This window comes from Poecile atricapillus, chromosome 23 (assembly GCF_030490865.1).
Source record: "Poecile atricapillus isolate bPoeAtr1 chromosome 23, bPoeAtr1.hap1, whole genome shotgun sequence".
In the NCBI taxonomy this organism is placed as follows: domain Eukaryota; kingdom Metazoa; phylum Chordata; class Aves; order Passeriformes; family Paridae; genus Poecile; species Poecile atricapillus.
The window spans coordinates 706,562-843,549 of record NC_081271.1 but is presented as its reverse complement, the minus strand read 5'-3'; the positions used below and the strand labels follow the sequence as shown (position 1 = coordinate 843,549).

The following is a 136,988-nucleotide window of genomic DNA, read 5'->3' as shown; positions in this document are numbered from 1 at the left end:
AAGAGCTACAGTTTCCATTCTGGCTCCATCCTGAGGATGTGTCCAAATGTGAAAATGATTCCTCCTGGGAGCCTGGACTACAGGCACCACTCAGATCTTGTTATTCACTTTCTGGGGAAAGGGCAAGGACTGACACTGATGGAAACACAGGGATGCTGTGCTTGGAACATCCTTGTTCAGTAACTCAGGACTTGTTAGCTCAGCCTTCCACCTGGGAAAGCTCTGGTCCCATCCCGTGGGGAGGACAAGGATTTCCCTGCCCTGTGCCCATCCCCAGGACCCAGCTCAGGCTCTTGGGAGGAGATTTTGGGGCTGCCAGGCCAAGGCTGACCCTCGCTTTGCTCCTCCCGACCCCAGAGGTGGCTCACAGAGAAGCCTTTAAGGGCTGGTAAGGATCCCACGCTGAGGAATTGCCTCCTAAAAGCAGCGGGATCAATAGGAAAAGCTTTCTGTCCAAGTCCCATCGACACCTCAGGACCCTGAGCTCACCACGGCATTGTTCTCTGTCTCAACAGCCCTCATTCTTCTTTTTAACTGCCCACTGAATTCAAACTTCTGAAACTCCTTAATGACTGGATTTATACTTCATGAAAGGATCGTTTGTAATTACAGGCGGTTTGGGGAAGGGGGTTTCTCTTTTCATTCTAATTGCAAATAATTGACTGCAGAATATTTCTCAGCGTTGCGTTTTTAACAAAGATGTCTCCTTTGAAGTCAAAATTCAGTTTATGCCTTTCTGCAAAGGGGATTCATAAGAAAATACTCTAATGGGAATTTATTGTTATGGCAGCCAGGGCAGCACTCGATCAGAGCTGGACTTTCTGTGCAAAATACTCCACTAAAAACAATGGATGGTCCCTGCTTGGAGAGATCAGGAGGCATTTCCAGGGTGATTCACTTACAGGGAGCAAGGAAAGAAATAACCAAGGAGGAAATGGGAAGGGCTGCATCAATCCTGACCTGTTCCCAAAGTCACGTTCTCCATATTCTCATTTTCTTCCCTCCTTTCCCCGTTTTCAAATGACTCCACCACAAATTAATTTAAGAAGGGGACATCCGGCAGTGTGGATTTTAATTCCCAGGGGATGGATAACACACACTGAGGCTGAGCTGCTGGGACAATGAGGCTTTCCCTGTCATGGTGTCACCTCCATCCTTACATCACAGAGGGAGGAGAGTTCTCCGGGTTAGAATCTCCCTCTTGAGCACGAGCATTTCAAAGGACGGGAGAATCTGAAGAAGCCATTGGGGGCTTGTGAAACATCAACAGCCTTGGAAATGTTGAATGAAACACTCATGGTGTAAAAGAGCCTCTGATCTGGTAATCTCTGAGATTCCTGCTCTGAGGAAGGCAGGAGGAGCTCTGGAGGCTGCACACAGAGGTGAATCCTGTGTTTATTTAGGAAAAAGAGGACATCTAAAGAAGGGACATGCTGAAAGGAGCACCATGGCCTGTGCTGTATCAGGAAAAAATCAAGTGAAGGTTTATTCTGGGAGAGAATTTATTTATCTTCATTTTCTACCACTAAAGCATGAAGCAATTTAAAGACATTGGATCATTCTATTCAGTAAAATAATAGAATTATTCAAGATGACTCGAGAGATTTGGGCCCAGGCTTGCAGATTTTCATTATTTTCTCCGTGGCCTTGAGGGTGTGATTCATCTGTGTAAACGTCTGGATCTGAACTAGGCACCTTAGGCTCCTCTGAGAGATAAGAGAGAGAAATCAGCACTTGCAAGGTGTGATTCATCTCCTCCTGAGGCAGACACCTAAGCTGGTCCCACAGAGCCCTCTGGAGCAGCCCTGGCTGGGTGAGGAGGAGCAGAGCTGCCCCAGCCCTGCCTGGGGAAGGGTTTTAACCCCAGCTCTTTGAGGAGTCACCCTTCAGTCTGGCCTTAGGGGAGGAAATGTGTGTGAGCCTCTGATCAGTACAGCGACAACCTAAAAACCACCCCCAGGCCTGGCCATTTACTTAGGAAAAGGAAAATCAGTCTTCCTTCATCTCCCTTTGTTTGTGCTCCTTGAAATCTCTGGGACATGAAATTTTATTCCAACTATTGAATAAAATATCTTTCCTGTTCTTGGTTGCTTAAATTTCAGTAGCCTGTCATCATCTTTCTGCTTTATGAGCTCCCCGATAAAAAAGGAAGTTGAGGATTTCTGGATCTGGTTCCCTGCCATATTCCAGATGAATGTATCCTAGATGAAGTTTGACAGAAGCAGTATGAGTTCGATTGTTCCTGGAATATCTCATCTGTAAAAGGAGAGGAGAAATCAATTCCACAGAATACCTGGGGGAAGAGAACAGGAGGAAACAACAAAAGGAAAAAGGAGGTTTTGCAACGGTGAGGGAGCGAGGAAAATACAACTCTGGGGTTGTTTTGACAATGTGCTCTTGCCCGTAGGAGCGCCTGTCCCGGGGAGCCTGGCAGAGACCGTGGCTGGAGGAAAGCAGCGGGGAAAAAACAATATTAAAAAAAAAACCCAACCAAACAAACAAAAAAAGCCAGCAGGGAGGAAAAAAAGGCCAGCAAGAAATAACAATAATGAGAAAAATGTCACAGTAAACTGTGAGCACAGCTCAGCTGCCTGCACCTGGAGGGGCTGAGCGAGGCCGGCGTGCCGCGGCCTGCTCGGATTCCTGCGGCCTGCAGGGCCCCGAGTGCGGGCAGGCCCCGGCAGCCCAGAACATTCCAGGGGAGACATGGCTGGGTCCTCCTGATCCTCCTGAGGATGAGGAACATTCCAGGGGAGACATGGCTGGGTCCTCCTGATCCTCCTGAGGATGAGGAACATTCCAGGGCAGCCATGGCCCTGTCCTCCTGATCCTCCTCAGGATGAGGAACATTCCAGGGCAGCCATGGCTGTGTCCTCCTGATCCTCCTCAGGATGAGGAACATTCCAGGGCAGACATGGCTGTGTCCTCCTGATCCTCAGGAGAAAACACTCACAGGGCAGCCATGGCCCTGTCCTGATCCTCCTCAGGATGGGAACATTCCAGGGCAGACATGGCTGGGTCCTGATCCTCCTCAGGATGGGAACATTCCAGGGGAGCCATGGCTGTGTCCTGATCTTCCTGAGGATGAGGAACATTCCAATGCAGACATGGCTGGGTCCTCCTGATCTTCAGGAGAAAACACTCACAGGGCAGCCATGGCCCTGTCCTGATCCTCCTCAGGATGAGGAACATTCCAGGGGAGCCATGGCTGTGTCCTCCTGATCCTCCTGAGGATGAGGAACATTCCAGGGGAGACATGGCTGGGTCCTGATCCTCCTGAGGATGAGGAACATTCCAGGGCAGCCATGGCCCTGTCCTGATCCTCCTCAGGATGAGGAACATTCCAGGGGAGCCATGGCTGGGTCCTGATCCTCCTCAGGATGGGAACATTCCAGGGGAGCCATGGCTGTGTCCTCCTGATCCTCCTCAGGATGAGGAACATTCCAGGGGAGCCATGGCTGGGTCCTGATCCTCCTGAGGATGGGAACATTCCAGGGCAGACATGGCTGTGTCCTGATCCTCCTCAGGATGAGGAACATTCCAGGGCAGACATGGCTGTGTCCTGATCCTCCTCAGGATGGGAACATTCCAGGGGAGCCATGGCTGGGTCCTGATCCTCCTGAGGATGAGGAACATTCCAGGGCAGCCATGGCCCTGTCCTGATCCTCCTCAGGATGAGGAACATTCCAGGGCAGCCATGGCCCTGTCCTGATCCTCCTGAGGATGAGGAACATTCCAGGGCAGACATGGCACACTCACAGCACAGGGAGATGGGGCTGCTTGGACACCCCAGAGCTCCTCACACACCCCAGAGCAGCTCCACAGCACCTGTGGATGCTCAGGCAAGGGCCAGCAGGGCAGGTTGTGGCAGAACAAGTGGGGACAGTGCCCTGCCTCCTCCAGGGACATCAGCTCCATCCCTGCTCACACAGATTTGGGATATTTGTTTGCAGGAGAAGGAACCCTGGCAATGGTCTGCTCAGACCCAGTCCCAGCTCTGTGCACAGCTGAGGAAGCAGGGAAAAGGCAGCTCCTTGGATCCTAAAGGATCCTCCTAAAGGATCAGGGAAAACAACCCCAAAAAGATGAAATGAGCCTTTATCTCCCCACAGCTTCAGAGCCTCTGCTGTGAGAAACTTCTCCCTTTGTGATCAGCTACTGGCTCAGCTTTGGGCTCTCCCTGAAGAAATGGCTGTAAGCCCTTCTTTCCCCAGCTGTGTGCTGCCCTGTGCCATTCTTGGGACCAAAGGGGTCTAAGGCCAGAGCAGCAAATCTGATAAATCTCAGTTTTCCCCAGCTCCATCTCCCTGGGCCCCAGCACCGAGCTGGAGCGCTGCCTCCTGGGGCTGCAGCCTGGAATCCTCTGCAACGCAACGTCCCAGGCTGACCTGCAGCAGAGTTAATTTGGGTGAATTTGTCTCCATGTGTTCTGTAGGATCCCCAGCCTGCTCTAAAAAAAAAAAAAAAAAGCTGGAAGAAGCGGATAGATGGAAGCAGAAAGCACATAAAGGCTCAGTTCAGCAGATCTGTCTTTGTGCTGCCTCCTTCCAGTTCTCATCTGCTGCCTGCTGAGCTGACAAGAGGTGCACTCCAGCTCGATTTTTTTTTCCCTTTGCCTCCTGTTGTCTTCACAGAATTTTAGAATATGCTGCCAGATGCTCATTCATGCCAGAGCAGGATGAGTAATAGTTTCTACATTCCGAAATGAACCCCTCTGATTCATGGTATGTGCAAGTCATTTTCTGCAAACACCAGGGGAATCAAAGTTTCTCCTGGGCCCCCTGTAGAAAGATGAACATGCCAGCAAAACCCTGATTGGGAATGTGGGCAAATAATGCTGGTTTGTGTGTTTGCTCTTTGCCTGCAGTTCTTCCTCTCTGAACAAAGCCCATCAGCATTTCCATGGATATTACATCCGTTATCATAATGAGGAGTAGGTTGATCTTGCTCCCCATCTCCTTGCTAATTCTGCCCTGACTGTGCTGCTGCAATCTCCTCCAGATTGCATCTTCTGCAGAGCTGCAGCAGTTGGAGCTATGAGATCATGGCCAAAGAAGACCCAGGCTCGTATCCATGGCTTTATACGTTTTTTTCTGAGGAAAACACACAGAGGAAACTCATAAAATGTCTGCTCTTTCTTGTGTTGCCTCAGAACTAAGAGACTTGTAAATCACTGCTGAATGGGATGCTATATGCTTTTCTGCCTCTATTATGTATTATGGGGAAATTAATAAGTAATGGGATTTGCAAGATGAAAAGCAAGGAAACCCACAGGGCAGGTGATGGAGAGGCATAATTTAAAAAGTCAATGAAAGGTTCCGTTAAATCACGGCTAAATTATGCTGATATTCACCAAAGTCCTGTGGTAAAATGCTTTTTTCATAAAATATTGAGACTCCTTTCTGCGGTGACGAATGAAGGTTCCCACAGTCCTGGAGGACAGCAGGAGCTGGAGGTGAGCCCTGTTTCCCAAGGTGTGAGGAGCTGCACCCTCGGAGCACTGGCTCAGCTTCCCCAGAGCTCTTGTGGGAGCTCTGCTCCTGGGGATGGGCTGAGGGAACGTGCAGCACTGCAGGGCTCAGAATTCCCAGGAAACATCCTCTCCCTTCCCAGCTCCTCCTGCTGCTGGGAACTGTGCTCACAACATTCATGCAGATATCCACACAGCTTCCCTCAGGCTCTCCTAAACCAGGCCTGTTTCATTGCCTCTGGTGCCATTTCCAGGGGAAGAGGAAGCTGTGGAGGGAGCAGGAGCTGGGGAGAGCTCAGTCCTGCAGACACCTGCAGCAGTCTGGGGCTTGGGCAGAGCTGCACCTCCTTCACTCTGCCCTTTCCTGGCAGCAGGATTGCTCCCCAGTGCCCAGCCCTGGGCTGCAGGAGCTTGTCAGCACAGGGAAAATGTAAATAACCCTGCAGGCAAATCCCCTCCAGCCCTTCCCATTCCCGCTCCTGCAGATGCTTCAGCCTGGCTCAGCTCAGCAGCTTTTCCACGTGAACCCGGCTCTGTTGGGAATGGGAACAGTGGGGTTTCACCTCTCACCTTCCTGCTGCTGCTCAGGGTGTGAGAGGAGCCCCTGGAGCCCATGAGCTGTGCCATGGAATGGGACATCCATCAGGATGGACATCACAGCCTGGGACATCCATCCCTTCCCTGGCATCTCCCTGGGCAGTTTTCCCTTTTATCCCTCTGCTGGATAAAGCAACAGGAACGAGGGGAAGTGCAGAGGCTCAGCCCCACAGAGCTGAGCATCAGCTTTCTGCTGGGGGAAGGTGGCTGCAATTCCTGCCCCCAGGAACAAACATTTGAGAGGAAAAGGATGCCAGGTGAGCACATGGATAAAACACCAATGCCTCTTCCTGACATGGATTCAGAACCTCACCAGCTCGAGTGGCTTCCATCTACAGGAAGAGGTTCTTTCAGTCCAGTCAGTTTGCCTGGATTATGTTGAATTCAGGGAAAAAAAAGTTCATTTTCATCCTCTGTGGCCTTGCCCTGCTGATGCCAAAGGTGGTTTGGCTTTGGCAGGAGCAAGGACAGGCTCCAAGCCTCTCCCAAGGCAATCCTGTGATACCTGAACACTCTCTGCTAAATGGATTCTTGTAGGAAATAGTTCAGCACTGAAACTCTACCTTAGATCACATCATTTTAATGCCTTTTTTTTTTTTTTTTCCCTCCTGTTAAAGCTTGTAAGAAGCAATCTCTGTCTTGTGAAGAATTGTTTTGCATTTTAGGACCTTGGGGAATTAGATGGGGCTGAGTAATTATCAGGAAATTTCCCTGAGTTGAATACAAATGGACTGAATGGGCAGAAAGCTCCACAGTGCATTAAGATAAGGAAAGTAAAATTTGGAAAGTGACTAAAAAAGGTACTTTAACCTTTCTGTTTGCTTTAGCCCACTTGGAACTGATTTGAATATATATTTTAAAGGCTGTTTAAAACTGTCTGCTCCAAAGTGCCAAAATATCTCTGTACACCAACACTGCCTTTGACCCAAAGAGGAAGGAACCTCTCTCACCCAGGTCTCTTCAAATATTTATAGATATATTTTCCATTTTGGCATTAATTTAAATTTCACATTCACTTCTAATAAGATTCCAACACCTCCATTGCTGGACAAACCTGCTGAAATACGGAGAGAGGGAATGAGAGACAAAAGACAATTTGGGAGGGAATTTTGGCTTCATGTGGAGGGATGAGCAGAGGCAAAGTACTTCAGGAATAAGCACTCCTTGCCTGTCTTTTTTAATGGAAAAAAAAGGGGTTTTTCTCCTCATTTGAAGACAAACAGGAGCTGGGTCCTTCAGACAGGAGCATCAGTCTCTAACTTTCTAAAAATAGCTGCCTTTCCAAAAGAAACCACTCCCCTACAAAATCTCAGATTCAGATAAAGCTTCCATCTTGCAGAGTTATGTTCCCATTTGCATCCAAACTCGGTGTCTGACACTTTATTTTTACAGTGCAACAGAGAGGAAATTTGCTTAGAAATAGCCTGACAAGAGAGGCTGGAATTGAGGAGCTTCACATCCCATTTTTTACCGGGTGACTCCACTTTTATCACCCCGGCATTTTCCTGAGATGCCCTTACAATCACCCATTGTTCTCTCTCCGGTTTTCACGGGACAAATCCCAGTGAGCTCAGGATTTTCCATCCCCAGTCTGCACAGCCCTGAGAGGGACATTCCCAGTGCCAAAACACCTGGAAAAAAGACACAAAGGCCTCATTCTTGTCTCCCTTGGGGCTCGGAACCCTTGAGCAGAAAGGCAATGAACAATCCCCATGAGGTGAGCACATGGCACCCATCCCAAACTCCACAATCCCAGTTGGACACTGGGAATCTCCCAGCACCGAGCAGCTCTGGCCAGGATCAGCGTTCCCATCACTGCTCCACGGTGCAGCATTGAAACCTAACCCTGCCCTGATTCCTCCTGAAGGGAATCTCTCCTTTTCCAGGCAGAGAATCTCTCCTTTTCCAGGCAGAGAATCTCTCCTTTTCCAGGCACAGAATCTCTCCTTTTCCAGGCACAGAATCTCTCCTTTTCCAAGCAGGGAATCTCTCCTTTTCCAGGCAGAGAATCTCTCCTTTTCCAGGCAGAGAATCTCTCCATTTCCAGGCAGAGAATCTCTCCTTTTCCAGGCAGAGAATCTCTCCTTTTCCAGGCAGGGAATCTCTCTTTTTCCAGGCAGAGTCGTGCCATTGTTTGCCATTTCCCTTTCTGAGGAAGCCAGGGATCACTGAAGGGGATGGGGCATTTTCCAGCAGCTTCTCCGGGTGCTGCTGTGTTTGGATTGGAGCTGGATTTAACCCCAGAGGCAGGCATCGACTTGATCCGAGGGGCTGCGTGCTCAAAGGGGGCTTTGGATGGGAACCAGAGGAAAACATCGGTGGGGAGCGAGGTTTCCTTGGGGCCGCTGCTGCTCGTGGCTGTGTGCACACCTGACAGGGGGAGGAGGAGGAGGTGCCTGTTGTTTTAAGTCTCCTTTTTCTTCTGTGCCGTGTCTGGGCAGGACCCACACGTCTGGAATGCATCTTAAAGCAGCCTTATCTCCAGAACCCATCATTACATGGCAGGTGCTGGAGCCTATTTGATTTTCTCATTTCTCTTCTGTTTCTTCTCCTCCTTTTTCCCTCCCCCTCCACCCCAGGGTAGGAATTTCTGAACCCCAACCAGGGAACCTCACACACCTGGACTCCACTCACAGCCCCAGTGCAGGAAGGCAGTGGGAGGAAGAGCATGAAAAGCCACAAGAGAGAGGCCATGGGCTAATCCAGGAGACAAATGCCCAGAATATCTTAAACTTGCACAGAAATGTAATGTTAACTCCTGGTTTTATTTACTTGCCCTGGTCCATGATCAAGACAACTCGTTTCCCATACAGAGACTCTCAGAGGTGGTGGCACTTGGCTGGCAGGATGATCTGGAAAAATTCTGTGTCCAAAAGTGCTGAAATGAGCATTTATTGGCCAGCTCTGCCATCACCTCAGTTCAGGGAGAGCTGCTGAACTCGGCAGCACCTCCTGCTCCAGCTCAGTCAGCCCAGTCCATAAGGTTTAAACAGGAAAACAGAGATTTTACCTGCACAAGGGGAGCCATGGAATCACCCTGCCCTGCTCACAGTGCCCTGCAAAGCTGCCACTCTCATCCTCTCAAAATACCAACATGATTTTGTTCAGACCCTTGTAACTGCAAGGGTTGCTTTACAACAATTTCCACACCCTGTAAATGGTGAGTTTAAGCCATGTCAGAGCCTTTTCCATCTTGCTGTGTTGCATTTTTGTCCCATCAGAGCCTGGTGCTCAGCTTCTGCATTTATTAAAGCATCAATTTGTGTGACTGCAGCAAAGGGAGAGTGAGTGCTGCAAAGCCAGAGCTGCTCTGACCAGGAGGAACTTCTCAGATCTAAGATTTGAGTGCAGGACGGGCATTTGGAGGCAAAATCCTCCAAAGTGCCGCAGATCAGCACTGACTGCCCCAGATCTTTTTGAGATAACTGCAAATATTCTTGCCAGGATGGGTCTCACAGAACTCCCACACAGCCACAGGAGGCTGATCAGCATCTATTGAAGTCACTGCTGGTTAGTTTTGGTTGTTTTCTGTGCTGAACTTGCCTTGCTGCTCTCCTGAGTCTGAGATTTCTGTGAGGACATCCACAGCAGCAGAAAGGCAGAAGCTGCAGAGCCCCAGAGTCCCCAGAGCCCCAGCCCAGCCCGGCAGCTCTGGGGTGGATTTGGGAGAGCAGAGCCCGGTGCTGTTCTGACTTGTGCAGCAACCACCCAGTCCAGGAAAGCCTCAGGTTCAGAAATATGCAAAAACCCTGCAACTGTATTGCCTTTGCCCTGGCAGCCCTGAAAACACAGCCCCCAGTTATGCTTTCCGTGCTGGAAAACCCCAAAACCGCAGCGCACGAGGAGCAGCGGAGCCGCTGGAATTAAAGGAGGTTTTATCCCTCAGACTTCTCCAGGCTGGGGGAGCAGGGGGGGCACAGAGATCCATCTGGGAAGGCTTCAAACACCTCACAGCGTTTGCTGAGCACTCCACACCATCCCAGCCCAATCCAGAGCTCTGGGAATGTCCCCTCCAGGTGGGGGACACCGACCACCTGCAAGTGTCATCCCCCGGAAATCCAAATTACACCCATGGTGGGGCAGGACAGAAACTGCTGCTTCCAAAGCCTCCTGAATTCCTCAGCTTTAATTATCTTGCTTGTTCACTTCTGGGGGAAAAAAAAAATCTGGCTCATAAAGTTACTTCAGATCTGTGTTTGAAACAATCCCAGGAATAAATGAATCAATATAAGAAACTAAACATGGAGAGGAATTTTGGGTTTGTTTGATTCTTCAAGCTTGGAACAATTCAGGAAATCTGCATAAATTACTTGAAGATTACCACTCAGCAAATTCCTGGAGTTTCACCTTTGTCTTTTTCACTCTGCCTCTCTTCTTTCCTCTACTGGACATTGAGGAATAAAATCTGCTCTTACACCGAAGTGTGCAGTGGCCAGACATCCACTGACACTGGGTATCAATCTCACCCCAAAGGTGGGAGGCAGCAAAGCTCTGCTTGTGCTTTGGGGAGTTGGATTCAGCTTTATTTTCACAGCTGAAATGCAAAAAGAGAAATTCAAATCAGGGAAATGCAATAACCTCCGAGCCTGCTGCTCATCAGCGCATCACCCCTTAAAGAGGAGAGCCCTTTATTAAAAAGGACACGTCTGATTAAAAAGATATGAAACAAAAGTGATTTTTAATTTTATTGGGGAGACAGCCATTGCCAGAGACAGCCCATGGCTACGTGTGATGATGGAGACGAGGGAGGGCAGCGAAGCAGCAACACAAATATGGAGTTAATAACTTTTTTACTCTTAGGGAAAGTGCTGTTCAATTCCTGCTGCTCCAGGCGGGTGCAGTTTGAGTGGAAATTTAGAGAAATTACATCCACCTGCTTCCATCTCTTCCATCCAGGGCCAGATCTTCAGCCAGCGTAAATCAGTTTATCTGCATGCATCCAGGCAGATTTATGCCAGCTGAAGATGTAGCCCCTGGTCTTGCACTTCACAGTAAGAAGCTTTAAAATACAAATGAGCGTGAACCCCTTTAAATATTCCCCACTCCTGGAGCTCAGGAGGAAAACCAGACTTCCCAGCCTGCCTCCCATCATCCCCCAGCTTGTGCTGCCCTTGGGATAATCAATGGCAGCATCCAAAGGTTCAGCCCCGAGAAGCCGGGGGTGAAAATCCCTGCAGAGCTCCAGGCTGGTTTCTCTCCTGGTTCTGGGAGCGATGTGGGATAATTCCCTCCGAATGGACTCACTAAAGGAGCTCAGGCAGGGCAGGGAGGTGTCAGCTGGATGTGCAGGGGCTCACACACAGCGGGAGGGAGCAGTGCCCATCCTGGCACAGAGAACGGAGCCACAGGAGGGTTTGGGCTGGACCGAGCCCAGAGCAGCGCCTGGTCCCAGCCACAGCACAGAGATGGTGCCTGAAGCGTGGTTTTCAAGGGCTGCCTTGGGGACAGACACCCTTAAAGGCAGGACAGGGCCAGGCTCAGCCCTGGTGCTCTGGTTCAGCTCTCAGCAGCAAAGTTCTGTGTTTGTCTCAGCTCGGAGGGGAGAGAGTCTCGGTTGTTTTTTCCTGGGAACACCGAAGCTGTCTGCAAAATCACTTTCTGCCCATCCAAGTCAAGATAAATCACTCGTCTCTAGAGCAGTTAGTGCAGACTTTTCCACTGTTCATGAAGTGAAGTCAACAAAAAAAATGACTTTCGAACTGTGAAACAGCTTTCAGTCTTGGCTGAGTGAGACAGATTCCCTAAAGTAGCACCTATGTTTATATTTAACACTGGTTTCTGACACATCCAAAAATGCCCTCTCAGAACATGAAAATACAAGATAACATCAGGGAAGGCAACTCCTCCTCACTCACTCATTAACAGAATAATGCCAGACTGGGATTCTGCAGAAAGCCCCTCTATATCAGCTCTGCAAAACGCCAGAATGTAAAACAAGGTCTCCTGTGGCAGGGATTTTGCTGAGAGTTAGAAATCTTCAATTTTTAAAAAGGCAGAGGGCTCCAAATCAAAATCGAGCTGCCTCTCCTCCTCCTCCATCTCCTTCTAATTGTCATCATCAAAAATCCGAGCGGAGATGGCAGCTGAGGCAGGAGAGCCTGGGCATGCACATGGCAGCAGTAAATAATGCAGGAGGAGAAGGGAGCGCAGCAGCCGCTTTATGGCTCTGCCGTGGTGCTGCTGGCAGCTGGGAACAGCCCAGATCTTGCACAGGAGCTCGCAGCTCTGCATTTTGTTTTCCCCAAGGTGTGGCCAGGAAAGTGTGGCCAGTGCTTTCCCCGAGGTCGGCAGTGTTCTCCTGCCCCGGAGCCTCAGCATCATCATCAGCCACGGGGCTCGGAGCTTGCCAGGAGCTGCTCATGGTCCCACCGAGGCCGGGCTGGCTCCAGCCTTACCCTGCTGCTCTTTCCAACCCAGTTATGGCTCCTGGGGATGTGTGACCGTCACTGCCCTGCCAAACACCACCCTGGCAAGCAGAAGAACTCTCAGCTGCCAGGACCTTGAGCTCTGCCCTGAACCTTTTCATGTCGTGCTTGACTAAAGGCTCACATCCCCGAGCCCCTCTCTGTCCCCAGGCTGCACAGAGCCCAGAAATGCAGCGATTTTGCAGAGGGACAGAAATGATGCATCTCTGATTTAATGCACGGCTCTGCACAGAGAGCTCCTCCTGTTCCCACAGCAGAAAGGGGGGAAAGGAGCTGTGGGGGCTCCTTGGGACACCCCAAACCCCTCCTGAGCCGCACATCCCCTGACCCTACAGAACAGCCCCCGTGGGCTTCACCTCCTCCCTGCTCTCCAGCTGGGATATTCCAGCTGGGATCCGTGGGGCCTCTCTCTGACTGCAGCTTCAAAGGCTCCCAGAGAAGGTGAATTTGTCTTTGGAGGTGTCACTTACAGACACAGAAACAGAAATTATGGGTTGTTCCCTTCAAAGCTTCAGATTCCAGGCTCTGCCCTGTGCACATCCCTGAACCCAGAATGAAGCCTGAAATAAAGAATTGTTCCTCTAAAGCCCATATAAAAGGCTGTGGGTGTTACTTTAACACACCCCACCAAACCCAAGGTCCACACACACCAATATTTGCTATCCAGGGCAGAGTCTGGATGGTCCCAGCTCTGCAGGAGCCTGAACGCGGCACCGGGGGACCCGAGCGAGGCTCCACTGAAGCTGGAGCTGTTTTCTTTGGATTTGAGCGGCCAGGGGAGCTCCCAGGGGCACTGGCAGCCTCCAGAGCATCCCCAACAAGTCGAGGCAGCGCCGAGCTGGAGGAGGCTGAGGCAGGGAGCGTTCCCAAAGGCGTGGCCCCGGCCCCGGCCCCGGCCCCGGCTGGAATTGCCGCTCAGATAAAGCGGCGTGTTCCTTCTTGTCGGGCAGGGAAGGGCTGCGGCTGCTCCCAGCCCCGCTGAGCCGAGCACAAAGGGCAGGAATGAGGTGACAGAGCCTGGCAGGAGCCCGGGGCGTGCTGGAACAGCTCCGGAGCCGCAGGAAGGGCTCTGACCCACCGAGCATCCCCGAGGGCTGGGCAGGAACGGGATGGGCACCCGGGCACGGGGAAGGGTCAGGGAGGGGCTGGGCTGGACCAGAATCTGTGTTCCAGAATCACAGAGTGCTTTGGGTCCGAAGGGACCTGAAATCCCATCTCACCCACCTTGCACTAGCCCAGGGCTCTGGGCAGTAAAAACACAAAAAGAATCCCAAAACACAAAACAAACTTCTCAGGATTTTCAGCTTCACTCATCACAAAATAAATCACATCACAAAAAAAAAAAAACCAAAAAACCAATCCCCACTTCTTAGCATTAGCAGGAAGTGGATTCAGGAAAGGCCAGAATGGGATGAAAAAGCCTCCAGAAGCCAAGGATACTTCTCCAAAGTGAGCCTGAATTTGCACTACTACATTTGAAACAGCTTTGTCAGCACTTGCAGTGTTCTGAGGAGGGAGCCAGGAGCTCTGCTGCTGTTTTTGGGATCACACACTCAGGAGCAGCGATTGCACAACCCCAGGGCAGCCACTCTCAATATTTCATAAGAAACCCAAAGTTTCCCCAAATGCTGGGGCTGGCACGGGCAGGGCTTTGTCTCACGCTGCTTTCCTGAAGGCTGAGGAGGAAGATTTTCCTCCAGTGCAGGGAATCCATCCCTGAATTCCCTCAGGATGGAGGCCAGAGCAAAGCTTGCACTCTCCCACGTCTCTGCTCCACCAAGAAAGCAAATCCAAGTCTGGGGCTCCTCAGATTCCTTGGAAAACAAGTTCTCCTCTGTCCCCCCACCTACAAGAGTTATCAGGTTCTTTAAAATGCCTGTGATTGCAGAATGTAACTTTTTAGTGTTGTTTTCAGCTCCAGAGCAGAGGGAGGAATATTACCCCCACATTCTCCAGGAAAGAGGTTTTTGTGTCCTTTAATTTCCCTGTACATCTTTGCAGTATAAATAACACAGATCTCTGTTCCAGTTATCTGTGACTCAGTTATATCAGCTGCTTTATGCATTCCCTCCCCAGCCCTGAACTTCTGCCATTGGTTTTTGCCTTTGCTTGGGAGCACAGGAGGGAAAGTTCCAGCCCAGGACGAGGCAAACAGAGCTCCTAAAACCCAGCTTTGCACAGAGGCAGAGACCTCCAGCGACCTGCAAGCTAAAGCAGTGCTAAATGTTTTTTTCAGGGTATTAAAATTCACAGAGGAATCAGAAATTTCATCTCTTCTGCTTAAAAGTTCATTCCCTGTGAGGGCAGATGCTGAGACTTTTTTCTTGCTTTTTTATTTTTTTTTTTCTTTTGCAAACATAAAACTGAAAAATACACTTCTTAGCAATGCTCTGGTGGCTTTAGACTACATACATCAGCTTAAAAGGTTTATTTTTAAATTACTGTTGCATTAGTTTTGTCAGCAGGGTGATTCATTCTGCCTCCTCACCATCAAAGGCAGCTCCCAGAGCCGAGGGTGGGCACAGAGAGGGTTTAATCCTGCATTGATTGGGGACTGCAGAGCTGATTTTGCCTGATGCCTGCAGCAGGTGGGTCTGGAAGATGCATCTCTGCACAAATATCTTTGTTAATAAGGTTTAGACAGGTAAAACTCTTTATTTTACAGGTAAAACTCACTGACAGCAATGAGCTGTCCCAGCCAAACACTCTGTTAGGATTTTTGGTCAGATCAGCGACCCTGTGGCTGTGGGAAATTGTCTTCTGAAGTTCTATTCCACAGCAGAAATCCAGGAATTACTATAAATCTCAGTTCTTGACCTCTTGCAGACACAGAAAGCACAGGTAACCCTCCAGTAATTAAAACACAGCCACTGCGTCTGATCTTCAAAGGCAGAGCAGGCCCAGCTCCCCCCAGAGCCTTGGGATACTGCTGTACAATTAAGGTATAAATCAATCTCTAATTATTTCGTTTGAAGGTTGTTTAAGCCCTTCCCCTGTGCCAGCCCCTGTGCAAAGCTGGAGCAGAGATGGGGCAGCAGCTGCTGAGTCTCCTCCTCCCCAGAGGAGCAGGGCAGAGCTCAGCCCATGGCAGGGGTGCTGGGTGCTGGGTGCTGGGTGCTGGGTGCTGGGTGCTGGGTGCTGGGACAGGAATTCACACTGAATTCACTCAGGAATTCAGCGCTGAGGGAGGAGGAGGAGTTGGCACACAGGCTCCTCATTGTCTTCTCAAGGAGCTGCATCTCCACCTCTGCTCACCTGAGCAGCACAACTGCATCCTGCCACCTGCACCAGCCCCTGAGCACTGCCTCAACTCTCCACTTTATTCACTTTTTCAGTTCTTCAAAAAAATCCAAACCATTTTATCTCCACCACAAACCTTCATCACACCAGCACTGCTTGGGGGCTTGTTGTTTTCCAGTGGCTGAAAGAGCAGAAGAGCCCATTTTAGCTACACTTAAAGGCTGTGCTGCCTTCTTTTCCCTGGTTTATCACCTCAGGCTTTGGCTGGTGAATCACAGACTGAATCATGGAATCCTTAAGGTTGAGAAAGACCATTAAGAGCAACAAGTCCAACATCAGGCCAGCAGCACCACTAAACCACGTCCTCGAGAGCCACATCCACAGCTTCTGAACAGTTCCAGAGATGGGGACTCCCAGCTTGGACAAGAAGATCCCAAAGGCTCCAAGCTGGAAGTGTTCATTTTGCAGCACGTGCTGGTGGCAGGAAAAGGCAGAGCAGAGAGGAGCAGAGGAGGGGAGGGACTGGCTGGGAAGCTCTGGAGCTCTGCTTGCACAGACACCCTGCACAGCCTGCAGCCCCAGCCCTGCTGAGGGGGAAGGAGCCTCCCCAGGATCAAACAGGGACTTCTGGCTCCACTTCAGAAAGGTCCTGCTTTGCCTTTCATGCGTGTGGGAGAGTGAGCAGTGCCCAGGGAGAGGGGCAGGAAGGGCTGGTTGTGCTGAGCACAGGGAAACCAAACTGGGACCAGCATCGCCCCGTGGTCCCTTCTCTGGGATGGGGACAGCAGGAATGCACAGTCTCAGGCTCTGTTCAATCCCCACTCCTATGAAAGCAGCTGCTTTAGAAACACACGCTTCACAGTCATCAACCTTGGAGGCAAACAGTGAAAAATACCCCAAGAATTCTCCCCCAGCTGCTTGCAGACTGAATTTACAGCGGGCAGTTGCAGGAGACACAGCCCTGAGCTTCCCTGGGCTGTGTTTGATGTCTCACACCTCCAGCCCCAGTAAATTGATCCCATTCATGGGACAAATTTAGAGGTCAGAGCTGACAAAGCTTCAAGACCACACAGGTTTTCTCCTCGGGAGCCAAGGGGTGGAATGTGCCTGCAGAGCCTGCGGGGCACAGCCTCCATCCCCTGACACGTTTCCATCAGCAGGGCTGGGCTTTGCAGCAGCACTTTTATGATGTGCTGGCAGCTTTTCCCACCTAACGGGGACGTGTTGAAAGTTTAAAGGAAGGGGTAGTTGACATAATTGGGTATTATGGAACAACAGGACATTCCTGCAGCTCCCCGTGCCCCAGCCAGTCCCTCCCTGTCTGTCCTTGACAGTAGCAGCTGTAAACTTTAAAGGTATTTGTTATTTTCCAGTAGGAGATAAAACAAATAAAAGGACAGATTTGTATCTGAAAGAACAACAGCCCTGGCTTCAAACTGTGCAGAGTGAAAATTGTGGCGAGTTTGGCTCCTGGTTTCACAGAGCCCTGAGAAAATAAAAGCAGGCAATGAACAGTGGTAACCTTCAGTTCTTATTTCTCACATGAAAAACACTGACTTCCTTTTGTCTAAAGGTGCTGCAGGAGCCACATTTATAGACTGATGCGCTCACCTCTGTGCTTGAAACGTGTGGGCAAAAATGAGAGATTTTAATTTGAACTGTTGTGCTGGAAACTGCTGCTCAGGGCAATCCAGTACAGCCCAAAGGAAAGCAGCAAACCCTGTGACCTGTGTCACTGCTAGCCTGGCTCTGGAAACTCCAATTTACCCAACAAACAAAGGGAAAAGCAGGACTTGTGTGCAGCCCTTACATGGCAAAGTGTGGAAGAACGGGAGTAAGCTGTTAGCACAATAAAAAGAAAACAAAGAACGCAGTGGGATTTTTTGTTATTTCGTTATTTACACCCTACTCCACTGCAAAGGCAAACCAGCTGGAATATTTCCATTTGTGCAGATGAGCTGAGCTGGAATATCCAGAAGAGCTCTGCCTCCCAGGATATTTTTTTGCTAAATACAAAGCACGGGCACGTAAAGGGCCAAGGAAAGGGAGAATCCAGAGATTCACAGTGCCCAGAGTGAGTCCTGCTATGGGTGACACTCCTCCAGAACTGGAATTAAAACCAGTGCATGGAGGCCCTTGGACAGAGCATCCCTGCACTCCCCAGAGCTCTCCACAAAGTCTTCACGAGTTTCTACCCCCATGGCAGGCTCTGGCCACCTGAATGCCGAGTTTACAGGGATTACAGCACAATCTCTATCTCACCACTCATGGAGCACTCAAGAGTCAATGCACTTCCCATTTCTTTAGCAACTTTGGAAAAATAAAGTATTTCTTGGATGGGAAGGCAAGTTTAAAACACAGACGATCGATAGGGCAAAATGAAGGTGGACTCTGAGAGCGTTCTGCCGTGCTTTGGGTTAACTCTGGGTTGATAAGCAAGACCAGGGAGTGCAGGATGAGGATTTGCAGAGCAGGCTGGAGGATTTGGGGACACTTTGGGTGGCTTTGTGAGCGGGGTGGGCCGGGCAGGGAGGAGCCGGGAGCTCCATTGGCTGCAGCCACAGGTGAGCTCGGGGATAAAACCTCACCTGCGGCTGCCGGGAGGGGCTGGGGCTGGTACCGCGCTCCCGCCCCCGGGGTTCCACTCCAAACACTGACAGAAAGAACAGAAACCCCCCAGTTTCATTATTCACCCACTCTTCGAGCTGAGTGTCTCGTGTCCTTAGCGTGGTTTTGTTGTTTCGGTGGAAGTTCGGAGCAGCAGCTGCGGGATGGGAGTGGGAGCTGCCCAGCAGAGCCAGGTGAGTGAGTGACCCTTCCAGCCATGGGCTGTCCCTGCGGGTCACCTGGGCACAGCTGAGGGCTGGGGAGCTGCAGGATGCTCTAATGAGGTGCCCTAATTAACCCTGCTCCTGTGGCAGGAGCGCTGCTCCTTCCCTACAAACACCAGCGCCCTTGGCCGTGTGGAAACGGACACCGGGACACGGGTCCTAAAAGGAAAAATGAGAACTTCCCAAACTTCCTGGGGATGTTTTAAGTTGTTTTAAGATGCTGGAAGCAGCAGTTGGTGGAGCATGGGGAGGTGTTTCCCAAAGCAGCAAGAAGTGGGAGGTTGGTGCTGTTTAAGAACAGATTCAATCAGAACCTGTGCAGTGTCTCTGGACTTGCACTGGTGCAGCAAATACCAGATCTGAGACGCTGTCCAGGCCACCCTCTGTAAGGGTTTAACTTTGTTTCAATCAGTTGATTCTTCCCTTGATCTTCTATGTGAATAACTTAAAACTGTTCCCTATCCAGTGGTATCCTATATCTATATTTAGAAAACAGTCACACTTGGTAATTTGCCTTATGGAGACAATTTTAACCTGCTTTAGTTGGAGTTTGCCAAGGTCTTTGAGGTCCCAAAGCCATTGTGATGGGGTGTTCCGAGATGCTGAAGCTTGGTTTGGGTGAGCTCTGGGACCAGGGGGCTCAGGCTGCATTTCCCCCTTTCTGTGGATGCCTCGTTTGTGTTGGCTGTTGTGTGAAAGTGTCCAAAGGCCTTCTCTCACTTTTCCAAGAGAGACTCAGGAGCTTTGAGCCCAGCTGCTGCTGAACAATCAGGCTCCTCTCCACGTGCAACGCACAGGGCTAAAGCCAATTTCAAATGTATCTGATTCTTATGGGGTAAAACTCCCTCAAAACCAAGAGACATTTCCCTTTTGAAAGAAATAGCAGCCTGATGCAAGGAAAACGTTTGGAAAAGAGGATAACGCCTGATAAAGGCAGGAAAAAATGGAGCCCTGAATGAGCAGGAGCAGCCCAAAGGTTGGACACAACACCTGGATCGGGCTGGGGCTGTGGAAGTGCTGCCTCTGGAATTCAGAGTCAGAGCTGAGCCCATATTACAGGCACAGAAATTATTTTGTGTTTTGTCTCCAGGATGGGGAGCTCCTGGTGCTGAGCCCAGCACAGGATTTCCAGAGTTTGCCATCCCTGGGGTCAGTGCTCAGCCCTTTCAGAGCATCTGCCTGGACCACTGGACCCCACAGACAAAGGAATAGAGAAACTTTTGCTCATTTGAAAGTTCAGGGAGGTCCAGCACAATTTTATGTGACCTCTAGTTAAAGGTCTGCCCCTTCTGAGGATGCAGCAGACCTTTGGTGCTGCTCAGGTGAAGCTGCAGCCTGACCCTCAACATTTCTTCCCAGCAAAAATCAAGGGGGGGGATCTCATTAAAACTTGAAAAACCCAACTCCCCACATTTTAAATGGGCTGTTCAGCACCGAGGGGAGCTGTTGGAGCTGGAGCTCGCATTTCAGGTTTTTATTACCATTGATTTAATGTGAGATTTGGCTGATAAGCTCCTTGATTTAATGATGGGAGCTGCAGCTGGGCTGGGCGCATTCCGGCTCCGAGGGGTTAATGCCCCGGAGCTGTGCATGAACAAATGCACGAAGGCATTTGTGGGGTGAGCCCGTCCCGACTTGCCTGATAAAAGGCGTTTCAAACAAGGCAGGATTGCACAGAGGAATTTGGGTTGATGGGTCCCTGCCTGGGCCACCCTTTCTCAGGGCTTACCCAAAAGCTTCCGACAAGTCCCGACACAGCCAGGGAGAGGCTTCGAGCAGGTTCAGATTTAAAAGCAACAGAGAAACACCCCAAACCATTTGTTCTGTAAAATCATCCATCAGCACCTCCTCGCTGGGGTTTGTGGGTTGGCTTTGGGGTTGATTTCTTTTTTTAATTTAAGTGCAGGCGAACATTTCAGTTCACCTTCAAGGCAAGTTTTGCACCTTAACCTCCCTTTTCCCAAGCTGAGAAGTGCAAGCAAATTAAAATCTGAAATCTGAAGTTATCCAGGAGTGTGTGGGAGTCTTGCCAAGAGTCAGAGCTGGACCCTTTGAAAGCCCCGGTGTTCCCAGGCATTGAGGAGGAAGGAGCTGGGACCTTAATTTGGCAAAGCCACCCAAACTGGAAACCCCATTTGCAATTCCTTGCTGGGATGTGGAGAATTTCCATCTCATTCATGGGGTTTGTGGGTTTTGATGTAGATTTGCTTTAATGTTTCAGTTCTTTAGAGGAGAAGCAACACACAATGCTAAGGATATGCATTATATTCTGATTTATTAATTTATAGATAAAACCAGGACATATTTATAAAGTAAAATATTTAAACCTATAACCAGATTCCTTTGCAGGAACCTCAGAAATATCTTTATTGCACAGATGTAGGAATGGGCTGGAATTTGACGGGGGAATATTCCTAACAGTCTTAATTTTCATTATTTTTTGTCTCTTTCACAGATGGGAAGCCCTCAGGAAGAGGCTGCAAACCTTTTAGAGGGTTTTTTACCTATTCAAAACTTCGTGTTGCCCCAGGGCAATCCCACGATACCCATGAAAGCCATGACCCATCTCCCAGAAGGGAGGAGCAGGGGCAGCAGTGCCGGGACAGGGGATGAGTTCCCATCCCTGCCCCGGCTCCACCAGGGGAAACAAACCCCAATTCCCACATCCTGTGGGGCAGGGATTAATGGGATTATCTCTCCTCTATCTCCTAAAGGGAAGCAGGACCTTAACACACACTCCCGGTGTGGCCAGAGGTCTTTAAGAAGGTCCAGCACTTTGAGGAAAATTGCCTGCAGGCATTCCTTGGCTTTTGTAAATTCAGTGTTTAAGGCCAGAAGGGAGCCTGGCCATTATCTGGTCACACCTCTCTTGTAAAAGCCATAAAGGACAAAATAAACCGCCTTGAGCATTTAATTTGCAGAAGCTCCTGGTGGCTGAAAGGCCTGCAGTGGATGGAGAGCTGCCACATCCTTGGCTCAGCTGTTCCCACAATTAACAGGACAAAGTGTCCCAAGGGGCTGCTTTGCTGCAGGTTGAAGTGACAGAGGTGAAAAACAGGGATGGGAGGGGAAGGAAAAGGAGGATTTCAGCCCAGACAACCCCAGCAAGCTCCAAGTTCACACCTCCACACACCGCGGCTTTCCCTAAAGGCACCCGAGCTCCTCCCCGGTGCTCCCCAGGGATGTGAGGATGATGATCCATGGCTTCTGTTGTCCTTCATTCCACCGGAGTCTGTCTCGTAGCAAACCAGATTTCAGTGGAGTGAAGCTCAAGAGACATGGAGGAGCTGCTGCCACCGCCCAGCGGGGAAAGCAGACGGAAATTGGGATACACCGGGCTCAGACCTGCTGGGAGATGGAGAGGAGCAGCACAAGGAGCTCTTTAATAACACCAATATTTCCTGAAAATCCCCAGTAAGAGCCCTCTGTGAGCATGTACTTCCTTTCTGCATAATGTGTAAAGATTAAAAGTCTACAAAGACCACAAGCTGCTTTCTGGAAGGTTTAAATACCTTATTAGCAGGAAATTAAACCCTAAAGTGGATAAATGAGCTGTGTAACCTCATCCCTTTCAGTCATCTTCCCTCCAGGATGGGACAGCCAGGGAAGAAACCAGAAAATAACCTCATTTCAGTGCACTTGCACCAGTGCATTCCCTCAAAAATCTCTCCCTACAGAATCCCCAGTCGTGCCAGCTTCCCTCCAACTCCCCTGCCACAGCACCTTCAGAACCTGTAAAAACTCCATTAATATTTTAGACCCATTTATTTAGTAATAAAATTAATGTAAATAAGATGGAAGTTGAGGAGAACTCAGATTTTTCAGGCTGAGCACAGGATAGATCTTTCAAGGTGTCAGTGTAAATTCCTTGAAGGTTAATGCAGTTAAACATATTTGATGCATAAATGTGTCACATCTAACACTAATCATTCACCAGTCATAATTGCCTTTTCAAAGTCCTCACCTCCCTGAGAGAAATGCAAAAAAAAAAAAATGAGATCTGGCAAATTTAAAACAAAAAAACAAATAATGTCTTCCTCCCATCAGGATGTATTATTTGCCTTGATGGATTTAGTAGCAGATTTCAAGGATTTATTGTCCTGTATTATTTCTCAGCTGCCTGCCCCTTCTCTCTGACTGCCTGGAAGAGCTTCAGGAGCCACTTGCTGATGGTTTTTCCTACAAGCACAGAGCACAGAGGGCTTTGCTCCCTGCCAAGCCCCAGCTCCCGGTGCTGAGCTCTCCCACTCAGCAAACCCAAGCTCCTGGATGTTTTATTCCATTTCAGTTTATTCCATTTAGGCCCATTCCTGAGCCATTCCTGTGTTTCCCATCTCACAGAAGCAGCTTTCCCTGTTGAAGTTACTCTGGAATTCAAACCAAACCATTCCAGCCACAGCCCAGAGCACAGCATTTGCAAGAGGGAGTTTGGCCCACACTGGTTCAATTTTCTGTGCTTTTTTTATCCATCTAACACTTCAGATCTTGACATGAACCACCTCCAAAACCAGTCCTGGGAGCTTTTCACACAATGGTTTGGTTTGGAAAGGATCTTCAAGGTTGTCCCATTCCAACTCCTTCCACCACCCCAGGCTGCTCAAGCCTTGTCCAGCCTGGCCCTCAACTCCTCCTTTTCCCGAAGGATTTTCCCTCAGAACATCTGAGAGCTCAGCAATCCATTCTTTGGAGTTCTAGAGGGGGGTGACAGCAACACTGGGAAGAATTTGGAGGTTTTTTTTCCCTTTGTTCTCCTTTTAGCAAACCAAGAGTCCAAACCAGGGTAAATCTCCCGTGTCAAGCACAAGTGGATGAAAACCTCACAACTTTGTGTATTTACCAAGTAAAAGCAATAAAACAAGGGGTCCTGCCTTGGCCCAGGTCTGCAGGGCAGAATTCTGTGCTTCTGCTGAGCATCCACTGCAGCACAATTTGCCTTTCCCACCCTTCCTTCCTCATCTCCCCAGCCTCCCTCTGCAGGGCAGGAGAGGCCAGAGTATAAATAAATAAAGCTGGGTATTAATGACATGCTGGGGAATGTTTACAGCACTACAAGTCACATATTACGAATCCATTTGTTCTTTTTTTTCCCCTATCTGAAGGACATTTTGGGTAACAGCTTTCCATACATTAAAGCAAGGCACATAATGAGACAGCAGCCGAGCTGGCAGAGCCGAGCAGAGCCGTGGACAAGGCTCTGTCAGCTCGGGCTGAGTTAGCAGAGCTCCCTTCAGAGCTGACAGGTGCTGTGTTAATGCAAGCTCGTTATCAAAGCAAGCACGGCTTGCTGCTCACACTGATGGAGCAGCAGAGACAGGAAAACCCCTCCAGTTACTCTTTGGAGCAGTATCTGCAGTCTGGAGACGGAGTATTCCCAGACCTCGGAGAGCAGCTGGTGACACGGATCTGGCAGCTCAGACAAGGGAAGGTTCCTCTCGGGGGACAGGAGTGAGATCAGGGCCCAGCAGCAGTGGCTGGAAGCTCCTGGCAGCTCCTGGGGCTCCTCACACCCAGCTCCTCCTCTGCTGCTCCTCGTGAACCCCAAACCCCGAGCGCTTTCTGCCCCCGCAGCCGGGTCAGGGGGAACCAGAGGATCCAAGGTGTGGGTTTGGGGCATTTCCTTTGGAAAGTTGTGAGTGCAAGTCCTCTGCTGTGCTGGGGTGCTCTAAAGCCTCCAGGCTCGGGTATATGGGAGGGAAATAATCCCAGAAAACCTCGAGCAGGCAGGGATCCCACTCCAGCCCCACTTTACGGCAGCATGAAAGCAGCGAGTGCTCACCCACTGCAACCTCCTGGCAAAAACAGCTCTCAGGAGCTGAAAGATGCCTGAAACAGCACAAAAGCAGATTCTGCTGGCACATTCCAGCAGAAAATCTGTCCTTCCTGGATATTCCCCAAAGGAAACAAGGAGGAATCACACTGCTAAGCCCAGGGAGACACCGTGCTGGAAAAGCCACGAGTTTTCAGCCTTTTTAATGGTTACATTTCAGTGTTGTGCCTAAATGCCTCACTTAAAGGCAGTTTTTGTTCAGGAGACAGCCAGGCCCCAAACAGCATTTCAAATATAAAATATAAACAGCATTTCAATATAAACCTTCCAGCCCTTTGAGCTGCTTCAAATAAACGCTGCCTGCTCTGGTGTTAAGTTTGCCGAGCTCAGAAGCAGAGGGGAGGTTTGGATGAGAGGCCCTTTAGAAACCCTTTACAAATGTAGATTTGATTGACTGACTGATTGAACTTAATTGCAGACATTCTCTTAATTGTACACTTAATTACTGACACTGTGTCAAAAGATTTCTGATGCAGCACCTGGAGGACAACCTTGCAAGTGCCAGTCGGAGCCAGCTGCACAAGGCGCCGGGGAGGGAAAAAAATCACAATATTTTAATAATATACAATTAGGGTTCCACCCAGCCTCAGCCACGGGTGTGCACACACTCAGCATGGCAGATCTCTGGTGGGGAGGAACAGAGGATGGTGATGAGGGGCAGGCTGGCAGTGCCACCCTGGGCAGGGAGGAGGGCAGAGGGGACGTGGGGCCACAAGAACAAACCCACGGCCTTCGTGGAGGGGTTAAAAACCTGGAGATGCCCTGCAGCACTCCGGGGTCACTGCAGGCCTCCCTCGAGGGAGAGAGGAGAGAGCAGCACCTCTGCTTGCCATGGGAAGTGTCTCAGGAACTTGGAGTGCTCTTCTTGTATTCCAGTGACTGCAAAACCCCAAGACCAGAACCCACCAAAACCCTGCAGAGAAGCAGCAGAGAAGTCTGGATTTGTTTTACACCCACAGAACTGTGATTTGCTCAAAACACCTGGAGCCTCGTTAATTTACCTGTGACATGTTGCCATACTTAATTGCCTTTGACAATTAGTAACATTTCAACACCTCCTTTAATGGCCCAATTATGAGAACACTTGTCTTGCGTGCAGCAGATAGAGGAAAATAGATGGGTGAGTCTCCAAAGCAAAACTCCTGCGCAGGTTTGTAAATGAAGAACTCAGAAAACAACGCCCGAGGAGGCGGCTGGGACGAGCTTTGGTGACACCAGAGCTGTGTGTGCCCAGCCCTGGCACTCCTGGCTGGCACTGCCACCTCACCAGCAGCAGCACTGTGTGGTTAATTACAGTTAATTACACACAGCAGTGCTGAGCCCTCCCCTCCTCCATGTCCCACACTCGGGGCTGGATGGATTCCTCCTCTGGAAGAGCATCCTCTGGGTACCAAACCCTTCCCCACTGGGACAGGGGGAGCACAGAACCTCTGGGATTATTTCCCTCCCATATACCCGAGCCTGCAGGCTTTAGTGCACCCCAGCACAGCAGAGGATTTGCACTCACAGCCTTCCAAAGGAAATGCCCCAAACCCACACCTTTCACTGGATCCTCCCATCCCATTCCCCCTCACCCGGCTGCGGGGGCAGAAAGCGCTCGGGGTTTGGGGCTCACAGAGAACACAAGGTCCTGCAGGTCAGGAGAAAGCTTGGCAGAGCTGCTGGGGTAAATCCCTGCAGGATTTCTGTTCAGGGATGTTCTGAGGCCGTTCTGTGTCCCCACACAGCCCAGGCTGGGCAGCGGTGCTGACTGAACAGCTCCTCTGAGCAGAAGGGACTGGGGGAACCTCGCTGCTCTTGCTTGGGGTTTGAGCAATCCCTGCTGCAGAATTCGCTGGCACAACAATTCCTCCTCTGCCTTCTCTGTTTAACGGCGGCTCTTAAATTCCTTGGATCAGGATAAAATCTTTCCCTGAGCGCTCTGTTCTCTCCCTGGAGCCGTGTAAAGCAGGAGCAGGTCTGGAGAGTTCCCCAGCCTCAAAGCCACCCCAAAGTGGCTCCTCCAAAAGAGCAGGCGGAGCCTCACCGCTGGATGGAGTTTATGAATAAAACAATGTTTTATTAAAATACTATTACATTTTGATTGAACAGCGTTTGGACTACAGAGGAGCAGACATATTCCTGAAAGTAATTGGTTTTCCACATCTGCTTTCCTTTCTAATTGGACTAATTACTTCAGTGTAGGATCATGTTCACTACTCTCCAGAAAGCAAGAAACCTTGATTTACAGTGAGAAGAGCAGCAATTAGAGAGAATTAATTCATACGGCAACATCTAAATAAATCATATTATGAGAAGACAGCAATGTAATTATTGTGACTGGTGACTCCCTGGTGGAGAAACATCATCCTTAAGCTGAAATCGAGCAGCTCAGTCCTCCGAGGAATCCACCACACTCCTCCAGCTTCACGGAGCGTGTAGTACCGATTTTAAGACCTAATTGAGGTGCGTTGTCAAAAGCAATAGGTTCTAACACTCCTCAGGCAGCTGAGGAAAAGCAATCAAATCCTTGACAAGTCCATGTTTGTCCTCGGAATGCAGCGTGTGCTCAACAGGAGCGGGTAACAGATGCCAGCAGCAGCTTCCAGCAGAGGTGCAGGGATTTCCTGGGATCCTCCCTCCGGGATGAGTCGGGCTCTTCCTCATCCCCCCAGCCCTGACCCTGTCCTGGCTGGATAAAGGGTTTAGTGAGGAGAACAAGCCGAACCACGGGGTTTGAGGAGAGATCCTGCTCCACACATGGATAAATTACCTCCCTGTTCATCCCTGAGCAGTCCCTGGGATGGGGACGAGGCTTTGGGAAGTGGTGAAAGTGTCTCAGAGAGCTCCCTTCACCTGTGTGCCATTAACTCTGTCCTCAGTGGCACTCTCCCGTTATTAGTGACGCTAATGACTCATTAATGACACCTCTCTCCGGTTATTAGTGACGCTAATGACTCGTTAATGACACTCAGTGGCGCTCTCAAGAACATCAGTGCTCCCCTCACAGGGGAAACTCTGCTTCCTTCTCCCCTCTCCTTCCAGAGGAAAATCCCCGATGCCTTTTTAGGGGCAGGAAAGGGATAATTTCCACACCTAAATCAGACAGTGCTGGGTGTCCTGTGCCATAATTCCATGGTTTACATGGAGCAGCCCCAAGTTTCTTTACCTCACCAAGAGCTGGTGAGGTAACCATACAAATAACCCCGTGCTCCTCCTCGATTAATGAATAATCTGTTTATTGTGCTCCAGGAGGGGTCTCTGGAGCAGTGACTGAGGCAGGGCTGGGTCTCAGCCCCTCCAGGGTCCCACGCTGTCACACGGGACACAAACACCACAGCAATTATCATAATGAGACATTGGCTTGGTGTCCACACGCTGACACCTCACAGATCCCTCAGAGCACAGAGGAGCTCTGAGAGAACTGATCCTGCAGGAATTAGGGTGATGAATTGTCACTTCGGACAGGCTGGGCAGATCCATCCCCATCTCGTGGCGCAGCAGATAAACACAGCCATCACTTCTGGAAAGGTGTTTAACACCCAGCCCAGGGAAAGAAAGCCTGGGGCTGAGGGGTTTGCACAGATTTAGGAGCCTCAGCTCCCTCTGTTATTATTTACTGCAATTCAAATCTCTCCTTTTCCTTCTGAGAGGTTTTCATAGCTGCCTTTAAATCTCAAAATGCTTCAGGAAAAAAAATCAAATCAAATAAAAATGAAGAATTCCCTCTGCATTGAGAGCTTATCCAGACTCTCAGACATTTGCATACATAAGGTGAGAATTCCTGGGGAAGGATTCACTGCATCCCATACCTGGAGCCATTTCTGTGCAGAAAACAGGAAAAGGGGTAAAATGCTGAACAAAGGGGGTGAAACATTGCACAGAGGGGGTAAAACACTGCAGAAAGGGATAAAACACTGCAGAAAGGGATAAAACACTGCAGAAAGGGATAAAACACTGCAGAAAGGGATAAAACACTGCACAAAGGGGGTGAAATATTGCACAGAGGGGGTAAAACACTGCAGAAAGGGATAAAACACTGCACAAAGGGATAAAACACTGCAGAAAGGGGGTGAAACATTGCACAGAGGGGGTAAAACATTACACAAAGCAATAAAACACTGCACAAAGGGATAAAACACTGCACAAAGGGGGTGAAACATTGCACAGAGGGGGTAAAACATTACACAAAGCAATAAAACACTGCACAAAGGGGGTAAAACACTGTCCCCAGCCCAGCTGCTCTCTGTGCTCGCTCTGTGACAGCCACAATGGGAAGAAATTTGGATTTCAGTGCCATGAGGAGCTTCTCAGCTCAGGATGGAGCCCACCTGAGTGCAAACACCTCCAGCACAGCACTACAAAACTCTTCTATTTCACTGCCTTGCTCCATTTTTATATTAATATTTGTTACCTTAACCAGGCAGGCCTGGAAACAGAATAACAGGGAAATGGATCTGATTACTCTGGAAGCATGGAAGAGATTTCTAATTGATTTTAGCCCTGTATATCCCTAACAAAAAATACAGATGCAGATTGAGCAAAGGTCCAAAAAGAAAATTAAGGCCACAGGAAGCAGAAGCTCATTACAAAAGGAAAAAGAAGTACAATAATAAATATACCCAAGTATCACAACACTGGAAGAACTATTTTGAAGGGAAGTAGAGCAGCTAATAATTCACAGCCATTATTCTTTTATCATTGTTCAGCTGAAGGTTGAGAAGATTTTAAAACTGCAATTATGAACAATAGATTTGCATTGAAATCAGCTCCTCTGCTGCCTTTATCCCTCCTCTCCCCTCCTCCTCCTCCTAAATAAAGAGGTGGAAGCAACAAAGAAAGCAACATCTTGAATACAAGGGAGAGAAGGGTTTTTTTAAGGAATATCCACATAATTAAATATTCCAAAAAAAAGGAAGCAAAGTAGAGCTTGGCTCCTTGGGCATCTCTTAAAAACCAAAGCAGTTGAGTTGGGTTCTTTGTGTTGAAAGTCCCCACTGGGCCACGCTGGCAGATCTTTCCCTCCTTCCCAACCATCCCAGGGCCAGGTTTCAGCCTGGGGCCCTTCTCAGCTCACCAGGAAGGGGAAAAGTCTCAGCCCTGGGAGAAACGAGGCTGGCCCAGGCAGGGAGAGGCTTTCCTCTGGAAATCCCTTTGGAGAGAGGCAGCAGCAGCATCCCTGCTCCTCCCCAGCCTCCACCAGCCACAGCTCTCCTGAGGGTTCACTCCCCTTCAGCAACTCCAGAAACTGAAAATCACTTTTCTGGTAGAACACTGCCTGCTTTGGATTTGTTTTTCATTTCTGGTGCCTCCTTCCCCGAGTCTCCTAATGACTGTGGATTAATGAACAATTACAAGGCTTCATTCTCACTGCCATGTAATTCCAAGAAAGGAAGAGCATCTTTCTGGAACATTATGCTTGAAAAACAAAGGAGAGCTTTGACTGTCAAGTCACTGATGTTCCCTCTTCACTTAAAAGCTTTCCAATTTACTTACAAATTATAGTGTTTTTAATGCAAATTAAGCACTAGAGAACATTCTTTCCTTCCCCCAGATTAGCAAGAACCAAATTGACCAAGAAAGCCAAACATGGAATCTGGACTCAATGAATATTTAAAATAATGGAGCTGTTTAATTATTCTGATTGGTGAAGGATGATGTTGTTAAAGGCCTCTGAGCTGATGACAGGGTTGGAGCACATGGCTTTGCTTTGGGAACGCTGGAAAGTGTTTCCTGATCCCCTGTGTTCTGGAATTTTCTGTGGAGTGAACTCGGGGGGTGAATGGAGCTCTCACACTCCTCACCTCTGGGGAATCTCCTGCTGCAGGAGCAATGCCAGGCTGGGGAGGAAGAGGAGCTGCAGGAAAGGTGGGAGCGAGCACAGCCTGTCCCAGGACAGGGGGCACTCCAGGGGCTTACGGAAAAAAACACCCCAAAAATCATCCCATGGATCCCATCCCATCCCATGGATCCCATCCCACTGATCCCATCCCACAGATCCCATGGATCCCATCCCACTGATCCCATGGATCCCATCCCATCCTATGGATCCCATCCCATCCCATGGATCCCATCCCACTGATCCCATGGATCCCATCCCACTGATCCCATCCCACTGATCCCATCCCATCCCATGGATCCCATCCCATGGATCCCATCCCACTGATCCCATCCCATCCCACTGATCCCATCCCACTGATCCCATCCCACAGATCCCATGGATCCCATTCCATGGATCCCATCCCACTGATCCCATCCCATCCCATGGATCCCATCCCACTGATCCCATGGATCCCATCCCACTGATCCCATGGATCCCATCCCACTGATCCCATCCCATCCCATGGATCCCATCCCACAGATCCCATGGATCCCATCCCACTGATCCCATCCCACAGATCCCATGGATCCCATCCCACAGATCCCATGGATCCCATCCCACAGATCCCATGGATCCCATCCCACTGATCCCATGGATCCCATCCCACTGATCCCATCCCATCTCATGGATCCCATCCCACTGATCCCATGGATCCCATCCCATCCCATGGATCCCATCCCACTGATCCCATCCCACTGATCCCATGGATCCCATCCCATAGATCCCATGGATCCCATCCCACAGATCCCATCCCACTGATCCCATCCCACAGATCCCATGGATCCCATCCCACTGATCCCACTGACCCCATCCCATCCACCGATCCCATCCCAGCACCACCTCTGCCTTTTCCAGCTCCTTCCCCTGGGCCAGCCCGAGGTACAGGAGGGGATTTATCCCAATCCAGCTCCCCCACGTCCTTTCCTCCACTCTGGAGCAGGGATGGAGGCTCTGACCCCAGGCCTGGAAGGGGCCAGGAGAACACGACAAGAGCAGAGCCAGGCTCAGGAGGAAGAGGCTGGAAACAGCTGCAGCTGCTGGCAGGATCACGGAGAAATCTGCTCAAAGTGAGGCCTTGCTGTTTGTTTTCTAAACATTTCCCATGAATTTCGATTTCAAAGGGCTCTAAGGAACGCCAGTGCCTCAGGGAAGGATCCCAGCTCTCCCCAGAGATCCGGGCACGGCGCTGCTGTGCTGTAACACCCCAAAACTCCCCAAAATGGGTAAAAAGCTGCTGCTCTCAGCAGCCACAGCCCCCAAAGCAGCTGTGCTGCAGCCCACACAGCGCTGCACCAGCCAGGAACCTCCTCCTGCAGCTCCCTCTGAGCTTCCCCACCGCTGGCAGGGGCTGGCAAATTCCCCCTCAGGAAAAAAAAGAAAATAATTCAAGCCTCTACCTACATGAGCTACTGAAGGAAAAGACACAAAACCCACAAAAGCCAACTAAGCAAACAAAAAGGAGATAAAAGCAGTTTGCTTTAAGGCAGCAGCTTTTCTGAAAGCCCGCAGTAAATCTTTAAGATTATCAATAATGAACACATTCAATGTCTTTTTTCGTCTTCTTTTAAATCACTTCTTGCAGTGGAAAGAAATCAGTCCGGGGGGTAGTTCCTATGTGAGCTGCATTTATTATCAAGGGATTGAGAGTGCTGGAGATGGAAAGAGGGAAAATGAGCCTCGACAGGGCTTTGGGAAAAAAGCAGAGCTCCACTTCATAGTCCTTCCTCCACCTCTTTGTCACTGCACCCCGTAATGAGCCTGGAATTCATCTCAGCTCTAATGACACTCACAGTGGTGGATGTTGCTCCCAAATTTAGTCAAGTGACAACACGGAGTCTTTAATATGCAAAGGAGGCCTTTGTGTAACTCCCCAGAACTTTGGTGTCTTGTCAAGCCTTACAGGAATTCCAGGGGAAACAAATTGCGTTAATCACAGGAGGGCTGGGAGGGAGGGCAGTGACAGCAGCAGGGACACGGCCCCTCATCATTCCAGGCTCTCCTGGAATCCAGGGACATCCAGGGACCCCTCTGAATCCAGCCCAGCCTCTGGGGACCCTCTGTGCCCCAGGGCCAGCGGAGCCCGGGGCCACTCGGTCACTGTCCTGAAACAGAACCGGCCCCGACCCAAATCAACCCAACCCTGACCCAAAACAACCCTGCCCTGACCCAAATCAACACCAGCCCTGACCCAAACCAACCCAACCCTGACCCAAATCAACACCAGCCCTGACCCAAACCCATCCCTGACCCAAACCAACCCAACCCTGACCCAAACCAACCCAACCCTGACCCAAATCAACACCAGCCCTGACCCAAACCCATCCCTGACCCAAATCAACACCAGCCCTGACCCAAACCAACCCAACCCTGACCCAAACCAACACCAGCCCTGACCCAAACCAACCCAACCCTGACCCAACCCTGCCCCAAACCCATCCCTGACCCAAACCAACCCTGCCCCAAACCCATCCCTGCCCCAAACCCATCCCTGACCCAAATCAACACCAGCCCTGACCTAAAACCAACCCAACCCTGACCCAAACCCATCCCTGACCCAAACCCAACCCAATCCTGCCCCAAATCAACCCTGACCCAAATCAACCCAACCCTGACCCAAACCAACCCAACCCTGACCCAACCCTGCCCCAAACCCATCCCTGACCCAAACCCAACCCATCCCTGACCCAAATCAACCCTGCCCCAAACCCATCCCTGCCCCAACCCTGCCCCAGCCCACCCCTGCCCAGGGATCTGTCCCCACTCCTGGCCGGTATCTCCAGGCAGGATGGACCCCACCACCCCTGGGTGATCTCAGCACCCTCTGGGCCCCAGGAGAGCTCCTGGGCAGTGTCCAAAGCCCAGCAGAGGTGATGCTGCCAATGCCCATGGTCCAGAGAGCTGGGCTGGGGCCTCAGACTGATGGGATGGGCTTTGCAGTCACAGAATTAAAAATAAACCCCATATATTCAGAAATTTTTGCGGGGTTGTCTTGGGGGTTTGGTAGAGGTTGATTTAGTTTTGCTTTTTTTTTCCTTTTGGCTTTTTTGTTTGTTTGTTTTTTGGTGTTGGTTTTTTGGTTCTTTTTTTTTTCCTTTGGGGCTATTTCTTGATTAAATAGGGAGGAAATGAAGCAACCCTCCCCTCCTAGCCCAAATCATTATGTTAGAAAATCCTTCTGGCCAAAGGCATTAAATTAAAAAGAATGTGTCATTTTCTCCTGATAATTTTTAATTGATCACATCCACCACGGAGGTGGAGCTTGGCTAGAAAGGGTCTGCACCAAACAGCTCCTATTTGTCTGTGATTTCCCTGGGGCATCTTTTAAACCATTAAAATTTACAAACAACTTCATTTCTTATTAACACAGTTCCTTAATTGCTTCCATGGGAAAAGAGTCAAGTTATTTGCATCTTCTTTTCTTGGGGCTCCAAGGCTTTAGAGCAAACATTTAAGGATAAGCTTTGAAATGAAGCAGCAGCTCTGCTGCAGACCCAGGCCAGGCTCCTCTCCAGGCTGGCTCAGACACCTGCACATCCCACCAGGCCCTTTTAAACCTCTTGGACAAAGAAATGGATGGTTTGGGGCACATTTTTGGATAACTTCTATTGGCAGCTCACACCAAGCCACCTTCCTTATCCCCCAGATCTGCCAAAAGCTTCCGAGGAGGGCAGCAGCATCATCCAGGAATGAACCCCAGACACTCATCTCATCCCCTGGGGAACGTCCAGCACAACTCCTGCCCAGCAGAGAGCTCCCAGCCAGGACACCCTCACTCCCCTGAGCCCCCCATGGCTCCAGGTGTTCCCAAATCTCCCTGGCCAGGGCTGAGCCCCCGTCTGTGCTCAGCACCGGTGGGAGATGGAGCCGTTCCTCACGTGCAGGGAGTGCTGAACACAGCCCAGTGCTCCCCACTCTGTGAGGAGCCCTGGCAGCTCCTGCAGGGCTCAGAGCACTCCCTGGGCTGGGGCAGGGCCAGGGGGGCGTCTCAAGAGCCACCAGTGAGACTTTCACCCCAGACAGACCCTCCAGGCAGGCCAGCAGAGCAACTTCAGTGTTTGTGGTCAAGCCCCACCAGCCTCCCGCAGCTCTTCCAAGCTTGGACAGGGCTTGGAGCACCCTGGGGCAGTGGAAGGCATCCCTGCCCTGGCAGGGGATGGGGGGAAACCTTCAACCAGCCCAAAGCACTCTGAGATGGAGGAGCCCATGAAATGGTGCTGCTCCAATGGAAATGTCGGAGCAGAGCATGGCGAGATCCCTCCCGTGTCCATGGGCGTCTGTCTGAGCCCTGCTCCAGCAGGATCCACCAGTGTGTGTGGGGACACATTCCCAGGATCAGCCACATCTGAAATCACATTCCCAGGATCAGCCACATCTGAAATCCCATTCCCAGGATCAGCCACATCTGAAATCACATTCCCAGGATCAGCCACATCTGAAATCACATTCCCAGGATCAGCCACATCTGAAATCACATTCCCAGGGATCAACCACATCTGAAATCACATTCCCAGGGATCAACCACATCTGAAATCACATTCCCAGGATCAACCACATCTGAAATCACATTCCCAGTATCAGCCACATCTGAAATCACATTCCCAGGAGCAGCCACATCTGAAATCAAATTCCCAGGATCAGCCACATCTGAAATCCCATTCCCAGGATCAGCCACATCTGAAATCACATTCCCAGGATCAAACACATCTGAAATCACATTCCCAGGGATCAATCACATCTGAAATCACATTCCCAGGATCAAACACATCTGAAATCACATTCCCAGGGATCAAGCACATCTGAAATCACATTCCCAGGGATCAACCACATCTGAAATCCGTTCCTGAGGAGCCTGGGCTGTGTCTGAGCCCCACGAGCGCTCCCAGCAAACGGCACCGAGCGCGCCACAAGCTGATCCATTTCACAGAGTCACTTCTAAAGCCTGAAATATAAATCCCAGAGCTCTACAGAAACTGGATCTCACCCAAAGCCAGGAGTCTGTTGCTTGGCTTTAAATATCGCTGGGAAATAGAAAGGGATCCTTTTAGTTAATACTAATTATTATTCAGTCTATCATTAACAGCAACAGCACTTTGATAGACGGGTTGAGAAGCAGCTTTGGTTTGCACTGATGAGTCTGTGACGAGTTGCCAAACTTTTCTTATTACTGATAATTAGCTGCTGTTCGTTCATCAGCTGCTCCTGCTCCAGCCCCAAGCGCTGAGGGCTGCTCCTGCCTGGGGGCCTGGATCCGAGACAGGAGGGATCTGAGCAACCTTCCCAAAAATCCGGGTGGGCAGGGACAGCTCCCAGCACCAGGACAGGGGGAGAAACAAAAACCCGGCTGCCTTCCATCATCTCAACTCATTTTTATAAAATGACCTTTGCAAAACTCGAGCTGCTCATCCTCTCTCCAGCATTTTGAACAACACAAACGAAATGCTGAGACTGGGGATGGAAACTTTTAGGTTTCCTGCTGGTAAGCACGGGATGGCTTCAGGTGTGTTTTAGAACTTCTGACACATCCATCAGGGCATGACAAAGAGAGCTGGGGCGCAGAGAAGCCATTAGAGGAGCTTTGCTCAAAATTCCTGGCAGTTGAGTCATACTTTTGTAAAATAAAGCCTCTGTTGATGTCTCCTCGGGGCATAAGAAGTGTTTATAAAATACCCATTACACACAGCGATTATGAGCAATTTGGAGATTTATTTTCATACGTGAAACTGATAAAAATCTCCGAAAATTTCAAAGATTAATTTCGCCAAACGTCAGTTTGGCAGCTCCTTTGTTCTAGGGGACAATGGTAAACAATGTTCCAGTGACCTCCAGTGGGGACCGGGGAGAATACAGGACCCTGCAGCCCCCCGGGCTCTGCTGCAGAGCCTGGAGCAGGACAGGGCATCCTCCTGCAGGGGACAAACAGAACGAGGGGACAGAGAAAACCTCCTTCGTTTTTTGTTTAAACAGCTCAAACTCACCCCCGTCCCTCTGATCCAGAAACCCAGGTGAAAATCTCCCCTGTTTGGACAACAGGATTTTGGACAAAGATACCTGAGCCAAACCAACCCCAAAATTCTGTGGATTCTTCACCTTTTCATCAGCCAGCACCAGCCAAGGGCTCGTAGCTCAGTCCCATCCCTGGTTATCTCCTAATGACTTCTGAGCCAGCCAAGAACCAAAGACTTTTAGTCTGAGATTAATCCCCCTTCCTTTTGTTGGTGGGGGCCAGGGAAGAAAAGGAGGACGGTAATTTTTAAACCTTCTTATCACCATCTGGTCCTGATGAATATGGGCAGAGCTCCGGTGCTCCATTAATAAATGCAGGATTACAGATAGCAGGGGGAGCACATCAGTCACACACTGCAAAGCTCTGCTAAACTCACTGGGACGACCTTGAAATGAAACAGTGACAGGAGGAACAGCCACGTCCTGGAATGCCTGTTCTGGATCTGAGTCAGGAGAGGCACCAGGGCTGAAGCAAAGCAGGACTGAAACTCCTCTCCTGATCCCACCTTTCGCAGCCACCAAGAGCTGCAGTGATGTTTCTCCCCAAGTGCCCGCCAGCCCTGCTCCTTTCAGATCTCATGGGAGCTCCTGGAACTCGGGGTTGTTGAGTTTCACAGGCTGTCCTGGCTGTGCTCACTCCCAGAAACGCCTGAGCACGGTCCTGAGCCTTCCCAAAACACAGCAGGGCCCTCAGGGAGCTCCACATTCCCAGAGGATTCCCCTCACGTCCTTTCTGCCTGATAGCACAAGAAAAATAATTGTGCATTTTGCCTCTTTCTTTCCATAATTAAAGAACAAACATTTCCCTCAGAAGTCACTGAATGTCCCAGAACTCCATCCCTCACTGCCCAGAAGGACAATTCTTCATCACGGAGGGAGCACCAGCACCAGTGCAGGGTCTCTATCTGCCACTGCCTGCACAATATTAATGTAGAAAATAATATATTGGCTCAGATCAATACTTCCCTGGCTCCTCCATCCATCAGCCCCCCTCCATTTGATAAAAGTCCTTCCATGTCACGTTTCCCCAGACTGATGAGATCACAGCACCTCTTCCCAGCGTGAGTGATGGTGTGGGGATGTGTAATTGCCCAATAAATCACACCCTCCGGATCAAAGAGCTGAGACCCTCTGGGTGCCAAGGAGGCACAGCAAAACATCATAAAATACAATAAGTTAATTAATTGCTGCGAGGTTTTTACCACTTTGAGACAGGTTGAGTGTAACTTGTCACCCACAGATACCCGGAGAGACCCAGGCAGAGCTGGGCCTGGAGCTGGGGGAATTCAGAGCTGGCCCTTCCCATCCCTGTCCCAACCCCAAGGAGCTCCTTCAGCCAAGAAAGGGAAGCCACAATCTGTGAATGTGAGCTCAGGAAAAAACCCCACAGCATCCAGAACCCTCTGCTTTACAGGCATCTGATTCCACAACCTTTAATCCTTTCTGTCAGCCCTGCAAGATCTGGTATTAACATCTCTGGAACCTCTTGTACTAATTAAGACAGCAGATCTTTGGTATTCACCTCCCCAGCAGCTTCAAAGCCGAGCACTGACAGGGCCCTGAAGTGTTTGTGCTTTTGCTGAGTGGCCCTTGTAAAACAGAAATGATAATGAACACACCCCAGGAAGCTTTAATGGAAGTGTGCAGCCATTAGCAAGTGGATTTGGGCTAAAAAAGCCCAGGTTGAGCTTTGGATAATTCCCAGGTTGGTGCGAGGATCTCACACAGACACAGAGCCCGTGGTTTGGTGTCCAGCCCTCAATATTTAATATTCAGCATCTGTGGCACTGCATTAGGAACAGCAAAGTGACCACACACACGCTCTAGCCTCAGCTGCAAAACAGAGCAAGGTTTATTCTTCTTTATTCTTATTTTATCCTCTTTTATAGACAGTTCTGAGAAGGTCTGAAAAGGTGAAGCTTTCATTGGTCATCAAACCACCACATCACCATCACTGGGCAGTTGGGAACACCCTTGACTGTTTCTTCCCTCTCCAAGGCCTGCTTGGATTCCTCCTGATGATTTCCCAGGCCAGAGTGAGGAATTTGTGTGCTTGACTTTCCCACAGGCTCAAGCCAGTGCCTGAAGCCTAAAAACCTCGTATTTGAGCACTGTCAGTTCCCACAAGTGTCCTGATATTCAGTATCGAGTGCTCAGTGTGGAGCATTCAGAGTGAGGATTCACTCATTTCAGTGAGGGTTCTGCAGCGCTCAGAGACTTCTGGAGCCCTCAGAGGCTTCTGGAGCCTCTGGAGCCTCTAGAACAGTCTAGAACAGTCTAGAACAGTCTAGAACAGTCTAGAACCTCTAGAACCTCTAGAACAGTCTAGAACCTCTAGAACCTCTAGAACAGTCTAGAACCTCTAGAACCTCTAGAACCTCTAGAACAGTCTAGAACAGTCTAGAACCTCTAGAACCTCTAGAACAGTCTAGAACCTCTAGAACAGTCTAGAACAGTCTAGAACCTCTAGAACAGTCTAGAACCTCTAGAACAGTCTAGAACCTCTAGAACAGTCTAGAACCTCTAGAACCTCTAGAACAGTCTAGAACCTCCAGAACCTCCGGAACCTCGTTCTGGAGCACTCTGCGGGTTCTGCAGCACTCAGAGGGTTTCCCAGTACTCAGAGGTTTCTGCAGCACTCAGAGGGTTCTGGAGCACTCCGCAGGTTTCCCAGCACTCCGAGGTTTCTGGAACACTCTGAGGTTTCTGGAACACTCTGAGGTTTCTGGATCACTCCCAGGTTTCTGGATCACTCCGAGGTTTCTGGATCACTCCGAGGTTTCTGGATCACTCAGAGGGTTCTGGATCACTCCGAGGGTTCCCAGCTCTCCGAGGTTTCTGGAACACTCAGAGGTTTCTGGATCACTCTGAGGTTTCTGGATCACTCCGAGGTTTCCCAGCTCTCTGAGGTTTCTGGATCACTCCGAGGTTTCTGGATCACTCCGAGGTTTCTGGATCACTCTGAGGTTTCTGGATCACTCCGAGGGTTCCCAGCTCTCTGAGGTTTCTGGATCACTCTGAGGTTTCTGGATCACTCCGAGGGTTCCCAGCTCTCTGAGGTTTCTGGAACACTCCGAGGTTTCTGGATCACTCCGAGGGTTCCCAGCTCTCCGAGGTTTCTCTGCTCACAGCCTGGCAGGGCTGACCCCGCTGAGCTCCGCAGCCCAGCCTGCAGCTCCGGCTCAGGCAGCTCTGAGCTCCAGGATCCAGGACCGGATAAAGCTGAAATCCCAAAAGCTGCTTTAGATTTAGCATCGCTATTTTTTGCTTGTCTGTGATGAGAGGCTGAGCACTTTCTCCACTCGCAGCTTGAGGAGCACGGTCACAGGGAAAGGGAACAGTAAAAGTTGGGTTTTGTATAAATATCACCAAGTCCCTGCACAAACACCTTGGGGCACGGGGGACCAGAGCTCCCTGACCACCCCTCCTGTCCGTGCAGCAACCAGAGAAGGGAAAAGGGCAAAAAAATGAGACAGAAAAAGAAAGTAAAAGCTCAAACACATTTTCCCACGCAGCTTATCCAGACCTCCACAATCCCCAACTTCCATTTCTGTGCTGCTGTCCCAGCACAGCTTTGCCGCAGTGAATTCACTATTTGAACAAAATCCACCTTTCCCTCATCTCCTGCATCTCCTCCACCTGCTGCTTCTGCCCAGAGCAGATTTCAATTAAATCATTTGGCCACAGAGGTTCGGCTCCTTGTCCCTGCTCTGCTCTTGGCCAAGATGAAAAATTAAAAATAAAAACAGCAAAAAACCCAAAACACACAAATCAAAAACTCAGGAAAAAAAAAATCTTGGTGAGGGGAATAATTCAGTTGGAAATCTCAGTACTTTTCCAACCATCTCTGCTGGATTCCACTCCTTGCTGGTCTCTCCCAGCTTAGCATCACACTTGGCCAAGTAAACCTTTGGAAAGGCTCTTTTATCGATCAGATGTTCCACAGACATTTACATTTCTTGGAGGGAGGGAGAGGCAGGGAAGAAAATTAAATTACTTTGCTCAGTGATCTTAATTATCTGAAATAATTATCTTCAGTCAGTTCTCAAACAAGAACTCCCTGGAGAACAGTGTATTTTAGTTTGGATAAAGCAAAAGGGATCGAGTCCAAAGGAGCACATTTTGTAACTTATTTAGAAATAGCTAATTAACCATCAGAGTGAGGAATCCAAGCAGAGCGCCTCCATTACACTTAATTATTAAAAGCCATTTGTGGGGACACACAAAAGGAGGGTCTGAAGCATCTCTCTGTGCCTCAAAGGGTAATTTTAGCAAAGAACTGAATAAATTGTGTGCAGGTCTGTGCAGCCTGTGCCTGGTTTGGGGCTGTTTGAGGTGTTTCTGTGAGTTCTGTGGGATTGATGGGGGAGTCAGGCTGAGGATGCTCCTCCAGCCCTCACTGAAGGGGGTGTTGGACCCCCTGTGAAATCAAATTAATAACTCAGAGCTCAGTGGCACATCCCAGGCCCTGGGCCAGAGGCCAAACTCTGTTTTCATGGAGCTGGGATGCTTCCCCACCACAGGGAGCTCCTCTCCTGAATTTCCTCCTGCGGAGTTCAGCCTCCCTTGCCAGCCCCCGAGGTGATTCACAGACTTAAAAGCAGGGTGGTGTTCAAGGGTTCAATCAAAGCAAACAAATTGCTAAAAATAAATTGGTATCCCATCTGTTGCCAGGCAAGGAATTCAGCTCAACAGTCAAGGAGGGGGATGAAAGGCTGCAATAAACACCTTGAAATGGATATCTGAGAGATTCTGTGGCCTCCGGAAAATGGTCTGCTTTTCTCTTCCTTCTCTTTTAATTCGTTTTTCCTGAGGGGAAGAGTGGGTTTGTGCAGCGGGGAGAGAAGCAAACAAACAGCCAGCTCCCGGATTGTGGATGTTCCAATGAACTTGTGCTGATAATCTGGATTTCATGGGCAGGACGAGCTGCACGGGGGGCTGGGGGTGGGCACGGAGCCAGCCCAGGCTCTGCACAGCATCCCAGGAAAGCCTCCCTCATCCTCCTCCCACGGCAGGAGCCATCCTGTGGCAAATCCTCTGCACAGGGAGGAAATATTCCAAAGCAAAGCTGAGGTTTCTGGGCTGTAATGGCCACTCTGGCTGAGCAGGACCCAGCCCTGGGGACATCCATCCCCCCAGGAGAGGCAGAGCAGCTTCAGGAGCTGGGAAGGGTTTGAGCAGAGAGCAGAGCAGAGAGCTCTGTGCAGCCTGAGCCTCTGTGCCATGGGGGGAGCCACGGCCAGGGACCCCTCTCACCATCCCAGGCTGCTCCAGACCCCCTCCAGCCCAGCCTTGGGCACCTCCAGGGATGGGGCAGCCACTGCTGCTCTGTTCCAGGGCCTCCACACCCTCCCAGGGAAGGATTCCTTCCCCACATCCACCCTAAATCTCTCTTTGTTCAGAGTGAAGCCGCTGTCCCTGTCCTGTCCCTGCAGCTCCTGGGGCAGGGTCCCTCTCTGGGCTCTCCTTGCAGCCTCCTCTTCCCCACCATCCATCCATCCATCCATCTGTCCATCCCACCTGCAGCTGAGGCCAGGGAGCTCTCCCAGAGCTCAGGACAGCACAGACATCCCAGGAGGGAATTCCAGGAGGGAATTCCAGGAGGGAATTCCAGGGAGGGAATTCCAGGAGGGAATTCCAGGAGGGAATTCCAGGGAGGGAATTCCAGGAGGGAATTCCAGGAGGACATTCCAGGAGAGAATTCCAGGAGGGAATTCCAGGAGGGAATTCCAGGAGGGAATTCCAGGGAGGGAATTCCAGGAGGGAATTCCAGGAGGGAATTCCAGGGAGGGAATTCCAGGAGGGCATTCCAGGGAGGGAATTCCAGGAGGGAATTCCAGCAGGGAATTCCAGCAGGGAATTCCAGCAGGGAATTCCAGGGAGGACATTCCAGGGCTCCACAGGGGCTGCTGGATGCAGATCCCAGTGTCAGGCAAGCCCCGTGTGCCTCAGCTCTCCCACACGCCGGGACACGGACTCTGTGACTGCTCATGAAATGTTTTGTCATCTGGCTTCCACTTTTCCCACAAGCTGATGAAAAAAAAGCACAAATCCCTCCGACGTGTTGTCTTCCCAACTCCTGATATGTTTTGGCTACTTGCAGAGAGTAAGAGGAGTCTTTGGAGCAGATGTGAAATTCAGCTCTTGTTTCCTCGCTTGTCATCACTCGGAAAGCAAAACAAACAGAGCAGAAAGCAGCCCTGGTCCTGCTGCTCTGTGCCTGCTCCTCCTCCCCAGCACCAGGGATCCTCTCGCTCCTTGTCCCAAATCCTTTAGAAGCTGCTGAGAAGCACCAGAGATGAAGATAGTGTTGGTGTATCTCTTACAGGAGGGGCTTTTTCCCCTCGTGCTCTTAAGCCTGTAATCACAGATAAAATAGAAAAAGTGATTTAAAGCTGCAATGTGGCCCGGGAGGAAAAAACCTGAACTGAAACACGCATAATCCTGTATGAGACAGGCCCAGAGAAATCCAATTGGATTCTTCCCCAAACCAAATTCTCCAGTACAGTTATCTCCTTGATTATTTACTGCTCACAATAAGCTGACAAAGAAAAATTGCTCCTGGAAAAGTCTTTCGGGCAGATTTCAGCATCCTGAGAGATTTCTTTTGCTGGGAATGCCTTAATAGGTCTGGGTTTTAACAGAAATCACAAGGGGTGAAAGGAATGGCTCTGGAAATTCTGGATTCCATTGCTCCCATTGCCTTCTTTGTAACAACTGCAGCCCTGAACCTTCTCTGCAGTGGGAGCAGAGAGCAGGGAGATGTCCCCAGGCACAGCAGGCACCTCTGCAGGTGCTGAAGTTCCATTCCTGCTGTGCTCCTGCTCCCAGAGGAGCTCTCCAGGGAATCCCAAAGCCTGGGGACAGCGCTGGGAGCTGCCCCAGTGCAGTCCCAGCAGCCCAGAGGGAAAGCAAAGGCCAGCAGAGCCCAGCCCTGGCTGCTCCCCATGGGCTCTGCCCTTCCCAGGCAGGGCTGGGCACTCCCTGTGCCTCTCCCAGGGGCTGCAGGGGATGAACCCCCCGAGGTTCCCGGGCACCAGAGCCAGCAGCAGCTCCCTGAGCCTCCCCAAGGCACCAAATGAAGTTCTGCTCTTCACGGATGCCTAATTAACCCCTGCAGTAAACATCTATTCAAACCTGCATAATTAGCAGCCCATTTTTCAAAGGGCTAATGAAAGGCCCTTTTAGGTTCCTAATTGGCTTCCTCTTAGCTCTGGGTATGAACTGTCAGAACTCTGTGGATTGGGAATGTGAGGCTGGGATTCCAGGCAGGATGGCCAAGGGGGCTCACTCAGCCTCTCCTCGTGGGGAGCAAAAGTCGCTCAGGTTGGAGAAATGCAGCCCCAAGCCCCCAAACCCTGACTGCCGGGGAAATTTTGGGATGGTGGTTCCTGCAGGGGCTGGGATGTGTCCCAGAAAGGCACTTTTCTATGGAAATGGTGGAGATACCAGAGATGGATGGAATTATTTAGGGACAGATAATGAAGCTGTGCAGTAAATGTGCCACTGAAGAGGGTAATTAACTGTAATGCTCATCAGGAGTTAATTACATGATTCTTTGCCATTTTTAAATGAATGGTTACCATGTATTTCCAGGACCAGAATTCCCAAGTTAAGGAGAATGTACAAAACTTGAGACTGGGTAACTTATTCACCAATTTATCCACTGAAGTTTTATAAATAAAGCCTGGGGAGAAAGAGCAGCTCTTTCCAGTAGAGACGATGCAGACTCAAAGAATCAGCACCCAGACCCACCTCAGCTCCTTCCCAGCCGTGCCATGAGTGAAGGAGCCTCCCTGCTCTACAGAACCCCTGGTTTAGGGCAACAAAGAAAAGCAAATAATGCCCCCAGACTGAGAAGAATGTGTTATTGAAGGGCACATTCTTTCAGGGAGTTCTGCTACAATAACTTCCCCTGGGCAGCTGTTGAACATCCCAGCTGCATCACTCGTGTTCTTACAACTCTTCTTGACACGAGGGCTGTTCCTCGCTGTTTTCCCCCTGCTCCCAAGGCCAGGTGCTTGTGTTGTGCTGCAGTGCTCTCTGCTGGCACCAGCCCGGAGCTCCTGGGATGCTCCAGCTCGGCAGGGCTGCCCCAGACCCTGACACACAGTCACAGAGTGATTTGGGTTGGGAAAGACCTTCAGAGGCATGGAGGGCGAGCATCACCAGTAACCCAGGTCCCCAGGGTGCTGGGGCTGCCCTTGAGCTGGAGCCAGAGCCAGGATTGCACCCCTGAGCCCAGCAAAGCCCCAGCCCTGCTCTCTCTGTTTGTTTTTGTTTTCCTCCAGGGTGTCCTGACTCAAAATCCTGCTCCTGAAACCCCCCAGGGAAATCCTGTGGGAAATGTCCCCATGGCACAGGGCCCTGTTCCCCTCTCACAGAGCCTTTGGGTGGCAAGGGATTTTAAAGATCATCTATTTCCAATTTCCCCTGCTCCAGCCCTGTCCAGCCTGGCCTTGGGCACTGCCAGGGATCCAGGGCAGCCCCAGCTGTGCCAGGGCCTCACCTCCCTCCCAGGGAGAAATTCCCTCCCAACACCCACTCTAAATCTTCCCTCCTTTAGTTGAAAACCACTCCTCCTTGTCCTCTCACCAGCTGCCTCTATAAAAAGTCCCTCTCCATCTCTTTGATGACACTCAGGAGATATTTTTTCCCTTTCCTCACTCTTTGCCAAACCTCCCCAGCGTGCTGCAGGTGCTCCTGCCCAGGGATGGGGATAACAGCAGCTGACCCCGGGCAGAGGAGCTGCTGTGCTGAACATTCTGCTGCTTCCCTCACACCCCCTCAGTCTGATTCACACCAGCAGAGCCAGCAGTGCCTCTTTCTCGGCTGCTTTTGGTTAATAACTGCTATTTTAGCTCGAGCCCACGGAGAGCTCAGCACAAGTCCCTGAACTGCGTTGCTGCTGTCCCAGATTTCCATCAGGCAAGGTCAGGAGCCACCATCTCCATCGATTCCTGCCCAGCAGAGCCCTCGGGGGAGCTCTTCCCCCTCACTCCTGCAGGTGTTGGTGTTTTTCTCCCGGATTTTCTGAAGGCCAAGCTCCGGCGATGTGGGAATGCTGCAGCTGAAGAGTTCTGCTCTCCTTCCTTTTCCTCAGCAATGTTTTTTCCTCCTCCAAGTGCTGGTGATGCCCAGCAGGGCCCTGCTGCAGTTGGGGATTTGTGACAGGTTTACAGCGAGTTCTGCAAGAGCGAGGAGAGGCGTGGGCACCCAGGGCTGTCACAGCTCCCCTTTGTGCTCCTCACCTGTCCCTGAACATCTCCAAACCACCCCAGCACGGCTGTGAACCCACTAAGAAACCCCAAAAATACCCCTTAGTAAACCCCAAAATCCCCCCTAATAAACCCCAAAAATCTCCCCTAATAAACCCTAAAAATCTCCCCTAATAAACTACCAAAATCTCCCCTAATAAACCCCAAAATCTCCCCAATAAACCCCAAAATCTCCCCAATAAACCCCAAAAATCTCCCCTAATAAACCCCAAAAATCTCCCCTAAAAACCCCCTCTAATAAACCCCCTATTAAACTTCCCTAATAAACCCCCCAGTAAACCCCCATGATAAACTCCCCTAATAAACCAAATAAACCCCCCTAATCAACCCCTCCAATAAACCAAATAAACCCCCCCAATCAACCCCTCCAATAAACCAAATAAACCCCCCACAAACAGCCCTAATAAAGCTCTCACATCACTCCGGTGTCTCCCCCAGCAGTGGGAACGGCCCCTCCTCACCCCACAGGTGAAAAACCCAAATTCCACCAGAACCTCGCACTAAAGGAAAGCTGCACATTCAGAGGCACAGCCAGGAATCCTGACCAAAATCCCAGGGGAGCTCCCAGAGATGGAGCCAAGACAGGAGCACCAAAGAGCCTTTGCCTTGGAACCAAGGTGCTGAGGGAAAACAGACTGAGGAGGAGAATGTGGTTCTCAAGTGTTGCCTCAGAGCTGATTTATTCCTGACATAAAACTAAACTTCACAATGATATGGACTCTTTCCATGCATTATTCTAGATGGCAGTGTAAATCAACTGAGAATGCAGCCAGTAAAGTTGTTATTGCCAGCTGTAAAAACCCCACACTGTAGAAAAGGTTGAAAGAATTATTAATATTTCCTCAATTCATGCGTGCTGCGCTTGAGCAGGCGCTCGCAGGGAGGTTTGGAAAGTCGGAATAGGGGCATTGTGTGGGGTAAAACATCCCCGAATCGGGGTGTGCAGATAAAGCTCTGCTCGGGGATGCTTCCCATGGGTTTGTGCTGTTTGGAGACCGAGGAGCATCCCCTTCCCAGGGCTGCAGCCCCCATCCCAGCCCCCCGGGCTCCCAGCGCCATCCCAAGGAGAACGGGGCGGTTTCCCCAGCCTGAGGAATCGTGTGTGTGATGATGAAGGCAGATTCTATTTGCGTCCACCTGGGCTGTGTCAGTGCCGAGCGAGGCGAGCTCCATCCCTGAGCCCGCTGGGACCCCCAGCCCTGCTCTGCCATCCCCGGGGCCCTGGGGGCTCCCTGCTCACCAGCTCGGGGCTCCATCTCCTCCTCCTCCTCCTCCTCCTCCTCCTCACCGAGCTCTAATCCCCGCAGACTCGGAGCTGAGCGCCGGCAGCCTGCAGGAGTTGCTTTGTCTGTGCTGACTGGGGTAAGCAAAATCTCCTTTTCCTTCCGAGCCTGTGCTGCTCCCGATCCCCGCTCACCTGCTCTGCTCTGGAATGGGTTTCATCTTGAGGCAGGGAAATACCGGAGCACTTCTCCTCCCTGCACTCCTGCTGGATCCAGCAGTTTCATAGAAAGCTCTGGCATTTTACACCCAAACTATTTTAGGGGATCCGGGGTATTTGTAATGAAAATGGAGATTTTGCCCAAGTTGCCTGGGAAGGGATGGCGTGGTGGGGGGAATACAGGAGCTTTGACGTGGCTTTGTTTTCAATGGCGAGCTCGTGCTTTCAATTCCTTGCTCTTTTGTCCCTGACCACGATGCTGCCCTGGCACTTCATTCATTCATTCATTCATCCACATGCACGTTTGCTTGCTTTGCTGTATCTTTATTTTTATTTTTTTTTTTAATCAAAGCCCTTTGAATTTGTATTCTCCTTTTTTTTCCTATAAACTTCTAATTCCAAAGGCAAGCCCCTGCAAGCTGCACGTTCCCCCTGCACATGGAAGTTTGTCATGAGACCATTAATCATGACTTACGATCATTCTGCTAATGCAGAGCCCCCATTCAGAAGCAGGCTCTGGCTGCAGACGGGTTTGTTGCCGTGGGATGTGGAAGCAGAACAAATTTCCTCGGGAAAGACTTAAGCAAGGTCATGACAACATCCCTTGTGCTCTGAGCAGCGCTGAGCTGGATCAGCCAGAGCAGAGCAGTTTGTTGGCTCAGGCTGTAGGTCAGACATTGATATCAAACTTGTTTATTCTCTTCTGTCTGGAATACAAACCCAGCCGAACCCTGGGTGATGCTGGCTTTGTTGTGGTGGTGCAGGGGGAAGCTCCACAAATTAAAGCCGTGCTATGACTCCATTCTCAGCTCCAGAGGTTCTCACCTGCGTTAATTAATGAGCTTTTTAATCACATTACACAACCCTGGCGCCCCGGGGTGCCAGGCACACCTGGACAGGGGCAGGATGGAGCTGGGATGGGTCAGGATGGGGCTGGGATGGGTCAGGATGGAGCTGGGATGGGTCAGGATGGAGCTGGGATGGGTCAGGATGGGGCTGGGATGAAGGAGGGCACGGCAGTGTTTGCCCAACTCGTGCCACGTTCCCATTCCTGTGGGGCAGGAGGGAGCAGCTGAGTGAGCCCATCCACAAAGCCGGGTTTGGGACATCCACATCCCAGCCCTGGCACAGCTGAGGGCACTGGGAAGGGCACAGGGTGCCCAGAGCAGCTGGGGCTGCCCCTGGATCCCTGGCAGTGCCCAAGGCCAGGCTGGACACTGGGGCTGGAGCAGCCTGGGACAGTGGGAGGTGTCCCTGCCATGGCAGGGGTGGCACTGGAGGGGCTTTCAGGTCCCTTCAACCCAAACTCTTCAGGGGTTTTGGGATTGTTGCACCAGAGCTTGAATAAATAACAAAAGACAAACAAGAAATCCATCAAACATTGCTGTGAAGTGCAACAGGTGATTTAACCAGAGTGAGAGACAAAGCTGAGCTCCCAGAGACTCAGGGAATTCTCATTCTCCTGATCCCACAATTGTGGCTGGACCAAGAGGCCTCTGTGTCCTGCACCAAGCCCTTGGCAAACTCTTCCCCTTGTGCCAAAGGAGGAAAAGCCACGGGGAAGGAAGGATGTGATCCAGCAGGAGCAAAGAGGGCAAGAGTCCCTCACCTGAGCACCTGAGGAACCCCAGGATGGTTTGGGTTGGAAGGGCCCTTAAAGACCATTCCCTTCCACCCCCCACAGGGTGCAGCTGAACATCTCAGCAACTCAAACATTCCATTATTTTGCTCTCAGAAGAGCAGCATTTACTCCTCTTCCTCGCAGAGAGGCGAGGGCAGGCAGGAAATGACTTGTGCTGATGATGGCACAGAAGAACTGAGAAGGCAGGAAATCACATCCACGTGTAGGGAGTGAGAGCTGCTCAGGCAGCCTGTCCCCAGCACCGGGTGCCACACAGCGAGTGACAGCAGGAGCACTCTGAGATGAGCAGATGATTCACAGGAGAAGGAGGAAAACATGGTACTCCCTTCCCTTGGGAGCAAAATTCCCCCTAAAATAGGGAACTTGTTGAATTCACAAGGAATTAAACATCAAAACACTCCGGGAATGGAGCTGGAATGAGCCAGGATTGGGCAAAATTAACCCTTGGGCTGGAATGGGCCAAGCTCAGGGCTGGGTGTGCATCACCCCCGTGCCATGGTGGGGACAGTCACCTCTGCCCAGTGCACCAGGGTTTCTCTGCCCTGTTCCCCCTGTCCCACCGAGCTGGCCCCAACCAGGACGTGCTTCAGCACAGGAGCCCAAAATGCCACTTGTCCCCAGGGCCAGCCTGACCTACTTGGGGTTTTTTTTTCTCTTTTTTCACCTTGTATCCTCTGGTTGGCAGCAGCCTGGGAGAGGAACAGAGAGTTCCTCGCAGTTTTCCCACCCTGCCAGGTCTGACATTTATTTGAAGTGGATAAAACTCACCTGCCATCACCAGCTGGATGTCTCAGCCAGGAAATTCTCTCTCTGTGATTTTCCAGATCTGTGGATTTGGGAGGGGCAGGTGACTGTAAAGAAAACATTCTCCAGGGACTTAAAGTAATTGTCAGAAAGGTTTCTACTGATTGATCAGTATTTTTGTGAAGGACTTTTGGCCTGCCCTGATTTCAAAGAGCAAGATAAGGCTGGGTTCTAGAAGGAGCTGCATTTCTGTGAGGTACACAGGCATCAGAAACCAAGAGGTAAATAAAGGTCAAGTTCATGAGGCCTTTGGTGATTTTTATGGACTGAAGCCTTCAACTGTTTACAATTGAGTCAATTTTGGTTTCAATAATGTTAAATTAACCTTTAAAAATTGTGTCAAGGAGCTGAAAACCCTGCAAACGTGCTAATTAAGGAGATAAAGTAGGTTCAGGAGGAATCCAATATCTAAGCTGTCTCATGAAAAAAGACCTTTCAGCTTTTTCTCTGCTTTAATACTTCTGCCTTTTCCAAAGGGATAAAAAATATCCATGAAAGATTTTGCTTTGTCTTCTGAAGGCTCAGCTGTGTCCCACGGCCTTTGGCTCCCTTCCTGCTCTGGGAAAGGGTGGCTCCACACATCCAGGGATGCTCCACACATCCAGGGATGCTCCACACATCCAGGGATGTTCCTCACATCCAGGGATGCTCCTCATATCCAGGGATGCTCCTCATATCCAGGGATGCTCCACATATCCAGGGATGTTCCACACATCCAGGGATGCTCCTCATATCCAGGGATGCTCCTCATATCCAGGGATGCTCCACATATCCAGGGATGTTCCACACATCCAGGGATGCTCCACACATCCAGGGATGCTCCACACATCCAAGGATGTTCCACACATCCAGGGATGCTCCTCATATCCAGGGATGCTCCTCATATCCAGGGATGCTCCTCACATCCAGGGATGCTCCATGTATCCAGGGATGTTCCACACATCCAGGGATGCTCCACACATCCAGGGATGCTCCACGTATCCAGGGATGCTCCTCATATCCAGGGATGCTCCACACATCCAGGGATGCTCCACATATCCAGGGATGCTCCTCACATCCAGGGATGTTCCACACATCCAGGGATGCTCCACACATCCAGGGATGCTCCTCATATCCAGGGATGCTCCTCATATCCAGGGATGTTCCACACATCCAGGGATGTTCCACACATCCAGGGATGCTCCACGTATCCAGGGATGCTCCACACATCCAGGGATGCTCCCCGTGCCCCTGCTGCCCAGGGTCACTTTTATATCTATTTTTCCCTTGTTTCCAGGTTCCTTTCTCACCTTCCAGTGTCCCTCCAGTGCTTAGACCCGATCTCGTTACGATGCTCAGGGGTTTGTGGAGCATTTGACACCTCCCAGACTGTGGCCAGCTCTAATTCCAGCTGTAACTGGGGAGTGCTGGGCTTCCTCCCAATACAGACCATGTCAGTGACCTCTCCTCCTCCTCCTCCTCCTCTCCCCAGCGTTCCCCAATTCCACTCTGGAGGAGATGGGGTGCAAGGAAGAGGATGGCAGCGGCTCCTGGAAGAAGCAGACCAGCAACATCCGCAAAACCTTCATCTTCATGGAGGCCCTGGGATCGTGAGTAGCAGCTGTCCCCGGGCAGGAGCAGCCCAGCCCCGGCTGCCCAGGCCCTCCAGTGTCCCAGGGACCCAGGCCAGGAGCACTGAGGGGTCCCAGGATCTGCTGCTGCCATTCCTGCCTCACCCTTCCCAAAGCTCCCTCCAGACCCAGACACAGCTCTGGGTACCCCCTGCCCTTCCCTCCATCCCCAGACACAGCTCTGGGTACCCCTGCCCTTCCCTCCATCCTCAGGTACCCCCTGCCCTTCCCTCCATCCCCAGACATAGCTCTGGGTACCCCCTGCCCTTCCTTCCATCCCCAGACACAGCTCTGGGTACCCCCTGCCCTTCCCTCCATCCCCAGGCACCCCTGCCCTTCCCTCCATCCCCAGGCACCCCCTGCCCTTCCCTCCATCCCCAGACACATCCCCAGGTACCCCCTGCCCTTCCCTCCATCCCCAGGTACCCCCTGCCCTTCCCTCCATCCCCAGGCACAGCTCTGGGTACCCCTGCCCTTCCCTCCATCCCCAAACACATCCCCAGGTACCCCTGCCCTTCCCTCCATCCCCAAACACATCCCCAGGTACCCCCTGCCCTTCCCTCCAGCTCCAGGCACATCCCCAGGTACCCCCTGCCCTTCCCTCCATCCCCAGGTACCCCCTGCCCTTCCCTCCATCCCCAGGTACCCCCTGCCCTTCCCTCCATCCCCAGGTACCCCCTGCCCTTCCCTCCATCCCCAGGTACCCCCTGCCCTTCCTTCCATCCCCAGACACAGCTCTGGGTACCCCTGCCCTTCCCTCCATCCCCAGGTACCCCCTGCCCTTCCCTCCAGCTCCAGGCACATCCCCAGGTACCCCTGCCCTTCCCTCCATCCCCAGGCACCCCCTGCCCTTCCCTCCATCCCCAGACACCCCCTGCCCTTCCCTCCATCCCCTCTGACCCTCAGGGAGTCTCTGAGCAGGAGGATTTTGCCCCTCTCCCCAAGGTCAGGGGCTGGCACAGCAGAGGAGTTACAATAACGAGTTGTATATTTAGCTCAGGAACCCTGACTCACTTGGGGAATGAAACAAAAACAAGGATGTTGGAGTTGTACAATCCTTCCCTGTGCGTTAACAGCTTAATTTGCCTATTCATGGGGATGAGACAACAAAACATTTCCAAGGTGCTGGGGGAGGAATTGAATTACCTCCACCAGCGAGTTCTGGCATGGACAAATTTTCTGTGACTTCCGAGCCCACGACAAAGCTCCCAAAGAAGCAGCTACTCCAAATCCTGTGCCTTGTCAGCCCCAGGGATTAATTGAATTATCCAGCAGCTTTCTCTAAAGGAATTAGGTTAGCAAAAGCTTTGTTCTCTCCTAGCCCACTTGTTGATTCATCGTTTTTAATAAGGGGCATAATTATTATAAACTGTTTAGGACAGAGATGTAGAACAGATGCCCCAGCAGCTGATTTGTAGGTTGTTCATTTCCTATTTGTTTAATAGGAAAATTTGGCATTAGAAATTGGGATTTTTTCCCCACATGCATCGCTTCAGCTCTCTGAAGAACTGAAATGAAGATCTGGGACTAAAAACCACCTGCAAGGAGTTATCATTTCCCCCAGGTCCACAGCACTGCCCTTCCTTGCCCTGCCCTCAGCTCCCTGCAGGGCTTGGTGGACTCAGAGCAGGTCCCGTTCCATGGCCCCAATTAACGAGCTGCTGGTTTGATGAGGATTAGTGAGGACTGGCCCGGTGTCACTGTCACTGCCCTGAGCCTCGTGCTCAGCTCCCCAGGACAAAGCTGGGACAGGATTGGGGATTTAGGCAGGTTATAAATACCTGTTCCTGCTGCTCGGGGGGAGCAGCCTCTCACTGCCACCTTGGCACCGAGGGAGCAGCAGCCTCTGCAGCCAGGAGAACAATCAGAGGCTGAATGTAAACATTAACTGGGGTCCTCCTGCTGTTTTGCATTTTAGACGTGCAGAATGTTGGGTGACACCAACCCAAGCTGCAGCTCCCTGCTGGACTGTGCACAATTAACATTTTCCCTACAGGAAAAAATGTGGGGTTTTATTTACATTGCATAACCTTGCCTTGAACATCCTGAGTGTGGGGCTGCTCCAGGAGAGCCCCAGCTTTAGAATCAGCATCCACTTCAAGTTCCCACCACATTGTTTTCCCTGTCAGTGACTCCCCATTTCCAGAAGCAGCACCCCCTGAAATGCAGCAGCACCCCTGAAATGCAGCAGCACCCTCTGAGATGCAGCAGCACCCCCTGAAATGCAGCAGCACCCCTGAAATGCAGCAGCACCCCCTGAAATGCAGCAGCACCCCTGAAATGCAGCAGCACCCCCTGAAATGCAGCAGCACCCCCTGAAATGCAGCAGCACCCCTGAAATGCAGCAGCACCCTCTGAGATGCAGCAGCACCCCCAGAAATGCAGCAGCACCCTCTGAGATGCAGCAGCACCCTCTAAAATGCAGCTTCTCCCCCTCTCTGCAGAGGTGCCTTCTCTGAAGTTTTCCTGGTGAAGCAGAAAAGCACTGGCAAGCTCTTTGCTCTGAAATGCATCAAGAAGTCTCCTCTCAACAGGGACAGCAGCTTGGAGAACGAAATAGCGGTGCTGAAAAAGTGAGTGTGACAGGCCAGGGAACATTCCTGATGTGCTGGGTGCTTTAAAAAGGATCATTCCTGATGTGCTGGGTGCTTTAAAAAGGATCACTCCTGATGTGCTGGGTGCTTTAAAAAGGATCATTCCTGATGTGCTGGGTGCTTTAAAAAGGATCATTCCTGATGTGCTGGGTGCTTTAAAAAGGATCGTTCCTGATGTGCTGGGTGCTTTAAAAAGGATCATTCCTGATGTGCTGGGTGCTTTAAAAAGGATCGTTCCTGATGTGCTGGGTGCTTTAAAAAGGATCATTCCTGATGTGCTGGGTGCTTTAAAAAGGATCATTCCTGATGTGCTGGGTGCTTTAAAAAGGATCATTCCTGATGTGCTGGGTGCTTTAAAAAGGATCATTCCTGATGTGCTGGGTGCTTTAAAAAGGATCATTGCTGATGTGCTGGTCCCCCCACTGATGGTGCCTGGTGCTCCAAAAGGAATTGGAGGGGCATCAGTGATCTCTGCCACGCAGGGGGAGGGACAGCAGCCCCAGAACACCCCAGTGAGCTTTCCCTGGTGATTAAAGCAAGATGACTGCTGGGTTTTCCACCTCAGAAGCCCCTTCTGTCCTTGGCAGGATTTGTTTCTGACCCACATTTCCCTTTGCAGAATAAAGCACGAAAACATTGTGACTTTAGAAGATATTTATGAGAGCACAACCCACTTCTACCTGGTGATGCAGCTGTGAGTACCAGCAGGGCCATTTCTCTGGGGCCACAGAGGAGGGACAGGGCAGGAGCAGGGTGAGGCTGAGCTTCCAGCACCTGCACCCAGAGCCCCTCAAGGGCCATCCCAACACCCTCAGTGCCCAGCTTGGAACCAACCTGGACGCTCCTGGAGGCACCTTGGCCCATCCCCATCCTAACAACAACTTTCTGAACCATGGTTTGGATCTATTTATGCAAATGAATTCCTCACAGTTTAGCAGGGCAGAGACAGAAGTATTTCTAATTAAAGCTGTGCCACGCAGGGTTTCTAGAAATGGAATGGGCACCGTGTCAGCAGCAGAGAAGGAGCTCTGAGCACCCGGCTGCTGCTGCTGCTGAGCTGCAAATTTAGTCAAGAACAAAGCCCTGTAAGCACTTGTGGAGTGCAGCTGAGGCAGGGCTGGGTACCTGCAGCTCAGCCCTACCTGAACCTGCCTCACAACCTCACCCAAATTTCCCAGGCTCCAGCAATCCTCAGTGGCAGCCTGGAATCGCAGCCAGGAGCATCCAGCAGCCTCAGCCTCCCGAAAGCTGCTGTAAAAGGACCAGAAACTCAGCTGGCCTAACACAAAAGCTCTGTTGATGTTTTTTCCAGTCCTTTTCTAAGCTGCTCTCTCCACAGGGTGTCTGGGGGAGAGCTGTTTGACAGGATCCTGGAGCGGGGTGTTTACACAGAGAAGGACGCCAGCCTGGTGATCCACCAGGTGCTGACAGCTGTGAAATACCTGCACGAGAACGGCATCGTGCACCGGGACCTGAAGGTGAGCCCTGGCTCTGTCCCTCACCATCATCACCTGCTCTGCCCCTCCTGCTCCTCTCCCTCCCCCTGTGACCACCCCACCCTGTTCACAGCCTGAGAACCTCCTGTACCTCACCCCCGAGGAGAACTCCAAAATCATGATCACGGATTTCGGCCTGTCCAAAATGGAGCAGAACGGGATCATGTCCACGGCCTGTGGGACCCCAGGATATGTGGGTGAGCCAAGGGGCAGGAGCGGTGGATTTCCTGGAATAAACACTGTGCACATCCAGGACATGGCCTGGAAGAAGGGGAGGAAATAATCAGTATGTTGATAACAATGTGGGACTCACAGATGCACTGCACAGACCCTACAGGCGAGTGTAGGGACTGAAAAATCTCAATATTTCAAAAATGCAAAGAAAAGGGTAATTCTGAGGGCAACATATTTGCCTATTATATTAATAGACATTTTTAAATTTACATTATCAATGTTTATTGAAGAAATTATAGAAAATATTTTAATGCAATGGGATTTTGTTTCATTCCACCAGACTGCACTGGGTGGATGCAGCTCCCTGGTTAAACCTCAGCATGCAGGCAGAGATTGTCTGTGGTTCTTTCTACATAATGGCATAAAAAAGACACAAAAACCTCAGACCAATTCAGCTGGAAGATGGGGCTGAAAGTCCTGCTTTTCCCCGGGCTGGGGGATTCATTTTTGAGTTGAGATGAGGATTTGGTTTTGCTGTCCCGCAGCCCCCGAGGTGCTGGCGCAGAAGCCGTACAGCAAAGCCGTGGACTGCTGGTCCATCGGGGTCATCACCTACATCCTGTGAGTAGCACCCAGCAGCACCCCAGAGCTCTCCTGTTTCCACCTCCCCTTTTCTGTGGAGCACAGCACCCCGTTCCTGCTGAGCACGGGATTTAAAGGGATGTGGGGAATCGGGAGCGGAGATGAAAGGAATCGCGTTTGCTCTGTTCTGTGCCTCATCCTATGCTTTGTTTTTCTCCAAATACCATTCCATCTTCCCGGGTACTTTTTGTTTCGTTTCCTCCCACACTGCTCAGCTCGGTGCCAGCTGTGGCTTTGTCCCCTCGCTGCTGCAGTGAAGTTTTAACTCTTTGTTAAATCAGCTTTGCTGATGCCCTGAGCAGTGAGGAGTGGGCAGCTCCACAGGCTGTGCCCGCTCGTGGTGGCACTGAGGGCTCTCTGCTCTGTTCCAGCCTCTGTGGGTACCCCCCCTTCTATGAAGAAACCGAATCCAAACTCTTTGAAAAGATTAAAGAAGGCTACTACGAGTTTGAGTCTCCGTTTTGGGACGATATCTCCGAGTCAGGTACAGCTCTGGGGCTGGGGAGCTCCACATCCCCTCCCACCCATCCCAAATCCCCCAGCCCTGAACACCCTGAGCTCCCCCAGGGACGGGGAGGGCTGGAGCTCAGACCTGAGCCCCTCACACAGCAGCAAACCCTTGGATGTGGGGGTGATCAGAGGCTCCATCTCCTCAGGGAGAATTATAAATTATAAATGATAAATCAGGGGGTGATGCCAAAGCAGAGCTGCCCTGGCAGAGAGGGGGTGCCTGGAACGCAGCACCCTCAGCTGAGGCGTGGTTCTTGTAACCCTGATTTTCACAAATCATCACTCAGGGGGCCTGGATTTCCCTTGGCAGTGCCCAAGGCCAGGCTGGGCCAGTGAGAGGTGCCCCTGCCCATGGCAGCTGGTGCTTTAGGGCTCCTTCCAACCCAAACCATTCTGGGATTCTCTAAGAAGGTAAACTGAGGTTTTTTCCCCGTTTTTTCCCTCTGTCCTGTCAGCCAGCACTTCACCAGCTGAGCTGCTGGTGGAGCTCCCCTGTGCACAGCTCCCTGCAGGCAGCATCCTCACGGCTTATTTCAACATCAATCTTTTACACAAACAAACAAACAGACCTAGCAGGGGGTGTGCTGGGCTTTAATAACAAACATCACAACCCTTCCTGCAAGAAAAACAAAGGAAAAAAAAGAGGAGAGATGTAAGAGCTCTTCAGGGCAACTTCTAAATCTGCTCAGTCTGCACTTCATGGCTTTTTAGAATTATCTTTTTAGGTGAATAATTCAACTCCAGTTCACACAATCTAAGAGTGAAGTTTGGTACATCCAGAGTTGCTGTTTTTTCATCTGGAGCCTGTCACTATAAGAATCTTCCTCTACTGGAGTAATGACAGAATTATTAAGGTTGGAAAAGATCTCCAAGATGAAGTCCAGCCTTTGAATCCCACCATGGCCACCAAACCACATCACCATCTGTTCATTTTTTGATCACTTCCAGGGATGGTGGCTCCACCACTGCCCTGAGCAGCCCCTTCCAATGCCTGGCCACTCTTTCAGGGAAGGAATTTTTCCCAATATCCAACCCAAACCTCCCCTGGTGCAGTGAGGCCTTCTCCTCAGGGCTCCAGCAGCATTTCCCAGGCTCTGTTAGGATCAGCTCTGGGAAGAAGAAGAAGGAGATAACCTCTCTCTGCTTTTTCTCCCTTTCCCAAACAGCCAAGGACTTCATCCGGCATTTACTGGAGAAGAACCCGAGTGCGAGGTTCACCTGTGAGGAGGCCCTGAGGCACCCGTGGTGAGCTCGGGGTGCCCACGGGGATTCTGCAGCCCCCAGCTCTTGCTCCATGTACTCCATGTGCTGGGAGCAGGGAACAGGGGCATTCCTGGGATCAGGAGTGTCCCCAGGATCAGGAGTGTCCCCAGGATCAGGAGTGTCCCAGGATCAGGAATGTCCCCAGGATCAGGAGCATCCCCAGGATCAGGAGCATCCCCAGGATCAGGAATGTCCCCAGGATCAGGAGTGTCCCCAGGAACAGGAGTGTCCCAGGATCAGGAGTGTCCCCAGGAACAGGAGTGTCCCCAGGATCAGGAGTGTCCCCAGGACCAGGAGTGTCCCCAGGATCAGGAGTGTCCCCAGGACCAGGAGTGTCCCCAGGATCAGGAGCATCCCCAGGATCAGGAGCATCCCCAGGATCAGGAGCATCCCCAGGATCAGGAATGTCCCCAGGATCAGGAGCATCCCCAGGATCAGGAGCATCCCCAGGATCAGGAGCATCCCCAGGATCAGGAATGTCCCCAGGATCAGGAGCATCCCCAGGATCAGGAGCATCCCCAGGATCAGGAGCATCCCCAGGATCAGGAGTGTCCCAGGGATCAGGAGTGTCCCCAGGATCAGGAATGTCCCCAGGATCAGGAATGTCCCCAGGAACAGGAATGTCCCCAGGATCAGGAGTGTCCCCACCCCATCATTAACGTCACCGCCTCCCCCGCGCTCCTGGGCTGGCTCCTCGTGTGCAAAGCAAGCAAATGATGAATAATTAAAGATGCAATTTGTGCATATTTGCCTCCACAAACAGAGGCAGGGGAGAAATCCCACCCTGAGCTTTCCCAGGCTTTGAAGTGTGTGTTTGTGTTACATTTTGTTGCTGTTTTTCCTTTGGGTTTAATTATTGCTGATTGAACGTACAAAGCAGTTCAGTGCTTCCAGAATGTGGAATGCCTTACAAATGCCATCTGCCTACGAGCCCATTTTCTCCTCTTCCCATCTGCAGGATTAATGGAAATACAGCCCTTCACCGTGACATCTACCCATCTGTCAGCGCTCAGATCCAGAAAAACTTCGCAAAGAGCAAATGGAGGGTAAGTGGCTGCTGCTGGGAGCCCACAGCCATTTCTCCAACAAATGCAGTTGCTGTGAGCTGAGCAGGCTTCAGCTGGGTGGGTATCACCCAAAAGCTGGGCTCCTCCAGAGCTGGCAGTGCCTGCAGCTGATGTTTACAGGCTGTTTGGAGCAATATTCCCTGCTGCACAGTGAGACCCACCACAGACATCGAGGGGCCTCACCAGGAGAGCAGAGGGCAGGGGGGCATTTCCAGCTGTTCCCCATCTTCCTCGGCTGGAAGGAGCTTGCAGTCCATGGGAAACGTGGTGTTAATGGCAGGAATGTGCCCATCCCAAGCAGCCAGTGCTGGCAGCCTGGTGTCACCTGGGGGACAGAGTGTCCTGGCATCACCAGCTGTGCCTGGTGTCACCTGGAGGGGACAGAGTGTCCTGGCATCACCAGCTGTGCCTGGTGTCACCTGGGGGACAGAGTGTCCTGGCATCACCAGCTGTGCCTGGTGTCACCTGGGCAGGGGACAGAGTGTCCTGGCATCACCAGCTGTGCCTGGTGTCACCTGGGGGTGGGGGACAGAGTGTCCTGGCATCACCAGCTGTGTCTGGTGTCACCTGGGCAGGGGACAGAGTGTCCTGGCATCACCAGCTGTGTCTGGTGTCACCTGAAGGGGGACAGAGTGTCCTGGCATCACCAGCTGTGCCTGGTGTCACCTGGGGGTGGGGGACAGAGTGTCCTGGCATCACCAGCTGTGCCTGGTGTCACCTGGGCAGGGGACAGAGTGTCCTGGCATCACCAGCTGCTCACTGGGGTTTTTGTCTCCTCCCCAGCAAGCCTTCAACGCCGCGGCTGTCGTGCACCACATGAAGAAGCTGCACATGAGCGGCCACGGGGCAGCCGAGGGCTCTGTCCCTGTCACGGAGCCCTCAGAGCCCCCCAGGCCCAGCAGCCCCTCGGGGACCCCCCTGCCAGCAGCACCCAGTGAGGACAAGGACACGGCACAGGGCCCCCCACAGGGACACCCAAAGCCACCCAAACCCTGTCAGGCCGAGCAGGACACGGGAATGGGGCAGGAGGAGCTGCCAAGGCCCCTGGAGGAGGGATCCCTGCCCGGGAACAGCAGCCTGGCCCTGCCGGACACCCACAGCCCCCCGGGCAGGAGCTCCTGCGGCTGCAGCCCCTCCTGTGTGGGCCATGAGAAGACAAAGGTGTCCTCCTGCTCCGAGACAGTGCTGCTGAAAAAATCTTCAAAATCCCAGTAGGTATCCAGGTCATTGCCACGAACTCCCAGCAAAGCGCATGGGAATGACCACCCCTGGCACGGGAGCCAGCAGGAGGGAGAAGGGGAGGATGAGCAGTGCTTGCTTTGGCTGGAAGCTGTGCCCAGCCCGGGCTGTCCTGGCTGTCCCAGGCTCTGGAACACGCTGCTTTTCCAGAAGTTACCAGTGATTCAATGTGCTGAGGGCAGAGCCTGCCGTGGCTGCAGGGGCTGCACCCAGCCCCGCTCTGCTCTCACAGTTGATGTTCTGTACATTGACACCACAATTCCCCTACAGAATGATCGTAAATAATTGCTATTTCTTTTCTTTCTGTTCCCTTTCACCCATTCCCACCCAGCCATTTCAAGTCAGAGGTTCTCGTTCCAGTGAAAACCAGTAAACACTCGTCCCACTGTGGCACTGGGCAAACTGGAGTTTGTTTGATCATGTGATGGAGGCAGCCACGTGGTCAGAGGTGAGTGCCCTGCAATCCAATCATCAGCTGCTCTTAATTAATCCAATTAGGGCAGGCAAAAGGGAAAGGCACAGATAGCACAGTGACTGTACATTAAATAAACAAACCCGGGTTTTTGCAAGAGAAAAAGCCTTTCCCCAAACCCTCCACCTCTCCAGCAATGAGTCAGCTCAGCTTCCATCAGGGCCATGCCACTGACTCGGAACCCAGCTTTTACATCACCTCCAGGCTGCCCAGGAATGTCAGAGAGGAAGCCAAGCAGGGCTTTGTCATACCAAACTCCACAGTGATTTTGTGGGGGAAATGCTGATGCAGACCTGTCCCTCAGCTGGAATTGAGGCTGCTCAGCCGGCTCTCAGCTGTGAGCAAGGGGCTGACAAGAGCTGCAGGCCCAGAGCTCAGCACATCTCCTGCCCAGACCTGGCCCTGGCAGGCTTGAATGTCTCTGTGAGCAGAGCCCAGAGATGCTCATTTTGTAAAGCAGAGTGAAATGATGCAGGTTTGATCCTGTTTGACCACAGCTTGGCTCAGTCCTGTTATCATTTGCACCACTTTGGATGTGAGCAGCGAGAAGCTTTGCTGTTAGATCCAAATATCCCAAAGGTGAGCTCCTGCTGGCAGAGCTCTCCTCAAAAGCGACATCAAGTGAGCTCCCTCCTCTCATGTCCTGTGCCAGTCTCTGCTGATGAGCTCGTTTGAGCAGGACTGCGACGCACAAAGGATGAAGAGCAGAGACGAATGCGAGTTAGAGCCCCCCAGACTCCAAAGGGGCCCATTCCAACACTCAGTGCTGTGCCAACCCCTGCAGCCCTCAAAGGGATGGAGCTGTCCCTGTCCCCACTGAGGCTCATTAGCAGCAGCTCGTTCTGCAGGGAGCAGGGCAGGGACAAAGCCCAGTCCTCACCTGGAATTCTCTCTCTTGCAGAACCAGAAGGGCTCTTTTACTCTTTTCTGCACTCCAGAGGCAGACACGGCCAGTGTGAGCAGGAAAGGAGGCTCTGCCCCTTGAGCAGCTCTGGAGAGCAGTGTCCAGCTGGGGACAGGGCACAGCAGTGCCAGGATCCATCACTGCTCGGGTGTTTCTGGATCATTCCAGCTGGGAGGAGGCGAGGGAAGGCCTGGGGCTCCTGCTCCCACAGCCAGTGTACATTACCATAGAGCATCATCAGTGCTGCGAGCTTCTGTTTTCTGTTCCCTGTTGAGCTGTCGAGGCACAAACGCGCTGCACATCATCCCCATAAACCAAAGCCATGCAGAGCTTCACTCCCGTGGTTTTTACAGCCCTCACCCTCTCCTTGGGGAGTCCCAGCCTTTGGCACTCGAGTCCAGCTGCCCAGGCTGCTCAGCCCTCACTGAGACAAACCTGCAAGAAACCTCCCTGTGTCTGACAATAACACAGCAAGGTCTGAGCTCCGCTTCCAAGGCTGTAATTGCACAATGAACACTTGCTTAATAAAGCTGAGATTTGTTTTGTAAAGTGCCTCTTGTTTATTCATAGAAATCTGATGTGGAAATGGTCTGTTAAGTCCCTCCTAAAGCTTCCCCTGAGCATCCCAGACCTGCCCCCGCTGGTGTTTTTCTGGCAAAATGTTCTGTGGTAAATAAGCAGATTGTGGCAGAAAATCAAACAAGACATCTGACTTCACCTTCCACTATGAGCCTGTGTTTCTCTAATTTGCATAAATATAGGTATGTTGTACAGAGGGAGATAAAATTCTCCATTTCTCTGATCTGCTTATTTGAAGAAAGATCTCTGAGGGAAGTACTGAAGCTATGGCATGTTTGAAGAATTAACTGCAGCACAGATAAAAAGCTTTAGAAGACCCCACAGGAGGGCTTTAATTTGAACAGTGAAATCCAGCTTAAAGGGCTTGAATTGGCTAGAAGAAGAAAAAAATAATTTCCTGGTTTATAAATCCCTGTGGAAATAACAACCTGGGGATGTGTTTATTTGCCATGGGAGCCTGATGTCTCTCCCCTTTTTCCTCCAACCACTGGGCAGCTTTGGCCAGTCCAACCCACTCCATGGGGTTGTTTCTGTAGTTCAGGGAAGCTGTTTTCCAGAGGTATGGAAAATTAACTTGCTAAAAATAGGGATATTGGGCAGAGGAGCACAGCAGCTGGGAAATGGGAAGGAATGCAGCAGCCGGTGTGTGCAGAGGAGGCAGCGATGCCCTGGAGCACGGGGGCTGCTCAGGAGCAGCTCTCGTAGAAGTTGACTTTCCTCTTGATGTTGTCCCGGATCCTTCCCACCTTCTCCTCCAGCCCCGACAGCCGCGACATCCTGGACACCAGAGCCTCGTTGCCTTCCCGAATTTCTGACTCTAAAGCTGAGGAGAGAGGCCAGGGAAGGGAAGGGTTAACGTGCTGGGGTCGGGCTGAGCCTCCACCTCACTCCTGCACAGCTCTGATGGGGCAAGAAAGGCAACATCCTGCACTCCCTCTGCTCCTCTAAACAACCCCCAAAACACCACTCCCATTAGTTTTGAATGCCAAGAAATGGAAGTGAGTGTGTGGAGGCAAAGGGGAGCACAGTGGCACTGCAGGAAGGGCTTCCCTCCATGGTGGTACCCTTGAAAACTGCATTTCCTGGCACAGCTACAGCCCAAATCCCACCCCCTCACTGTCCCCTCATCACACCACAGCAGCCCAAGCTCTTCCCCAGGGCACGATGAGCTTGGCAGAGCCTTACTTTGCATCCTGAGCATGATGGCCATGGTCTCCTGGAAGAGAGCCTGTGCCTCCCGGCCGATGCTCTGCACCCTGCTGCCCTGCTCCCCCAGCGCCAGGCCCTGCTCCATCCTGCTCTGCAGCTCCGAGTACAGCTCCTTCACCTGCGCAAAAGCCTGCCCAAAAACAAACACACACTGCAGGTGAGATCAGCAGGCTGGGGAGAACGGGGACCTCCAGTGCTGAATCCTGTTTAGGTATGAAATGGATGCTGCACCAGAGCTTTGTCCCCGTTACCAAACGTGTGACAGTTTGTGGTGCTCTCCAAGACTGGCAGACAGCTCCACGAGCAGAAATGGGAATTGGGAATAGGATTGGGAATTGCTCTGGAGCAGTTCAGCAGAGGCCTGAGGCTGTGCCCTGCCAGGAGATCTCCTGTGGGCTCTGGCAGCGGGCACAGCCGGGGTCGGTACCTGCTGGACGCTGCCAGCCTGCCGTGCCGCCGCGGCCGCTGCGTCGCGCGTGTCCCCGGCCCGCAGGCGGTTCTGGGCCGCGCTGTGCTGCAGCTGGGCCAGCCGTCCTGCCAGCCCCGCCAGCCCCGGCCCCACGGCCCCCACGTGCTTCTCTGCCGGCCCCAGGACAGCCTCGATCTGCGGGCAGAGAGATCAGGGGGATCACATCCAAACCCCTCCCCGTGCAGGCCCAGCTCTGCTGGCTGAGGGACACGCACGGGGGCTCGGGGGGTTCCTGGGGAGCCCCCGGGCATCACTCGCCTCCTCCACGCGCTCCTGGATGAAGCGCAGCGAGGAGCCCGAGCCCCTGAGGGCCCCCTGGGCCTCCAGCAGCACGCTGTTGGCTCGCTGCAGGTTGCCCAGCACCTCCTCCACGCTGCCCTCCACGGCGTTTGCCCGGTTCCTGGGAAGGGGGAAGCAGGCAGCAGTGAGGGTGGATAAGGACACAGACTGGAACTCGAGGCCACAGGGGTAAGATTGGGAAGCAAGAGGAGATTGCTGCTGGGAAAGCTGCAATCTCCCACCCCCAAACCCAAAACCCCACACATCTGGACTCCAACAGGTTTCCTTGTGAGAGAAACATTTCACAGCCCCGAGCAGAGGAGACTAACTCAGAAGGGGAGAGCAACACCTTCCTTCAAACTAGTTAGAAACATTTATTTCACAGTGCACTAAAGGTATCAAAGGGAAAGCAATGAGCAGGGAAGCAGCTCCAATGAAGAGTTTTCTGCTCCCAGTGGGATCCTCAGGCCAGGTGACCGAGCTCTGGAGAAAGCCAGGCTCGCCTGTCTCATCACTTGCAGCAGGTTAAGCAGGTGTCAGACACTGCCAAGGAGTTTACAGATTTATCCTGCTGACCTTCTCGCCGGGGTATTGCTGCAAGTCAGCTTGTGACAAAGCAGATGCTCCAAATTGGCAAGGACACCCTGTAATTACTTTTCAAGGGAGCATGGAATAATCCTCCCAACTTTCACCCAGAAAGCAAATAGCCCCTTGACTCTCCCCGTGCTCTCTTGTGCAATTAGGATGTAGGTCACCAATATCAACTAATAATACCAGGGCAACGCTGTCATCTCCCAGCACAGCACTCGAGATAAGAGAAAAGCCTCCACCGCTTTCGATAAAGCCCTTCTTGTCCTGGTATCTATAACAGGAACTATTCTTGGGAGATTTATTTGCACCAGGGCCCCAGGGAGGTGTCTGGAGATTGCAGACTCATTCTTTTAGGCACTGGATGGACACAGAAGATCCTGGCCTAAAACTTCAGCTTGTGCAAGTCTGCTCGGGCAGAGCAAGATTTGAAGCCAGCTGAGAAGCAGCAGTTCCACCCCAGCCAAGGGACCCTCAGCTGCCAACAGCCCTGACCCCGCACCGACCTGGCCTGTTCTGCCTCCTGCTGCAGCCTCTTGGCCCTGGCGATGTCCTCGGCCGTCTGGGCAAGGATGTCCTCCGGGCACTGCAGCTCCGCCGCCAGCCTTTGGATCTCGGTCATTCTCCTCCGGACCGCAGCAGCGTCCGCGGGGAGCCGCAGGGAGAGAACTGACTCACTGATTTCCTGGATAGCGGCAGGATCCGTGTCCTTGTCTGCAGAGCCAGCGGACAGAGCTTCAGGGAAGGTGGGAGTGCAAGGCAGGAGGAGGGCAGGCACCCATCTCGCACACATCTCGTTCCACACAGCTGCCAGGATCCCTTCTGAATTAACCTCCCTGAATTCCATGCACTTCTCATTCACACCAGCAGAACATTCAGGAGACAGCTGAAATGATACCTTGAATTTGGCAACGATAACACCATGGCTGAGCCCGGAGCAGTCAGGCAGCCCTCACTGAGCAGATGAGGGTGTGTTTCAAGACAAGCCTTTTTTTATTTCACAAATAAAAGTTAATAAATCAGAAGCAGGCAGAGCCCATGGGACATTAGCCCAGCGATTAGCTCAGAAATATCTTCACTCATCATTAACACCAGGCAGCACCAAATGACCTGGTTTTCTTTTTCAGCTAATGCTCAGGAGGCTCATTATGTTATTACAATCTGTCTGTGAACAATAAGTCTTCCCATCAGTTTGTAGGACAACAAGGAATTCTCATCTGATTAACAGCCTGCTCCAGAGAAGGGTCATCTGTCTGTCTGTCTGCCTCAGTGAGCGTGGCCAGAAACCCTCTGTGCATCAGGTCACTGCTGGCTGCAAATCCCCATCCCTGGAGTGTCCCAGGGGCACCCGGACGTGGCACTCGCTGCTCTGGGCTGGTGGCAAGGCAGGGATCAGGCACAGCAGGGACTCAGTGACCTTGGAGGCCTTTTCCAATCTCAGATCAGTACAAACAGCAGCTGTGTCCATGCACGCAGCAGGCTGCAGCCCTGCCCTGCCAGAGGTACCTGCCAGGAAGCTCCGCACTCGCTGCAGGAGCTGCCGCACGCGCTGCACGTCCCCCTGGATCTGCGTCCTGGTCACCCCCAGCTGCTCCACCAGCCGCCGGGTGCTGCTCTGGATCTGACTCGCTGACAGCTCTGTCGTCTTAATCTGCACACAGCAATGGTCTGATGGTGCCTCTGCTCCATCCAGAGCCTCTGCTCTGACCCGAGCCAGGCACCGTGCTGTTCCCTGCTCCCCCAGCTTTAAAGGACTGTAAATGTTAAAGACTGAGGCTTGGATCTCCAAAGGAAGCCCTCAAAGATGGACAGCACCATTTAGCTTTTAAAAACGCCTTTGAAATGGATTCTGAATTACTTTGAAAGCTCACTTTCTCTTTGTGAGGCACAGAAAGAAGCTGCAAGAGCCCTAACACATGAACTCTCTCTGACTGTATCAAATGCATCAAACTCACAGAATCTGAGAGTTTTCCATATTCCCAGCCCTTCTGCCATTCTGATCTCAACCCAGGAGGGAGAGAGGCTGCCCTGTGGTGTGTCCAGTGCCACTCACGTGCCCTCAGCCGGGGAGGCAGGACCCACGCACACAAATTCCCTCCCACTCCCAAATTCCTGGATTTCTGAAGCCGCCCAAGGGATCAAGCCCCCAGGAGAGTTTGAGGTGGGTATTCCTCGCTCTCTCTGTGGTAGCAGAGGGCCGAGCAGGGGGACGGGCGGTGCCCACACTCACCAGCTGTGCCGTGTCCTGGAGCCGGGCACTGAGGCTGCTGAACTCCGTGGCCGCTCGGCCGGCCGCAGCCAGGGCCCCGCTGGCCAGCGGGAGGAGGCCGTGGCAGGGCTGGCCAGCCCCACAGCCAGAGCTGTTGTCCCGAGGGCACAGCAGCCCCTGGCAGCGGGCAGGGGTGCACGGCTCCGCCCGGGACCCTCCGCACACCTGGGCAGGGAGAGGAGAATAGAGGAGAGCTGCAGCTGGGCAGTGCCCGGCTGGACACAGCTCGGTGCCCACAGGGAGGCAAAGCCAGCCCCAAGGGATGGCAAACCCAGCCCCACAGGGAGGCAAACCCAGCCCCACGGGGATGGCAAACCCAGCCCCACAGGATGGCAAACCCAGCCCCACAGGATGGCAAACCCAGCCCCATGGGGATGGCAAACCCAGCCCCACAGGATGGCAAACCCAGCCCCACAGGATGGCAAACCCAGCCCCACAGGATGGCAAACCCAGCCCCATGGGGATGGCAAACCCAGCCCCACAGGATGGCAAACCCAGCCCCATGGGGATGGCAAACCCAGCCCCACAGGATGGCAAACCCAGCCCCACAGGGAGGCAAACCCAGCCCCATGGGGATGGCAATCCCAGCCCCATGGGGATGGCAATCCCAGCCCCACAGGGATGGCAAACCCAGCCCCATGGGGATGGCAAACCCAGCCCCATGGGGATGGCAAACCCAGCCCCATGGGGATGGCAAACCCAGCCCCACAGGATGGCAAACCCAGCCCCACAGGGAGGCAAACCCAGCCCCATGGGGATGGCAAACCCAGCCCCACAGGGAGGCAAACCCAGCCCCATGGGGATGGCAAACCCAGCCCCACAGGGAGGCAAACCCAGCCCCACAGGGAGGCAAACCCAGCCCCATGGGGATGGCAAACCCAGCCCCACAGGGATGGCAAACCCAGCCCCATGGGGATGGCAATCCCAGCCCCAAGGGATGGCAAACCCTCACCAGCCTGAGCTGCAGCAGAAAGGGGAGCCAAGCCCCAGCAGCTCACAAGGAGTAACAGCACAGCTGTGTGGAGCAAACAGCTCTGCAGAAAACCCATCTGCCCTGTTTGCTTTGGGGGAGAGCTGGACCAGACAGCCCTGGAGAGCAGCAGCAGATTTAACTCTGACATCTGCAGAATTACCCCCAGACTCACACTGCAGCAGGGGCACGTGCACAGCCAGGCTGGGCTGGTGGCTCAGAACGTGCTGGTGCCCCCAGCAGCAGAGAGGGGAGGCTGGTGGTCTCCACAGCAACAGACACCGAAATGGATCTCCATGGCAATAACAAAGCAGTGAAGGAGAAATAAGAGAAACCTCATCCAGAAATTAAGTGGGTATTGGAGATACAAGAAGTGACATGAGCGAGTCCCTGGAGGGAAAAGCACACGGCTGGGAGGGGGTGGAGGGCAGAGCTTTGGGATCTGTGACCCTCTCAGCCGAGTCTGTCTGGACAGAGTCTCGGTGCTGCCATGCTGAGAAGAGACCAGGGCTGCAGGACCAGGCTCCTGCCTCTGAGCTCTCCAGGGCACCCCTGAAAACCAGACACACCCCGTGGGAAGGTCAAAACCCGCTTTCCATCTTCACCTGGTTGATGACAGGGGTGAGGTCGGGGGCTGAGGCCAGCTCTCCCTTCAGGGCCAGCAGCTTGGCCGTGTCCCCAGCCAGGTCCCCCTGCAGCCCCACAGCGCTGCGGTGGCTCTCCCTGGCCTGGGCCAGCAGCCCCGGGGCACCCGTGGCCAGGCTGGCGGCGCTGCTGGAGCTCTGGTGGGCAGAGCGGATGGTCTGGAAGGCTCCTGGGGGAGTGAAGGCAATAAATGGCACAAATGAGTCACAAATGCAGAGGCCCCTCGGGGAGGCACTGCCTCTGCCCTGCGTGGATGCATTCGTGCACAGGAGAGGGTGCAGCCAGGGATTAGTCACCAAGGCATCACCAAAGCTCCTTTTAATTCCAAACACCTTTCAGCCATTCCCTCAGCGAGCTCAAGGTCTCCTGAAGGACTCAACTCAGGGCTGGGGTTAAAAGGCTGAAAGCCAGCCAAGAAACACACTCTGATCCTGGGCTTTGGCAGGGCAGGACACATTTCAGAGCCTTTTCCCAGCTCCTGAGCGGCCCCATCATTCCCCTCCAGCACAGGCTGGAAGGAGGGTGGCCAGGACATGGAGCTCTGAGCAGACAGAGGTGCAGAGTGAGCTGTCCTGGTGCCCCTGGGCACGGCTGGCACGTCCCCGAGCTGTGTGCTGTGGCGGGGAGGGGACAGCAGTGAGGCACTGGGAGAGAAGCAGCTGGAGCAGGGACTCACGGCAGCCACCACCAGCACTGGCACAGGGCTTAATTAGCTCTTCTCCTCCCCAGGCCCTGACAGCCGCCTGGCTCTCTTCCCCACCCTCCATCCCTTCCATCTGTGCACAACCTCCGCTCTCTCGGTGCCTCACGGATTCAGTGACGCTGTCCCTGCAGGGCTGTCCCCTTCCCACCCCTCCCTGGCAGCAGAGATTGTGCTGGTGGGGAACAGGAGCACAGAACGAGCTGCTGGCCCCAAAACACCCCAGCAAACACCCCAAGAGGGGGAAAGCCCAGGTCATGGAGCAGGCTGCATGGGCAGCCTCCCCTCACTGCGAGAGGAGATCTGTTTGCTGTTCTGAGGCTGACCCTTAAAAAACCCTTCTCATCTCCCCAGCCATGGAGAAACCCCAGGCAGCCACGCTGAGGTAAATGAATGATGCAAATTAAGAGATGTTGCAGCTGCAGAGCTGTACCTGACACGTCTCTGCTGCGGCTGCTTTCAAACTGGCTCTTCTTGCTCTGGTACTGCGAGCTGGTGACAACCAAGCTGCTGTTGAGGGCCTCCAGCTCCCTCGATAGGGAGGCAGTGTCATCCAGGAAATGAAGGTCGGGATTTATGCCTCGGACCTGCTCCCTGGGACAGAAAAAACAAAATGTGAATGAGGTAGAGAGCAAAGCACCTGCAGACAGAGCAGGGCTGGGAGGGCCATCTGTGCTGGGGCACTGTCAGCACCTGGCAAAGGGGCACTTCTGTGCCCAGAGACAGCCGAGGACACGCCAGGGCCTCGCAGGTTTGCAGAGAGAGGAGCTGGGCTGCAGCCCCTCCACAGCAGGGCCGTGCCCACACAGGGACCAGGAATGCTGGATGTGCCCTGAGAGAGCCACCACACAGCCCTGAGAGCCACCACACAGCCCTGAGAGTGTCACCACACAGTCCTGAGTGCCACCACACAGCCCTGAGAGTGTCACCACACAGTCCTGAGTGCCACCACACAGTCCTGAGTGCCACCACACAGTCCTGAGAGTGTCACCACACAGCCCTGAGAGTGTCACCACGCAGGCTGCCCGTGCTCCTCGTGCCTTGGGGACACTGTGCCCAGGACAGGCTTTCTCAGAGGCTGCTCTGCTGCTTCCCTGCTCCCCCGTGAGCGGAGCCAGGCATGGCAGGGACAGGAATAAAACAGAACCAGCGGAACAGAGGAACTCCAGCAGCTCCTCACACATCAGGGCCATGCCCCCCGGGCAGCACCCTCCTCACCTGATGGCCTGGAGCGTGCTGCCCGCCTGTGCCAGGCCCTGCGGGGTCCCCGAGGGGTGGCTGAGGATGCCCTGTGCCCGCTGCAGGCTCTCCTGCGCCTGGGAGAGGCGGGGGCCGAGCCGGGAGCCCCCCGTGCCCGCGGGCAGCCGCGCCGTGGCGTTGGCCAGGCCGGCCTGGCGCTGGCGCAGGCGCTCGATGTCCCCGCCGTGGCTGAGGAAGCAGGGGTGGCACAGCTGGCAGCCAGGAAAGGGGCTGCAGTGGCCCCGCTGGCACTGGGCACAGCGTGGCCCGCTGACCCCGGCCCGGCACAGGCACCGGCCCGTGGCCACGTCACAGCCCAGCTCCTCCGTGCCCTGGAAGTCACAGTCACACTCTGGAAAGGGAAAGGCAGAGGGAGAGGGAAGGTGCTGGTGAATAACTTTGTATCTGTATAAAACCAGCCCTTTAATTAGGGTTAATGAGGTCCCAACCCAACCTGACATCCATCCCCTCCCACATCAAAGGTGGCACAAGCAGAGGAACGGGGAGAGCCCCAGGCCCAGGAGCTGGCACAGCCCCTGACCCTACAGGGCCAGCCCAGGGTGGGCCAGGACTCGCCCAAGGCTGCTGGGAGGGCACTGGTGGGCACTGGAGGTGAACTGGGAGGCTGCTCCAGAGAGGAAATCTCTTGCCAAGCAATGGGAGCAGGGATGTCAGGACGTGGGCCAGCTTTTCCCAGGTTATTGTGACCTCCCAGAGGAAAGGCCAGGCCGGAGCAGTACCTGTGCACCCTCCCTGAGCATCCCTGTAGTGCCGGGGCGGGCACTGCTGCTGCCCCACGGCTGAGCACGTCTGTCCTGTGAAGCCGTCCCTGCACGGGCACTGTCCTGTGAACTGAGAGGGGACACATCAGGGACACCACTGCTGGGCACTCTGCTGGCACAGCTCTCCCCCAGCTGCTCCTGACACCAGCACCAGCACAGCGACCATTTCCTCCTCTCAGCCTGTGCCCGTGCCAGCCTGCAGCTCAGGCACAGGATGCAAACAGGCTCCAAACAGCCCCAGCACCACGAGGAGGCTGCTCAGCCTTGTTTCAAAAACAAAGAATCGCCCACGAGCAGCTGCTTTGACATCTCAGGTCTCCTCCCCACGCTGAGCTCGTTTGGAACCTATCTTAGGCTCTTAGGATTTGTCATGGTTTGGGTTTTTTTACATTTAACTTTAATTTTCCCAGTTGCCTCTTAAGCCTGAAGTGGCACACATGCTTTTCATTGACAAATGAGCATAATTAACTTCCCTCGCCTGTATGAAGATGTCTTATTAGGACTTCCTTGATAAATATCAGGCTTGTTAAAGTGACTAAATCTTGCCTCAGTAATTACCACCTTCTTTCATTTTCCTGAACAGTCTGTCGTGGTGTTTTCTAAGAATTAGAAGGAAAATAGGAGTGGGACGCACTGGGGAACACACGGCTCTTTTTGTGAAGGCTCCTATGGATGGGACAGGACAAAGGAGCCACCCTGCAGGTGGCTTTGATGCTCTGACAGGTCCCCAGTGAGGGGACACGGAGCCGTGGCCGTGTCACCCTGGTCTGTGCAGCTCAACCCCCGAGAGCCCATCCCAGCAGCAGCGTGGAGTGGGGAAAGAGCAGAGCAAGCAGAGGGCAATGCAGAGGAAAGCAGGAAGAGGAGTCACCCCGAGGCTGCCCCGGGGGCTGGGGGTACCTGGTTGCAGTCGGGGCTGTGGGAACCACGGGGGTGGCAGGCACAGGGCCGGCAGCCCTGCCCTCCAGCCAGCCCCCAGTGCCCGGCCGCGCACTGCCCGCAGTCGCTGCCCACCACGTTGGGCAGGCAGAAGCAGCTGCCGGTGTCGCTGTCACAGGGCGCCGTGTCCTGCCGCGTGCCCAGGGCATTGCAGGTGCATCCTGCCACAGGGAGGGGCTGGTGTGGCAGGAGCAGCCTCACAAAGGGGGGCTTCTCCCTCTCTCCCTCCCCACCTGCGCTCAGGAGATCTGCACCTCGCTCTGACAGCATCCCCCAAATGCTGGGGCAGGAACAGCAAGGGGCCTCAGCATCCCCAGCCCAGGGGGACACAGCAGTGCCCCGACCCACAGCTGCCCCAGGGCCCCTCAGGGGACACCCAGGATACAGCTGCACCCCCCAAACCCCACCTGCCCTGTGCTTTTGGCTGAACTTACACCTGAAACCACCCCAGACCAAACAAGGAGCTTTTATAACCTTCACAAAACGAGCCTTTGGCTTGAAAACCCCAAACCAAAGTGGGGCAGGAGCCGGGTCCCTTTTGGAGAGGGCAGAGGTGGGGAGGGGGCACCCCGGGGGCAGGGGGGTGTCCCAGGGGAACTCACTGCGGCACCCAGCGGGGTTGGCAGCGGCCAGCTGGGCAAAGCCTGGCTTGCAGAGGTGGCAGCGCTCGCCCTGCACGTTGTCCTTGCAGACACAGCGCCCTGTCCCCGGGTCACAGACGGAGCCGGGCACGGCGCCATCCGGGTCACACTCACAGGCTGCCAACGGGAGAAATGTCCCAGCTGAGGGGGCAGGTCCCAGGGAAGGTGCTGGGGGGCTTTGGGGTGTCACTCACGCAGACAGGCCTCGGGGTGGCTCAGCTCCCGCCGCGGGTTGCGGAAATAGTTGGTTTTGCAGCGCTCGCAGTTGTTGCCCTCGGTGTTGTGCTGGCAGCTGTCACACACCCCCCCGCTGGCCCCGCCGCTGGCCTGGTACAGCTCGGGGTCAAAGTGGCACGAGGACGAGTGACCATTGCAGTCGCATCCTGAAACACCCCAGAACACGGCTCAGCTGGAGCTGGAGCCCTGCAGAGCCAGCAGCAGCAGCGGTGGCACTAGAGGGTGCCCAAGGCTCTGTGTGACACGGTGACAGCCCCACTGCAGCACCAGGGGCCGGGCACCGAGAGACAAAGGTGCTGGGACATCATCATGTCACCTCCCAGCCCCACAGAGGCAGGAAAGGGGCTGGGAGCTGGGCAGGGTTTGGGTGGGGGCAGCACTGGCCGTACGCTGGCACGCGCGGGGGTCGCTGTCCTCGGCGGGTGCCCAGGGCCGGGCGTTGAACAGGGCGGCGCAGCGCTCGCAGTGCGGCCCCGCCGTGTTGTGCTGGCACACGCAGTGCCCGGGGACCTGCGGCACAGAGCAGGGGTGACCCACCCAGCAGAGCAGGACACAGCCTCACCCTCCCCATCCCTCTCCAGCTCGTGCCCATCCAAGAGCCTCCCACAGCCCATTTCTGCTCATTGTGGCCCAGGTGTCCCCCAGGCAGGCACTGGAGCCACCCCAGGGCCCCTGGCAGCCCGAGCTCACCGTGCTGTGCTGGTCCCCCGCAGGGGCGCAGCGCTCGGCGTGGCCGTGGCAGAAGCAGCTCCCCAGCACCTGCATCTCTGTCACGGCGTAGAAGGTGCTGGGCGAGTGGTAGCCCTGGCGTGGGATGTGGGGCAGCGCCGTGAAGTTGATGCGCAGGTTGGTGAAGGGCCCCAGCTCTGTTGGGGACAGGGGACGGGCGTGAGGGGCAGCAGGGGCCCGGCAGAAGCTCTTTGCAATTGGTGGGGAGGGCTTGGAGGAAGGGAAGGGGGAATTGGCACAAAGAGCAGCAGCTGAGCCATCAGCAAAGACCAAAGCTGCTCCTTGCCAGCCTGGACGTGCAGCTCAGAGTGCCAGGGGTTACCCCAGCTCAGCATTTCCCATCACTGCAGGGAGAACCACGGGGAGCCTCATTCCCTTCTCCCTGCTCAGCTCTGGAGGAGGCCCAGCACTTACTCTCGATGGCTTGGCTGTAAGAGGAGCTGATGGTAGACCCCAGGTCTCGGACACTGAATTTCACCTTAGAGAGGGAAAAAAAACAGGTTAAAAAGCAGGAAACTCAAGCTGCTCTCTGCTCCTGCTCTGGGCACTGCGTGCTCTGAACTGGCCTCTGCACAATGTCACCAAACACAGGGACAGCTCTGAGAGCTGCAAAGGGCACAACACCTCTCCCATCACAGAGCAGCAAAGGCTGTCCTGCCAGAGGAGCAGGAATCTTCCCAAGGACTGCCCTCAGCAGTGCTGGGTGCCACAGGCCCCATCCCTCCCCAGGTGTCCAAGGCTCCCAGTCCCCATCCCTCCCCAGGTGTCCAAGGTCCCCAGTCCCCATCCCTCCCCAGGTATCCAAGGTCCCCAGTCCCCATCCCTCACCAGGTGTCCAAGGTCCCCAGTCCCCATCCCTCACCAGGTGTCCAAGGCTCCCAGTCCCCATCCCTCCCCAGGTGTCCAAGGTCCCCAGTCCCCATCCTTCACCAGGTGTCCAAGGTCCCCAGTCCCCATCCCTCCCCAGGTGTCCAAGGTCCCCAGGCCCCATCCCTCCCCAGGTGTCCAAGGTCCCCAGTCCCCATCCCTCACCAGGTGTCCAAGGTCCCCAGCCCCCCCCGTGTTCCTGCAGCACCCCCCACCCAACCCCAGGGCCCCAGGAGGGGTCCCTGCCATGACCCCCAGTCCCTACCGTGCCCCCGTGCAGGGGGTGCCCGTGCAGCTCCTGGCACCGGGGGTCCTGCCAGCCCTCAGGGGAGCCGCGGGGCACTCGGGGGAAGGCGGTGGCGCAGTCGGAGGCCAGGTACTGCAGCACCTGCCACGTCCTGCCGGCGTCCACCGAGCGCTCCAGGAGCATCGCTGCGGGCGGTGACTGCGGGCAGGGACAGACACACGGGCTGGCACCTCGGGCTGGCACCTCGGGCTGGCACCTCACAGGCACAGGAGCTGCCCACAGACACCGACCCTGAAGTGCAGCACGACGCCGTCCAGCTGGAACATCTGCTCCAGGTCCAGCTGCAGGGACACGCGCTCGACGCCTGCGGGCGCAGAGAGGCTCCGTCACCGGGGACATGGGGACAATAACCGGCCAGGCCGGTCATTTCCTCCTTTCCCCCCCATCCACGGAGCTCAGCAATTCCCTGTTGCCCTCGGCAGGTTTTTGGCAGCAGTTTGTGTCCGGGTGACCCCGGTGGCCCTCACCGTTCTGGGACTGCCACCAGCGCGCGCGGCCGGCCGAGGACAGCACGTTCTCCACGCGGTGCCCGCTGTAGCTGTGGGGCAGCCTCGAGTCACACCTGCAGCATTTCATGCTCCACTGCAAGAGAAGGGACAGTGGGAGTGACCATCCCAGCACCGGGCAGGGAAAGGCCTCAGGGATGAGGAGGAAAGGCAGGGTGGGTTCGTTAAGGACCAAAGAGCATCAGCACAGCTCATTTAGAGAGAGCTGAAGGACCACGGTGACACTGATGACACACAGACCTCAAGTGCTTCCCTCCACACCTTATCAAAAACCACAACTCAAGGTTTTATGGACTAAAAGCTAAACACAAAATGCTTTTGACTAACAGAGATTTTTGGCGAACCACCAAAAGTGTGGTTTTTTAAGTGTCCCCCCTGGTTTCCACAATGCCAACACTTGATAGAAAGCCCTGTGCAGTTTCCAGGACTGGTTTGCCCTTTCCACACAGCCGAGGGGCTGAACACAAGAGCCCTTCTCTCCTATCCAAGGGCCCGGGGCGATGCTCGGCCCCCAGGGCTCTCCCCCGGGAGCAGAGCAGGAGCAAGCAGTGGGTGAGAAGCCAGGGGGTGGGAAGTCGAGTGGCTCAAAGTTCAGCCCTTCACTTGAGCAAGTAATCCAAGGAGTAAACAGGGATTTAGCACGGGGAACGTGGGGACGGGAGAAAACGGTCCCCCGGGAGCAAACAAATACCCAAAATGTCACTAACCAGGCAACGCTCCCTGCAGCCACCAGCAGCCACCACCGCGGGGCTCCCGAGCCGGCTCAGACACGGCAGAAAGCAGCAGGAAAGGGGCTGAGCAAGAGCCGGGAGCGGGGAAGGGATGGACAGCAGCCAAGGGGAGAGACAGGCTCGGGTGGGCGAGCAGGTTGGGCAAGGACCACCAGGAAACCGGGATGGAAACACCCAGGTGAGGCCAAGGTGGGGAAAGGCAGGGCCCAGGGAGATGGGGAATGAGGAGATGGGGAATGAGGAGATGATGAGGAATGAGGAGATGAGGGGGAATGAGGAGATGGGGAATGAGGAGATGGGGAATGATGAGATGATGGGGAATGAGGAGATGATGGGGAATGAGGAGATGATGGGGAATGAGGAGATGGGGAATGAGGAGATGATGGGGAATGAGGAGATGATGGGGAATGAGGAGATGATGGAGAATGAGGAACCCACAGCAGCATCCTGGGGGGATACAGAGAGGCCCTGACTGAAGCCCTTGGAGTGGAGCAAACACCAGGGACTGCAGAGACCACTGGGAGGGGAAAGATGCTGTTCAGGGAATGAAGGGCTCAGCATCTCCAGCCTGGTGCAGATGGGTTATCCAGAGAAACTGCCCCATCCCCAGAAGGGTCCAAGGCCAGGCTGGATGGGGCTTGGAGCAGCCTGGGACAGTGGAAGGTGTCCCATGACAGGGCACTGGAACTGCATCATCTCCTCCAGCCCTTCTGGGATTCTGAGCTGTCAGTGGCCTGAGCAGCAGGGGAGCCTCCCAAATGGAGCAGTGGGACACGTCTGTCACACTGACACATCCCAGAGCCTCAGGGATTAGGGAGGATGGAGCAGAGTTTGCCAGAGAAGGCAGGAGCCAGCCCTGAGGGCTCAGAAAGGTCACCCTGGGTGCAGAGTGGGCCTGGGGGACAGGAGGGGACTGGGGCTGGCAGGGGCACAGCTGGCACAGGGAAGGGAATGAGATCCCCTCTGCAGGGCTGGCAGGGCTGCAGTGGCTTTAGGTGACACCAGAGGCACGTTGGGACCCTGGTGGGGAATCAGCTTTCAGTGACTGAGCAGGGACACGGGGTGACAAGGGACAGCAGCACCTCAGAGCCACCTCAGAGCCACCTCAGAGCCACCTCAGAGCCACCTCGTGCCAAAACCTGCCCCAGGGAGGTTTAAACAGGGTCACAGGTCTTAAAACAGAGGAGCCAAATCCAGCCCAAACCCCAAACAGGGCCCTTCACTCACAGGGCCAGGGAAGGGACGGGGCTGTGCAGGAGGTGGCAGCCACTGGGCCACGGTGACGCCACAATTTCCGGTTTCCCTTTTAATAATTAATTTGTGGTTTGCAAAAATTAATCTGTGGTTTCATTCCTAACACAGCCCAGGCCTGAGTCTGCTCTGTCCCAGCTCTGGGAACCCTTCCCTGCCGTGCACAGTGAGATCCTCACTTGTAACCCATCTGTTTCCATATTTTCCACAATCTTTATGTTCTCTGTCTATAAATACCCCAGCACAGGAGTTGGCAAACGACAATATTTATAACAATATCGCAAAGTAAGCAAACATAGCGCTGAAAATATATAATCATGCAATTTCCCTGGCTCTACCAGTGAGAATCACAAATAATTTAATCAGGACTAGGCAGAACTCATTTCAGATAATGGCCACGAGCAGCAAATTGTCTGGGAGCTGCAGGAATTATCCACAGAAATAATCTACTGAACAATTGCCAACAGTGATTAAACTTCCCACCAGTCCTGACCGTGCTTAGCAAAGGAGAAAGGAAGGTTTTCTGCGAGGGGAAAGGTTAATCTCAGTTAAATTATTCATTAGGAGTGACTCGTGCATGCTGATGAGCTGATTCCCACAGCCAGGGACAGCGGGGCTCTGCAGCAGCCAGAACAGCCCCACTGCAAACCTGGAGCTGAGTCCAAATGAAGCTTCAACTGCACAAGACAAACCCTTCCCAGGCAGCCCAGGGCTGGGCTGGGTGCAAAAAATCTCCTTTTTTTTTCCTTTTTCCCCTCATTTTTTAAATTAAGACTAAAATTAACACTGGAAACCAAATTCATTTCACATCCTTGGAGTAAATTGTGAAACCCCTGTATTGCACAACAGCAGGATTTGCTCTTACCAACACTATCTGTCTCAAAGTTCCTTGGGACAGAGGGAATTACCAAAAATGACAGCCCAAAATGAGGATTTAGCAGCACCTACCTTTTCCCAGCTCTTTCCCATTATTTTTTTTAACTGGGCTCAGTGGATCCCTGGGGCTGGGCCAGGAGCCCACGAGGGCTGCAGCATTTCGTGATAAATGGAAGATTTTGGGATGTGCCCCAGGGGCAGCGCTGGCTCCCAGCAGGGAACTGCGCTGGGTTTGGCTTTTCAGGAAGGTGAAAAGGTGAGCAGGGAAATCCCTTCTGCCCCCTGCGCCTCCAAACTGCTCCAGAGCCACCCAAAATGTGCGTTATGGAGGTTCTGGGACCAAGGGAAATTCATTCCAGACTTTTGAGAGATAATTCACAAAGGGAATTCACAGCAAAGGGAGGAGGGGAAAATGATGGGAAATAGGCTTTTTCTGGGGCAGGCAGGGGCACATCCCTGCAGCAAAGAGCAGGGCGTGCCTGAATGCCTGAGTGAGATAAGCACTGAGCAGCAGCCTGCTGTTCCTGCATTCATTACCTGCAACCCTCCAGAAACACAAATCATTCGGTGCAAACCCTGACTTGATGGAGAAAAACCCAAACTAGAAGGTTTGGTCCCATCCAACCACAGTTATTCGGTGATTCTGTGGGTGGATTCACATCGTTCCTGTGAAAAGCTGTGAAAAGGAAGGTGAGGCACAGCTCTCTGTCCCTGCTGCCCTGGGCTGCAGCTCCCCGAGCAGATGTGAGCAGCAGCCAGCAGCAGCACAGCTCCAGACCCGGCTGGCACCCCGCTCCTGGCAGACACTGGCCGGTATTTTTGGAAGCAGCCGAAGAGGAGGGGGTGCTGAGGCTCCAGCGATGCTGCAGAGCAGCTCTGCCAGGCAGCTGCCAGCATCCATCAGGAGGGACCCCTGAGCTGTGCCAGGGGCTCTGATGGGCTCACATCTCCCTCCCCTGGCTCCCACAGCAAGCAGATCCTCTCAATCCCTGTGGATCCTGTCACCCTGACACCAGAGCTGAGGGAGGTCACTGCCCACAAGGAGCAGGTGAGAGAAGGCAGAAAATCCTATGCAAACATTTTAAATATCCAAAGTGTCCCAGGGCTGCAGGGTGAGGACACAATCACCCCCCTAACGTGCTCCAGGAGCAGCAGCACAGGGACACAGCTCTGCCCCTCTCCTGTTGCTGGCACAGGATCTCACAGGGATGCTCAGGGTGTCTGTGGAAGCCCCTCTGTGCCTCCCCTGGGCCAGAGGCACCAGTGGGAGCTGCCCCGAGCTCCTCAGGGCTGTGCATACATTTAGATTTACATATATAACATATACAGTATATATGTTCTGTGGCTAAAGGAAGAGAAGTGCTGAGCTGAGCCCAGCAGAGTCTCACACTGAGCCTTTCCTCAGCACCTCCAAATCCAGCCTCGCTCCTTTTCCTGTTTTCTGTTCCATTTCCCTGCCGGCTCCAGCAGCACCTCCCAAGCTCTGAGTGGTTTCCAGGCTGGGCCATTGGCCTGCCTGCTCCCACCTCCCATCCCTGCTCTGAGAGCCCCTTTTGGGTTTCACAGGGCTGAGCCCAGCCAGGGATGGAGCAATCAGGGTGCCAAGTATAAAGGTTAGAGGGATCTGGAGCTGGGGCAGACAATGGAGCAGAGGCTGAAGTTGATGAGTGACCACCAGAGTTGCAAAAGAGGGCCCTGGGGCCAGCAGGGAGCAGCAGGGCAGTGCTGGCAGCCCTGGCACTGCAGCAGTGGCAGCAACCCCTCGTCCCATGCCCTCTGCTGAGCTTGCAAAACCACCTCCAGATTTGTACCTATTTGGCAACTGAACAAGAGCAAACCAAAAAAAGAGTCCTAGGAGTCTATAAATTAAATGTGCTTGCTTTTTATAGGGTGGGAATAGGGAAATCGAGTTCAGTTTTGCTTAAATTAGGGAAGTAGAGAAAGGGAGGGGAAAATTAGGAAATGCTGAACCCGTGGGGATTTCTCCCAAGTCAAGAGTTGGTATAATCAAACCTCCATCAGCAATTACAGCTGCAGAACAGAAATCAGGGGATTTGCTCTCAGTAACTCTGAATCTCTCATTTCAATAAAGGAAAGGAACAAAACGTAAGGAAGTGAAGACCCCATTCCCCAAGCTAGAACTGGAGAATCCAACTCAACAGAATGTTAATTGTTCCATATCCCCTTTAACCCTGGTACTTGAAAGACAAGGGATGAGGGATGTGAAAAGGGAACAGTTGGGGATTTGTAGCCTGGAGGAGACCCCTGCAGCCTTGCTCCCTGCCCTCCTGCAGTCCCTGATCCTGCAGCCAGCAGCTCATTCCTGCTCCAGCTGAGCACAGCCAGCAGAGAAGGCCAGGCTCCACTTCAGAGATCACAAATGGTGCAGAGGATCACAGTGATGCCCTCTGAAGGAGCTCCCAGGGGCAGGCAAAGGGGGTGACCAGCCCATTCCAGCTGCTGTCAGGATGAGCAGTTTAATCAAGGTTTTGCCCACACTCACTTCCCAAGCACAAGGCCCCCAAGCTCCCTCGTCAAATAAAAGTCTCTGCCAAAAGTCATTGTTAAATGTACATTTCAGAGACACATTTATGGACAATTTTCCTCATCTATAAGCAGAAATTTGGAAGGAAAACCCAGTTAGGCCATGGGAAGGGGTTTATTTGTGTGGTGAGCACAAATCCTGATCCCAGGGAGCAGCAGAAGAGCTCCAGGAGAAGGGAGTGGAGGAAATGCCTGACTGTGACTGTCAGCCTAGAAAAGGACCTGAGGGAGGAGAGATGCTGCAGCCAGCCCAGCATCCAGGAGGGTTTGATGCTCACACCCCTCTGGGCCGGGAGCTGCCCCCTCCCTGAGCTCAGGGACGAGAGGAAATCTCTCCAGCCCAGCCAGAACACCGCTGGCTCCACAATAAATCCACTCACAGCCACATCTTGGCCTTCAGTTTGCAGGGGAATTAAAAGCAGGAGAAGGCTGACTCACTGGAGCTGGGCTTCACAAAACACTGCCCCACTGGAGGGCTGCCACCTCCTTCCCTCTGGAGCATCTCTTCCTTTCTGCCTGTCCTGCACTGAACCCTCGGGGCTCCTCCCAAGCGCTTACAGGGTTAACAGCAGCCTCAGGAAGGCTGTAGGAAGTCTCAGCTCTGTGCTCAGGCACATTTCTCCTTAAGCTCTCCCCCTGCACATTTCTCCTTAAGCTCTCCCCCTGCACATTTCTCCTTAAGCTCTCCCCCTGCCTCGGTGGCAGCTCCGGGAATCTGCAGCTGGAGGAAGCATTATCCCCCCAGCAGGATCTCCTGCCCCCGCACAACCAGCCACTGAAAACTCTTGCTCACTTTAAAAACTCACTTTGAAAGCTCTTGCTCACTTTAGCAGCTTTTCCAAGTCTTTGTGAAAGGCCTGAAATGTTCCCGTTTCTGACAAGTAAAACACGATTTGGTTTATAATAAAATGTCTGGGGATAGGGGGGCTGGGGTGTTTTTCTCCGTGCACCTCAGTGCTGCCCATGCCCTGCCACTGCCTTCATGCTCAGCTCCTCATCCATGAGGATGGCAGAGAAGGCTCCAGGGGACGCTGCAGGTGGTGCAGTGACCCAGCAGGGCTGGGAGAGGGACAAATCCCAGGATTTGGGTAGCAAAGGACCTTAAAGCTCATCCCATTCCAGCCCCTGCCACAGGCAGAGACAACTCCTGTTAGCCCAGCTCGGCCTGGACACATCCCTGCCAGTGTGGGGAGGGTGGGATGGATGAAGGCACTGCACCCCTGGGGAGGTTTGGGATGGATGAAGGCACTGCACCCCTGGGGAGGGTGGGATGGATGAAGGCACTGCACCCCTGGGGAGGTTTGGGATGGATGAAGGCACTGCACCCTGGGGAGGTTTGGGATGGATGAAGGCACTGCACCCTGGGAGGTTTGGGATGGATGGATGAAGACACTGCACCCTGGGGAGGGTGGGATGGATGAAGGCACTGCACCCTGGGGAGGTTTGGGATGGATGAAGGCACTGCACCCTGGGGAGGTTTGGGATGGATGAAGGCACTGCACCCCTGGGGAGGGTGGGATGGATGAAGGCACTGCACCCCTGGGGAGGGTGGGATGGATGAAGGCACTGCACCCTGGGGAGGTTTGGGATGGATGAAGACACTGCACCCTGGGGAGGGTGGGATGGATGAAGGCACTGCACCCCTGGGGAGGTTTGGGGTGGATGAAGGCACTGCACCCTGGGGAGGGTGGGATGGATGAAGGCACTGCACCCCTGGGAGGGTGGGATGGATGAAGGCACTGCACCCCTGGGAGGTTTGGGATGGATGAAGGCACTGCACCCTGGGGAGGTTTGGGATGGATGAAGGCACTGCACCCTGGGGAGGGTGGGATGGATGAAGGCACTGCACCCTGGGGAGGGTGGGATGGATGAAGGCACTGCACCCTGGGGAGGTTTGGGATGGATGAAGGCACTGCACCCCTGGGGAGGTTTGGGGTGGAGAAAGGCACTGCACCCTGGGGAGGTTTGGGATGGATGAAGGCACTGCACCCCTGGGGAGGGTGGGATGGATGAAGGCACTGCACCCTGGGGAGGTTTGGGGTGGATGAAGGCACTGCACCCCTGGGGAGGGTGGGATGGATGAAGGCACTGCACCCCTGCGAGGTTTGGGGTGGATGAAGGCACTGCACCCCTGGGGAGGGTGGGATGGATGAAGACACTGCACCCCTGGGGAGGGTGGGATGGATGAAGGCACTGCACCCCTGGGAGGTTTGGGATGGATGAAGACACTGCACCCCTGGGGAGGGTGGGATGGATGAAGACACTGCACCCCTGGGAGGTTTGGGATGGATGAAGACACTGCACCCCTGGGAGGTTTGGGATGGATGAAGGCACTGCACCCTGGGGAGGTTTGGGATGGATGAAGGCACTGCACCCCTGGGGAGGTTTGGGATGGATGAAGGCACTGCACCCTGGGGAGGTTTGGGATGGATGAAGGCACTGCACCCTGGGGAGGTTTGGGGTGGATGAAGACACTGCACCCTGGGGAGGTTTGGGATGGATGAAGACACTGCACCCCTGGGGAGGGTGGGATGGATGAAGACACTGCACCCTGGGGAGGTTTGGGATGGATGAAGGCACTGCACCCCTGGGGAGGATGAAGGCACTGCACCCCTGGGAGGTTTGGGATGGATGGATGAAGACACTGCACCCTGGGGAGGTTTGGGATGGATGAAGGCACTGCACCCCTGGGGAGGTTTGGGATGGATGAAGGCACTGCACCCTGGGGAGGGTGGGATGGATGAAGACACTGCACCCTGGGGAGGTTTGGGGTGAGCAGGGGCTGTACCTGGCCATGGGGTGTGCAGTACGTCTCGGGCTTGCTGAGGCCGCAGGTGGAGGAGGCTCTCAGGTGAGGGGCTCGTCCCAGCAGCAGATCCCCCGGGGGAGGGTAGCAGGCTCCCTGGGAACAGGCTCCCTGCGCTCCCAGGAGCCCTGGGGCAGCTGGAACAGAGGGAAAAGGGATCAGGGCTGTGTCAGGGAGGCACAGACACCAACCAGCCCCATGGAACAGGTTTGCTGCACCAAACCAACCAGCCTGGGACAGGCTCCCCAGTGCATGTCCCAACAAAGAGAAGGGGTTTCACCCCTGAGGTGCCTTTATCTTTTAATAATAAATGTGCTTAGTGCTTTGTACTAACAGTTACTTCCAAAGCACTTCCGTGCCCTGGCCCCAGGGTTTGGGCTGCAGGGATGCTCTGTGCCTTGCCCATCGAACTGGACAGCCCTGGTGGTGTCCCCTCCTCCCAGAGCCAGCCCAGGTTGGTGTCCCCTGGTCCCAGAGCCAGCCCAGGTTGGTGTCCCCTGTTCCCAGAGCCAGCCCTGGTGGTGTCCCCTGGTCCCAGAGCCAGCCCTGGTGGTGTCCCCTGTTCCCAGAGCCAGCCCTGGTGGTGTCCCCTGGTCCCAGAGCCAGCCCTGGTGGTGTCCCCTGTTCCCAGAGCCAGCCCTGGTGGTGTCCCCTGGTCCCAGAGCCAGCCCAGGTTGGTGTCCCCTGTTCCCAGGGCCAGCCCTGGTGGTGTCCCCTGGTCCCAGAGCCAGCCCTGGTGGTGTCCCCTGTTCCCAGAGCCAGCCCAGGTTGGTGTCCCCTGGTCCCAGAGCCAGCCCTGGTGGTGTCCCCTGGTCCCAGAGCCAGCCCTGCAGCTCAGGACAGAGAGCAGCAGCCTCCTGCCAACCCCCAGCTCTAGAATCAACCCCAGGCTCTCTCCTGCTGCTGCTGCTGATGCAAAGCTCCCATCAGCAGCGTTTCTATTTATCCAGCTGGACCCCCGATTTTTGGGAGCAGTGAGTGTGAGCCTTACCCAGCAGCACACACAGTGCCCATGGCCAGAGCTGGCAGCGAGGCTCCATTCGGCCACGGACACACCTGGGGAAGAGTTTGCAGCGAGACTGAAAAGAGCAGAAAACGTCAGTTCAAAAGCTCAGCCCAGGTCCTCCTTCCTTCTCACTTTACAGTGAGATACTTTTAATTAATCTGCACAGAATAACACGGGGGAGGAAATCAAGAATAATGAGGAGGAAAACCAGGTGCTGAAGCTGAATTTGCTGTAAAGCAGCGAGCCCCCGCCCCACGACGGCCGGTGCCAGGTGGGAATGTGGGGCTGGAAGGGATGGGGAGCGCACAGCAGCCCCTAAAGCCCCGGGCCCCCTTTCCAGGCACTCTCTGTGCCCCAGCCCCACCCTCGCCCTGCGCCTCCAGAGTCAACCCAAGCCCAAAGTCTCATTCCAGGAAAAGGAGAAATCCATAAAAACCTGCAGCGAGCGTGTCCCGCAGGGAAAGGAGCCCCCGCCCGGGGGAGGAGATGCTGCAGCACAGCCTGCGGAGCTGGGACCTCACCTGCGGGAGCACAGTGTCCCCGTGTCCCCGAGGTGTCCCCGAGGTGTCCCCGAGGTGTCCCCGCGGTGTTCCCGAGGTGTCCCCGAGGTGTCCCCGCGGTGTCCCCGGCGGGCTCTGAGCTCTGCCCGATCCTCGCAGGCTCTGAGCTCGCAGCTGCCTCGCCCGCACACGAGGTGCTGTGGGCGCAGCGATGATGCAGGAGTGATTCAGGGGTGCCCAGACATCCACACCCTGCTGGCTCACGCTGAGATCCGCCGGCCGGGTTCACTGAGCCCACCTGGGGCTGTCCCGGAGCCACCGCCGGGCTCAGCCCCGGCTCAGAGCGCTCGCCCACCCTGGCGGGCAGGGTTTGCTCAGGGCAGTGTCACCACTGTCACCGCTCAGCTCCATCGGTTCAGAGCTCCTGGAAACAGCAGCGCCACTCTTATCGTTCACTGCAGAGTGAGAAACCTTTAAAAACCTGTGTGAAGTAAGGACTGCTGAGAGCTCAGCCTTCCCCACCACTGCTCTCACTCTGAATTTCAGCTAAAACAGTTTTTCATCCTCAGGAAAACTTCATCGAGCCCTTTCCGTTCACTTCAGTGAAATAACCCCAAAGCCAGCCCCTCTCCCGTGCTGGTGAGGGGCTCAGCAGGACCCGCGGGTGGCTGCAGGTCTCGTGTTGCTCTTGGTGTCACCCCAACACGTCGGTGTCACCCCCATCCCCACCCTGACACAGACACCGAGCTGAGGACCAGCAGCTCCGAGCAGGGGTACACACAGAGCTGGAAAAAGAAATCTTGTCCCTGAGGCTACAGAGAGAGCCGGGCTGAGGTGTGGCACACCTGGGTGTGCCTGGCCAGCAATGCCGTAATGCCGCATTCCTCCTCCCCGCCCGGCACAACGGGGCCAGCAGAAACCCTGGAATGTCTGAAAAGAGAAAGGGAGGAGGGATGAGACCTGCTCCGAGCTGCTCTGCACAGCAGAGCCCCCAGTGTAGCCTCGTGTGAAAAAACTGATCCCACCGACCCCAGACCTGCCAGAGCCAGGTAAAACATCACCTGCGATTCCAGACTCCACAAGTTCAAACAAGAACAAAACTGAGGAAAAGGCTCGTTTACAGAATATCCACTGCAAACCAATGAAAATGGGAAAGGAAAAACGTCAGCTGAGAACGGGTGGGTGCTCAGGGACAGTGAGGATGGGGCAGGGCATCCCTGAAAGCCCAAGGGAAAACCCAAGGCCCTGGTGGGAGTCAGAAGGATGGAACAGCTCCAGGCTGCCTTGTCCAGTGCTGTCCTGGGGTGCAGGGAGGGAATTTTATAGATGGAGATCGAAACTGAGGGTAAAAACACACCACAGCAAATCCAGTGCAAGCTCTGGAGCAATGTGGGATCAGAGGGACAGACAGGGGGATGCTCACAGGGCTCCAGCTCCTCTCCAGCTCAGCCTGTGCCAACCTGTGCCAGGCTGTGCCCACAGCCCTCGGAGGGCTGGGCGAGACATTCCCTGGAAAACAAACAGCATTTCCTGCTGCAGGAGAGCAGCTCTGAGTCACGGGACATCCCCTGCCCCGACAGGACATTGCTGTGCAGAGAGCTCCTGTCCAGGGGCAGATCAGCACAGCTGCTGCTCCCCACGCCAGGCACATCCACAGCACAGGACAGGCTGAGCCTGCGCTGCAGGACAGGCTGCAACGCTCCAGTGCAGCTGATGCTGCAGCTCTGCAGCTCCAGGGTGCAGCACCAGGCCTGAGAGGCAGCAGTGGCATGGAGGGGACAGCTCAGAGGACACTGACCCTGCCACCCTGGCACCCTGGATGGATCTGGCTTTCAGCTGCAAGTCACAGCTCTGGGGACAGGAGGTCATTTTGGAAAGCAAAACCACGGCAGGGTGCAGGACAGCCCTGCCAGCTGGTTGCAAGATTAATGGTATCAGTAATAAAAGAAGTTTTTCTCCACCTAATCTTTTAATTTCCCACTTTAATTCAAACCTGACCAGCAAATCACCTCCTTATTCTAGCAGAGATGATTTAAATCACTGGCTTTGCTAATTACCTTTAAAAGCATTTCAGGAATTCCTGACGAAATTCCAATTCATGTTCTGAAAACCTGCTCTGAGAGCAAATAAAACTTTGAACCAAAACGTCACTGACCTACTTTGTGTTTAAATTGCAATAGCTGTGGGAGCTGGCTCCAAGGTGCAGCAGCCCTGAGAGCCCAGGCTGCCTGTGCAGCCCTGCAGCCCCTGCCCAGTGCCAGCTGCGGGCACAGCTGGAACAGGGCCCGTGCTGCCAGGGAGGGGACAGAGCTCAGGACCTGCTCCACACCCAGCCCAGCGCTGGAGAACAGCAACTGGCCCAGATCCCTTCAACTCCACTTGAGCAAAGCAAAGGCTCAGGATTTGCCCTAAAATTTTCTTTTTTCCCCCCAGCTCCTTTCCCCACCCCACGGAGTTGCCCCAGGATGGGTGGGCACGGACCCCCCGTGTCCCCCGTGGGGCAGGAGGGGCTGGGCTGCAGAGCCCCCAGGAGCAGGGACACGGAGCAGAGCTGGCAGGGCACAGCCTGGCACGGTGCCCGCTTCCCACCGGGACCTTGAGAAAATTATCCTTGCAGGGGAACAGCGTTATTTTTGTCACGTCCCCGATTTCTAAACAGGAAAATATTCCATTAGGAAAGCGGCCAGCTCCCCTTTTGGCTTTTCCAGGCAGTGGAATGGAGGGGTCTGTGCAGCCCTGGTGCAAAGCCCCCCACAGGCTCCCCCTGCAGCAGCCAGGGCAGAAGTTTAAATGAATGGGGCATTTAGGAGCCCCCTTTAAGCCCCAGATTGTCCCCGTGTGTGACACGAAGGAGACGCTGTTTGCTGCTCCTGCCTGCCAGCCCCAGCCTCCCCCAAATGCTGCAGCTGGAACAAAGCTGTGGCTGTGCACGGGCTTTGAGCTGCCAGGACCTGAGGCTGGTCCTGTCTTTGCTGCCCTCCCTGGCTGGGCACAGCCCCTGGAGCTCCCACTCACAAAGCCCAGCAGTGCCCGAGCCCTGCCCGCCCATGGGGCAGAGGGGCAGCAGCTGTGCCCAGTGCTCCTGCCCAGGCTGTGCCACATCCAGGGAGCCACAGGCAGGGGCTCAAGGTCCCCTCCAGGAGACAGGACAACACTGGGTACCTGTGGCTGTGCCTCTGTGACCTGTCCAGGGCAGCAGCCGCTCCTCAGACACCGCAGCAGAGCAGGTCACCACCGTGACCAGGTCACCACGGCCCGGCCACGTGGCCAGAGCTGTGTTCACCCTGTGTCCATCACAGCCCAGGGGAGGCTCCCCTGGGCCCAGCCCAGCAGGCCCAGCTGGGCTAATGGAAGCAAACCTGCATTGTTTTACTCATTTTCAATAGGACAGACCTTTAATGTGCCTTGCTGGGCTTTAGGGCTCCCTTTCCTTTCTCTGTCCTTACTCCCTCCAGGATTTCAGGGTGACACCACCTACAGCAGCTTGTGCCCCAGCGGGTCAGATGTCCTGGAAATCTCCTGGAGCTTCCTATGGGGCTGTTCTGGCAGGAGGAGCAGCTCCCTTTCCCTCTCAGCCCCTTTCAGGGCAGCTCTCCTCCCCGAGCCTCCAGCACGCACCCTCGGCGTGGCCAGCGCCTGCCGTGCCCCTGCCCGGGCTGGAACGTGCCAGCCCCGGGACAGGGAAACCTGAGCTGAGGCACCTGGAGCCCTCCCCAGGGCCAGGAGCCAGCCAGGGCAGCTCTGCCAGCATTCCACCCCAAAAGCATTGCCCTGGTTCTCCTCACTCCAGCCAGGGCAGCTCTGCCACTGCTCCATCCCAAAAGCATCCCCCTGGTTCTCCTGTCCTCACTCCAGCCAGGGCAGCTCTGCCAGCATTCCACCCCAAAAGCATTGCCCTGGTTCTCCTGTCCTCACTCCAGCCAGAACAGCTCTGCCACTGCTCCATCCCAAAAGCATCCCCCTGGTTCTCCTGTCCTCACTCCAGTCAGAACAGCTCTGCCACTGCTCCATCCCAAAAGCATCCCCCTGGTTCTCCTGTCCTCACTCCAGTCAGGGCAGCTCTGCCACTGCTCCATCCTGAGAGCATCCCCCTGGTTCTCCTCACTCCAGCCAGAACAGCTCTGCCACTGCTCCACCCTGAGAGCATTGCCCTGGTTCTCCTCACTCCAGCCAGGGCAGCTCTGCCACTGCTCCATCCCGAGAGCATCCCCCTGGTTCTCCTCACTCCAGCCAGGGCAGCTCTGCCACTGCTCCATCCCGAGAGCATCACCCTGGTTCTCCTGTCCTCACTCCAGCCAGAACAGCACTGCCAGCACTCCATCCCGAGAGCATCCCCCTGGTTCTCCTCACTCCAGCCAGAACAGCTCTGCCACTGCTCCATCCCGAGAGCATCACCCTGGTTCTCCTCACTCCAGCCAGAACAGCTCTGCCACTGCTCCATCCCAAGAGCATCCCCCTGGTTCTCCCCGCACAGAGCCAGGGCAGGATCAGGCTTGGCAGCGGCGGCTGCAGCTCAGCATCACCTGCACCCTCCTCCAGACAAGGCCAAGCAGATTCCCACGAGCTGAGGAGCCTCATCCCCTCCTCATCCCCATCCCAGCCTCCCCTCCCTGCGAGATTGAGGTTAAGCTGTGGCTGCTGACGTTGCTTTGCTCTTCCCCCCGATGACGATGACGTTCAACTCCTGCAGCTGCCCCAGCCACAAAGCCCTGTTTAATCGAAGTTGTGATTAAACCTGACAAAATCCTCGCACAGACTCCCCGAAATAAGATTTGCAACAGCTAAAATTAGTCTAATTGAGTGTTAATCATTAATCGTTTTATCCACACTTAATTAAATTTAAATGTCCACACAAGGAGCTTGCATAGACTTTGTTACTGAAATCTAAACCAAAATTGAATTAAATGTTGTTAAATTAGATCAACACAATCTGAGTGCTGCTATGAGAAGTGTTTGCCAGAGATGATTATCATCTGATTGGTTAATGCTCAAAATTATCCTGAGCTCTGTGTTATCCCAAAAGCTTCAGCTCTCGGTACACTGGGAATGCATGCACACCTCCATCAGTGTTTAATGAACAAAAATACCCTTCACAGCCCTCAGGAAAAGACTTGCAAACATCAGGTTCAGCAGGCAACAAAACCCCTGCCTGGAAAAAAACCAAAACCAACCAAAAATGGATTTTCTAGGTGAAATGTCACGGTTCCAGCAGTTCCCAGTGGCCTTTGTGTCAGGGGCGGGTGCGGCTCAGGCGCTGCTGCCGGGGCTGCCCTGGGGGCTGGGAAGGGTCAGCGCAGGGACCCCAAAGAGCCGGAGGGGGGAGAGCTGACCTGGAGCTTCCCCTGTCTGCTCGCTGTCTCCTCCAGCTAGCTTTTCTCCAAAGGGCATTTTTCTGAGTGTTGCAGAAGAGAGAAAACACAGCCCGAACTCAGGAATCAGCTGCACCCTCGGCTGCCAAGTTGGCAGGGAAGATAAGGACCCTTTATTTAAAGTAAAAAACCCCAGACGCTGAGGAGGGATAGACAAGTCTTTAGCAACTTTTACAGCCGGTCTTGCAATACAATTTCCTAAGCAGACTCAAAACTTGCAAAAAAAAAACCCGAATTTTCAGCAGAAAAGCATTTCCTTGGAGCGCTGTGCTGCGGGACGTGCGGGATGTGAGGAGCCAGGGCTGACTCAGTGCCCCACAAAACCCACCAGGGGAAAACCCCACAAATTCAACCTTTTGGGGCGGGTCAGCAGCAGGGAACCGAGAGGAGGAGGAGGAGGCAGGGGAGGGAGGAGGGAGGAAGGAGGACATTCCTCACCTGCAGGGGCAGGAGGGGCACACACAGCACCAGCCGTGCCCTTCACAACATATTTCCTTCTCAGAGAGCTTCCCCTGCGTGGGCTGAGGCAAAGCCCAGCTCGGGGCCATCACATCCACATCCCCTGTGCCACAGGACCTGTCTGCTGGGGACAGGGCTAAGGGAACCCCCCTCCTTCCCTCCCTGCTCTGGGGACAAGCTCCCTTCATCTCCAGGTGCTCTGGGGGCTGCCTGCGCCTCTCTGGGGATCCAGGCTCCTTTAGAGCATCCTTTGAAGGCTCCCTCTGAGCTTTTCCTCCTTCCACGTGCACCAACCTCTCCCTAAACTTGCTGCAACAACATCAGTTTATATTTTAATGTCTATACACTGCCCAGCAGAGCAATCCCCATCATCTCAGCCACATGGATCAGCCAAGAGATCTGTCCCTGAGCGCATCGTCTGCTGCAAATCCCAACAACTTCTTGTGGCTTGAGCAGCTCTCTGGGCTCAGCAGCTGCTGGGATGTGCATGGAATGCACGGGATTCCTGCAGCCAGAGCCGGACCCTGCAGCCCGAGCAGATGGTGATGATGATGATGATGATGATGATGATGCAATCGTTCTTGCACCATCAGTAATGCCGGGGGTTATTGGTGCAACAATCCCTGGCTGCGGGCCAGGCAAGCAGAGCCTCCTGCTGCTGGCCAGGGTGAAACAGCAGCGACCTGCAGGTGCCACAAGGGGTGGCACACGGGGGTGGCACAGGAGCGACACACGGGGGTGACACAGGAGCGACACACGGGGGTGACACAGGAGCGACACACGGGGGTGACACAGGAGAGACACACGGGGGTGACACACGGGGGTGACACACGGGGGTGACACAGATTCAGCTTCAAGTGCAGGGAAAGTGAAGGATGGGTCCTAAATTGATGTAACTTCCTCCGGCTTTGGAGTTTCCAGTTGTGTCACTGCCAGGAAATCGGGGTCCGTGGGGCTGCAGAATCACCTGCAGACACCTCGCACAAACACCGGCACACTCGGCCTGGGGGACGCCGCATTTTCTGCATTTTCTGCATTTTCTGCATTTTCTCGCCCCCTCCCCCGCGGGAATGGCAGCAGGGCAGGGACATTTTGCGGAGCTGGATCCAAACGCTGCCCTGTTCTGGGAGCTGTGGATACAGACCCTGTCCCTCCCTCCCAGGCAAACAGCAAAGCTTCTATGAACATATCAAATATTGATTGCTGAAGCAGGTACAGAGCTGCACAGCAAGCCAGGCATCAGATCTCTGGTTGGAGAATTAGACTGAGACGATTATGGGGATTTCTTTTTGTTTGGAGGGGGTAAAAACACAAGTGTTTTGAGAGAAAAAGGAGAAATGGAAGGAGGGATAGGAAAACACGAGGAGAAACGGAAGGAGAAAGAAATGGAATGAGGAATAGAAGGAGAAATGGAAGGAGGAGATAAAAAGAAAAATAAGAATAAAATTTTTACAGAGGTGGGGAGGAAAGGGTTTAAAAAAAAAATAAAATTAATAAATAAAAAAAAAGCGTTTTTTTTTTCCGTCTGGCCGGATTAGAGGCAGGACCTGCCAAGAGGCGGGGGGGGCCAGGCTGGCCCGAGCTCCGGCCCCGCTCCCGGCCCGGCCCCCGCCCGCCCCGCCAGCGATAAAAGGCGGCGGCGGCGGCCCCGGGCAGCAGCTGCAGCGGAGCGGCCGCGACAGCGACAGCGACACCGACAGCCACAGGCACAGCCACAGACACAGCCCGGCCCCGCAACAACACCGCAGCGCTCACCGCAACACAGCCCGGCCCAGCAGCAACACCGCCGGTAAGGGCTGAGAGGGGATGCGGGGGGATGCGGGGAGATGCGGGGGGATGAGAGGGGATGAGAGGGGATGGGGACGCTGCGCAAAACGCGTGGGACAAACAGTGTGTGCCCCTCTCCGCAGCTGGACAGGGTCTGCTCGGTCCTGGACAGGGTCTGCTCGGTCCTGGGGAGGGTCTGCTCGGTCCCGGGCAGGGTCTGCTCGGTCCCGGGCAGGGTCTGTTCGGTCCCGGGCAGGGTCTGCTCGGTCCTGGGCAGGGGCTGCTCGGTCCCGGGCAGGGTCTGCTCGGTCCTGCGGCACCGCGGGGACACGGTGGGTCCGTTTTCCTGAAGCAAACCTTCAGCAAATATCCCCGATCCCCATTTGAGCACAGCCGGGGGTCTGCGGGCAGCTCAGGGAGCCCGGAGGGCTCTGCCTCCACAGCAGCTGGATTTAACTCACCCCTCTCTCTTCTCTTGCAGAACTGACACCTGAACCCACTGCAGTAAAACCGAGATGGAAACCATGCACGAGCTGATCCCCTTCGCCAAGGAAATGCTCAGCCAGAAGCCCAACAGGAAGATGGTCAAGCTGTACATGCTGGGCAGCGTGCTGGCGTTCTTTGGGGTGGTCATCGGGCTGGTGGAGACCGTCTGCAGCCCCTTCAGCTCCGAGGCCAGGCTGGAGGACGAGGAGGACAAGAAGCAGCCGGCGGCAGCCCGGGAGCAGCGGCTGCAGCAGAAACGGGAGGATTTGGTGCTGGAAAAGGCCAAGGCAGCCCCGGCTCTGCAGAGGGCTCTGGTGACCCGGCACCACGCGTCCTAGGCCGGCCCAGCACCGCACAGACTCTGCCCGCACAGCTGCTCCCAGCACCAAGAGAACGCTCGGCTGAAGGATGCTGCACGTGTGAGACTCGCCAGAAGTGAAGGGTTTTATTTGCTGCTGTGCAGCAGTGGGGAAAAATACCTTTTGTTGGTATAAAGCTGTGCACGATGCACAGCGTGGTTTCTTATTTTTCTTACGGACGCATTTTACACCATTTTGCAAGATCAATAAATATTTTATACGGTACCACTGCTCTCTCTTGCCGCGTTTATTTTCAAAGCCTTCTCGTGCTGATTTGCAAAGAGGTTTTGCTCACACCTCTGGCTCCTTTTGTGGGGAGGGGGGGACTTAGGGGACAGAGGAGGAGGGGGCTGCCCCCTCCCCATGAATCCCAGTGAGGCTGCTCTGGGGGTCTGTCTGTCTGTCTGTCTGTCTGTCTGTCTGTCTGTCTGTCCCTCTGGCAGCTGCTCCTTCCCGAAGGGGCCAGCTGGGGAGGAGGTGGCACTTGTGTCACACGAGCTGGAGGTGGGGCTGTACCGCGGGGTTATCTGGGTTCAGTGGCACAGATTTGTCTCTGCCATGGCCACGTCTGCACAGAACTGCTCTAAAATAAATCAAAACCCCATTCTCGCCCCGGCACTCCTCCAACAGGCTCCAGCTGCTGCACAGCTAAAGATCTTAAAGACAAAACCAAAAGCTTCGTGCCTTTCCTGGGAGCTTTCACCAAGCCAGCACAGACACCTGATTGTGCAGAGTAACTTCGTCTGCCGGTGTCACAGATGGAAAAACACGGAGATGGCACAGTCAGGCTGGGGGGTGTGGAAATGTTCCAGGCTTCAGGCTCTACTCAGAGCCCTGCCAGGATCATTCGAGGACTTTCACCTATTTAAAACATGTTCTGGGGCTTAGCAAGAATCTGTTGCATTTGGGACTGTGTCATGTCAGTCAAATAAAGTCTCCAGGCAGCCACAGCTGAGTGATCCTGACCACACTGGAGAGGGGAGGGAGGGAAACAGGCCCTGCCAGTGCTGAGCAGGGCAGAAAATCCTCTTTTATGTGCTCAAAGATACCCACAGGGCAGGGGGAGTAGCAGGATACACACCTTGCACAGAAACTGGGAGCTGCACCAGCAATGTGCCTCTCTCCAGCTAAAAGCAAACCAAGGGGGCCAAAAACTGGCTCATGGAAAATGAAAATCCCTTGCCAGACCTCAGTACCCAGTGCCCAGCTCCTCCCAGAGCTGCACAAGGTAAGATCAGGACCTGAAAATACCAGAATGTGGCTGAAGTTCACTATTCCCTTTTCATAATACATAACCCACAATTCATTTTGTTGACAACGATTTCTGTCACCAGAACAGAGTGGAAAAAGAATCCTCCCAGTATCTGCACCAAAACTCTGCTCAAGCTTTATATCAACTCTAAAGTACCTTTTCCTCAATTAAAAGTATAATTTAAATAGCCTTTGAGAATTACTTCATTTAGCCTGTAACAAACCCTTTTGTCTCTGGCAAGGCTGAACAAGCACCCCTCACTGATCCCAATGGAAGGTTCATGGGAAAGGAGGAGAATTCAGACCCAAAGGAGCCATCAGCCGAGGAGTGTCCATTGTCCTGCCCATTCCAGCCTCAAAGGAGGTTTTCCATTTCCAGCAGGGCCTCGGGGAAGGCTGGGCTGGAATTCCCTGGGCACAGCTGGGATGGAGCAGGGAGCTGTGGCTGTGTCAGGTCGGGTCTGTCCTGCAGCAGGGTCAGGGCGAGGTGACAGTCACAGCCCAGGGCAGCCGGGAGCTCTCAGCTCCCCAGAGCAGCGCTCCTGCACAAGCTCCAGGTGTCTGATCCTCGGGAAGGGAGGACAGGGAGCTCGGGGGGCTCCAGCTGAGCCCTCCAGGCTGGCCCCAGCACTCCTGGCTGCAGACCCCAGCTTTGCCTGCCCTGCTGCCCACACCTCCTCTTGCCAGGGTTCCGACCCCGGGGTCACGGGCTTAAGGCAAAGAGGGTTGTGAGCAGTCAAAATAGCTGCTGCTAAGACAGCTAAGGGGATTAGACAGCCAAAGGCCAGCCCCGCTCCAGCAGGCACCCCGGGCAGTGCTGCCCTGCAGGGGACGAGCCTCAGGTGGCCACCGGGCACGGCCACTGGGCCAGCCCAGGCTGCAGGACAGCCCTGCCCTCTGTCACCTCCCCAGGGACCACAGACACCTGGGGCAGCTCTGGCTCCCTGCACAGGGGGAATCAGATGAGGATTAATCACACATTTCACCACAATGACCACGTAAAGTCGTGTTTAAGCCACGCAATGGGACTGGGTGAGCCCTTGGACACGGCTCCAGCGGGGATGGGGGACAGAGCAGCCCAGCACAGGGCAGGGAAAGGCTTCAGCAAAACTTCCCATCTTTAAAGGCCAGCCAAACCTGCAGCACAGCCAGGGACACAACAGCATCCCCCAGCACTCAGCACCATCCCCACAGCCCCCGGGTGAAGCACAAAGACAAAGCTGAATGGTAAACACTGGGGCAGGGCAGAGAGAAACCAGATGGGATGAGGCACACAGGACCAGGGAGCGGCTGGGGACAGCAAATGGAGCATTTCAGGATGAGTTAAACACAGATCCTGAGGGACAAACTCCTGGGGAGAGCCACACATTGCCCCAGGGCTGAGTTACATTGCTGGCTTTGCATGAGGTGGATTTCTGTTCTTCTCACACTTGTCTGAATCTGCTTTATTCCAACCTGTAAACGTGGCACTTTCCTGGTACATTAAATCCTCAGGAAAAATGCAGCTGGCACAAAAGCCAGTGAGTTTTTGTCTGTACCCATCTTTTCAAAGATCTGATTTCAGCCTGGAGCTGTCATCCAGCCCCTCAGGAGCAGCAGCCCTCCCCTCCCAGCTCAGCCACTTCAAAGGCAGGAGCAGAATGTCTCCATGGAGTCCTCACTCGCTATTTGCAGTGTGGACACTGGATATTCCAGGGGCTGCCAGGCTAAATTTAGGGGTGCAGATAAGAATATCAGCCTCAGGCACCCAGCTCCAAGGGCACCGGGAACATGGACAGCAGCCAAGGCTCAGAGCAGACACAGGTCCAACAATGAAATTTCAAGGCAGCAATTCCCAGTTTGGTCACATAGGGAAAAAACACAGATTGAGGGCTTGGAAATGACTTAAACATCACATTATTTTCTCTAAAGCAGCAGAGAGCAGAAATGTGATGTCAAAGCAAACCAAACCCATCCTACAATCGTCTCCTCTCCCTCGGGACTGGGAGTGCATTTCCAGGGCTGTAGCTGTGACAGCCATGGGCTTCTGCAGGATGTAAAAGTAGAAAGGTAGAACTGAGGGCAGCCCTTTATATCATGATGGTCCTGTCTGTAAAGAAAGGAATTAGAGCTGTGTTCATGGCAAAGGGACAGCTGGGTAGGAAAGACAGAATTTTAATGTCTTTGAGACAAAGGAAAGCAAGAGGAGAGAGGGGAAAAAAAAAAGAAAAAGGGAAGTCCTCTGCATTTGACCATGATTTGACAGTGATTTGAAAAAAGCCAAATAGCACTCAGAAAAGGGAAAAAAAGCAGCAGTATCCAGATTGCTGCCAAGTGTTTTTGAGTCTTGGAGCTGCCTGCACAAACCTGCCCGAGCCTCAGCCGTGCCCTGGAACGCGCTCCCTGCAGGGGCTCTCCCAGCTCCCCTCTCCCACTCTGCAGAACAAGTTTCCTTCCCAGATTCCTTTCCTCCTGGCAGAAAGCCCCTCGAGCAGAGCCACAGGAGCATCCCCAGCTCAAGGCACAGGGTGGGGAGGGATGAGCAGGGCAGCACAGCTCACTCCAGGCTCCGTCACTGGGCACAGCTCCGGGCTCTGCCCCACCAAGGCTGGGAGCAGCCGGGATCACAAAACCCTTCCTCACCAGCCTTTCCTGCCCCCCTCTCCCCGCCCCCAGGAAAAAGTTCAAAACAAGTTCTTAAGTTGCAGACAGGAAAAGGAAGCCAGAAAAAGCCGTGAGTGGGAGTGAGGAGCAGCAGCACCCTGGAGGGGAGCTGGGAGCAAACCCTGTGGCCAGAACCTCTGCCCCGCTCCCTTCCACACACCAAACAGCACCAAAACTGCTCATACAGGAAACCTGGGCTCACTTCTGACCAAAATATTCCATAGTTCAGTCCTTTATTAGCAGCTGCTTCACAAAACCCAACCCATCCCCGCAATCCTCATCACCATCAGCAAGGCAGGGCAGCACCAGCTCTGGGATCTCTCAGAGCCTCCAGCCCCACATCCCCTGGTGCCACCACGGAGCAAAGAGCACCATCCCTTCCCCTGACACTTGCAGATGGTGCACAAAGGTTGGTGCTTATTGCTTTACTAATGCCAGTAATAAACTAAAATATCTTGAAAAGAGCCTCTCTCTCTGCCGGCCGCAGACAAGATCCCAGCTGAGATACAGTTAATTACTTCATTTTCTTTCCTTTTCCAGAGCCAAGGAATGAAATGGTTGATTTCACTCCATGATCACAACCCAAGCTCCAAGCAAAGGGAGGCAGGAAAAGCAGTGACAGCACCGGTGTTACCTGACCAAGCGTGGGCTGAGTGCTTCTTATCAGAGGGAAAGTTAGACTGGAGTGGAAAGGCAGAAAAGGAAAAAGACATCCACAAAGCAGCAGCAAGGCTGCACTACCAGGCACACCACTGAATTAAAGCACATGGATTTTAAATATGTAATATGAGGGGATAAAACACATTAAACAATTCTATCTGCTTCTGTTTGAGAGAGACAAGCAGAGTGCTGTGCCCACAGAAATCAGAACCACAGAGCAGCTGCCATGCAAACACAGCTTTTGTCCCAGCAGAGAAGGCTGGCTGGGCAGTTCCAGGAGCTCCCAGAGCATTTCCCCATCACTGGTGCTGTGGGATGGAGATCCCAGCCCCAGACCAAAGCTGGGATATGGTTTATCCCTGTGGCACAAGATCCACAGCACTGAATTTGCTGCTGCTGAGGTTTGAGGAGCTCCAGGGGGTTCTGTGGGTTTTCCTCAGGATTACATTCATCTAAAAGTCAGAACAAAGCTCTTGCAAAACCCAAAGGAGGAACTGTGGCAGCAAGGCCACTGATTTCTCTGCAGGAAACACATCTGGTGTTTCCCTGCAAACCTCCCCGTGCCCCTTGGGGCTGAGGTGGCTGCACCCCACAGATGGGTCCAGCTCCCTCGTCTGCTCACAGCCAAAAAAACAGAAAAAGAGGTTAAAAACTCAGTCCTGCCTCAGCAGAGCATTGCTGGGGCTCCTTGGGGTGCAAGGTGCTGCTGAGTCCCCACTGCCAGCAGCCCAGGGGCAGGAGCAGCCCAGGGGCAGGAGCAGCTCGGGGCAGGAGCAGCCCAGGGGCAGGAGCAGCCCAGGGGCAGGAGCAGCCCAGGGGCAGGAGCAGCCCAGGGGCAGGAGCAGGAGCAGCCCAGGGGCAGGAGCAGGAGCAGCCCAGGGGCAGGAGCAGCCCAGGGGCAGGAGCAGCTGTGGGTGTCCCCCTGCCACAGCCAGCTCACATCCCAGGACCCACAGGAGTGAAGGACAATGTTTAACCACCTGCACTGGGCTCCCTCTGATGTTCTCCAAGTGAAACTTGATGCTGCTCAGCAAAGACACACCTCTTCCAGGGTGTTGTGCAAAATTCTGCATTTTAACGTAGGACAGGAAATATGAAAAGAGGTGGGCAGAAGCCAAACAGCCCCGCTGGCCAGGCCGAGCAGCAGGGAGCAAAAACCAAAGGCTTTGCTTGGCTTATCCATCCACCCACCCGTGATTTTCCAGGGCTTTGGAAGCTGCAGCTCCTGCACTAACAGGTTTTTAAAGGGTCACATTGCTGCTTCCCTCAGGAGCAGCTCTGCAGAGGCTTTTTTGTTCCTTCCTTCTGTCTCACGCTGTATTTCCTGACTCCACAGTGGGATGGGTCGGTTGCAAAAGATTCTCATTCCCTTTCTGGGATTGGTTTTGGCCTTCTGGTTCTATTCTGCGAGGGACACTTTCAAACCGGGTAAGTATCCAAAGTGAATCTGTCTTTAGGGAAAAAACTACCAAAAGGCACATTTGGGTGTTTTGGATAGAAACCGGACAGAGCTCGGACCAAGCCACGTCCGAGCCTCTGTCGGTGGCAGAAACTGGAAAGCTGCTTTAACAAAGATTTGAAAGCAAACTGAGCAAGGACTATGCAGAAAATCCTCCCAAGGGAGCAGGTGGGGCAGGGGGTGAGAGGGAGAGGGCACCGAGCCCTCCATTTTCCTGCGTGCAGGAAAAGAGCTCATAAACGGGGCTTGGAAATGTTAGAGTTTAAGTCTGGAGCCCGCACTCAGTGGATTGTTTTTATTACAGGATAGTTGGGGCGTTGATAAATTGTGCCCTGGCTTGTGGAAAAAGCTGCTGGAAGAGTCCAGCGCTGTCCCTGTGTCCCTGCATTGTGCAGCAGCTCCACAGCTTTTTCCAGGAGATGGGAGAGCCCTGCTGGTGCCGGGTGCACTCGCAGGCTCCTTTACCTTCCAATTAATGGCTGATTCCAAAGGGCACTCTGAGATTTGTTTTTATTAGGTTTTGAGGTATTCTCTAATAGCATTTGGGTGTCTGAGATGGCTGTGCCCTGGTGCAGAGATGCTGCGAGGGAAGCGTGTGATCGTGACGGGAGCCAGCACGGGGATCGGGGAGCAGATCGCCTATCACCTGGCACGGATGGGATCCCACGTCCTGCTCACCGCCCGCACCGAGGCCAAGCTGCAGAACGTAACCAGCCCAGACACCCTCACATGGACACAGCAGGGCTCACACGGCCATGGCAGGGCTCACACGGACACAGCAGGGCTCACATGGACACAGCAGGGCTCACATGGACACAGCAGGGCTCACACGGACACAGCAGGGCTCACATGAACACAGCAGGGCTCACACGGACACAGCAGGGCTCACATGAACACAGCAGGGCTCACATGAACACAGCAGGGCTCACATGGACACAGCAGGGCTCACATGAACACGGCAGGGCTCACATGAACACAGCAGGGCTCACATGAACACAGCAGGGCTCACATGGACACAGCAGGGCTCACATGAACACAGCAGGGCTCACATGAACACGCCAGGGCTCACACGGACACAGCAGGGCTCACACGGACACAGCAGGGCTCACATGAACACAGCAGGGCTCACACGGACACAGCAGGGCTCACATGAACACAGCAGGGCTCACACGGACACGGCAGGGCTCACATGAACACAGCAGGGCTCACACAGACACAGCAGGGCTCACACAGACACAGCAGGGCTCACATGAACACAGCAGGGCTCACATGAACACGGCAGGGCTCACACAGACACAGCAGGGCTCACATGAACACAGCAGGGCTCACATGAACACAGCAGGGCTCACACAGACACAGCAGGGCTCACATGAACACAGCAGGGCTCACACAGACACAGCAGGGCTCACATGGACACAGCAGGGCTCACATGAACACGGCAGGGCTCACACGGCCATGGCAGGGCTCACATGGACACAGCAGGGCTCACATGAACACGGCAGGGCTCACACGGTGACTCCAGGGCTCTCACGGACACGGGGAGGGGACCCCCATCACAGGCACAGGCACATGGCCACAGCCCTGCCGTGCTCTGGGAGCTCTGCACACCCAGCAATCCCCTCCTGCAGCACCCTGCACGTTCCCGTGTCCGAGGTGATGCACACACATCCCCACACACCCTCATTCCACGGGGCTGAGGCTCCTGCTCCCCTGCACACCCGCAATTCCAGCTCAGCCTGCACGCGGCAGCAGCCAGACCGCCCCGGGTAACGCGCTCACCCAGGGAATCACCTTCCACGCTCCCCTTGAAGCTCCCAAGGCTCCAAACACACTCCCAAAGCCCCAAAGCGCTGGTTTGAGGTGGGGAATACGCCAGGGAGCTCAGGGTGGGTGGGGAGGGGGCTGCTGAGCGCGCTGTCGTGCAGGTGGTGCGGAGGTGCCTGGAGCTGGGAGCAGCCTCGGCGCGGTTCGTCAGCGGCACCATGGAGGACACGGCCTTCGCCCAGCACGTGGTGAGGGAGGCCCAGACCTCGCTGGGTACGTCTGCAACCTGCTCTGCACAGCGCCAGCAGCTCGGCCTGGCCGTGCTTTTTGCCACGTGCGAAATAAAAGTGAGGGAGATGGGGCAAGACGGGAAAAATTCCCCCCTGATTCTGCCCTTTGCAGCCCTGCTCCTCTGCCTGCATTGCTGCCTCTCAAACTGAACTGCGCTCTCGATTTCAGCTCTGTGGGCTCCTGGCAGCCTGTTGCAGTATCACAGCCCCGGATTTCATCAGCCCGCTGCCGGGGTCTGGAGGATCCGGTGGCCCCGGCCACTGCGGCCATGGGTCACGGCTCAGAAATGCACCAGCCCAGCTCCGTGTGGAGCACTCCCCTCCCTCCCCGGCCCACAGGCAATTCAGGGGTGATCTCCCTTGGGCCATGGGATTTGCATGTTGAACTACAAAAATATATCACAACAAAATATTTACTGGCAGCCACCATCCAGGCTGTATCCCTGCTCTGGAGATAACAGGCCACAGCTCTGACCCAAAAACCTGATTTCCTTGGATTACACTTACTCTGCTCCCAGAAAATGTTTTGCTTGTTGCAGCCCTCTCCCCCCCAGCACTAATGCCCATTTTTCTGTTTACAGGAGGCCTTGACATGCTGATCCTGAACCACGTCGGTGCATCCTACTTTGGCTTTTTTGATGGGGACGTTGAGCACGTCCGAAAGCTCCTGGAAATCAACTTCCTCAGCTACGTGGCCATGACCACGTCAGCCCTGCCCATGCTGAAGGAGAGCGAGGGCAGCATTGTGGTGGTTTCATCCATGGCAGGTGAGTGGGCAGTGTCACCAGGGACCCACTCCAAAGGCACCTGGGCTCATTTGTCAGAGCACACACAGAGACCCCAGGTGTCCTACAGGAGCCATAAATACTTCACACTAAAACCCCACCTAAACCAGCCCCAGTGCCCATCAATTCTCTTGATGGAATTTGTTTTCCACTCAATCCAATCGCCCCGTTTTGGTTTTTGACCAGTGCTGCAGTTTAACCCCATACATTGGGCAGTGTTCTGGTGATCAGCTCGGTGGCCAGAGACAAGAGTTTCAACTTTGCTCTGTCTTTCCCCTCTGAGGGTTTTGTGGGTTGCCCTGAGCAGAGATGTGAGCCATGGCTTTGGCCTTAAGAGCTGGAAGCCAACAAGAATATTTGTAAGGCTGCTGTTCAGGTGCCAGGATGACACTTCACTGCAGATTCCCTTTGGGTAAAATACTGTCTCTGATGAAGGGCAAAAGAGAGGCTCAGGCAGAGCAGCCTCGAGTGCTAACACAGAACTTCGCTCTGTGTCCAGGTAAAGTCGGGTTTCCCTTTACCGTCCCCTACTCTGCGACTAAGTTTGCCCTGGATGGATTTTTCAGCTCCCTGAGGCAGGAATTCACCATTCAGAACATTAATGTTTCCATCACGCTCTGCATCCTCGGCTTCATCGATACCGGTAAGAGCAGCTCTGTTCTGTCCCTGCTCAGGGCTGAGCATCCCCCTCCCGGCTCCTTCTCCCGCCCTCCTCTGCCACCACCCCACCCTTTCCCACTGCTGCAGCATCTCTGGGGTATCCCAAAAATCTCTGCCACCAAAAAACAGCCTCAAAACTCATTTACTTCCCCACGCCACATAAACCCGGGTTTACAGGCTGGCACAGCCCAACATCCCCTCGGGTGCCCACTCTCCCGCATCCCCGGGGTTCCCCACATCCCCGGGGGTCCCCACATCCCCGGGGGTCCCCGCATCCCCGGGGGTCCCCGCATCCCCGGGGATCCCCGCATCCCCGGGGTTCCCCACATCCCCGGGGGTCCCCGCATCCCCGGGGGTCCCCGGTTCTGACCCGGTCCCCAGAGCGCGCAGTGCGCGCTGCCGCGGAGGTGCTGCGGGAGCGGCCGGCACCGCGGGACGAGTGCGCGCTGGAGATCCTCAAGGGAGCAGCGCTGCGCCGGAGGGAGCTCTACTACCGCTACAGCTCCACACGGCTGCCGCTGCTGCTGCGGGACTGCGCCGCGGAGCTGCTCGATTACCTGGTGCGGAGCCGCTACCGCCTGCCCGCGCCCCCCGGCGCCCCCCGCCCGCCGCACTGAGCCGCGGCCACCGCCAGGGTCCCGGGCACCCGCGGTTCTGTCCGGCACCGGCACCGGCACCGCGATGGTTCCCGGGCATCCTCCGGTCCTGTCCGGCACCGCCACTGAGAGGGTTCCCGGGCACCAGCGGTCCTGCCCGGCACCGCCAGGGTCCCCGGGCATCCTCCGGTCCTGTCCGGCACCGCCAGGGTCCCCGGGCATCTGCGGTCCTGTCCGGCACCGGCACCGCGAGGGTTCCCGGGCACCCCCCGGTTCTCCCCGGCACCGGCACCGCCAGGGTCCCCGGGCACCCCCCGGTCCTGTCCGGCACCGCCATCGAGAGGGTCCCCGGGCATCCTCCGGTCCTGTCCGGCACCGCCAGGGTCCCGGGCATCTGCGGTCCTGTGCGGCACCGCCACCGAGAGGGTTCCCGGGCACCCGCGGCCCTGCCCGGCACAGCCAGGGTCCCCGGGCATCCTCCGGTCCTGCCCGCCACCGCCACCGCCACCGGGAGGGTCCCGGGCACCCCCCGGTCCTGTCGGCACCGCCAGCCCCGGTCCTGTCGGCACCGCCACCCCAGGTCCTGTCCGGCACCGCCACCGAGAGGGTCCCCGGGCACCCCCCGGTCCTGTCGGCACCGCCAGCCCCGGTCCGTGATGCGCTGGCGGCACCCGCAGGGACAGAGCGGGCCCTGCAGCGGCGGCTCCGTGCTCTGCTCGCCCCGCCCAGCCGCGCAATTATTAAAATTACTAATTATTAAAATAATTGTTAAATAAAGTGTACTAACCGGACAGCTCTGCGTGTGCTGGCGGGGTTTTATCGCCTTTCGCAGCTGATCATGGGCACAGCTCCCCTGGGCACTGCCAGGGATCCGGGGGCATCCCGCCTAACCAAAGAACAATTCCTTCCTAATTCCTCTCCTTACTCCAAGATCACCTGCACAAAGCAGCACACACAGAGTGGGTCCTGCCCTTTAAACTGTCAGAAAATCACCCTCAAACCCATTTGCCATCAGCAGACACTGAGCACTATCACAACACTGGGACAGCTGAAGAACTTTCCTATTCATCCACTTGGTTCTTTCACTGCATTTTGCAGCCCAGGGATTCCTCAGCAGTTTTTAGGGGTAAGAGCCCCCCAACAAACTGCCAGTATTATTTATACCCATGGTGATGTCCCAGAGGATAAAGCAGAACCCCCATTAAAGATTGGAAAATGAAACCTCTGCCAGCCCTGCTCTCTCCAGATATTGCTGTGAACCTGCACAACAGGGAGCGCTGATCAGTAAATCCTTGTGGCAGCCAGCGAGGAAGGGAAGGGCTGCTCCTGGTTTAGATGTGGAGTGGGGAGAGAGGGATGTGCAGTCGTCCCACAGATGTGTGCTCTGAGGGGACACTGCTGTCACAGACTCTGTGCAGCTGGAAGCTGTGCGGTGCCTTCAGCACTCACACAAAGCACACCTGGCACTCCTGGCAGGCCAAGGGTGCAAAGGGACAGCCTAAAGTCCAAAGCCACACGCTTCACTAGGTTAATGTTTGCTAAATCACCGGCAGGGCAAAGAAAAGGTCCAACAGATACCAGCAAACCTGTGTGAGATAAGAACCAGCTCAAAACTTCCCGGCCCCATTTGCAACCTCCAGCCACCTTCACCTCCCCGTGGGGCCCATCTCCCTCCTGCCTGTACCTCTGCAAAGGGATGGGATTGCTCCTGAAGATTTTCATCCCTTTGCTGGGAGCAGCTCTGGCCTTTTATTTTTATTCAGCACCTGAGAACTTCAGTGAAGGTAAGTCCTGGCAGAAACTGGCTTTACAAACACAGCAAGGCACTGCCAGAGGGGCACAGGAACCTGCCAGAGTCAGAGCGGGAGGGCTGGGAGGGCACCCAGCCCCTGGGCAAGGGGTCAGAGCACAGGGAAAACTCGTGGAATTCCACTGCCTCCGCTGGGACACACTGGCTGACCTCTGTAAATGACTTATTTGGGAAACAAGCAGTTTCCCCACTTTAAACATTCCATCCTTTCATCGCTCAGCTCTCACCGCTCCCTGGCCAGGTCGGGTGCTCCCCCCCAAGCCGGGGTTAGGGATCAGACTCCAGCGGGGTCTGACGAGGCTGGCAGGGACAGAGAGGAGCTGCAGTGTCCCCGAGCAGAGGGACAGCCAGGGCTGTGCCAGCTCTGAGCTCGGCGCCCTCCTCCGCAGAGATGCTCCGGGGGAAGCGGGTGATCGTGACGGGAGCCAGCAGCGGCATCGGGGAGCAGATGGCTTATCACCTGGCTCACATGGAGGCCCACCTGCTGCTCACGGCACGGACAGAGGCCAAGCTGCAGAAAGTAAACGGCGAGCAGGGCGTGCTGGGCTGGCTGTGGATATTCACCCCAGCCCCGGCACACCCGCTACCCTCCAGAGCCACCCCAGGGCTCCCCCAGCACCAGCCCTGTCTGGTCCAGGACAGGAGCAGCCCGGGATGGGGGTCCCGTGCAGGGGAGTCCATCCCACCCCGTTCTGTCCCCCCAGGTTGTGGAGCGATGCCTGGAGCTGGGTGCTGCCTCCGCCCGCTACATCAGCGGCTCCATGGACAGCCCCACCCTGCCCCAGGAGCTGCTCAGGGAGGCTGAGAACACCTGGGGTAGGTCCCGTGGAGCTGCCCCTCCTCACCCCTCCTCACCCCCGGCCTCCAGGAGGGGCCTGGCGTGCAGGTGACAAACCTGCTGTGTCCCCAGGTGGCCTGGACATGCTCATCCTGAACCACATCGGCCACAGCGGCTTCACCTACTTCAGCGGGGACGTGGGCCACGTCCGACAGCTCATGGAGATCAACTTTGTGAGCTACGTGGCCTTGGCCACGGCTGCCCTGCCCCTGCTGAAGGAGAGCGAGGGCAGCATTGTTGTGGTTTCATCCATAGCAGGTGAGCTCACAGCCCTTCCCTGGGATCCCTGCCCAGACTCTTCGTCAAGGGACAGGGTCAGGACCACAAGCCGAGAGCTGGGACTCAGGGTCAGCAGATGATTTACATCTTTGGTGCACAGTTTCCTCTGGGAAATTTATATTTTGTCCTGTCAGTGTCTTGGCTCCCTCTGATCCCCCTCACACGCTGCAGTGCAGGTGATTTCACGTCTTGAACACACATTTGCAATGTGGGCATCTCTGCAGGGTACAGGAGCAGTATCAGCTGCACTGGGGCACTTTGTGCCACGTTACATTTTAAACGTTCCTGTGTGCGTTTATTTCTCTCAAGCATTCATGACAGCTCATTCCAACACCCTAAATCCCAGCAGCTCCCAAAATCCCTGCAGCTACTGGCAGGGCAAGAGGAAGGGAGAGCTGTGCAGCCTGGTGCCTGCCCAGCAGCTGAACCCCAGCTCTGTCTCTGCTCCAGGCAGAATTGCCGGCCCTTTTACTGCTCCCTATTCCGCAACCAAGTTCGCCTTAGATGGATTCTTCAGCTCCCTGAGGCAGGAGCTCATCATAGACAAGGTCAATGTTTCCATCACACTCTGCATCCTGGGCTACATCAACACAGGTAAGCTCAGCCCAGCAGGCGCAGCCAAGCTGAGCCCACCACCCCTGCCTGGTCCTGCCCTGCTCTGCCACTGCTGCTGGAGCCTCCTCCCACGGGGTCTGTGGAAACAGGACCCAACTCCTAAAAAACCGTGGCCTGAGGCCTTTGCCGTCCTCTCAGAGAACTCAGGGGAGGAGGTCCTGCTGCCACTCGAGAGGTGGAAAGGGAAGAACATTTTATGATTGTTATTTTCACTGTTGTAAGCCTTGTTAAACAGGTGTGATCTGCAGAGTTTGTGGGTTTGAGGGTGCCCCAGACACCTGAGTGAGCCCCAGCTGACACTGTGACCCTGTCCCCCCCCAGAGAGCGCCGTGAGCGCCGTGTCACACGTTATCCCGGACACGCCGGCCCCGAAGGAGGAGTGTGCCTTGGAGATCATCCGGGCAGGAGCCCTGCGCCGGCGGGAGCTGCACTACCCGCCCCGGGCCGTGGGCAGCACGCTCCTCGCACACAGCATCGCCCCGGAGCTCCTGAACTCCCTCATCCGCAGCAGCTACCGCGTGGAAAACGTCAGGAGAACGTAGTCCTGGGACTGTGCTGGGACACCTGGGGCCAAGCAGGAGCCAGCTGGGCGCTAACCCGGCTGCCTGGGCACCCTTCCCACACCTCTGCTGACACCCTGGGGCAGGACGCTCCAGGAGTCTGTAACGCAGCACAGAAATGTCCTTTTTAGTAATGGACTCTTGTAAAGGGCTGTTTCCAACCAGGAAAGAGAAGCCCTGCAGCAGCAGCACCTGCTGCCAGTGTCCTGCTCACCAGCAGGGTTCCTGCTCAACCTGCAGAAATGGTTCCCTCTGGAAAGCCACCGAGGCAGCTGAGCTGAGCCCTGCCCAGAACCAGGGTTTGGGCCAAGCAGCACAAACCACCCAAAGCCATGAGAGAGTCTCTGAATCTGGAGATTTTCTGTCACACATCCCTTGCATGCTGGTCTTTGTAAAAATAAATCCCACGTTACTTTGAGACCTCTGCTTTTCCGGGTGTTCCTTCTCCACGTGCACAAGCAGGGAGCCCTTCTCGGTACCCAGCTGGCTAAACCGACCTCCTCCCCATTTGCATTAACGGAGCTTTCACTTCTCTAAAGACCTTAATGAATTTCTGCCATTCCTGACCTCTCCTCAGCTGCCAAAACACACTTTTTTTCCTCTTTTCAATCTGCAAGAAGCCTTAAAATAATAGCATTACTGTACTTCCCTAAGTCTGGATTTCTCTGCCCCAAAGCCGCTTGGGGAAACTCCTTCCCCAGGTGCCACAGCAGCTCCATGAGCCGGTGCTGCCTGTGTGTCACAGAGCACGGGGAGATGTCCCAGGGATAACTGCTGGCTCGCTCAGGGCCAGGCTGGACACGCAGGGCTCCCGAGATAAGCTGATCCCGCTGCGAGCACAGACAGGAACCGGGGCTCGGCCGCAGCTGCAGCGCTTCCTGTTCGCCAGGGAGAAAAGGAGAGCACAAGATGGGGTGCTTGGCATGAAGAGGGCAGCTGGGGCGAGTTCCTGCCCAGAACAGCCGGCTCAGCTCACCACTCGAGGGGCAGGACAGGAGCCTGGCACCAGGTAAGTGCTGCAGCACCCACAGCACCGGGAGCTGGGACTGGAGGGGAGCAGAGGCTGAAAGCAGCACCAGGCACCTTTTCCCTCTTTTTTCACCCCACTTTCAGCCTACACAACTTGCAGCGGGAAACTGTAACGTCAACCAGCAAGAAGCAGAGGGTTTTTCTGGTTTCCCTTGAAGCAAGAAGTGTAACAGCTTGGAAAGCAAAGATAGAGGACGTGTTTAATTAGAGAGGGTAATTTGGGGTAACAGAAGAAGGAAATGGAGAATTAGCTTGTCAGGAAAGCCTCAAGGGTTTGCTCAGCCCGGGGTGAGTAATGGACTGTGTTTCTTTAAGCTTTATCCTGCTTTTCAGTGCATTTTTGGTGAACTGTGGCTTTGACAGCCCTGGGACAGGCTGGGTGAGCCAGAGGCAGCGCAGGTGGGAGAGGGCTGGGCTTTTCCTGATGGGAAGAGATGGATGAGTGGAGACTGAGCAGGACACACAACTGGGCCTTTTCTGGAATGGAGCAATCCAAGGTGAAAAACGCTCAGCATTTGGAGCAGTGTCCTGGCTGGGGCTCATGGGCACCTGGCCCAGCCAGGGCAAGAGCTGAGCACCCCAAAAATGCTGCTCGCCTTCAAAGGAGGCCCCTACAGTAAAAGATAGCCCCAGGAATGAGCTTTGAGCACCCCACAGCTACCACAAGGACAGTAAAAAGAATTACAGAGCAGATCTGAATACAAACTAAAAAGCACAGAAGTATCCTACGTGTAAATGGCACTCCCAAACACCGCCGATACCCCCCAAGCATCAAATCCCAGAAAGGGTTGATTTTCTCTCAGGTGTTTTGCCCCGGTTTGGCAGGGCAGAGGCCCCGGGGGGACACGGCCACCATGCCCAGGAGGGTCCGGCCACAGCGGCGGTGCCCGGGCGAGAGCAGCGAGGAGAGGAGCGAGAGGAGGCAGGAGGAGAGGGAGAGGCTCCGCTGCAGGAAGAACAGCAGCACCTGCCGGCACCTGGCCCGGCCAGCCCCGCAGCCAGAGCTCAGCCCCCGCCAAAGGGAGTTCCTCAGGAGGAGGAACCTGGTGGGACAGGCCCAGGAGACCCTGCAGGGACAGGAGCCCCAGGCTCGGACCCCTCTGGACCCCTCCTCAGCGGGCATCCCGCTCCAGGTAACAGCTGCCCTGCAGCACAGCTCAGAGCTCAGCCTGCTCCCGCCAACACCAGAGCATCAGTTCATCAATCCAAGCCAAAACACAGCCAAAATGCAGATTGGACAGAAAAAATGTTCATTTCCCTACGAACTGCAGAGTCAGGCGTGGGGACACAGACACCTCCCTGCTCCTCTCCAAGCCCCAAGCACATGGAGATTTTTCTGCCATTTCTCCAAGTACAACTCCACCTTCTTGCTGCCAGGCTGCAGTTTGGCACTTCACAAATTATTTTTACCCTTGGTATGTGAGCTCCATTCCCCCAGCCTCCCTCCATCACCTGTGAGCAGGAAGGGTGGAGGAGGCAGGAGATTCCCTGGCACTTGTTACCCACACAGGATCCCAGAGAGCTCCCTGCCTTCAGGAACACCTTTGGAAAGGTGCAAAACACCCCAGGCAGAGCCAAACAGCTCCCCTTGTAAATGTATTTCTGTGTAAAACTCCCCGGGGGCTGACGGAGCTGTGTGAGCAGACAGAGCTGAGCAGGAGGTGATTCACACAGACCCACCCTGGAGCTCCCTGTGCAGCAGCAGAGTGAGCAGAGCATCACCCACCCCTCGCTCAGCAGCCCCAGGAGCCTGGGGGCAGCACTGACCCACAGCAGAGCCCCGCTCACGGCCACCCTGTCCCGTTCTGGGGTGTCATCCCCCACCCCAAGAGCCAGCAGGGTTTTCCCCAGTGTGCCACAAAGCTCTGGAGCTGCTGCAGCCGAATCCCTGTGGATTTGCCCTGGCTCCTTGGCATCAGCGGGTACAGCCCCTGCCCTCAGCCTGCTCTGGGGAAACACTGACTGCAGCTGCCCTCTCATTGCAGAGCCCGAGGAGCTGCTCCACATTCCCCCCTGCTCCGTCCCTGCTGAGCCTCAGCATCCCCCAGGGACCAGGGGACTCTCTCAGCACCCAAGGTACGTGAGGGATGCTCAGATTATTCCCTTCCCACCCTCACATCTCCCTGGGGCTGTTTGGGATCAGCTCCCCAGCCACATCCCCACTCCTGCGCTCTTTCACCACCCCAGTCCGAGCTCTCCCTGCAGACTGCAGCAATTCGGAATGTTTTTCCTGGGGAAGGATAAACCAGCCCACAGCTTGACCATCGGTGCTGTGAGCAGCTGCTCTGCCCCGGGGCTGCCCTGTTTCTGTCCCCAGGCAGTGATTTCACTGCAGGGTAACTCCCACGCTGCTCTCTGTCCATCAGAGCATCATCTGTCCATCATCTTTGTGCCCCTTGAGCTGTCACTGGACACTTTAATCTGGGAGACATCCTGATGGAAAAGCACCCAGGGCCCCCGGGGGATCGTTCACACCCTCTCACTTCGCTTCCACAGGAACCCAGAGCCTCCCAAAGCCAAGCTCAGGAGTGAGAGACTCGAGCCAGCAGACAGAGTAAGCAGCTCCTGCCCCTCCCTGGGAATTCCCAGAGCTCCCCGAGCCCCAAAGGGCTCCCCCTCCAAAAAGCACCCGAGGTTTTCTGCTCTGACACTCCCTGCCCCGCCTGGGACGGGCTGAAGGGCCCCTGACACCTCAGTAACACACACTTTGTTTTCCATTTCAGCTGGGGAATAGCAGTTTTAAATAAGGTAAGGACAGCACAGGTAATGACCAGCCTGGAATTCCTGAAGTTAAACTGCTGTGGAAATATTTCCACTTCCCTAGAAAAGCCAACCCAGTGCACCCCAGCAGGCTCTCCCTCTCCACCCAAACATAGGCTGTTAATTCACTTTTAAATACAAATATTTAGATTTTTGTAGCAAGTTCATGACATGTTTATAAACTAAAACAACCCTGTTTATAAACATTTCCCTTTCCCTTTCAGGAAATGGTGCAGCTCTCCAACTACCTGACGGTAGGTACCAAACACTGCTCAGCACCCACCGGGACAGCTGGCTTTCATCAAGAATAATATCTTTAAAATTAGTATATATATAAAATTAGTATATAAAATTGCTGAATGAAGGGGTGTTAAAAGGCCAATTTGAACATGGCCAAGAAAGGCAACAGAGCTGCAGGAGCTGGAGCCCCCGGGCAGGGCCAGGCCAGCCCTGGGCTGTCCCCAGCTCTGGCTCCCACTGACCGTGTCCCCCCTGCCCACAGGAGGCCCTGCACCGCGAGCTGCTGCTCAAGCAGAAGATGGTGATTTTACAGCAGCTCTTGTCCACTCTGCTCCAGGCATCAGAGAAATCCTGGCAGGTACCAGAGACCCCTCATCCCCTCCCCTGGCCCTGCCTCGCTGGCACCGCTCTGCCTGGGGAGGGTGGCACAAACTCAGGGGAAAGGGGGAGCTTGGCCTGGGTTTTTCCCTTTTGTGCCCCAAGAGATTCTTGCAAAACACACTTTGCTTTCAGATCAACAGCAAGTCTAAAATTCTGTATTCTTCCTCAAGGTTTGAGGGTGTTCTGTAGCCTGCCTTGCCCACTGTTCCTTGAATAAAAGCAAACAGCAGTGAGTGGGAAGAAATAACAGGGTTCTGCTCCCTGTTCCTTTCAGAGATGTGTTCTGGGCCCCAAACACAGCCCAGAGCCACAACACCAAGGCCATTGCTGCTGAATCGTGGCCTGGCATCAAACCCTCTCCCCACAGCTCAGAAATAATCCTCTGGGCACCCTGAAAAAGGGCCCTTTTCTTCTTCTTTGAGGATGCAAAAATTCAGATTATATGTTTTGTGTCATATATGAGGCTTTCATACAGGATCATTAAATCAAATCATTCATGCCATTGTGGCACGAAACAAAAAGTGGTTTGAAAGTTCTGTTGGGGCAGAGAAGCGAGTGATTGGGTGAGGGGGTACAAAAACTCGTGTTAGACATCCTGTGCTCAGAAACTTCCGCCTTCACTCGCTCCTTCAGCGTAATGGGAGCAGGAAAAAACACTCGGCCACACTCACAGGAAGTGGCTACAAAACCTCAGAGCACAAACAGGTGGGTGCTCCTCGCTGCTCAGCCTTTGCTGCTGCCTCTTGCACACATCAGCCTAAAACTCAGCTTTTCTTCAGCCCAACTCCCCTGGGGGCTGGAGCCAATCCTGCTGCTGCTGCTGGGAGGGGATTCCAGGAGGCAGGAGGGGCTGGGGGCTTCTCCAGGGGGTGCTGCCAAAGGGAGGGATGGATGGAACCCTCCCCATAACGCTGGGTCATGGAAAGGGAGGGCTGGCTGCCCCCCTCCAGCCTCAGGTGAGATGACAAATGGTTGTTGTAGCAGCTTTTTAACCCTTTTTGACAATTTGGGGTTCAAAGATGAGCTGTTGAGCCATGAATGGTGTGGCAGTGACTCTTGGAATGGCCACACAGTCATTTCTGAGCTGCTGTTCATGTGTGGCTGTGGCTCTGCAGGAGGATGGGGGTGTCAGGCTGCAGGGACAAAGCATTTGGTTCCTTCCCTTCCCACAATCTCACTTCCAGGCCAGAGACCTTCCTCCCCAGGAAAGTGCCTTTTTTGTGCCTTAAATCCCTCAGCAGCTGTAAAACTTGCCTAGCTGATTGAGAAATGCTGCCAGATGAAGGATGATCAGTGAGCCCCCGGGATGGTTAAGGCCCCTTCCAACCCAAACCCTTCCATGATTTCTGCTCCAAAGCACAGGAAGGGCCTCATGGATGGCACAGCCACATCTGTGCACAGCAGATTTGAGCAGAAAACAGAGGAGAACCGAGGAAAAGCAGGCAGAATATTGCACATCTAAAATTGCTTTTCAAAATTCCACCTACATACTAAGAGCCGTTAGTTCTTTGCACCAACAAGTGAACTGGGCAGATTTAGTCTTTGGGACTGTAAACTGCTTCTGTGCAAATTTAAACAGTGCTGAGACACCAGGGAGTCTGGTTGTGCTTGGGTCTGTCAGCTATTCCTGTAACATCAAGGAGTTTCTTTTCAGAGTCGTGACTTCAAGCAGCAGTGGGCAGGGAGGATATTGGTGCTCTCAGTGCTGGTGGAGGAAAAACAGCCTACGTGAACTCTTTGCTAGAAATGTTATCTGAATTTGCATGCAGTTCCACAAAGCCTGAGCAGCCTGACTAACACCGAGAGGAGATGATGGCAATGAGGAAAATGAATCATTGCCGGTGCCTTCCATCCCCCTGCCCAACTGCAGATGTTGCAACGCAGACCCAACCTATTTTCTGAGGAAAACAGCGAGACAAGACGGTTCCAGCAGGGAACAGGGGTATCCGTGGGAACAGGCAGCAGCTGCATTTCTGCCAAAGGCAGCCAGAACAGCCCAAAATCCCCTCGCTCCTAACTTGTCATGTCACTGCCAGCACCTGCACTCAGCAACCAGAGAAACTGCCTCAGGACAGGTTTTCAATCCATAAAAGTTATGCTTCCCCCATCTCCCATTTATTCTGAGGCTGGAAAGGTTTACTGGAGCTCCCAGCACTGAAGAGACTTCGATCTGATTACAGATGAAGGGAGAAAATGAATCAAAGCACAACCCAACAAAACATTGGGTGCAGTTCATGATTTCACATCTCGCTTCACTTGCTTTTTCCCCAGGGTCAGCTGAACGAAGACAAACTGAGGTGTAAACTCCGGGTGCTGGAAAATCAGCTGCAGGCCTGCAGCCAGGTAATGTTCACTGGTAAAGGAGGTGAGGAAAGGCAGGAAAACAAAAACCCAGCCTTGGAAGTGGGTCGGGTCTCAGTTTCTACATCAATCTGATTAAATACCTGTCCAACAAGGACCTGAACTCTGCTGAAGCAATGCTTCACAGCACATTAGCAGTAGCATTTACACACTCTGCGTTTGCCAGTACTCAGATTTAAGCACTTCAAGCTCTTTCTTTCTTTCAAGAGTTACTCAAAGGAGTGTGTGAAGAAGATCCTGATAGAGATGGAGGACCAGAAGCAGACCTATGAGCAGAAGGCAAAAGAGGCTCTTCAGAAGATGCTGGAGGACAAACTCCAAACAGAGCAGCAGCTGCAAAACTCTCAGGTGAGCAACATGTCCTGGCTTGGCTTTAATTTAGTCCAAGTGTGACAAAGAAAACCCGACATGTCAGGGAAAGGTGATGACAGGCTTACCATTAGCAGCAAAGATAAAAAAATTACGAAGTTTTAGCTACCCAGCAAAGCCCAAAGCAGCTTTAATGCAAGCTGTGCTAACTGCACGAGCTGCACATCAAGATACAGACAGCTCCCAGCTGGGGAAATGCACTCGGGTTTGTCAGCTTGAATTGCAATCCCTTTCCCCCCACTGTTCCTCTGGGCCACCCCCTGCTCTGCACTCACAAACCCCAGGGCACGAGGTCTCCAGAGCCATTTGTTCTGGAGTTGCTCATTTATATGAAAATAGATTTTCCCCAAGAGGCAGCAAATTGCCCTGACCCACAGGATTACTGGGATTTGCAGGAAAACAAGTGAGTTTTATCCCAAGCACCTCCAGGCTTCCCAGGGATGCACAGGAACACGGTCCAGAGGGAACGCTGCCCTCGTTGGCTGTGTCCATCAGATGGCATCAGCCCCACACGGGTTTTTGTTTGCTGGTGCTGGGGGAGCCAGCACTGCCCAGCTGCTGTCACCCAGGGCTGGCAGCATCCCCCGGGGCTCACAGCCACCCCGTGTCCCTGCTGTCCCCTCCAGAGAAGCCTGGCAGAGACACGAGAGGACCTTGCCCTCTGGAAAGAGCAGGATGCCACGCTCAGAGCCGAGCTGACCAAGGTGACCACAGCACACACCGAGCTCAAGAACAGCTTCCAGGCTTTACAGAGTGAGCTCCAGGTACGCCAGCCCCCGCAGGAGCCGCTTTCTCTGGAATCTGGGGATTTCCTGATGCCGGCTTGCCCCGGGTCCCTGCAAGTGTCCAAGGCCGGGCTGGGCAGGGCTTGGGCAGCCTGGGCCAGCAGCGGGTGGTGTGGGGGCAGGAGGAGCCGAGCTTCGGCAGCCCCCCAGCAGAAGCAGGCTGTGACTGTGTGTCTGTGTGTCTGTCTGTGTGTGTGTCTGTCTGTCTGTGTGTCTGTCTGTGTGTCTGTCTGTCTGTCTGTCTGTCCCTCGGCAGCGAGCGGATGCCCAGAGCGAGCGGCTGCGCCGGGAGCTGCGGGAGCTGCGCTCGGAGCGCTCGGAGCTGCTGCACACAGCCAGCGCCCTGCGCAGCGACAACCACACACAAACCACCCTCCTCCAACACCTCCAAGGTACCCCAGCCAGGAAAGGTTCCCCGGGTTTGGGCCTCCAAAACCACAGGAGGGACAAGGGAAGAGCTCCTAAAGCCTCGGTGCTTAGAGCCACACCACACAAGGCTCACTTCAACTACAGCCCAGCTTGCCACAGGGCTCCTGATCGCCAAAGCCCTCCAAAAGCTGCTCCTGACTGGATTAAAGAGTTCAGAGAAGTGACTTTGCTAGAGGAAAGGATGTAATGGGAGATCTGAAAAGAAATATAAGTCTGAGCTGTGTCCTCAGCTTGAATGAGGACGTTTCACCCTTGCCAGACCATCAGACACAGCAGGGCAGCCCCGGAGTGGTGATGATGCTGGTACAGGGCAGGTGATAATATCCTACAGCACCAGGTCAGACAGGGGCCAGGCAATTCACACACCTCCATCTAAACTCACACATGGCTATTTTAAAACATAATTAAGGAAGAGAAAGTGGGTTGTAGCTCTAATCTCATAACGGGTCTTGCATGAACAGCTTTAAAATAAACCATAAATGACTTGAACACAAGGCAGGAGAGAAAAAGCTGCCAAAAGACGAAAGGGCAATGAACAGCTAAAAATCACATCCCTTCAGAGAAGGAAGTCCAGGGCAGCCAACAACATCTCCACTCTGCACATGTGGAGAACACAAAAGCACCAGCCTTGCATGAAGATACACAAAGATTTACACCAGCCTTGATTTCCTTCTATCCTCATTTCAGATAAATTGCAGAAGGAACAAGAGCAGAAGGTAACACTGGAGGCAACAGTCAGCCATTTGCAGAGTAAGTAACACAGAAATGCACAAAGTTAGAGACCTCCTTTAGTGCTGCAGACAATAATGCTGCTGTTTGTGTTCCCAGGCTTGATCCACAACCAGAACAACCAAGGGAAGAGCCAGGAGGTGACGGTGCAAAGGAAAGGTCAGCAAACTTTGTAACCCCCACATAGCCCTCCCTGGACACAGGAACACTAGCCCTGGCTCTAGGAAAAGTCTGCAGTGGTTTGGAATAAAGGGTTATTTTAGAGCTACACAGAATGAGTTGTTTTGCTAGCTAACATGTATTTATGATGGCAAACACTTTAAAAAATAAATGGATTTCACTGCAAATTCTACTTCAGTGGCTACGCCATATTTTTTTCCAAAGAAAACACATTCCAGTTTATAATTGCAATTACAGCTGTACTTGACAAAAAGAAAGTAATAAAAAAGACATTTTAACTCTCCCTCCCCTCCATTTCTGGCAACCACCTAGAAATATTGCTCTTAAGATGATGAACTTGCAGCTGCAGCAGAGACAGGCCCGTGATAACAAACTCGGCTCCTGCGTCTTCTGCTTTGTGCATAGCACACAAATATTATCCTTAAACTGTGCTGAGTAAACAAGAGCTAAAGCCAACCCAGAGCCTGGAGCTGTTTCTCATCAGAAGCCTGACTGTTTTCTAGGCCAGGTTTTCACCACACAGACCCCACCTCTCACTCCTGCCAAGGAAAAACAAAACCCTCTCTTAGAGCACCCCGAGGAGGAGGAGGAGGGAACAGAAAGTCTGAAGGATGAGATGAAGAAAAAGACATCCCAGCTGACAGCAAAGGAGAACGAGGTGAGGAAGTCACTCAGTTGTCGCTGGTGCAAGAGCTCCAGCAGAAACACCACACACCAAAGCTGCTGCAGGTAACCCAGCCTTGCTGTCTCCTCTAAGGATTATCTGAATTTTTATCCTCATACCACTCTCACCTAAATCCCCATGAAGCACCTAGCCACAAGGACAGGGCTGCAGGAGCCTACAAACCCACTCTCCCCTACAAACCCAGTCCTGCTCTCACACACAGGAGAGCCTCAGCAGCCTCACAGGGAAAAGCCAAAGCCACACTTCAAGAACCGAGCCCCTGAGCATAAAGGAAGGAAAGGAGGAAAAGAAAATGGTTGCAATAATAACAATAATAAAAATAACAGGAAGGTTTTGCTAACAGAAGCAATGCCTGTACAACTGGGCTGCAAAAAAACCTCAAACAGCCAAAGCTTTACAGCCTTTTAAAAAGACTTTGCCATCAAACCAGCCAACCAACAGCCCCTCAATTCTTATAGCAGTGTTCAGGCAGCAAGGACATATTTAAAAGGACTTATAAAAAATAATTTACAACTTACTCTAGCAGAGCTGAGAGCTACCTGTCACACTAACCCACAGTGCTAAGGGCCCCAGCACCATCAGATATCACCCAGGAGGGGTTTATAAAGCACACTTGCAGCAAGAGGGAACAGCAGGGGGGATAAGACACCCCACTGCCCCCACTTTGGCTCCTGAAGCCTCTGGGCACAGGCAGCTCCTTCCACACTTGCTGCCAGTGCAGAATGTCAGGGAGAGCTCCCTCGGTCTGGGTGGAAAAGGGGCCATCCCTGAGTTCTGGGGCTGTGCAGCACAACCAAGGCACCTGTCCCACCTGTCCCAGCTCTCAGAGGGTTAAAAGGGCTGTCAGGAATTGCTGTCAGGACCTGTGAAACGCAGAAGGAATTTCAGACTGAGGAGCAAACCCTGACAGGAGTCTGCATTCCACATCTTCCTGACCTGCACACTCCATAAAAGCCATAAAAGTCACTATTGCTCCCTCCCCACGTGCTGTGGCTGCTGGCAGTGGAGCCAGGCAGGTGTGGGGTGGTGGCAGGATGGGCACAGCCAGGCAGGTGTGGGGTGGTGGCAGGACGGGCACAGCCAGGCAGGTGTGGGGTGGTGGCAGGATGGGCACAGCCAGGCAGGTGTGGGGTGGTGGCAGGATGGGCACAGCCAGGCAGGTGTGGGGTGGTGGCAGGATGGGCAGAGCACACCCCAGGAGCTCTGAGCTGTCCCTGCAGGTGCAGCAGGACACATAGACACTGGAGCCAGGCCGGTGAGGGGTGGTGGCAGGATGGGCAGAGCCAGGCAGGTGTGGGGTGGTGGCAGGATGGGCACAGCCAGGCAGGTGTGGGCTGGTGGCAGGATGGGCACAGCACACCCCAGGAGCTCTGAGCTGTGCCTGTGTCCCTGCAGGAGCACCAGGACACATAGACACTGGAGCCAGGCAGGTGTGGGGTGGTGGCAGGATGGGCAGAGCACACCCCAGGAGCTCTGAGCTGTCCCTGCAGGAGCACCAGGACACACAGACACTGGAGCCAGGCAGGTGTGGGCTGGTGGCAGGATGGGCACAGCCAGGCAGGTGTGGGCTGGTGGCAGGATGGGCACAGCCAGGCAGGTTTGGGCTGGTGGCAGGATGGGCACAGCACACCCCAGGAGCTCTGAGCTGTCCCTGTCCCTGCAGGAGCACCAGGACACGCAGGCAGCGGATCCAGGCCATGCCCAGCTGCGGGTGAAGCTCTGCAGCCGCTGCAGCAGCCCGGCCTCTCGGGGGGTGCACAGAGCCGAGGGGACCCCTCCTGCTCCGAGCCCCGGGCTGTGCTCAGCGTGCTCGGAGCTGCGCTCGGAGCTGGAGGCGCTCAGCGAGCAGTACCGCTCCTGCCTGACCCGGCTGCGCCGGTACCGGGAGCAGCTGAACCGCGGCAGCCGGGCACAGGTGGGAGCTCCCGTCCCGACCCCCCGGCCTGGCACAGAGCCCCCGGCCTGGCACAGAGCCCCCGGCCTGGCACAGAGCCCCCGGCCTGGCACAGAACCCCCTCCTCTGTGCCGTCAGGGGGATGAATAACACGTTTGCTGGGGCTGGGATGAGAAGCGGCAGCCCCCAGCACACCCCCAGTAACACACGCTTCTCCCGGCAGAGCGGCCCCTGGATCCCTCTCCTGGTGGCAGTGGCAGCAGTGGCCATCGCCACCTTCCTGGCGAGTTACAGCCTGTGAAGGAGCTCCCCGAGGACTGACCTCACTGCAGGAACTGACCTGCTTCACCAAAAGCATCCTGACCTCTCCGCACCTTCTGCAGCTTTGTGTGTGCACACCGGGCTCGTATCCCGAGCTGCTGTCACTCCAGACAGCTCCCGATGGACACGGGGACATCTCCCCTCCCTCGGCTGCTGTCACTCCAGACAATTCCCGATGGACACGGGGACATCTCCCCTCCCTCGGCTGCTTTCACTCCAGACAATTCCCGATGGACACGGGGACATCTCCCCTCCCTCGGCTGCTGTCACTGCCCTGCTCCTGCTCGAGGCTGCGCTGCCCAGTGAGCACTGGGGGATGCACTGAGGGACAAAGCCCCTCTGGCCACCGCTGCTGTGGCCACACAGGGCGACAGGGACAGGGCATCCTGTGGGGTTTTACATCCCCCAGGGTCTCCTCCTGTATTTACTGCCCCCCTAAATGGGAGGTTCTCATCTCTACTCTTAGCTGACAAAGAAACCCAGCTCAGGGGGCTCTTTAGCAGTGTCCTCACGTGTCCTGAGCAATTCTCCCACCTCACACCCTGCAGGCCCTGTTCTACCCCACTCCTCCAGCCTCTCTAGTGGCCGAGCATCCCCACAGCCATACCTGCTTCCCTTTCACCACCAGCACCACATGAATTCACCAGAGAGGTTTTAAAGTGCCTTTTGCAGCTGCACCGTGCAGGTTTTTCAGCAGCACTTGCCCCTCATTCATGTGCAGACTCAGACACAACACAGCCCATGACACCAGCCCACATGGGAAGTAAATATACCTGAAATAATACACATATATATACATATAATATACATGTAGTAAATAGACATGGAGCCTACAATAAATGTCATTAATTCAAAGCACCGTGGTGTTCAAATAATTTATTAGTCTTCAGCTGCCCACTGCAAATCAATACACACTGACTGTGCAGGGTGTGATGTGCAGGCAGGCAGGACCGAGGCAGCAGAGCATCTGGGAGCACACACACATCCGCTCTCGTTTTTTTAAAGAACATGTATTTGGTTTTGCCACCGGCCTGGGTGACTGTCACAAGTCAGCTTTCAGTGCTCAAGGACCATGAGATGCAGGGGACAACACACACAGGGAAATGGATCTTCTGGCTCGGTCCCTGATGCAGCCAGGAAGGCTAAAAAGTCAGACTGTGCTCGTATTTTACAAGGCAACCGCTGGAAGAGACACGACCTCGCTCGAAATGCAGAGATCCACAAAATCACTCTGAGCACCGAAAGCGTCCCTGAGCTCATGGCACCAGGCATCCAGCACATCCCTGAGCTCGGCGCAGAGGCTCTCCGGGACGCTGAAGGAGCAGATCTGGACCCTGAGCCCATCCTTTATGCGGGGGCAGGAGGCCCGGGCGGTGAACACCCTCAGCGGGGTGAGCGCCAGGCAGTTCTCGGCGCCCTCGGTGAAGGTGTACACGGCGGGGTAGCCCAGCAGCACCCCGGCCACGGCGCACAGGTTCCAGTCGCCGGCGGCAACCTCGCTGGCGGTCACGGGCTCGTCGCTGGCGGCCTCGGTGTCCCGCAGGTGGCCCAGGAGGGCGGCGAGGTGGCGGCGCAGGGCGGGGGCCTGGGCCGGGCCGCAGAGCTCCGGGCCCCGCCGCGCCCCGGACACATCCACGAGCACCGCGGCCCGGAGCGCGGCCCGGAGCCGGCCGAGAGCCGGGCCCGGCCGCAGCAGCAGCAGCGAGCCGCCCATGGCCAGCACGTGCAGGCGGCCCGGGGCCAGCCCGGCCTCCCGCAGCCTGCCCAGGTACCGCCGCAGCTCGGCCGGGCCCGCGGCCCCGCAGTCCCACAGCAGCGCCGGCTTCAGCCCGGCCGCCACCGCCAGCACCTCCCCGGCCGCCTGCAGCGCTCGGGCCGCGGGCAGCCGCCGCCTCCGGCCCGGCCCCAGCGCCTCCCGGGCTGCCAGCACCAGCTGCGCCACCGGCAGCGCCACCGGCAGCGCCCCGGAGCCCGGGACCATCGGCGGCGCCACCGGCAGCGCCCCGGAGCCCGGGACCATCGGCTGCGGCACCGGCAGCGCCCCGGAGCCCGGGACCATCGGCTGCGGCACCGGCACCGCCCCGGAGCCCGGGACCATCGGCTGCGCCCCGGAGCCCGGGACCATCGGCGGCGCCACCGGCAGCGCCCCGGAGCCCGGGACCATCGGCCCCAGCCTCCCCCGGCCCGCAGTTCCGGGGCGGGCCCCAGCTCCGCCCGGCCCCGGCGGAGCCACCTCGGCTGGGCGGGGCCGCCTCGTCATGGCCGGGAAAAGGGCTGGGAAAAGGGCCGGGACAGCGCCATGGCCGGGAAAAGGGCTGGGAAAAGGGCCGGGAAAAGGACCGGGACAGCGCCATGGCCGGGAAAAGGGCTGGGAGAAGGGCCGGGAGAAGGCTGGGAGAAAGGCTGGGAGAAGGGCTGGGAAAAGGGCCGAGAGAAAGGCTGGGACAGCGCCATGGCCGGGAGAAGGGCCGGGAGAAGGGCTCGGATAGCTCCGTGACCGGGAAAAGGGCCAGGAGAAAGGCAGAGACAGCGCCCGCAGCCTGGGCACAAAGCAGGGGACAGGGGACAGGGACAGCAGCGAGCCGTGCTGAGAGCCGCTGCCAGCTCTGTACCATCACTGAGTGCTCAGGGAGCCGGAGGATCAGCCCCCAGCAGAGACTAGAGGAGCTGCAGCGCTCCCTTCCAGCCCCATGCTGTTATATACGCATTTACAATGCCTGCATGTATGTATCCCTGTAAAAAACCCACACTATAAGGAGTATCAGCCTTCGAGGTTGCTGCTACAGCCCCGTTAAAGAGAAAAAAAAATAAGACAAGTTGATATGGTCCAGGCAAGTTTAATAAAGCACAGATTATTTTTTCTCCCCTCTAATGATCAAGTGTTTATATACATTGTATTAATAGCGGATTAAAAAATATTACAGAATTGAAAATCTGATTTATACAGAGGGGATGCTTAAGCAAACAGCTGAGAAGGACGAAGGAGTTAGAAGTATTCCTGTAATCCCCTCTGTTTTGAGCCACTTCCAGAACAAAAGCACCACAGAAATTGAAATTGTGGAATCAGATGACAAGATTTACAGATTGTATTTATTCCGATTCAGGCAAGGCACTGGTTAAGGAAAGCTTCTGTGTATGTACAAGGTAAAAGGGCGGTGGAGGGCGAGGGTGGGTCACTGTGCTGGGAGCGGCTGTGCCATGTGCAGGGCAGGGGCCTGCATGGGCCAGCCCTCCTGGTGGTTCTGCAGCAGCCGGTACAGCTGCTTCAGGTGTGCCACGATGTTGTCCTTGATGTCCGGCGTGGAGATCTGCAGCCGCACGCTGCCGCTGTCAAAGGAGCGCGTGAAGTCCCCGGAGAACATCTCGTAGATCATCCGGGCCACAACGGGGATGACCTGGTAACAAGTCCCTGGTTTTAGCCTAAAGGCACGTGAAATATCCCTGGCACTCTGCAGGGATGTCCTGGATGCAGAGATGGGTTCCACGATACCCTAAAACACACTCACAAACCAATTCTATTCAGCACACGTCACATTTGTATTTGCTCTCCCAAACCACCTGTCTTACTGGAGTTTCCCTGGTGCCAGAAGCCAGAGCAGAAAAAGAACAGTGTCATTATGCATGGGAATTGATCCCAAACCCAGCAGGGCTGGCACACATCAGCCCAGAGCCCTACCTGCACCACGATCAGCTTCCTCTCCCTGGGTTTTCCATCGGGCCACTCTTCTCCAAAACAGAAGTAGATCTCATACGGTGGCTGTTTCTCAATTTGTCCCTTCTGATGGGCAATCAGCTCTAGGAAGAAAAGCAGGGTGCTGCAGGGCTGTCCTCTTCAGGCTGGAAACACCCATGACCTCCCATCTCATTGCATCACCCCTGGTCAGTCCTACCTACACACTGTCCTCTGCCACCTCTCACACACTTACAGCTCATTCCTTGCACGTGGAGTGCTTGCTTTAAAAGCAAGGCCCTGTGATGTCATTAAATGAGTGTACAGTGCCTGTTCCTGCCACACACCCACTCCAAACTCCCTGAAATCGGGAGCAGTGGCCCCGAGCTGCTCTCCACAGCTGGTGCATCCAGGCACAACCCATGTCCAGAGCTGTTTTCCACAAGCAGAAGTTACCTACCGCTTAGGAACGTTTCCAGACAGAAGAGCTTCACCTTCTTTTGCCTCTCAATCAGATTTGGGGTGGTGGAGGAGGGGGCACAGGGCCCAGACCAGTACACCTTGCACTGGCAGAGCCGCACGGCGTAGATGGCGTGGCCGCTGACCTCCAGGATCAGTCCCCTGTCCATAACATCCAGCAAACGACTCGTGAAGATCTTCTGCCTTTCGTTGGTGATCTGCTCCGTCCCTGGAAACTTGACTTGCTCCAAACTGATGGGCCCAAAGAGCTCCTCCTGGTCTGGCATAGGACCCAGCTCTCCGTAGAAAAGTCTGCAGCCCTGTGGGTTGCTCACGGTCGTCGTGGGTCCAGTCTCCTTCCCTCGATATTCAAACTTGATCTCTAGGTCTGTCACTGAGAGAGAAACCATCAGAGCTGCTTTTCCTGGAGCATCAGCAGCAGGGACACCACACAAACCCTGCTGCCCTCACAGGGATGTTTAAACCCCACAGTTCCAGTTAAGCCACACAAGTTCTCCTCACTTACCCACGTACAGCCACAGGAAAAAAACACAAACCATTATTTTCTGTGGGGTTTTAAAGTGCAAAAGCAGAAGCACTGTTACAAGCCCATGCACGTACTTGGCAGGGAGCTGATCCAGAGCTCGGGGCTGCTGAAGAAGTCGTGCTGCAGCGCCGTGGGGGGCATTTCCATATCCAGAGGTTCGTTCTTTGGCCACACAGTTTCAGGGCTGCAGTTTTCTGCACTGGCTGGAGCCATCGAAGAATCTACAAAAAGGCAACAACTCCTCAATAAATCAAGATTTTATTTCAAGCATGTGGCAATTTACAAATACCTTCCCTAATACATTAGTCTGTGCCACCAACCATTGATATTAAGAAATGGAAACGTCTCTTGAATTGGGACATGCTGAGATTGATTCAATTCTTCCTCCTCTTCATCATCAAGATCATTATCCTTCTCATCCCAGGGAGCTGAGCCAGTGGAACCTGCAAACAAGCACATTCTTGTGGGTGGATTATCAGCACCAAACACTGAAAAAAATATCTTCATACTGGATATTTATTTGTGTACTTTTCAAATTTCACTAAAAAAGGCTAAATCTGATCCATACAACATGCTAATTTCAGTTTAATATATAATTAGAAAGTGAAAGTTGGATGAAGTACTGCCAATATTAGACTCTTTAGCAGGAAAACAAACAACTGTGTGCAGCTTTATTCATTTTAGTACTAGAGCATGGTTCCAACTCCTTTTAGTTTAAGTACAGGCTTCACCTGGCAGCTGCTGCTGCTGCACAAGGGCAGCTGGAGAGTTAAAGCAGAGGGGAAGGAGCTGCCTTGGACCTGCCCAGGAGCCAGCCCGTGGCAGCAAGGCCCTCACCTGGATTAATGATTGATCCCTGCGACTGCGGGATGTCGCACACTTCATAAATTTTAATGGGGTTCATGGGCACCTCCTTGGTGCCATCGTACATCAAATTAAACTCGCGGCTCTTGTTAAGTGCACATCGCAGCTGGGCTTTCCACTTTGCAGGGTCTGGCTCATCCACTCCCTCCTGGTACTTTCCGGTTTCCACAGCCCATGCCTGGGGACAAAGTACAGCCAGCTCAGTCCAGCCCTCCCCACACAGCAGATTTATCAGAAATCAAACTTCCAAACAAATCCACCGTAAAATCCTTCTCTTGCAGAAGTCTTAATTGGAGCTCTTGTGATAACAAATCATTGGAAATTCCCACTTCAATAGGTTTTCCCACTAAAAGAAAGTGGAGAAAAAAGATACAAATCCAAACTCCAAAAGAATGTTCAGAATTCTGGGTTAGAGATTTTGTGGGTCTCAAATTCAACACCAGAGGTCATTTTTGGCAGGGAGCCTGTGCAGGAGGAATGGACTCGGTTAAAACGGAGAGGAAGGACAGCCACAGACATCCAGCAGGCCTCTCCCTCTCTCACCCCAAAATCTGATTATTGGTCCAAGATCCCTCCAAGACAGAAGTCAGAAATTCCTCAAAGGAGTGCAGGGAGTCACAGTGAATCCCTTGGGATAAGATTAGGGCCAGCAGCGATGAGTGCTTGTGATGAGCTTGTGGTGGACCTCTTAAGACTTACGTAACAGCATTTCATGCTCTGCTGCCAAGAACAAGCCAGTGCCCACATCCCAGCCCAGGCAGATGAAACCGACAGCAGTCATCTTCCAGAGACCATGGGTCACACACAGCATCCGGCCTTTGGTGGTGGGAAAGGGTTAAAGAACTCAACACCATCTCAGGCAGTGCCAAGCTTGGCATCCAGGTGCACAAAGTGGCTTTTCTGAGGTCAGATAAATAAAACGTGCCTGCAAACAGCTCCCGAGATGCCAGTCCAGCTCCTGGGCCAACAATCCAGCCCTTTGTCTCTGTTCCAGAGCCGTGGGATGCCCGAGCTCTGCCCTGCCTCACCTTGAAGATGGTGTTCTCCTCCTCGTGCTGGGGGCTGTGCCGAGTCGCGTGTTTCCAGGGGATCTGGAAGCGCTTGGCCTCGCGGTTCAGCCAGATCAGCCCGGGGTACATCCCACTGTCCACCTGCGCCACCAGCCACGGCTTCAGGCGCACCCTGCGCGGGTGGAGAGCCATGGTCTGCAACGGGAGACAGCAGAGCCGCTGCTGGGGTTACTCCAGCCTCATCTGCTTCAAAGAAACTGAACTGATTTAACAAGGAAGGGCCCTGTGCTGTATGACTGCTGTTATTTTTATGGCACTGCACCCTGAAAACACCTATCCAGCTTCAGCAGGTGACTCCTCTGCCGGGAAGAGTCTCACACACCTCCCTGAGCGGGGCCCAGAACTGTTCCAAGGACAGCAGCTCACACTCAGCGCTGCAGAGCACGGTGTTTGTGCTCAGCGAGCCCTGAGCAGACCTGGGCTGTAAACCCTGAGCAGAGATAACGCCACCAACAAGCCACAGCAAGAACAGGCAGCAGAGTTTCCAAAGCCTCCACAAACACCTTGGAGAAGGGGCTGAGCTGATCTCTGCTCCTCCAGTCCTGTCAGACTCACACCGAGGAGGAGAAAGGCTCTCTCTGCCCGGGAGGCTTTAGCCCAGCCGAGGCACAGGGGCTGTTTTACCACACACACAGAAAGTCACTTTTTATGACTTTTCCATGAATGCCCTGAATGCAGCACAAGCACTGGCAAACAGCAGTGACCTGTAATAACCAGGATGTTTATCCAGAAGGACATGAACTGCAGGACTGCCTGCACTGCTGCTAAAAATCCAGTGCTGTTTACTTAATGTTTTTGTTAAGTAGCCCTGTGTTGCTCATACAATTGCAGCCAGCCAATATTTTCCTTGTGTAGAACAAAGCCAAACAAAATTAGCCAAAATTAATACACGTCCCTCTCTCTAAGAAGAGGCAACATTCAGTTTAGATTTTGGGAGGGGATTTCTGCACTACACGCGTGCTCAGAAGGTGCATCTCCCATATTCATTTGTAAATCCTGAAACAGAGGTGAGAAATAACAAATATTCCCATTAATAAAGCAGTTACAGGACAAGTAAAACCTTTGCCATAAGCCCTGAATATTGCTGGAGGAGTTGCAAAATGCATCTGGTAGCAGAGATGGAGAAGATTAAAAAAATCCTATCCAAGAACTAGTCTAGGAACAGGTTTTATTTGTTCAAATACCTGCAGATCCCATTCAGATGCAAACGCTCACACAAAATTAATCCAAACACAACTCAAGTTTATCTGTTTATCTTTTCTGCAAAGAAAATGTTCAGCTTCAACTACAAACCATCTTTAAATAATAGTTTGAAAATGTGTGGGCACATTACCAGACTGTTTCCCAGGAGCTGCAAAGGATCAGGAAGCAATCATCAAAATTATTTTAGTGCTCCTGAAACTCTGCGGTGTCGGTTCTCTGTGTTGAAAATGCTGTCAGAGTTAAATCTTCAGAAACGTGCTTGCAAAGACTCAAAGCCCAGGTTAATCCTGGACTTAGAATCGAGACCAAAATCAGGGATTGGTTCCTCTTGAAAAGGTCCAAAAGTGACATTTTGAAGATGTTTTCCACAATGTCTTTTCCAGTTAACTCTGCAAGCAGTCCCTGCTAGGAACGTGAGCTGTGCACACGCGTGTGCAAGACACGGAGTGTCATTCAAAGCCCCAGGACAGCAGGGATCTGTGTCCCTGTCCCAGCAGAGGAGCCAGCACAAGGTGGCTGCTGGCTGGGATTGTCCCTGGGCCCGCAGACAGCGTCTGTCAGTGCCCCACACTACAATTCTTTATGACCTTTTATCACCAGTGACTTGTTGACACAATAACTGAGAGCAAATCAACTTGAATCCCATTGCTGGGCTCAGACGGTGAGTCAGCCTCTCACAACCTTCACCTTCCACGGGTGGGTTCCACCGATGCCAGACACCTGGGGAATGTCTGTGCCCATCCTCGGCTCTGCCAAGGCAGGCCTGGCCCCCTCCCTGGGGCACAGACCCAGGGACTGTGCAGTTCCCTTCATTCCCACTCCCTTTGGGTGGTGTGCAGGGATAATTAACGCATCCCTGTGCTGCTAATGCATCTCTGGTCAGCGATGTAGTTACTCCCTGTACACCAATTATTAATATTTCTCCTTGGAGACATTCAGGCCAACAAGAACTCAAACTCAGGAAGGAGCAGCCAGCCTGTAGCCACTCCCCGGAGCGCTCCAGAGGAGTGACCAAGGTCAGGGACAGCTGTGGTGCCTCTCGGGGCCCTGGTGAGGTTCCAGACAGTCCAACAGCACACGGAGCACCAGGAAAACCGTCCTGAAGCCCAGCTCAGCTCTGCTGTACAGATGCTTTCGCTCCCCGCCTGCAGATCCCAATACATTCAGTGCTCCTGCTCCACCTCATCCATTAAAGATGGAAGGGTCTTCTCGGGGTTCACTGCTGGGAACCCACACACCCTGCTCCCTGCTCCTTACCTTTGTTTGTCTGAATTATCCTGGATCTCACGGACCTGTATTCATTTTTTTCAAAGGCAAACCTTCCCACAGAGAAATTCCCAGGCGGAATTTCCATCAGACTCTGAATCACCTCCCTATCCCGGGAGCCTGGGATTTCAGAGATCTGCCCATCTGCTGCCCCCCGTGCTGCCCCCAACACACCTGGACAGAATTAACCCTTTGAATTCCCATTTTGCACACCCCAAGCCGGTCCCCTGAGGGCCGGGCAGCGCCTGCAGTGGGCAGGGGCAGGAGTTGTGACACGGAGCGTGGGGTTGGGGTGGGCCGGCTGCTGAAGGGTGGGGGAAACACCAGCCTTGCCCTGACTTTAGGCCTCGCTTTACACCGGCCCGAAAGGCGTAGCCCGGGGCTAGCCCGGCGCAGCCGGTGGGGAGGAAGGAGCGCTAAATCGGCATTTTCAGGGGGCTCTGTCCCCGCTCCGAGCCCCGCTCCGAGCCCCGCTCCGGCCCCGCTCCGAGCCCCGCTCCGAGCCCCGCTCCGAGCCCCGCTCCGGCCCCGCTCCGAGCCCCGCTCCGGCCCCGCTCCGGCCCCGCTCCGCCCGGAGCCCCACGCGGGACGGGCCGCGCCCAGCGGCTCCGGGGCCGGTTCCGTCCGATCTCCGCGTCCCGCACAGCTCACCCCGTCCGTCCGTCTGCCCGTCTGTCTGTCTGTCTGTCTGTCTGTCCGTGGGGCTGGGCCGGGTCCGTCCCGCGGGGGCTCGGGGCCGCCCCGCGGGGGCAGCGGCGCTCGGGCAGCGGCGGCCGCGCTCACCCAGCGCCCGCCCCGACTCACCTGCCCCGCCTCAACCCTCACCTGCCCCGCCTCACCTGCCCTGCTCCGCCTCAGCTCTCCTGCTCCGCCCCTCACCTGCCCGGACCCGCCCCTCCTCACCTGCCCAGGTGCGCTCGGCACATCCCCCCCATCCCGCACATCCCCCCCATCCCGCACATCCCTCCCGAATCCCGCACATCCCCCCCGAATCCCGCACATCCCCCCGATCCCCGCACATCCCTCCCAATACCCGCACATCCTCCCAATCCCCGCACATCCCTCCCAATACCCGCACATCCCCCCCGATCCCCGCACATCCCTCCCAATCCCCGCACATCCCCCCGATCCCCGCACATCCCCCCCGATCCCCGCACATCCTCCCCGAATCCCGCACATCCCCCCCGAATCCCGCACATCCCCCCCGAATCCCGCACATCCCCCCCATCCCGCACATACCCCCGAACCCCGCAGGTCCCTCCCGATCCCCGCACATCCCCCCCGAATCCCGCACATCCCCCCCCATCCCGCACATCCCCCCCATCCCGCACATCCCCCCGATCCCCGCACATCCCCCCGAATCCCGCACATCCCCCTGAACCCCGCACATCCCCGGGCCGAGTGGAGCACCCCGCATCCCCGCCCTTGTGCCGCGGCCCTTTTCCTGTCAAATGGAATATTTAAGAAGCTTCTAAACGGGATCTTCCCCCCCGCCCCAGCCCCGGTAAATGGAGTATTTAGGAAGGAAGTTTGTTTTTAAGCAGGATATCTTTGCCTTTTTAATGGAATATTTTGGGAGGAAAACATTAAGTTCCTGGGCTTTTTCGCAGTTCAAAGCATGTTCAGCTGAGTCAGAGAATCACAGCATAATTAAGGCTGGAAAAGACCTCCGAGTCCAAACATTAACCCAGCACAGCCAGGTCCAGCACTAAACCATGTCCCTCGGCACCACATCCGCAGGGTTCTGAGCGCTTCCGGACACGGTGGCACTGCCACATCCCCAGGCAGCCTGTTCCAATGCTTGTCCATCCTTTCAGTGAAAAAATTATCCGAAATATCCAACCTAAACCTCCCCTGGCACAACCTAAGCACATTTGCTCTTATGTCCATCCATCCGTATAAATCCATACGTGGTCAATGATAGCACAGGATGAAGCCAAACCCTGAAGTCAACCCTGGCCACAGCACACAGCTCTTTTTCTCTGAAAAGCATAAAAAAGTCGCTCTTCCCTGCCTCCATCCCCACTCTGGGGTCACACCTACCCCTGGGAAGGGGCTCAGCAGCTTCTCCCTGGTCCCTCCGCAGCCTCCTGCCCTCCAGCCTCGTGGCTTATTTATTTTCCTCGTAGGTGGAGAAGCGTGACTCAGTGGTGAATCTTGGTTTCAAGGATCATACAGTACTTCACCATTCAGTTTCAATGAACCAGGAAAAATATGGGAATTTCCCTTCTCCTTCTCCCCGTGAACACTGTGGAAAATGCTGAGCCCTGATTTTGGGAAGGCTGACTTACACACAGCTCAGTCCCAAAGCAAGAATTTGGAACTAGACAAAAATCTTGGAGATCTTCACACAGAGACAAAACAATTCACCATTTTTCTAGGGAAGTTTGCCTTGCTGGATATCAAGTGCAAGGTAAATATTTCAGGCTTCATTCAGCATGAAATTTCACTCAGAGGAAACATGCAGGAGTTTGTCAGTACACAAGAAAATCTTTCTGGCAGGAGACAGGATGTGACACTCTGGGTCAGCGCTCTCTGAGCTGGGTGGGATGGGTTTCATCAGTGGTACCTGACCATTCCTGGTGTGTAAATCAGGGGACAGCTGCTCCTGGGGTAAAACACCCGTGTTATCCCTGCTCTGTAAAAGCATGCAGAGCTAGGACACTTCTGGGAGCAACCAGGAAGAGGCACAGGGAGATGTTGGGCTGAACTCCAGGCCAAGCTCTGAAGGATCTTTGATCTCTCCTCAGATGGGTCAGCACAAAAGCCGCGGTTCATCCTCCCTGCATTCCTGCTGTCCACAGGGAAATTCAGGGGTGCTTTTGGCTGCCTCTGTTTGTGCTGGGGAGCTGTGGCAGGAGACACCAGCGCTGCTGCTCACGCTCCTGCCCAGGGCTGAGCCCTCCCCGGGTCCCCTGGAAGGATTCTGGAGATGCCCAACCCGCAGGAGGGGTCCTGGGGCAGCTCAGGGCTGGGGGGATTTAAAAACGGAGCAAAGTGGCAGAGCAGCTGGGTGAGAACTGCTCCAGCTTGGGAGCTGCAGCATGAGAAGGGTCAGTGGTGCCTGCAGTGTCCCTGCAGCCGGTCCCCTCTGGCTGCTGCCTCTGCTGCCTCCCCAGCACCAGCACAGATGCCAAACAAATGAGTCCTCCCAGCCCTCTGCAGCGTTTGGTGGTTTTTTTTTCCTCTTCAGTTTCTACCAGCCTGTGCTGAAGCGTGTGGCAGCACGTTGGGGTAGGCAGCTGACGGGAAATAAAGAGACTTTTTCCATGCTCTTGGCTGGGAAACTGCGCCTCTTTGGAGCTGTGGAGGTGATAATCCAGGGATAACTCATTAGGCATTTGTGCAATCAGATGTTACCTGTCTGTAATTGATCATCCAAAGTGTTCACTCTGACACGACACACAGAGCACTGATCCTGCTCCTTCGGGCCAACAAACAGCACCAACCTCTGCACTGCAGCGGTTCCTAGAAATTATTCTTTTAGTTTTACTTCTCTCTGCCTACATTTACCTCTAGCTGCATCATTTTTTTGGAATCAAATGAAGAGATCTTTTGGCTGCTGCAGTGTCCCTTCTGAAGTGACATCCCTCTGCTGAGGGACAGCAGCTCTTTCAGTGCAGTCTGCAGAGCACAGAGGATGTGCAGAGGAATTTTCATACCAGGAGCTATGGGATTTACTTTATTTCAGTGCCAAATTTACATCACTGTTTTATCAACACGACTGTGTGGCACGATACCTGCAACAGCAGCAGCTGGGCTTTGTGCTCCAGGTCTCTGACAGCCCTTTGTTCCCAGCTGGAGAAGATTGCAGTCATCAAACAAAAAGGAACCATTTTCTCTCCTGGGAACAGATCACCAAGTTCCCATAAGGCAAAACAAAATTATGCAATGAGTCAAGACAATGTCCTGGGCATGTGGAGTCTTGCTGAGCGCTCCCAGCACTCACATTCCAGTGAGTGCTCCGTGCAGGAGAGCAGCACAAAATGGTGGAGAGGTTTCAGCCCAGCACATCCCAAACTCCCAAACTCCCAAACAAGGAATGAATCCTTCCCACCCTGTCCTGGCAGCTCCGCTGGGCCCTGGGGCTCTTTGTGACCCAGGGACAGCTCCTGGCCTCACCAGCCAAGATAATTCCAAAAATGGTATAAAATAATTGATAAACAGGAGTGTGGCTACCAAAAACTCTGTCCCAGGAGCTGTAGTGAAGAGGAAAATGGGGAGTGTGGATTTACTGGTGCTTTTCTGCTGGGCAGCCCTGGAGCTGCTCTGCTGTGATGAGGCAGCTCCGAGTCAGGGGCTGAAGGGCTCCCAAAAGGAAGGGTTGAGTTCATTATTTTGTTACATTCTTCAAGGCACGAGGATAGACAAGAATATCATTATAAAAAAAATGCTTTTACTGAAATAGAACAGTCTTCAATTCTGTGGTAACTTCTCTGGCCCTTCCCATCCATCTCCAGGCTGTGTTGTCTCTATCCTCTCTTTGCTCTTCTTTTAAGTGAAACCAGACCTTGCCTGAGTATCCTTCCATGTAAAAGTGTAAGGTTGTATTATACTCCTGCAAATCTCTGTGTATATATATAAATAAAGATATAAAATATATATAAATAAAGATATAAAATATATATAAATATATATATATAAATATATACACACACAGTACCACTGCTGGGTTACCTGCAGGTGTGAGTGGATTCAGACCAAATCTCACTCTTACAGCACAGCATGAATTGCTCTCCTGTTCTGCAATATCAAATTCAAATTTCAGCCTGGTTCTTAGCCAGTATCCTTCCATCAGAGAGGCTCTTCTTATCTAACCAACACCAAGAAAAGTTCCAAAAAAGTGAGCAGCTTAAATCTATCTGGGCCTTGGCATTAGGATAAGAGAATCTATGGTTTCCTATTAATGCTGCTCCAATCCTCTTAATGAAGATATTGGGCTGGCTTGGGCACATTTATAGCTCAGGTCATTCTTTCCACTGAACTGATAATGGTTGGGTTCAGAAGGAGTGGTTTGGGGTGCAGGAAAGCTGCAAAGGGCTCCCCAGGAACAGGAAAGGGCTCTGGGTGTGCTGAGGGGCTGAGCTGTGCTGCACAGAAAGGAAGAGCCCAGGGAAGAGCTGCACTTTGTGCCTGTAATGAAAGCAATAAATGAGATTCAGGGGGAAGGGGTAAGCAGGAGAATTTCCATGGACACAAAGAGGGGAAGGCAATAAAGAGAATATGCTCTAAAAATACAGAAATAAACAATTCCTGCTCTATTTAACTTAAAGCTTGAAGATGGAGATGTGCCAATAAGAGGAATGTGTGTACCTAGATGCCTTCACTGTCTCACAGCCTTCAGGAGGCATTCAGTGAATTTAATCCATCAGCAGCTTTTTTAATGGCAGTGTTTGTTTCCTCAGGATTCCCTCTCTGTAGTTCTTTGCTGTGAAGCACTGAGCAGCCCCCACAGGCAGGTGATGCAAGCCAGCATTGCAAAGATGAATGTTCCTTCCCTGGAATCCCTTTTTTCCCCTGGAAAACTCCTCAGTACAGAGAAGGGGGGCTGTGAGTTGTGTGTAAAGGGAAACTCTGCTCCCAAATTCTTTGACAGCGAGGCATTAATGTGTAGAAAGACCCTGAGCCCCTGGACTTTGCTCCTAAATAGGGCACAGCTCAGAACATCTGAAGGTCTCTGGGGCTCATGGGTGGGAATCTCCTAATGATCTTTAGTTATTTTTATCCGTGCTCAGGGCAGAGGAGCCACTCTGAGATCTCCCACAGAGCGCACGGAGCTGCCAGGAGCGGGGAAGGGGAGAGGAACGGGAAAATAAAGCACAAAAAAGGGAAGGTGGCATAGCAAGACCCAGCATCAACATCAGAGAAGGGCACGAGACAGCGAGGGGAAAAACAACAAAGGACTTTGGCAGAGTTTTTTTCTTCTTTTCCTTCTGTTTTTAATCCTGAGGAAAATGGGACAGCAGTTCACCAATGCTGAAGGGGAGCAAGGAGAGATTGATGTTGCAGAGCTGCAGGAATGGTATAAGAAATTTGTGGTGGAATGTCCCAGTGGGACCCTCTTCATGCACGAGTTCAAGCGGTTCTTCGGGGTCCAGGACAACCAGGAGGCAGCAGAGTATGTGGAGAACATGTTCAGGGCTTTTGACAAGAACGGGGTAAGTGCTGAGGAGGTTTTGCAGTTATTTGTGTCGTGATTTCTGAATCTGTCTTTGCACTGGGGAGGTGTTTGGGCTGTGCCCACCCCTCATGGACTGGGGGCAGGACAGGGAGCACAGGCCAGCCTGGATTTATCTCAAATCTCCCCCTAAATTAAGGTCAGAATGTCCCCTTAAGGGACTAAGGGTGGATAAAAAGTTGAAACTTAGGCAGTCACACTTATAGCCAAGGCTCACACATATTAATAATATATTAATATTATAAAATATATTTTCTGTTTATATATTTATTAAACAGTATTTCTCTGTTGGGGTGGAGAGAAATGAGAGTGCAGGAAAATCCTCCTCAGGCTTGTTCTGTGTTGGAGGAAGTGTCTGCATCGAGTACCAGCAGGTGCTTTGTAATAAAATATTGAATTTAGCTTTGCTTCCAAAAGCAAAGGAATGCTGAGCAATTCAGGCATTCTGGTTTTGATTCCCTTTGCCATATTTGTCATGGGACTCCAGGGGAAAGTGGGTGTTGTGGTTCAGTGACAGCTCCTGCACACCCTGCCCAGCTCAGCAACCTCAGCAGCACTTGCCAAATGGCTCCATCAGACTTTTCCTGAAGCTCTGCTTCATATTCCAGCTGTGGGCATGTTTGTTCCTTGTATCAACACAGGAAAAGGGGACTCAGGTTGTTCATCTCTGATCAACTCATCTCCCTTAAAATCCCTTTGAAAATAGGGTCAAAATCACATTGAAGTGGCAGCAAAAGTCACTTTGGGAAAGGATTCTAAAGGATTCTAAAAGGCCGTGGAAAATGTTGGCAGGTCAGGCTTGTCTCAGAATTCCAAGTCGTAAAAACCCAAATTCCTACAAAAAATGAAAGCTTCAGGTCCCAAATTCTGTTATGAAAGCTGTGGAGAAAAGGTAGCAGAGCAAAGTGTGTATAAAAGAAGAAGTCCCATTCCTCATTTGCAGGAGTTTTCCCCCCAGGACAGGGAATCTGTTTTTAAGGGATGCTGGTGCATGGCAGGATGAGGAGGAGGAGCCCGGGCTGGTGGCACTGGGGTGTGGCTGTGCCTGATGCTGCTCCTGAACTGCTGCAAACCTTCCCTAAAGTCCCAAACAAATCCTGTCCCGTGCATGCTGCTCCTGGCAGGCTGAACCCAGCATTTCTGAAGCTGTAAAACACTTTTCTATCGATGTCCCAGCCAGCCCAGTGACATCCAGCTGCTGCTCCTCTCTTGCCACAGGATAACACCATCGACTTTCTGGAGTACGTCGCTGCCTTGAATCTTGTTTTACGAGGAAAACTGGAGCACAAGCTGAGGTGGACGTTCAAAGTGTATGACAAGGATGGGAACGGCTGCATAGATAAACCTGAGCTGCTGGAAATTGTTGAGGTAAGTGGGCATTGCCCAATCCCCTTTTTGAGCAATCCCTGCTCTTTGGCAATGTTCTGAGGTGTACGGGGTTTGTGATAATCGGGTTTCAAGGCTGTGGATGGTGATGAAGTGAGAATGCCTGCCTTGGCAGAGGGCTGGGAGTCACTGTGGGTGTGTGCTGGGGTCCCAGGGCTCTGCTCTGCTTTCCTTCCAGCCCCTCGTGCTGCCCTGGGGAGGAGGATTCCACCCCTGCCCTGGCTGGGGCTTGGTGAGAATGAGGTACCAGTTAGAACCCACCTTGGTACTGGTGCCTGTCTGGGCTCTGCTGAGTCCTGCCCTTGCTTTTAGCCATAAAAAACACGGGTTTAGAGCAGGGCGAGGTGGGAGCCGCTCTCTCCCAGGTGACACAACAGGGGACAGCACCTCGAGTGGCACCAGGGCAGGTTTAGATGATTATTAGGAAAAATGTCTTGACTGAAAGTGTTATCCAGCCCTGGCACCAGGACCAGC

The 136,988-nt window shown here is 54.0% G+C and overlaps 9 protein-coding genes across 14 annotated transcripts in view; 6 read left to right on the top strand and 3 right to left on the bottom strand.

Annotated features, from left to right (window-relative positions):
• Positions 1–50,915: 50,915 nt before the first annotated feature.
• Positions 50,916–60,438, top strand: CAMK1G (calcium/calmodulin dependent protein kinase IG). Its single transcript, XM_058855995.1, has 11 exons — positions 50,916–51,007; positions 53,473–53,601; positions 54,242–54,316; positions 54,962–55,100; positions 55,192–55,315; positions 55,838–55,913; positions 56,306–56,418; positions 57,611–57,689; positions 58,666–58,753; positions 59,558–59,985; positions 60,345–60,438. The coding sequence occupies exons 1-11, from the start codon at positions 50,916–50,918 to the stop codon at positions 60,436–60,438; spliced, it is 1,437 nt and encodes a 478-aa protein (XP_058711978.1).
• Positions 60,439–60,476: 38 nt separating this feature from the next.
• On the bottom strand, positions 60,477–91,871 carry LAMB3 (laminin subunit beta 3). 3 transcript variants are annotated; one of them, XM_058856070.1, is made up of 24 exons: positions 91,854–91,871; positions 84,544–84,631; positions 83,535–83,689; positions 75,306–75,420; positions 75,069–75,142; positions 74,797–74,976; positions 74,079–74,142; positions 73,626–73,801; positions 73,325–73,445; positions 72,893–73,081; positions 72,660–72,815; positions 72,019–72,218; positions 71,077–71,188; positions 70,316–70,688; positions 69,531–69,691; positions 68,358–68,566; positions 66,744–66,947; positions 66,020–66,164; positions 65,020–65,227; positions 63,905–64,046; positions 63,605–63,781; positions 63,154–63,307; positions 61,366–62,791; positions 60,477–61,166 (listed from the first exon to the last, which is right to left on the bottom strand). In XM_058856070.1, the coding sequence occupies exons 2-23, from the start codon at positions 84,590–84,592 to the stop codon at positions 62,655–62,657; spliced, it is 3,501 nt and encodes a 1,166-aa protein (XP_058712053.1). In that variant the 5' UTR covers positions 84,593–84,631; positions 91,854–91,871; the 3' UTR covers positions 60,477–61,166; positions 61,366–62,654. The 3 variants fall into 3 exon arrangements, with proteins under 3 accessions (XP_058712053.1, XP_058712050.1, XP_058712052.1); XM_058856067.1 differs by lacking the exon at positions 91,854–91,871 and adding an exon at positions 85,080–85,690; XM_058856069.1 differs by lacking the exon at positions 91,854–91,871 and adding an exon at positions 85,080–85,690 and having other exon boundaries at positions 84,544–84,608.
• A 664-nt stretch (positions 91,872–92,535) lies between these two features.
• Positions 92,536–93,723, top strand: G0S2 (G0/G1 switch 2). Its single transcript, XM_058856071.1, has 2 exons — positions 92,536–92,675; positions 93,135–93,723. The coding sequence occupies exon 2, from the start codon at positions 93,169–93,171 to the stop codon at positions 93,475–93,477; it is 309 nt and encodes a 102-aa protein (XP_058712054.1). The 5' UTR covers positions 92,536–92,675; positions 93,135–93,168; the 3' UTR covers positions 93,478–93,723.
• Positions 93,724–99,123: 5,400 nt separating this feature from the next.
• Positions 99,124–103,678, top strand: LOC131587755 (11-beta-hydroxysteroid dehydrogenase 1-like). The gene is made up of 7 exons (XM_058855984.1): positions 99,124–99,289; positions 99,389–99,480; positions 100,087–100,217; positions 101,437–101,548; positions 102,147–102,332; positions 102,850–102,993; positions 103,392–103,678. The coding sequence occupies exons 2-7, from the start codon at positions 99,393–99,395 to the stop codon at positions 103,625–103,627; spliced, it is 897 nt and encodes a 298-aa protein (XP_058711967.1). The 5' UTR covers positions 99,124–99,289; positions 99,389–99,392; the 3' UTR covers positions 103,628–103,678.
• Positions 103,679–105,158: 1,480 nt separating this feature from the next.
• Positions 105,159–108,126, top strand: LOC131587743 (11-beta-hydroxysteroid dehydrogenase 1-like). Its single transcript, XM_058855959.1, has 6 exons — positions 105,159–105,390; positions 105,806–105,936; positions 106,121–106,232; positions 106,327–106,512; positions 106,984–107,127; positions 107,470–108,126. Exons 1-6 carry the CDS (start codon positions 105,303–105,305, stop codon positions 107,688–107,690), a joined length of 882 nt encoding a protein of 293 aa, XP_058711942.1. The 5' UTR covers positions 105,159–105,302; the 3' UTR covers positions 107,691–108,126.
• Positions 108,127–108,476: 350 nt separating this feature from the next.
• TRAF3IP3 (TRAF3 interacting protein 3) lies at positions 108,477–120,622 on the top strand. Of its 3 annotated transcripts, none has more exons than XM_058856103.1 (16): positions 108,477–108,717; positions 109,568–109,870; positions 110,723–110,813; positions 111,234–111,291; positions 111,461–111,485; positions 111,722–111,751; positions 112,000–112,095; positions 114,390–114,461; positions 114,687–114,827; positions 115,475–115,612; positions 115,890–116,025; positions 116,750–116,812; positions 116,891–116,950; positions 117,475–117,629; positions 119,320–119,571; positions 119,774–120,622. In XM_058856103.1, the coding sequence occupies exons 2-16, from the start codon at positions 109,592–109,594 to the stop codon at positions 119,849–119,851; spliced, it is 1,674 nt and encodes a 557-aa protein (XP_058712086.1). In that variant the 5' UTR covers positions 108,477–108,717; positions 109,568–109,591; the 3' UTR covers positions 119,852–120,622. The 3 variants fall into 3 exon arrangements, with proteins under 3 accessions (XP_058712086.1, XP_058712084.1, XP_058712085.1); XM_058856101.1 differs by having other exon boundaries at positions 108,478–108,717; positions 109,563–109,870; positions 119,774–120,621; XM_058856102.1 differs by having other exon boundaries at positions 108,478–108,717; positions 109,541–109,870; positions 119,774–120,621.
• Positions 120,623–120,734: 112 nt separating this feature from the next.
• On the bottom strand, positions 120,735–121,973 carry C23H1orf74 (chromosome 23 C1orf74 homolog). Its single transcript, XM_058856104.1, has one exon. The coding sequence runs from the start codon at positions 121,967–121,969 to the stop codon at positions 121,040–121,042; it is 930 nt and encodes a 309-aa protein (XP_058712087.1). The 5' UTR covers positions 121,970–121,973; the 3' UTR covers positions 120,735–121,039.
• A 703-nt stretch (positions 121,974–122,676) lies between these two features.
• IRF6 (interferon regulatory factor 6) lies at positions 122,677–129,774 on the bottom strand. 2 transcript variants are annotated; one of them, XM_058856145.1, is made up of 8 exons: positions 129,602–129,774; positions 126,440–126,616; positions 125,385–125,589; positions 124,868–124,990; positions 124,622–124,768; positions 124,002–124,394; positions 123,548–123,666; positions 122,677–123,266 (listed from the first exon to the last, which is right to left on the bottom strand). In XM_058856145.1, the coding sequence occupies exons 2-8, from the start codon at positions 126,611–126,613 to the stop codon at positions 123,045–123,047; spliced, it is 1,383 nt and encodes a 460-aa protein (XP_058712128.1). In that variant the 5' UTR covers positions 126,614–126,616; positions 129,602–129,774; the 3' UTR covers positions 122,677–123,044. The 2 variants fall into 2 exon arrangements, with proteins under 2 accessions (XP_058712128.1, XP_058712127.1); XM_058856144.1 differs by having other exon boundaries at positions 126,440–126,617; positions 129,607–129,774.
• Positions 129,775–134,904: 5,130 nt separating this feature from the next.
• The window catches only part of GUCA1B (guanylate cyclase activator 1B), a 4,318-nt gene continuing 2,234 nt past the window's right edge, over positions 134,905–136,988 (top strand). Inside the window, exons 1-2 of the mRNA XM_058856007.1 lie at positions 134,905–135,108; positions 136,347–136,496. Of these exons, the coding sequence (XP_058711990.1) occupies positions 134,905–135,108; positions 136,347–136,496 (354 nt within the window). The remainder of the gene's footprint in view (positions 135,109–136,346; positions 136,497–136,988) is intronic.

Excerpts from the sequence above, each read along its gene's own strand:
- TRAF3IP3 (XM_058856103.1), top strand. The coding sequence starts at position 109,592 with ATGCCCAGGAGGGTCCGGCCACAGCGGCGGTGCCCGGGCGAGAGCAGC. Across the intron at positions 111,486-111,721 it reads GAATAGCAGTTTTAAATAAG|GAAATGGTGCAGCTCTCCAA; the intron begins GTAAGGACAGCA and ends TTTCCCTTTCAG. Across the intron at positions 116,026-116,749 it reads CCTCCTCCAACACCTCCAAG|ATAAATTGCAGAAGGAACAA; the intron begins GTACCCCAGCCA and ends TCCTCATTTCAG.
- LOC131587755 (XM_058855984.1), top strand. The coding sequence starts at position 99,393 with ATGGGTCGGTTGCAAAAGATTCTCATTCCCTTTCTGGGATTGGTTTTG. Across the intron at positions 100,218-101,436 it reads CCGAGGCCAAGCTGCAGAAC|GTGGTGCGGAGGTGCCTGGA; the intron begins GTAACCAGCCCA and ends GCTGTCGTGCAG. Across the intron at positions 102,994-103,391 it reads CCTCGGCTTCATCGATACCG|AGCGCGCAGTGCGCGCTGCC; the intron begins GTAAGAGCAGCT and ends CCCGGTCCCCAG.
- LOC131587743 (XM_058855959.1), top strand. The coding sequence starts at position 105,303 with ATGGGATTGCTCCTGAAGATTTTCATCCCTTTGCTGGGAGCAGCTCTG. Across the intron at positions 105,391-105,805 it reads ACCTGAGAACTTCAGTGAAG|AGATGCTCCGGGGGAAGCGG; the intron begins GTAAGTCCTGGC and ends CCTCCTCCGCAG. Across the intron at positions 107,128-107,469 it reads CCTGGGCTACATCAACACAG|AGAGCGCCGTGAGCGCCGTG; the intron begins GTAAGCTCAGCC and ends GTCCCCCCCCAG.
- G0S2 (XM_058856071.1), top strand. The coding sequence starts at position 93,169 with ATGGAAACCATGCACGAGCTGATCCCCTTCGCCAAGGAAATGCTCAGC.
- IRF6 (XM_058856145.1), bottom strand. The coding sequence starts at position 126,613 with ATGGCTCTCCACCCGCGCAGGGTGCGCCTGAAGCCGTGGCTGGTGGCG. Across the intron at positions 124,395-124,621 it reads CTGGATCAGCTCCCTGCCAA|TGACAGACCTAGAGATCAAG; the intron begins GTACGTGCATGG and ends TTTCTCTCTCAG. Across the intron at positions 123,667-124,001 it reads TCTGGAAACGTTCCTAAGCG|AGCTGATTGCCCATCAGAAG; the intron begins GTAGGTAACTTC and ends TTTTCTTCCTAG.
- CAMK1G (XM_058855995.1), top strand. The coding sequence starts at position 50,916 with ATGGGGTGCAAGGAAGAGGATGGCAGCGGCTCCTGGAAGAAGCAGACC. Across the intron at positions 55,316-55,837 it reads TGGGACCCCAGGATATGTGG|CCCCCGAGGTGCTGGCGCAG; the intron begins GTGAGCCAAGGG and ends GCTGTCCCGCAG. Across the intron at positions 56,419-57,610 it reads GGACGATATCTCCGAGTCAG|CCAAGGACTTCATCCGGCAT; the intron begins GTACAGCTCTGG and ends TTTCCCAAACAG.
- C23H1orf74 (XM_058856104.1), bottom strand. The coding sequence starts at position 121,969 with ATGGTCCCGGGCTCCGGGGCGGTGCCGGTGCCGCAGCCGATGGTCCCG.
- LAMB3 (XM_058856070.1), bottom strand. The coding sequence starts at position 84,592 with ATGGAGCCTCGCTGCCAGCTCTGGCCATGGGCACTGTGTGTGCTGCTG. Across the intron at positions 72,816-72,892 it reads CCACCCCGAGGCCTGTCTGC|CCTGTGAGTGTGACCCGGAT; the intron begins GTGAGTGACACC and ends TCCCGTTGGCAG. Across the intron at positions 72,219-72,659 it reads CAACCCCGCTGGGTGCCGCA|GATGCACCTGCAATGCCCTG; the intron begins GTGAGTTCCCCT and ends TCCCTGTGGCAG.